The following is a 144,179-nucleotide window of genomic DNA, read 5'->3' as shown; positions in this document are numbered from 1 at the left end:
CATCCAGATTTAGATTGGATAACAGCTTATGGAGAAAGAATGAATTGAGACTGGGGTTTGTAGATGTGGATAGTTTATTAGACTTGCCAGTTCTGTTTTGTTCTGTGCTTGTCTGGTTTCCTCCTTTTTTATTTTTTGTACACACTCCAATCAATGCTGAGATTTGCAAACATTTGGGCTAATATCTCTTTTGAAATCATCAACACTGCTTCATCTCTTTAATAGGTACCTTTTTATTCTCAAGTGATTCATACGTCATTGTTAAAGAGGCTTAAACATTATTCTGCAGATGGTACAAGGATCGCATTGAAAATGAGTGAAAAATGAACTCCATGTCCAAAAAAATCCTTAGAAAGACCTTTATTAGTCTTGGAGGAAGTAATGTGCAAAACCACTTCTAAAAAATATAAGATAGTTCAGCTTCTTGCACAGGTTAAAGAAATGAGGGGTGAATCATGGCTGTCGCAGAGTACTTTATAAGTGGATGATATATATCATAAATTGCTTTAATAAAAAAGGACTCTAAACAACATGTTATTGCATTTCTTTTTTTTTAATGTCTGAAGTTAATATTTTTATTCTTTTGTTTCAATTTAAGATCAAACCCATGGAGCATGAAGTCATTCTGGGAACTGTAAATGAACATCATCACTGGACGTTAGTGGTAAAAAAAAAAATTGCATTTAAAATATTCATCAAATCAGTTTTATAAGACAAATTCATGGCATACAGATAGTCTTAAGTATTGAATTATTACATGTAATTCTCCACATAATTTTACTGTAGGTCATTTACCCACAAGAAAAGAAGTCGCTGTATCTTGATCCACTCGGAGAAACTAAACAAGGTATCCAAAATTGTTTGGAATCAACAAGGTAAGGATAAATGTTGAAATTTATTTTGACCCTTTTTTAAACTCTTTGTTGCTGTTGTTATTTTTGTGTTTATTATGACAATTATAAGTATGATGTCAATCAAAAAAAAATGGTACTCACAATTAAAAAACTAGCAGTAACAGTTTTAAATGTTTGTGTTGGCCTTCTGATATTGTGGTGTTATGGGTTAATTTTGCCTTTAAAGAGAAGTCTCCCCATGTTTCAATGTTTATTTGAGGACCTGATGTCTGTATGAGATGTTTTTACATTAGAAAATAGAGCACGGGGAGAATAATGTTTAGTAGTTGCATAAAGTGTTGTGGAGGTTTAGCAATAAAACATCAGACAAATGTCTAAAATAATTTCACATAGGTTATACATGTGTGAATTTCATCTTTGCTCCTCCTCCACATCTCTTCAAAGTGTACTGTGTAAGTGATTGATTTCTATATCATGGGCCGAAACAGGGGAAAAAAGCACAAGTAATTGTTCACGGAAATGCGTTGTAGACTTTTAAAAAGTAATGATTTTAACAAAACAGTGTGGTCAGTGTTCCTAACTTGATGTTCAACAGACACTTAAGCTCTCCATACTGTTCGCCTTTTTGTGTCACCAAAATTTTACGATATTAGCCTATTTAGTCATCTTAGAATCTCTTTTTCAGTTTGCTGAAAAGATCTTGCGAAAAGAGTCAGTAGACTTTCCGTCTACAAAAAAAGGCCAGAAACACACACAGGCTGCAAATTGCCACCACTCCTCTCCTAGAGACAGGTAACTCATTTTCCACCATTCAGTGTTCAGACATCGTGAATATTTTCATCATGATGGCTGTAGAAACAAACCATATAGTTGTTTGAATGAACTAATAAGTGCAGTAGGTAGTATACTCTATGTGCAATTTTTCACTTTTTAAAACAGATGACTTGACAAACATCTGTCATTTCTGCGGGGAAGAAGAGCATGCAACTGACAACAAATGGGTAATGACATCAAGAAAGACTGCTAAATGTTATGATCAATTCCCATAAATGAAATTTTAACATTGGGATTTTTAATTATTTATTTTTTTACAGATTTAGTGTGAGATGTGTTTGCGGTGGTTCCACCAGCTCTGCGTGAAAAGCCCACCACCAGAAGATGTGTTTATTTGTTTCGCTTGTACATAGTTGACACTAAAGGTCCACAGCTAGTGTTCTTATGGCACACATTGTTGAGAACACATATCTACATATATAGATGTAGATGTTAAATTAAGAAGTCTAAAAAAAGAAAATGGTCTCCAAAGTTATTTGTCACGGTTGGACAGTTCTTTCCGGACGACCCTGCTTGTGTTTATGTTTTCTGTGTGTGTGTGTTTGCTTCTCCCTCCCTGGTCCTCGGGGCTGTTTACGGAAGTGCGCGCCATGGGAGAGGCGTGTCCTGGCGACTGTCATCATTGGGAGTCCCTCTTCGCTGTTGCCGGCCCACCTGCAGCTGATTACCTGACCAGCGGTTGGTAATCATTCCTCCAGGCTAGAAAGGGGTATTTAACCTGGACTCGCGGCGACAGTCGACATGGGATTATTACTCCGAACTGGTATAGTCTGTGCGAGCAGTGTGAGCTTGTTATTCGGCTAGCGTGTGGCTAACGGTGGATTTTCCTTCTTCCTCCAGGAGGGGCAAGCGGAGAAGCGAGTTGGGGAGCACACACACTAAGGGAGTTACAACATGGAACGCACTGGGAGCAAGGGACGAGCATGATTGGAAAATTGCACTTTTGAGTGAATTGTAGGACTTGTCTGTCTGTTTCACTGTAAATAAACGCACTGTGTTTCTGTGAAGAAGAACCGCGCCTGGGTCCCTCTTTTCCGTGACATTATTGTAGTTATTAGCTATATGACTTATTTTGCAAATATACCCTTTGTGATAGCAACGCCAATATGGATTACAGATGGGGGGGCACACATTTTGGCAGCCAATGCCACACAGCCTGATAAAATCTGTATCCCTCCATAACTTTTTCTGTGAAGAAGAAATCCTCTCCAAAGTTACTGTACTTATTGGTTATACTGTGATTGATTTTGCAAATAAACTCCTTCGTGATAGCTTCGCTACAAAGTGTAAACTGAGTGCAAATTCACCGGAGAGCGACGTGTTTCCATAATCGCGTCTGGTTTTACAGTATTATAGTATCAAAGTCTTTTTCTAGACAAAGTATTCCCAGCAGGTTATTTCAGTGTACAGTTTAAGGTAAATTGTCTTCCACACGACACATTACAATGTCACGAAACTATGAAATTAATAGAGTCTGCTGTTTTCCAGCTTTTACTCTTTATTGCGTCGAGTGCAGATCAGTGACAAGTAGCGTACAGAACGGAGCTGGGCAAGTGGCTCCTCCTACTTTGCGCGTTCTCGTAGATGGGGAAACAATTTTTGCCGGGGGTAACTACTTTGGCACAACACCGGCTCGCGTCGTTCACGTCAAAGATCCGGTCTATTTCGTTCGCGACCGACACATCACTAGTGTAGAATGACTCAAACTCTCTGAAATGTTTCTGTCAACGCATTTTGGGCAGTTTGTCCAAGTAGAGTTACCTTCGCACATACGCAAATGGGCAGTTGATGTGGTAGTGACGCAGCTGAGCCAATCAACTATGCAAGATGATAAACGCACATTTGCCATCTAGATAGGAAAAAGTATTATGCACATTGTGCAAGAAGGAATTTTCTTTTCACCAAAGCACTTCCAGCATAAACTATCACATTGACGTGAAGCATACGTTAGTCGGGGATGCTGCTAGGACTTTGGCTAACGCGTCACCCAACTTGCGACAAATTACTCACGAAGCATCAAGGACTCAGTAAGTCAGCCTCGAACATATTGATTGGCACAATGCCAAGTGGATTGCAACAAACTGCTGAGCTGTTAATATCGTTGAGAACACGCGCTTTACAGAGCTTTGATTCCTCATCTCAAAGACTTTAAGTGCCTCCTCGAGAGTGACAGAGAGGAGTGGATAAATGTTTACAGAGTTTTCTGTTAACATGAATGTTCAAGATGTTCAATAAACGCGTTAAGTGTGTATATTTCCCCTTTTTTCTCGAATCCGTTTGCTCATGCAAGATGAAATGCTATTAATATAAATAAAAAAAATTAATGATATTTAATTGTGATTAATCAAAAGTAATCCACATTAACCCTGTGATGAATCAGATTGAACATTTTAATTGTTTGAGAGCACTAATATATATTATATATTAGTGTACTATTAGTATGTAGGTTTAGCTTGATTACACCCAACACTGATGAGGCTGAAGTGCTAATCAGTGAAATCATGAACACAGAAAAGTAGTGTCAGCTTGAGATCCACCATCCAGCAACATTTGGAAAGTGTCAGATTGGCAACAGCTTCAAGAAGGCTGATTTCTTTTTTGTCTTTATTTTGATAAGTTTATTTGCCACATAATGCTTTGGACACGTCAGATCTGTGTTGAGAGGACTCAGAAGTACAACACAAAAGCAAAGCTTTTAAAGCCGAAAAAGGGCCTTTATTTGCAAAAATACATTGCAGGTCTATATAGATATATATCTATCTCTCTCTCTCTCTATATATATATATATACATACATATATATATATATCTATCTCTCTCTCTCTCTATATATATATATATATATACATATATATACATATATATATATATATATATATATATACATATATATATATATATATATATATATATATATATATATATATATATATATATATATATATATATATATATATATATATATCTATATATATATCTATATATATATCTATATCTATCTATATCTCTCTCTCTCTCTATATATATATATATATATATATATATATATATATATATATATATATATATATATATATATATATATATATATCTATATATATATATATATATCTATATATATATCTATATATATCTATATCTCTCTCTCTCTCTATATATATATATATATATATATATATATATATATATATATATATATATATATATATAAACACCCAGCACGCCCCTGCGGGCGGTTTATCCTTCAAGCTCGGGTCCTCTACCAGAGGCCTGGGAGCTTGAGGGTCCTGCGCAGTATCTTAGCTGTTCCCAGGACTGCGCTCTTCTGGACAGAGATCTCCAATGTTGTTCCCGGGATCTGCTGGAGCCACTCGCCTAGTTTGGGAGTCACCGCACCTAGTGCTCCGATTACCACTAGGACCACCGTCACCTTCAACCTCCACATCTTCTCGAGCTCTTCTCTGAGCCCTTGGTATTTCTCGAGCTTCTCGTGTTCCTTCCTCCTGATGTTGCTGTCATTGGGAACCGCTACATCGATCACTGCGGCCGTCTTCTTCTGTTTGTCGACCACCACTATGTCCGGTTGGTTAGCCACCACCATTTTTTCCCGTCTGTATCTGGAAGTCCCACAGGATCTTAGCTCGGTCATTCTCCACCACCCTTGGGGGCATCTCCCATTTTGACCTCGGGACTTCCAGGTTATACTCGGCACAGATGTTCCTGTACACTATGCTGACCACTTGGTTATGGCGTTCCATGTATGCCTTGCCTGCTAGCATCTTGCACCCTGCTGTTATGTGCTGGATTGTCTCTGGGGCATCTTTACACAGCCTGCACCTGGGGTCTTGCCTGGTGTGATAGACCCCAGCCTCAATGGATCTTGTGCTCAGTGCTTGTTCCTGTGCAGGCATGTAAAGTAAGTAAGTAAAACTTTATTTATATAGCACCTTTCAAGATAAAAATCACAAAGTGCTTCACAGAAGCTAAAACCTAAAAATAAAAATCAACTAAAAGCAAGTTTAAAAAGATGGGTTTTTAGCCGTTTGTTAAAAGCAACCACTGAGTCCACAGATCTCAGGCTCAAAGGGAGAGAGTTCCACAATCTGGGGGCCACAGTTCCAAAAGGTTTGTCGCCTTTTGTTTTCAGCCTCGTGTGCTGGACAGCAAGCAAGCCCTGGTCACATGACCTCAGGGACCTGCTGGGAATGTATGGATGTAAAAGTTCACTTATATATGTTGGTGCTTGTCCATGCAGGGCCCTGAAAGTCAAGGTCAAAACCTTAAACTGGATCCTGAATTTAACGGGGAGCCAGTGCAGCTGAATCAGCAGGGGTGTGACATGGGAGGACTTGGAGGACTTGGTCAGAAGCTTTGCAGCAGCGTTCTGAACAACTTGCAGACGCTCCAAAGAGGCTTTACATAAACAAGTAAACAAAGAATTACAGTAGTCCAGACGAGATGAAACAAATGCATTAATGACAATTTCTAATTCGGAGCGCGATACAATAGGACTCAGCTTAGCAATGTTTCTCAAATGATAAAAACAGGAGCGAACCAAAGATTTTACATGGGCATCCAAAGTCAGAGCTGAGTCAATACTAATACCAAGGCTCCTGATAGACTGTTTTGCAAATGTAGCAATGATTAGTGCTTCCGTGCTGTCTTTCAGTCCAGCTTTGTACAGCCACTGGTAGGATTTCTGGATATCAGCCACCTCCTCTATCTGCTGGTGGTACATACCGTGCAGTGGCCTGTCCTTCCATGATGGTTCCTCGCCTTCCTCCACTTTCTTGGGTTTCTGCTCCCTGAGGTATTCACTGAGCACTCGGTCAGTTGGGGCCATCTTCCCAATGTATTCTTGGATGTTCGTTGTCTCATCCTGGACTGTGGTGCTGACACTCACCAGTCCCCGGCCCCCTTCCTTCCGCTTAGCGTACAGCCTCAGGGTGCTGGACTTGGGGTGAAACCCTCCATGCATGGTAAGGAGCTTTCTTGTCTCGATGTCAGTGGCTTCTATCTCCTTCTTTGGCCAGCCTATTACCCCAGCTGGGTACCTGATCACGGGCAGGGCGTACGTGTTGATGGCCCGGATCTTGTTCTTACCATTCAGCTGACTCCTCAGGACTTGCCTGACCCTCTGCAGGTACTTGGTGGTTCAGCTTTCCTAGTGGCCTCTTCGTGGTTCCCATTCGCCTGCGGGATCCCCAGGTACTTGTAACTGTCCTCTATGTCTGCAATGTTGCCTTCTGGTAGTTTGATCCCCTCTGTTCTGGCTACCTTCCCTCTCTTTGTTATCATCCAACTACACTTCTCCAGTCCGAACGACATTCTGATGTCATTGCTGTATATCCTGGTAGTGTGGATCAGTGAATCGATGTCTCGTTCACTCTTGGCATACAGCTTGATGTCATCCATGTACAGGAGGTGGCTGACAACTGCTCCGTTCCGTAGTCGGTATCCGTAGCCAGTCTTGTTAATGATCTCACTGAGGGGGTTCAGGCCTATGCAGAACAGCAGTGGGGACAGAGCATCTCCTTGGTAGATCCCGCACTTGATGGTGACTTGTGCTATGGGCTTGAGTATGTCCGCCACATCCCCATTGAGTTCCTGATGAAGGCTCTCAGGGTCCTGTTGATCTTATATAGTTCTAGGCATTCCAGGATCCAGCTGTGGGGCATTGAGTCATAGGCCTTCTTGTAATCAATCCAGGCAGTGCACAGGTTGGTCAGTCTGGTCTTGCAGTCTCGGCTGACTGCTTGGTCTGCCAGTAGCTGGCGTTTTGCGCCTCTGGTATTCTTGCCCATCCCTTTCTGTGCCCCGCTCATGTATTGACCCATGTGCCTGTTCATCTTAGCCGCCATGATGCCTGATAGGAGCTTCCACGTGGTGCTGAGGCAGATTATTGGTCGGTAGTTTGAGGGGACTGGTCACTTCTGGGGGTCCTTGAGTATCAGGACTGTCCGGCCTTCGGTTAGCCATTCCGGGTGTCTCTCGTTAACTAGCAGCTGGTTCATTATTCATTCAGGTGCTCGTGGAGTGCAGTCAGCTTCTTCAGCCAGTAGGCGTGAACAATGTCAGGGCCAATGTTCCCTCTAAGCTGCTCATGTGCGCAATTGCGCACTGCTGGCACAGTCTCTGTGCACATAAAATCTGCGTTGCGCACAAAAAAAAAAAAATCTAACCTGAATTGAAATTAAAATTAATACTTCAACAATCCTGTTTTGCAGTGTTAGTGAGTGACTGGCTGCTCCCATTTGGGATTAGAACGATGCCAACTTATCCCATAGTTCAGCCAATAATGCGTATATACGCAGCCAATCAACGTCATTGACAGGCTATGACAGCGTCCTTATGTGCCGACACCGGTGTTTTAGCAAAGCGGCTGATGTGGAGTGAAGCCACGTTAATGACAACGTGTACAACCATTGGAGATGTGAGCAGGACAGACGGAACAACAGACGGAAAAAGTGTGGACTTTATACCAGTTTTTAAATTGTGTTGATCGGCCACGTAAAACCAGAGTTGTGATAAAAAAATAAAAATAAAATAAAAATAGGCAATGTTTGTTTTTCTTCCTGAATACTATAATTGTTTATATTTGCTGCGGGAAGAAACGGTAAAAACGGCGTTTTATAAGAAAAAAGGCTCGAAAGCCTGTGAGCAAAAACAAACCCCACCCCCCTCTTCCTTTCCTATTCGTCCAAGAAAGTACCATGTCGACCAATCAAAAAATGATATGGCAACGTGGCATCTAGTTGTTAAGAAACGGGGTGAATTTTTAGGAGTGACGGCGGTGTTTTGAGATGTGAGAGATTTGAGACGTTTAGTGCAAATCTTGTGTAGTTAGTGTGTAGTGTAGTTTCGTTGTGTGTGTCAGAACAATGAGGCGACGGCTGAATGTTACAGGTGTTACAGCAGTGATACATCTGCTGCTGTCAGGCCTGCAGGTATCAGGCTGTTGTTCTCCTTCATCGCATAGTGGACAGAAATTATTTTTTTGGAGTGGCACAAATAATTTTGTGTGGCATCAGATTTGATGCAGAACAGCTGATTGTTCTGTAAATAGTTTGAAATGTTTATTGAAAAAAAAATCGCCTTGGCTGCATTAAAAAAAAAAGCTGCAAAAAACTTTGTTTGCATAACTCAGTTACTTTTTTTGAAGAACTATATAAATAATTGCCCAACATTGGTCGTTATATACTGTATTTTGCAGACAGAGTTACAGGACTCTCTCCCAGACCACAGACTCATAATACAAGTCAGAGATTTAAAAAATAAATAAAAAAAAAACAAAAGAAAGACAGTTGTGTTTTCAAAATTGGAGTTCAAGTTATTTTTACTTCCAATAGTGTTAACATACTGCACAGGTCAATGACTAGAATTTTTTAATTTTTCATTGTAAGTGGGGCCAAAGCAGTTAATTAAAAGTCGTCTAACATAAATGTAAATGCTGTAATTTGATTATTTTAAACAGTAGCACTGCCAGGCTTCTACCTTTCTACCTTTAAAACCCAGAGAGCAGCCAAATGGCTTTTAGCTAAGCTTTAGCTTCAGCAAAGTGGAAGCTAAATTGGCTAGTCATTCATATGTAAATTAGGTTGTTACCTGGGAATTCTGGAGGGGAGGGGGGGTGTGTGATTGAGGGGGTGGGGGAGCTGCTAAAAGCTGTGAACTTCCTTTTGTGTTCGTCTTGATGCATTCTCAATCATCCAGGGAAATCTCCAAAAGTCACCAACTTGGAGTGTTTCAGTTTGCCATCTTAGGGAGAAATCAACACACATGGGTGTATGTCCTTTGTTGCTGAGATTTATTGATAAAAACAGTACAAACCAACCATTTGTACACATATTTACAAATGGCCTGCTGAGTGGTGCACGGAGCATGTTCATTGGTTCATGGACCTCCCTGAACTAATGGCATTTATTGCAATTGTCATCTTGCGGGGGGTTAACAGGGTTCCATCTCTAAATGACTGCTGGTCAGCAAACCTGGGAAACCCACAGATCATTGGAACTATGGCACGAAACAGCTTCCAAGACATCATGCAACACCTACGCTTTGATGACAAGTCCACCCGCAGTGATCGAGCAAAGACTGATAAGTTCGCTGCAATTTCCAGTGTGTGGGGATCATTTGTCACCAACTGCATCACGTGCTACAACCCTGGTCTACATATCACCGTTGATGAACAGCTTTTCCCATCAAAGACTCGGTGCTGTTTCCTGCAGAATATTGCAAGTAAACCTGACAAGTTTGGGATCAAGTTTTGGGTGGCCTGCGACCTAAAATCCAAGTACATTTGCAATGTCTTCCCATATCTTGGCAAGGACCCCAATCGTCCCACTGGGGAGAGACTTTCTGACAATGTAGTAATGAGGCTGATGGAACCATTCCTAGACAAGGGCAGAAATGTTACCACGGACAATTTTTTCACATCGCTTTCACTTGCGCAAAAACTTCTTGGACGGAAAACCACCATCCTCGGCACAGTCAACAAGATTCGCAGGAAAATTCCTCAATCCACTAGACAGATCGCAATGAATTCACCACTCAGGTATGTTGCAGGTCTTTTGTGGTTCTATGTTTATGTGTTTCACTGTGTGTAAAAGGGCTATGGAAATAAAAATTTATCTTATTTCTTAGGTGTTTTCAGGAACACGGCAACTGGCCAGCGCCGTGTTCCTCTGCGGACAGTGTACTCCCGAACCATCTGGTCCATCACATCCACGCCACACTTTGTTTTGTTGTAAAGGGTGACAGTGTTTGGCTTCCTTTTGATAGTGTTATCAGTCTGAACCACGCTGTGCATGCTGCTAAGAATATAGACTGTCTTCTTCCGTTTGGCCGCATATGCCGTCAGCGTGGCAGCAGAGGTTGAAAACACCTAAGAAATAAGATAAATGGATAGTACTGGATGGTACTTGGATTTTAGGTCGCAAGCCACCCAAAACTTGATCCCAAACTTGTCAGGTTTACTTGCAATATTCTGCAGGAAACAGCACCGAGTCTTTGATGGGAAAAGCTGTTCATCAACGGTGATATGTAGACCAGGGTTGTAGCACGTGATGCAGTTGCTGACAAATGATCCCCACACACTGGAAATTGCAGCGAACTTATCAGTCTTTGCTCGATCACTGCGGGTGGACTTGTCATCAAAGCGTAGGTGTTGCATGATGTCTTGGAAGCTGTTTCGTGCCATAGTTCCAATGATCTGTGGGTTTCCCAGGTTTGCTGACCAGCAGTCATTTAGAGATGGAACCCTGTTAACCCCCCGCAAGATGACAATTGCAATAAATGCCATTAGTTCAGGGAGGTCCATGAACCAATGAACATGCTCCGTGCACCACTCAGCAGGCCATTTGTAAATATGTGTACAAATGGTTGGTTTTTTGTACTGTTTTTATCAATAAATCTCAGCAACAAAGAACATACACCCATGTGTGTTGATTTCTCCCTAAGATGGCAAACTGAAACACTCCAAGTTGGTGACTTTTGGAGATTTCCCTGGATGATTGAGAATGCATCAAGATGAAACACAAAAGGAAGTTCACAGCTTTTAGCAGCTCCCCCACCCCCTCATCCACACACCCCCACTCCTCTCCCTCCAGAATTCCCAGGTAACAACCTAATTTACATATGAATGACTAGCCAATTTAGCTTCCACTTCGCTGAAGCTAAAGCCTAGCTAAAAGCCATTTGGCTGCTCTCTGGGTTTTAAAGGTAGAAAAGCCAAATGGCTGCTCTCCGGGAGTTTAATTAATAAACCATGTGACTGGGCTGGATTAGATGCCGGCAGACTCTCTCATCGGCACCAATATTCCTAATGTAACAAGCCCGGTGTAGTTCTTCTGGCAAGAACTTGGTCACTTAAAACCAGTACAGCAGTAAAACATTTTACATGAGGTGGACAGTTTATTGCTTGGACGTGGAGCTGGGGTAATCCACAAAACCTTCTTGATTTGCGACTGCAGAGCAGGTACATGAATAGGCATGCTGCGGCTTGTTCGGTCTCACTCTTCTTCACAAGTTTATCCTCCTTAGGGCTCAGAGTCATTCACAGACCACCTTTTCTTCATCTGGAGTGTTAACAAGCTGTATAGAGCAGATCCTCGTACCCAGATTCTGCGATGGCCAAATTTAGAAAAGATTTTCTCATCAGTCCGGAACTTCTAAAGATGTGTTCTGTGTGGGCAAGGGCTTTCAATTATGGTGGTTTCAGGTGAATTTATGATGATGGAACTTTCAGGTGTCTGTATGATAAAGAGAAAGAGAGAAGTGTTTAGTCTGTGTATTATCAAGTCAAGTGTTTGCTTGACTCGTGAAACAAACAAACTGAGACTGGACACTTGTAGATGCACGAGGGGGGCGACAGCTAAGCTGGGTTAGAACAGATCTAACCCAGGCAGCTGAAAAATCAAGCCACTGTTGCAGTCCCCAATCTGCAGTTGCTCTAATCAGGTCCCTTGAGTATGTTTACAGCCTGTTAGAGAAAATGCCCAGGGTCTCTGTGGCAGAATGAATGGCTGTAGTCAGCTCTTATCAGTCCAAAAGTTATGGCTGCGTAGTCCATATCTTTGGGTAAGCTTTCAAGTGGAGCGGAGTAGAGCTCGCTTTACACCCTGGGCTGTGTATCTGAACTGTGATCTTTTCCAAAACCTAAGTAGTTTTGTTGCTTAGACCTCCATGTATCAGACAATACAATAGAAATAGAGGTAGTCAGTAAGTGAAAGTACATTTAAATCAGTCAAGGCTGCGTTTCTGTTTGTTTTATAATCCATTCTGGTCTAATTCAACCATCAGTCAAGGAAACCACGTGTGTGAAACATTAAGTCTTTTAAAAGGCACCGTTTATGAAAGTAGTAGTATAGTAAAAAATTACCATTAATAAAATGGAACCCTCTCCAATGTCGCTGCGAAATGTGTTACGCTAAAAAGAGAAGAAAATAATACTGTTAAAGCACAAACACCCTGACCAGGGTTTAACACAAAGTGGACTCCACAAATGTTAAGAAACAGACAAATCACTTCTGTTGTTCTTATTACTGAAATTCATTAGCAAGTAAGACTATAATAAAGACTCAGTCACAAATAGCTGAGTTGAAAACATTTCAAAGTATATTAAAAATTATATTAAAGAGACAATGTCCTAAGTAAACACGAGCTGTTACACTGTGGTTGAAAGGTTTGTCACTGAAATCTGAGTTTGTTTGCACCTTTATTTTCCATTATCTGCATTTGTCATTCAAAATCTAGTTTAAACTTCATTCCATCGAGCACAGCGACTAGGCTTTCATGAAAATCCTTTCATAAATATTTGTGATATGATGTGATATTCAGATCCCCCCCTTATAATAGAGACATGCAAGAGCCCACCCCTCTCACTTCATGCTTTCAAATAACTGCAACTTTAATTGGATCCTAATTCTCCGAGCTTCAGTCACAGTGTAGCATCCATCAGTAGCATCCACAGTCTTAAAAAAATATCTGTACCACTGTCATCGCCTCTTCTTCTTTCAAGTTTGGAATCTGAAGCAGAAATGAGACAGAAGCCAAAGTCAAAGTTAATTTCCTCATCAAAGTGACAAATTTGCTATTACGTAAAGTTTAACACATACTCTGTCATGTTCTCACAGAAATTATACAGGAATTGATCTTCTGATTCTGATGAATAACAATATGTCTGGGTAAATGCTGCTATACCCTTGTATAGAGCAGGACGATATGACCTAAAATATTTATCACGATATACTTTTGAAAATTTGAGATAACGATATAACTGACAATATAATTGACACGAGACAAAATTCTTTACAACTCCACAACTTTATTAGTGCAAAAAAAAAAAAAAAAACCCAATGATTTTCACTTAAACAAGCAGCTGTTTTTTATGTCCAAGTTATGTAAAAATTTATAAGTGCAAATGCAAATTCCTCGCTGACAGTTTAACCAAAAGGCATTTCCAGTGGAAACTGGCCGACATATCCTCAGCATAACCATGTATAATATCCACAACACTTAAAAAGAGCTTATACACACACACACCCAATACAGTAATATTATGTTGAAGCACAGTACGCATCGCTCCGCCTACGATAGCCGTAATGCTCCGGCAATCCATCAAGCGGTGCGGCTTCGTAGCTTAGCAAAGTCGTACTGAAACATTTGACAGATTTTCGAGCGCCGTGCACATAAAATCGTTTCGAGGTCAGTAAACACAACCAGAGTTCATACATAAGGCACACGGGATTATAAGGGGCTCTGTCGACTTTCAGAAAAATCAAAGGATTGATTTTAAGTGTGCCGTATTTTCCAAACAACACGGTAATAACGACGGCCCGCTAGCATGCGCTACCAAAAATAGTGCTTTGTTGTGTATCTGACGGACGAAAGCTGAACCAGTTCCACACCACTGAAGCTGCAGCATTTTTACAAACCTGGGGCCCGTTCTTCGTACCTCGCTAAGTAAGTTAGCTGGAGTTGATTGTTGACGATTTCGTGTGATCTTGGATCGTTCGGTTCCCCGAAGCTCATCCGGGACTTGCTGCCATAGCAACAGAGCCGTAAGCGTAAACCTGCTCGGGAGCAGGCTTACTTTATGTAAACAGGATTAGATCGCGGCCACGCAGGTATGTCCGCTTCATTTATACGAAAGCAAAAGCGATATTCCACCACTGTTTCACCATAAATAAATATTATCAATGTAACTAAAGATAATGCAGTACTTGATCCTGCAGCACTTGATCCATTTATTGATTTCATACAGATACATACAGGTCATTTCCTAAAAAAGGGAAATGTACTATTAACATTCTATTACATGTATGTGATTATTACAGATGTAATTCATATTTCAGAGTAGTAATAGTAAATTACTTCGTGTAATCAAGATGAGAGACCACGGCTATAAAAGCGAAGGGGGATTTGGGAAGCCTGTCGCAGCCATGTCCTGTCCGTTTACGCGACCAACCCATTGCGGAAGGTGCAAGATTGATAAGGAGAGTCCTCAGAATTCAGCGTATATTGCGGGATAGACAGGATCCTTTAGCTCAGCGCGACAGTGTGCTCATTGAGAGATATCGATATTCCCGTGAGGGTATTATTTACTTAACCAACTTGTTGACGAGGGGGTGCAGGACCACCACCTGTCTTTTTTTTTTGCTCTGCCCTTTTCTTGGTTGCTGTTATAAACAAACAGATTATTTCAGGGTCTCTTTTCAAGAGACTAAAAGCAATATAAGTGATAAATATTACCATTCTGTAGAATATTCGTATATTTCACTTTTACTTGTTCCCATGTGCTAGTGGGTCCTGTCGTGGCTCTAATGTGAAAGAGGATATAATGTAATATAATATGATATAATGTAATATAATAAATCTACCCTACCGTCTACTGGTTTTGGCCAGAGGGGCCGATGGCGCGATATGGCAGCCTGGCTTCTGTCAGTCTGCCCCAGGGCAGCTGTGGCTACAACCGTAGCTGCCTCCACCAGTGTGTGAATGTGAGAGTGAATGAATAGTGGCATTGTAAAGCGCTTTGGGTGCCTTGGAAAGCGCTATATAAATCCAATCCATTATTATTATTATTATTAAATTACTTACGAGTTTAATTTGTCAGCAACTTCCTGCCAGCCCTCTCTCCTTGCTTTTGCAGCCTTTGCAGTGTTCCCTTGCGTTTTAATTAAACTCTGAAACTCCTGAAATCCCTCACTCAAGAGTTCTTGCTCTGCTGCCGAAAAATACCGAGCGCGCTCCTTCGACATTTTCGCCGACCAATCAAAGGGTTGCCGATCAATGTTTCTACTATCGATGCGTAGCCCCTTTTACGGCACCCAGTGATCTCACATTACTTCATCCAACTGTACTGATCGTCAACAGCAGGTGTGTTCGGGGAACCGGATTGGCGAGCTCACGGTTAGCGCGATGGTTTGGTCTTGGATGTGTCATTTGATCTTGGATGTAGTAAGCAACGTACGAAGAACGGGCCCCAGTTCTGGTTTCATTCATCAATCCGCTTTCGCTCTTCTCATTCTCCGTCGCCGCCATGCTTTTTCCGCCATGTGCGTATGAAAACAAAGGCACTGCACATGCGTGTTTCACCCATATTCTATCGCGATATTTTCTTATCGTTGCCCAACATTATACCGATGTTACCGTGAACGGTATGATATGGCCCAGCCCTACCCTTGTATTCTTTAAGCCACAGGTATCACACACATGGAGAAGTTTCAGATTTCTGACGTTTTACTGTATTGTCATAGCTTTTCACAATTTTCTCTACTGATAAAGACCTTGCTATCATAATACACAAAACAAAGTAATTAGATAAGAGTTCAATAATAACCATTAAAAAAACAAAACATCAAATTTCCTCCTTTTCAGTATTACTGTAAATTTCAATTCCACAAAGGAAGACAGTTTATTTGAAAAACTGGAATTTTATGTGAATTTATGGGAATTATTCTCCTTTTTTCTGTAATTTTACACATTTAGCCATGCTGGAAGATTTCTTTCATGTACTATAGCAGCATTTGTTTATGATTTAGAAAAACTGAGAGAATACTGTTGAAACTGCACTATTTTTATACACTCAACAAAAATATAAACGCAACACCTTTGTTACTGCTCCCATTCCCCATGGGATGGACGTAGAGACCTAAAATTCATTCCAGATACACAATATAACCATCCCTCCCAAACAGTGGTCACAAATCAGTCCAAATGTGTGGTAGTGGACACATCTGCTATATTGAGATAATCCATCCCACCTCACAGGTGTGCCACATCAGGATGCTGATCTGACATCATGAGTAGTGCACAGGTGTACCTCAGACTGCCCACAACAAAAGGCCACCCTGGAATGTGCAGTTGTGTCTCACAGCAAAATGCCACAGATGCCACAAGCAATGAGGGAGCGTGCAATTGGCATGCTGACAGCAGGAATGTCAACCAGATCTGTCGCCCGTGCATTGAATGTTCATTTCTCAACCATAAGCCGTCTCCACAGGCGTTTCAGAGAATATGGCAGCACATCCAACCGGCCTCACCACCGCAGACCTCGTGTAACCACACCAGCCCAGGACCTCCACATCCAGCAGGTTCACCTCCAAGATCGTCTGAGACCAGCCACCCAGACAGCTGCTGGAACAATTGGTTTGCACAACCAAACAATTTCTGCACAAACTGTCAGAAACCGTCTCAGGGACGCTCAACTGCATGCCCGTCGTCCTCATCGGGGTCTTGACCTGACTCCAGCTCGTCGCCGTAACAGACTTGTGTGGGCAAATGCTCACATTCGATGGCGTCTGGCACGTTGGGAGAGGTGTGCGCTTCACGGATGAATCATGGTTCACATTGTTCAGGGCAGATGGCAGCTGAGAATGTCCCAGTTCTTGCATGGCCAGCATACTCACCGGACAAGTCACCCATTGAGCATGTTCGGGATGTGCTTGACCGGCGTATACGACAGCGTGTACCAGTTCCCACGAATATCCAACAACCTCGCACAGCCATTGAAGTGGAGTGGACCAACATTCCACAATTGACAATCTGATAGACTCCATGCGACGATGTGTTGCACTGCATGAGGCAAATGGTGGTCACACCAGATACTGACCGGTTCTGGGTCCCCAGACCCCCAAAAACTGCACATTCCAGGGTGGCCTTTTGTTGTGGGCAGTCTGAGGTACACCTGTGCACTACTCATGATGTCAGATCAGCATCCTGATGTGGCACACCTGTGAGGTGGGATGGATTATCTCAATATAGCAGATGTGCCCACTACCACACATTTGGACTGATTTGTGACCACTGTTTGGGAGGGATGGTTATATTGTGTATCTGGAATGAATTTTAGGTCTCTACGTCCATCCCATGGGGAATGGGAGCAGTAACAAAGGTGTTGTGTTTATATTTTTGTTGAGTGTATTAAATATGGATTAAATGTGTAGTTGGACATCCTTACATCTCTGCTTTAAGCAACAATCACATCTGAGCTCCCACTCACCTCATTACTCCTTTGAAGCCTCTGCGTGTACATGTAAAAAGCCACCGCCCAAAGGAAGTTGGTGAAGGTAAGGACACCTATTATAATGTGTAGGACTGTTTAAGAAGAGATTGAATATCTATTAAGTTCAAAATAACAGTCCCTTGATAACACATATTTATGCATGAATAAAAATTGTTGGGCTACTAAGAAACTTGTGCTCTAACAGAAAAGGCTCCAAAAAAGGGCCTAGAAAACTTTATATTTAACTAGACTACGTCTATATTTAATAGATATAGTACACACTGTATAGTTGCGCTTTTTTAAAGCGCTAAAATATGGTGCAAAATCTCCAAAAGTGGATTCTGATCATCTGAACGTAGCATTTGTGGGAGAAACGGTCTTTCCCTTTTCACGTAAATGGCCTCCTTGACTCCGCCCTCAAACCAGCGTTCCTCCCTGTCCAGGATGTTACATCCTCATCATTGAGTGTCCACTGGCCTGTAGGTGTAAAGACTGCAGAGTCCTGGCCTGACGAGGTAGGTCTTCTGTGTTGTGCCATCCTCTTAGCCAGAGGTTGTTTGGTTTCCCCGATGTATAAATCCTGACAATCCTCCTGCACTTAACAGCGTACACTATGTTACTCTGTGTCGAGGGACCGATCCTTGGGGTGGACCAATTTTTGGCGCAGCGTGTTTTGGGGTTTAAAAGCCACAGAGACCCGGTGTTTAGAAAAAAATGCATCTCAACTTCTCCAATACTCCTGACACGTACGGGATCACTACAGGTTTTTGCTTTGGCAGGACGCTACGTCCAGATGAACAGAATCAACTTTTGGTGATTTACTTACCTGGATGATTGAGCATCGTCAAGTGCAAAATTCTGTAATTAGTTTTATTATTTAAAAAATTATTTTTAGTTTAAGAATGATTTTTTTTTTTTTTTTTTTCAAAGTGGCGGATCGCTTTTTGAATTCACCAGTTTCATTAAAGCATGTTTGGTACTACAACAAAATTGTCCATATACATTTTACTGAAGTAAGAAAAAGTTACGAATAAAACAAGCTTACTGCGCGCTTTTTTTCCAGCACCTATGGAAGAAAGGAAAGACTGTATGAGAGCAATGCAATTGAACACATTACATCAGAGCAAAAACAAAAACAAAGTCAGGAAAAACTATACTAGTAATATAGTATAACTATGAACTACATTCTTTGTTTATTTCAGTAAAAACTTACTTTCGCCCTGCAATGTTTCTGTGAAAGAAAGAAAAGACTGTATAAGTACAACAGCAAAAAACCCTTTTTAATCCGAGTACAGCATCAAGACAGTTAAACTTGTGGGACATTGTTGTGGTCAGGAAAGTAGCAGAGGAGGTTGTTAGTCATTTTCAGCTGCTTTGGTGTTAATGAAATCCACAATGCACTAGAGGGGCAACAACGAGACAAAAAGGAATGGTTGCACAGCTGGAGGACACTGACCTTTTTCCCTCCTTATCTTTTCTGACTGCTTTTCGCTAGTTTTGCATTTGACTGGGGCCAGTGTCATTACTGGTAGCGTGATGGGATGCCTGAACCCTACAGAGGTCACACAGATAGTCCAGAAGGTTTTCCGTCTCTCCCAGCACAGTTTCAAGAGCATAGAGGAGATTCTACGACAGGTAGTTACTCAGAGAGCTCGACAGGATTTTAGAAGGTCCTTAACCCATCAGCGTGACCGGTATCTGCTCCTTTGTGCAAGGAGGAACAAGATGAGCACTGCTAGGCTACATAATGATCTCGAGCAGGCCACTGGTGTGAATGTCTCTAACCAAACAATCAGAAACAGACTTCATGGTCTGAGGGCCCGAATTTATAAAATACCAGAACTGGCAGGTTCACCACTGGCGCCCTGTATTTTTCACCAATGAGTGCAGGTTTTAGGGTCTTGTTCACGAGTGAGTGGAGAGGAAACTGAGAGACTGACAAACGCATTGGGGTGGTGAACAAATTCCTGAGTCACTGCCATCAGTAGACTGTAGTGAAAACCTGATTGATAGGAACTCAATGTTCCTCACATCAGTGGAGGAAAAAGAAATAATTGACATTGTACACATGTGCAAATATAAAACATCTACTGATTGTAATGATATTGACATGAAAATCGTCAAGAAGGTGATTGAAGGAATTGTAGGACCTCTAACATATATTTGCAACTTATCATTTCAGACGGAAAAGTGCCAAACAAAATGAAAATAGCTAAAGTTGTGCCGCTGTATAAAACCGGGGATCGACGCCACTTCACAAATTACAGGCCTGTTTCTTTACTACCACAATTCTCCAAAATCCTAGAAAACCTGTTTAATAAACATTAGACAAATTCTTAGATAAATATAAATTACTCTGACAGTCAATATGGATGCAGATCAAAAAGATCAACATCTCTGGCATTAATCGAATCAATTGAGGACATTACGAATGCTATAGATCAGAAACAGTATGCAGCTGGAGTATTTCTGGATCTCAAGAAAGCATTCGACACAATCAATCATGACATATTAATTAATAAACTGGAACGGTACGGGATCAGGGGGGGTTGTACTGCAATGGGTGAAAAATTATTTATTTGATCAACTGGTCTCTGAATGCTATTGACACCCTTTTCTCAACGAGAAATCTGGGCTCGGGAGAGCCTGAGTGCCCTGGAGGGACTTTCCCTGCCGGATACACGATGGACGGGTGGCAGAACTGGAGGATCATGTGCCTGGCGGGACTGTCGATCAAGGACGCTGAAGATATCTATCTATTCGGAACCATGATAACAGGGTTCATGCTGATCGGAGTTGGCTTAGCCCTGGTTTATCGGAGAAATAAGAGAGCGGAACCGGCTGTTCAAACCCCCCCCAAGGCTGCCCGCTGGAATCGAAATGGAATGAGGCGCAACCTCTCACAACGAACGTAATATGGTCAACACCTTGGAGACGCTTGCAGCTGCTGTGAAGGCTCAAAACAACACCATTGAGCGTATGAGGGGAAACATCAGAGAGAGGCCTGCTCAAAATGAGACCCTTGAGCGACAGTTGGAAAACATCGCGGAACGGATCACTGCAGTTGTGAGGTCTCAGAATCAAAAGAATGATAACACCATGGAACAGAAGTTTGATACCATCATGGGGAGGCTCGCGACTCTCCAACGGAAATTAACAAAACCAACATAAACATTGCGGATCCCCATCACGGCGCCAGCTGCAGGCCCAAGGCTGGAGCCGAACAATCACTCCCTGATAACGACTGTGTTACGGCTATTCTTCCCATCCCATGCAAGGACACCTGGATTGGCTGGAGGACTGTTTACTTAGCCCGATAGGCCGAAGGACACTGTCTCAGCTAAACTATGGACACGCACACACACACACACTTACACTGATAAGCACTCACTCATCCCCCCTCCCTTTCCAACGCCTTCGATGCTTGTGCCCTCCCGGGGAAGATAGCAGTCAACTGGACCAGCACAGATGCTGCAGGACCGGATGCGCTGTCTACACCGGCTCTCTCTTACCCTTTACCCGCCCCTGTTGCTTGTCTTGTGTTTCTATGGTGTATTGATAGTCATGTCCCAGATAGCAAGGAGACATTGAACAGATGTTGATTTTCCATCTGAACCATCAGAATCGTCAGGATTGAAATGTCAACACAAAACCAGTGTTGAAACAACATTGAAATACTGATGAAACCTGACACTGACATTGAAATAACATTGATTCACTGTTGTTCTGTCATCGTTGATTGTTGATCTATGTATAGTTGACAAGGTGACAACAATCACGTTGAAAAACCATCGATTTATGGTTGAGCGGGAAATTAAAGCTGCTACCACTTGGACTATTCCGCAGCACCCCTATCACATTGGTACATCCCTCCAGGTAACCATTGTCTTGTACAGTAGAGCGGGACATTAGATTTACTCTCAGCGGAATTGACCGGAGAAGGTATAAGTTCATGCACTGCACTGGCCTGCACCACGATTAGTATAAGGTAAGAATGAATGACTTTTGTTCTATTCGTTATTTCCACGGTTGCATTTGAATAACAGTAAAAAAAACAAAACAAACTTGTTAATGTAAAGTTTCGGATAAAATGTGGGAGCCCGAAATTGTGTCTACTTTCTTCTTACAATCCGGCAACAAATAAATTGCACTGCAAACAAAGTCTATCAACAAAGAAAACATTTTCGTTTCATACTTTTCCGTTATATTTCCTTACAAAGCTAGCTTTAACGCTTCGAGGGTTCCTTTGTTCTTGCCGTCGCCTCGGCGCTTGACCCAGACTTTCACTCTGTAGTTGCTTTTTAGCATAGTACTACAAAAAATTTTAAATCTGTGATATATGATTGATAAACGTAAAGGTAACTGTATAAATGTGTTCAATGACTTTGTTACTTTTAATGATTGGAGAGCACCCGCTTCGATTCGCACTCAATTCAAACTTTACGCTGCACGCTCACCTAACTTGCGTTTGCACCTTTTGTCCACACGTAAACTGCGTTTAGCATTTACGTGTGGACGAGGAAGACGGAGAAAACGCAGCGTCAAAGGTGTGCGCCTATTTTGACGCCACACTGTGCGCCAAGTTTTTGTCTCGGTGCCATGAATTCCTACAATGGCAGACTTAGACAAAATACTGTTAATGTTATTATCTTCAGTGTTTAAATGCTTACATATACGGGTTTGCTTGTAATTGTTGCCTATATACATTTTAAGCTATTATTTATTATTTAGTTTAATCAATAGATCAAGTTTTGTAGTGACTATGAAATATATTGTAATTATCTGTTTCCTGTTTATCCTAGACAGGGCAAAAAAGGACTCCAAATTAAAAAAAAGATAAAAATGAAAGACTGGTGCATTGTTCAGCACTGGTGGTACAGAAATAGTCCCTAGTTCATGGATAAATGGGGAGAAATTGTCATGGCCTCCATATCCTCTGTGAGACACATTCAGGATCCACGATGCAGTAAAGAGGAGAGTTCATCCTGGTTCAACATGGCTCACCTATGCACCAGTCCGACTTCTAATAAGCCATGGTGGGTATCATCTGGATTGGTGTTGTATAAATGTAACAATAACAAGTTTTTCATGTCCTAATTTATGTCTGGCCATACATTGTGTTTGTACTTCCAGACACATTTCACAAAGCAGAACGCAGTCTTCAGAAATATCTAAGTGAACACTGTGATACGTCTGACCTTCAGTCCGAAGCTGAAACTCAGACCAGTCATAAAAGAAAGCACAAGTAAAACTTTTTTTTATTTCACAAACATATCTTTGATTGCTAAGAATTTATGATCTTGTCTTTTATACATATCTGTGGTGCTTGCATACTGCAATATCACCACATAATATAGTCCAAAAAGTGGAAGCTTGTAAACTTTTTATAAATGCAAAGCCGTGTACACTTGTGCACTTCAAAAATTCCTTGTATACTGTACCTTCTTGCACATCTCCGTTTCCTGTGTGTGTTGTTATAAATTAAACTGTAACTTTAGGAAAAAATATTCCAAAAGCACATTTGTAATTACTTATGACCGTTTTCAACTTTTTTTCTTTAGACCAAATCCCCTGTACACATATAGTGACTCAGAGGATGAGCAGCCCACAAAGAAATGGTTTCCCCAGGCCCCTCGAGTGAAAATACCAGGTAATAAAATACTGTCTAGTGTCTTTGTACATATCTGTGTGTGACACAAGAAAACTTTTGACAAGTTGTCTGTATTCTTAAATACTTAAAAAAAATTATCTTTTTCTGTCAGACCTGACGAGAGCTGTTAACGAACTCCGTGAGGAGGTCAGAGCCATCCGCAATACCGGCTGCAATGAATCGGTAGATGCTGGGGTACTGCCTCTGGATTTGCCCTTGCACAACATTGAGGAGCTAAACAATGCAGAGCCAGCTCTTCAATCACAAGAGGCAAATAAGGCAATGGTAAGTATATAAAGGTTATATACACTTTGTAACTATAAAGTGTAATAGCTGTCAGATGTGATTTAAATACATAACAACGGCTTGTTGATTAAACACACAAGCACTTGCATACACATTTAAGACATGAGACACGCTAATTCCATCTCTTAAAATGTGTCTATAGGTGAGACGCTTTGCCTTGATTGGAAGGACCACACTGGAGGTGCGAGTCCGCCGTGTAATGGCTTATGCCATTACAAACGAGCTGGCCTCGGTACTAAACTGGGCAGGGAAAAAAACCAAGGACCAGACAAAGCAAAAAATGGCATTTAAAGATACAGCGCTCTGCAAATGCATATTTGGTAAGTTTTACCGTTTTTTTGCTATATTACTTTGTCTTTCTTAATAACAAGACTTTCATGTCCGGTTAATCTGGAGATGGAGTCTTTGGTCTTTGGCTTGTTTAGTCCTCGGGTTGTAGTTTGTACAGCCCGAGGACCCCATGTTTATTTTGTTTTAAAGGATACACGGCACACCATGCTAAGACTTATCACTTTTTCTGCTCATAGCTCTTTGGGAATCAAATGCGGCAGTTTGCAGATTTACGCCTGGTGACTTTCATGTTTATCAGCCTAGGAGTTTACATACTTTCTCCCCGCTGAAGACAGTTAACAAGAGCTTATTCACGTGCTCTAATTCACTTTTTTTGTTTGTGTGTGTGTGTGTGTGTGTGTGTGTGTGTGTGTGTGTGTGTGTGTGTGTGTGTGTGTGTGTATTTTTGTCCTAGATGGCCTGACGCAGCAGTTAGGGGCAAACTCTATGTCCGAGTTTGTCTTTGCGCAAGCAGTGCAGAAATGGCTCCGATACGCCCCAGATCGTTTGGGTGGTGCAGGACGCACATCATGCATCCCCATCCCAGAGTAAAAAATTACAAACTTCTGTGAAACATATAAATGTAAATAGGAAACTGTCTTTTAATAAAGTATTTAGCAAACGAAACATGACTATTGACCTTTTTTTTTTTTCTCTGTTACATCACATGCAATGCTTTCTTATTTTAGGATATTAATATTGACATGATACATTGTGAGACATTTGGGGTTTTTTTTATAAAGGGTGTCCAATTTAAGGAATAAGTACAATTATGTGTTTAGGTGGTTTAAGTATTGATGGAAACATGCAGTAGTTTAGTATTGGTTAAAATACCTATAAAGAAAGGTAGATTTCCAGTCATGATTTAACTGTTGTTTTAATAAAAAGCAACTGTGCGAAAGAGGTGGAAAATCAACACCATAGCTCAACAGTGTTTCAATATCAGAATCTGACATTGTTTCAATGTCAACAGTATTAGAAAATACAACGTTGAATCAATGTCAGGTTTCAACATTGATTCAACATCAAAACCTGACGTTGTTTCAACGTTAAAAAAGGGTGCAAGAGTGACGTTAGGTCAACGTCACACTTCAACGTTGATTCAATGACACAGCCTGATATTGACTCAACAGTGTTTCAATGTTTCCTTGCTATCTGGGTACCTTTCTGACATGTCTGCCCAATGTGATGTTTGTGTAAAGTTGGTCAGAAGGTTCCTTTGTAAGTGCGCATGCGCCATTAGCGTGCTGCCTGCTGTAACCCTAATTTCCCTCGGGATGAATAAAGTATTCTGATTCTGATTCCTCATCATGCTTGGACATTGCTTGTGGTGTTCCACAAGGCTCTGTACTGGGTCCAAAATTATTTATTATTTATATAAATAATATTTGTAAGGCATCTGATATATTAAAATTAGTATTATTTGCAGATGACACAAATATTTTTTGTTCTGGGGGAATCTAAAGGAGCTGCTGGATACAATTACTTCAGAAATGTGCAAAATTAAAAAATGGTTTAACAGGAACAAACTATCGCTAAATCCAAGTAAAACTAAAATTATCTTATTTGGGAATTCCCTTAGAAATGCACAAGTGCAGATTCATTTAGATGGTGTGGAAATTGAAGGAGTACTTGAACATAAGTTTCTTGGTGTGATTATAGATGATAAATTAAACTGGAAGTCTCATAAATCATATACATAACAAAATTTCAAGAAGTGTCTCAATCTTGAGTAAAGTAAAACACATTCTGGACCACAAATCACTCCACATTCTCTATTGTTCCCTGATTGCACCGTATTTGAATTACTGTGCAGAGGTTTGGGGCAATACTTACAAATGTTCGCTATCATCAATCTTTATATTACAAAAAAAAGGGCCATAAGGATAATCCATAAAACTGGTTACAGAGATCATACAAATCCACTATTCTTAAAATCAAAAATTCTAAAATTCACAGATCTGGTTCATTTTCTCACAGCACAAATTATATATAAAGCAATAAATAACCTGCTTCCTGACAATATTCTAAAAATGTTTTCTAAAAGGGAACGGGGATACAATTTGAGGGGGGAATTAAATTTAAAACATCCTCGTATCCGTACATTAAAAAGTTTTTGCATCTCTGTGTGTGGAGTGAAGCTGTGGAACAGACTAAGTAAAGATATGAAGCAATGTCCAAGCATGGCGCAGTTTAAAAAGCGGTTTAAGGAGACTGTTTTTACAGGGTATAGGGAAAAGGTAGAGATTTGATAGGATGTTCTTGTCTAATATTTTCATGTGTGTGCGCGCGTCTCACACACACACACACACACGTTTCTATATATATATATATATATATATAAAAAAAATACACATGACATATAATGTAATTGCAAGGAGGTATTTCTGTAGTCTATTGATACTAGATAGTGGAAAAGGGGTGGAATTAAATAAGCTTATGCTTCTTCCTGCTCCTTTTTGAACATGAAAGTTATTTGGAGTTGTGGTTGCTCGTTTTCCTTTTGTTTTGCTTTGTTCATTTGTCTCTTTTAATTCTATTTTGTTGTACTTTTTCAACATGTTCAAAATAAAGATTCAATCAATCAATGGTACTGCAATGAAATTTCAGCAAAACGGACTGCTGTATCATATTTTACTTTGATTTTCAGGCCTACTTTGAATTCAGCCCTCTGTAGGTTGTCCATTCATTCCTGACACATTATCCAGTTCTTGTCAGTATAAATTTCCAACAAAAATCTTCCCCTTTGTGATCTTAAGGAAAAAATCATATTGCTAAATTTTTTTCAGCAGTGTTTGATAGTCAGAATTTTTATTGTTGTTGTTGTTTTTAAACTTTGAGACATTCCAACAATCAAGAATGACAACACAACAGATTGGTGCAGCATAGAGTTTTGCATAGCAAATTTCTGGTGCTGACAGGGGCAGTGTTTAAAAAAAGAAAAAAAAAAAAGTGCGACAAAGTGCCTTTAACTCTCATTCCTTACAATGGCCAAGAGCATAAGGTATGAAACTGCTGGTCTTTCAGATTAAAGAGACTTTCAAATAAAGTAATTTCATTAGCAAAATTCAGGAAAGTATCTTTTAAAAATGAAGAAGAAAACATTATGGGCGATCGTGGCTCAAGAGTTGGGCGTTCGCCTTTTAATCGGAAGGTTGCCGGTTCGAGCCCCGGCTTGGACAGTCTCGGTCGTTGTGTCCTTGGGCAAGACACTTCACCCGTTGCCTACTGGTGGTGGTCAGAGGGCCCGGTGGCGCCAGTGTCCGGCAGCCTCGCCTCTGTCAGTGCGCCCCAGGGTGGCTGCGGCTACAATGTAGCTGCCATCACCAGTGTGTGAATGGGTGTGTGAATGGGTGGATGACTGGATATGTAAAGCGCTTTGGGGTCCTTAGGGACTAGTAAAGCACTATATAAATACAGGCCATTTACCATTTATCCTAACTAGTAGTGCAATATCTTTTCACAAAAGTTTTTATTATTATTACCCTTACCTGGACATTAGCTATGCATGCTATGCAATTCTCTTTACTGGATGGTTGATTCAGCTGCAGCTGAATACGTTGTCAGAATGATCATTAATCACTGACGTAACTTACCATCCTTCTGTTGCAAATTCAACGGGGATGATGGAGTTGTTATTGTTGAAACTGCTGTTGTTGAGACTTGTGGGTTTTTTGTTGTTGCTTCTGTGGTAGTTGTTGCAGAAGGTGTCGCTGTCGTCTTATTTGTTGTTGCTTCTGTGGTTGTTGTTGCTGTTGCAGAAGGTGTCACTGTCGTCTTATTTGTTGTTGCTTCTGTGGTTGTTGTTGCTGTTGCAGAAGGTGTCACTGTCGTCTTATTTGTTGTTGCTTCTGTGGTTGTTGTTGCAGAAGGTGTCACTGTCGTCTTATTTGTTGTTGCTTCTGTGGTTGTTGTTGCAGAAGGTGTCACTGTCGTCTTATTTGTTGTTGCTTCTGTGGTTGTTGTTGCAGAAGGTGTCGCTGTCGTCTTATTTGTTGTTGCTTCTGTGGTTGTTGTTGCTGTTGCAGAAGGTGTCACTGTCGTCTTATTTGTTGTTGCTTCTGTGGTTGTTGTTGCTGTTGCAGAAGGTGTCACTGTCGTCTTATTTGTTGTTGCTTCTGTGGTTGTTGTTGCTGTTGCAGAAGGTGTCGCTGTCGTCTTATTTGTTGTTGCTTCTGTGGTAGTTGTTGCAGAAGGTGTCACTGTCGTCTTATTTGTTGTTGCTTCTGTGGTTGTTGTTGCAGAAGGTGTCACTGTCGTCTTATTTGTTGTTGCTTCTGTGGTTGCTGTTGCAGAAGGTGTCGCTGTCGTCTTATTTGTTGTTGTTTCTGTGGTTGCTGTTGCAGAAGGTGTCGCTGTCGTCTTATTTGTTGTTGCTTCTGTGGTTGTTGTTGCTGTTGCAGAAGGTGTCACTGTCGTCTTATTTGTTGTTGCTTCTGTGGTTGTTGTTGCAGAAGGTGTCGCTGTCGTCTTATTTGTTGTTGCTTCTGTGGTAGTTGTTGCAGAAGGTGTCACTGTCGTCTTATTTGTTGTTGCTTCTGTGGTTGCTGTTGCAGAAGGTGTCGCTGTCGTCTTATTTGTTGTTGCTTCTGTGGTTGTTGTTGCAGAAGGTGTCGCTGTCGTCTTATTTGTTGTTGCTTCTGTGGTTGCTGTTGCAGAAGGTGTCGCTGTCGTCTTATTTGTTGTTGCTTCTGTGGTTGCTGTTGCAGAAGGTGTCGCTGTCGTCTTATTTGTTGTTGCTTCTGTGGTTGCTGTTGCAGAAGGTGTCGCTGTCGTCTTATTTGTTGTTGCTGCTTCTGTGGTTGCTGTTGCAGAAGGTGTCGCTGTCGTCTTATTTGTTGTTGCTGCTTCTGTGGTTGTTGCTGTTGCAGAAGGTGTCACTGTCGTCTTATTTGTTGTTGCTTCTGTGGTTGCTGTTGCAGAAGGTGTCGCTGTCGTCTTATTTGTTGTTGCTTCTGTGGTTGTTGTTGCAGAAGGTGTCGCTGTCGTCTTATTTGTTGTTGCTTCTGTGGTTGCTGTTGCAGAAGGTGTCGCTGTCGTCTTATTTGTTGTTGCTTCTGTGGTTGTTGTTGCAGAAGGTGTCGCTGTCGTCTTATTTGTTGTTGCTTCTGTGGTTGTTGCTGTTGCAGAAGGTGTCGCTGTCGTCTTATTTGTTGTTGCTTCTGTGGTTGCTGTTGCAGAAGGTGTCGCTGTCGTCTTATTTGTTGTTGCTTCTGTGGTTGCAGTTGCAGAAGGTGTCGCTGTCATCTTATTTGTTGTTGCTTGTGTGGTTGTTGTTGTAGCAGTACAGGCTGTTGGTGTTGTCGTTTTTGCTGCTGATGTTGGTGGTGGATTGAGTAAACATAAAGGTGGTTTAATAAATGTAATCACAGGGATTTTAAAGGTACAGAAAACTTAAGTATTTAGAGTTTGTCATACATTAATTATGTTAGTGGTCATAAAAATACATTTTGGGGGAAATTTCAGACCGTTTCCAAATTAATTATTAAGATTCTAAATCACTGGGTGATTTAACAGGTTGGTGTGAGAACTTCAGAAACTGCCTGAGATTTTCCTGTATACCCGTCTGTAGGGACCACACAGAGGACCTTTCTGTGAAGGGCTGCACACTGACCAGTACATTTAAAACATGACACTGTTTTACAAATGACTTTTTGTAAATTTGTGAATTTTCTATTACAAAATGTTTATTTAGCTGCTTTACAACAGTTTGGTGTTCTCTAGCTCAAAACACAGAAAAGCTTACTTGCAAAATACTGAAATGTTTCCAAATGTTAATCTTAACAGATAAAGCTTAGGAAATATGATCAAATATGTATTTCGTCCATGTGTGAAACTCAAAGTTTCTTTAAAGTTAGGATATTTACATAAAACAAAAACAAAATAAAAAACAAAAAAGAAACTTAGAGGTTTCTTTAAACATTTTTCTTGAATATACCTCTGTTAGCGTGAATTGTTATGTTGTCATTTTTATGCTTGCCAACTCTGATGAAAGAATTCCACTGTCCCCACACACACACACACACACACACACACACACACACACACACACACCCTTGTCTTAGAACCACGTGGACATTGCTTTGCTGTGATGTGTTTTGTGTGAACTGTTTCTCAATAAAAAGCAGCGAGAGGAGGCCAGATTTGGGGCACCTAATCAGAAAGTGCAAGTGAAACGATCGATCCCTTTTGCCTTGTTTTTTTTTTCCACGGGAATAAGTCCTGGATACTGGATGGGTCTGAGTTTAGACCCAACAACCTCCATTGGATGGAGTCTGACTGCTTTTAATCTCATTTTTGGGCAAAGAATAGAAAGACAGCAGCAGCTGCCAAGCACTGGAAAAAATTTCTTTTTTTTTTTTTCCATCTGCTAAACAGCAATTTCCAAAATAGAAAAACAAATATTCATCTTTTCCAATAAAATGAAAAATATAAGTCGCACTGTATGTGTGTGCATCCTCTTTTAGAAGTGAAAAGATTTTTCTTGTTCAGTCAAACACGGAGAACACACTTTGTTGTCGTTTTTCTGCTTTTAATGGCTAATCTTGATCAAATATAAAGTTTATGGCTGTATGATGGTCAACTGGGTATTTTTAGGATTTTTTTTTTTTTAAAGTAAATTTCTAGGATCTGACATCAGCTAGAAGCAAAACACACACATGCACTGTTTCAGCATTAATAAATAAAATGTGTTTCCTACCTGGGTTGGGAGAATCTCGCTTACACACTTTTTCTAAACAAAAAAGAAAAGAGAAAAATATGGAGACAAGGTTGTGAATTTTAAAGTCAACACACTGTAAAACATCCCAGTCACACATTGTTTAAAACCGAAACAAAACAACAGAAAATGTGGATGTAGGTTTCAGTACCTGTACACACATCTCCACACCGGCAGACACAATAGCAGCATGGACACACATGCTTACAATGACGTAAATACAAAGCGCCGACCCGACGCATCAGAATTGTGAGATGTCGGCTTTCTCATCTGACGGCACGAACGCAGACACGCTGTCGGGGCTGAAACCCGACATGTCACAGATTCTGATGCTGCAGGTTTCATCACTCTCCAACCAAAGTTCACTGAACCAGCAGGAAAAGAAGATCAAAACTACGCTTCACATTTGATAAACATCGTCTGTGTACTTCGAGGACAGTTTCCCATCTCAAATTTCTGTTTTCTGCATTATTTGCTTGCTTTTTAGTCTACTGTTGTGCACAGCACTGCACTGCCGTTTTGTTTGTTCAAAAATTACCTGTGACAAGAAAGTTTAAAGAAATGTAAACTTTTTAAAATTATACCAAATTGCAAATCTCTTAGCTATGTCTCTGATAACACCTCTGTAACTTTGCTCAGCAGCATCAGGTAATGTTCATATGCTGAGTTCAGTTTCAACTGCAGAATATTTTTAGGGTTATCTGCTATAAAAAAAAAAAATAAATAAAAAACAGGCCAGGAAAATCACCTTCATGTTTTTTCTGTTTCATCCTCAGTTACTACAAAGGCATCTGCTGTGATGGTTACACCTTTGATAAAGTCTCACAAGTGTCAGTACTGATACGTGATCAGAATTATAATATTTCTGACTGTCTGAGGCAAAATTTCCCCGATTGAAATCGAATCGAAACCTTGTGAATGGGAATCGAATCGGTCATAGAAATCAGTGACCATAGACCTGTGTATGTGTACTTACCGTACACTTTACAGATGTCTTCTGCAGTGGGTTTTTGTGATCCTCCATTTGTTTTGTCTTTGGTGAAAAAGAAGAAAAATGTTAGCGGTAAGAACCAGAAGTTCATTTTAGGTTTATTGTAGGAGATCCACATTTTACGGTTTGAGGAAGACCTGCTCCTTTTCTTCCTCTGAATTTCTAAAACGTCTAAGCTCGTTACAACAGTCGGTGTCACAGTGTTGCTTCTCACAAAGCCATTCAAGCAGCAAGTCTTTAAACTAACCACAGCTGAATGTTAGACAAGTATCAAAATGAGGCGATACCTCGTAGACCCTTGGCTATATTTGTCAAGCACATGAAGTGGTAGAAAGGGACACTGATGTTCTCATCCGCCTCGTTACATGGCGGTTTATAGTCCTGCAGGACAAACAACATGTTTATCAGATATAATCCTTGTTTAACCTGAGCAGGAAAAAACAAACAAAACTTGAAGAAGAAGAGATTTTTTTCCTTGCCATGTTATTCTCGTCCTTAAAACAGTCCCGTAGAAAGCAGGTATTTTCTGTTTTGCTGTTATCACAGTCTTCAGCTTCCGTTAAACTACATACAATGATGTCCTGCAATGAAAGGGCACATTTATCATTAACCAAATATAAGTCACTCCAACATAAACTTAAATACATTTGGACATTTTCTAGTTTTTAAACAATGTTTCACAAAGTTACCTCAGACTTGTTCATTATTTTGACGGTAATATTCTCTGGCAGCTCACTTGCTGCCTTCCAAGTACAGAGAGATGGTAAAGAAGCAAAAGACATCATTAGTTATATATTTGTTTATTATTAGTGAGTGATCATCACAACTAAAACTGCAACATGTCCAAAGAGAGTTAAATATACAAACACACAAATCTGCTGGGGTTAGAGGCTCCCAGAGGGCTGCAGGTTGTCAAAAGCCTGATCCCAAAACCCAAATCTGATTTATATCATCCTCATATTACCTTTTATCTTAGCAGCCTTGTCATCCAGCATTAGAGATCAGCCTATTAAGAAATTATAATAATTAGGGAAAAGAACATGTTTTTTTCTTACCAATCCTTTTTTTGTGAAGTGGTCCATACAACCTGCTTCTGATGGCTCGATCGGGATTACCTGGTAGACAAAAGGTTGTTTAATTAGACGGACAGAATTACCACCATATAATGAACATAACTTGTATAACACTATATAAACTAAACTAATGCAGACCTAAATTTAAGAAGGACAGGCTACCAAAAAAAATGACAAATGAGTACTTTAGGTCTCATAGCTTTTTAATAAAACCAGAAGTTACAGTAATCAACAAAACATTAAAACTAAAAACATTCGCGCTCCTCTCGAAACTATTAAGTTCGGATCACCAAGAGCACATTTTACAGCACTTATATAAAAGCAAATAGAGTAAAACTGCAAAGAGAACACTCACACTTAAAAGCAACAGGCAGAGAAAACAGCCGTGTGACGTCATGATGCCCTCTGTGATCTTTGCAAACTACAGTGAAACAAAAAAAGCAGGAGAAAGGTATATTATGGACACAGACACACAGAAGATTTAAAAAATAAAACGAAATCCCAGAAATAAACCCTAGACAAAACATATCTGTCAACTAAGGTGTAGGTCTGTTAGGTTATGTTGTGGTCAATGTTCCCTCTAATTTTTCACGTGTCTGAGCGAACACACAAACTCCCTGAGCGATCTCTTGGACCACTGTGAGCGACATCAGACGTGTGCACTGTGGTCATGCTGGCATCGAATCCATCGAAGTTTCATGGTTTATTAAAATAATCAAATTACAGCATTTACATTTATGTTAGATGACTTTTAATTAACTGCTTTAGCCCACTTACAATGAAAATGGAAAAAAAAAAAAAAAAAAATCTTGTTCATGACCTGTGTAGCATGTTAACACTATTGGAAGCAAAAATAACTTGCACTCCAATTTTGAAAACAATTTTCTTTTCTTTTTTTATAAAGCTCTGAGAGAGTCTGTAACTCTGTCGGCAAAATACAGTATATAATGACCAATGGTGGGCAATTAATTATATAGTTACTTCTTCAAAAAAGTAACTCAGTTTGGCAAACAAAGTTTTTTGCAGCTTTTTTTTTTTTTTTTTTTTTAAAAATGCAGCCAAGGCGTTTTTTAAACAAACATTTCAAACTATTTACAGAACAGCTGTTCTGCATCAAATCTGATGCCACACAAATTATTTGTGCCACTCCAAAAAAATAATTCCTGTCCACTATGAGATGAAGGAGACCAACAGCCTGATACCTGCAGGCCTGACAACAGGAGATGTATCACTGCTGTAACACCTGTAACACTCAGCAGTCGCCTCATTGTTCTGACACACAACAACACTATTGACTACACTACACACTAACTACACAAGATTTGCGCTAAACGTCGCAAATATCTCACATCTCAAAACACCGCCATAACTCCTAAAACTTCCCCCTTCCTAAACAACTAAATGCCACGTTGCCATATCATTTTTTGATTGGTCGACATGGTACTTTTTTGGACGAATAGGAAAGGCAGAGGGGGGTGGGGTTTGTTTTTGCTCACAGGTGGAGAGTGCTTTCAAGCCTTTTCTCTTATAAATCGCAGACCAAGAGGACCGGAAGTGCGAGGCTATGAAATGGGACCGTTCAGCCTTCAGGAGTTTATTAAAGGCAGCCATCTGCTCCTTGCTCCCTAAAATATAACAGGACATTGGAGTCCATCTCACACTTCAGTTCAATCAGTTTTCTGTTTGACGTTTATTCAGCTGTGTGAAAACTGGAACTTTAATTTCAACAAAACCGATTTAATCAAGGACAAATAAAACACTGAAAAAAGCCAAACAATAACATTTTTGTGACTTATATATTGTGCTTAACCCAAGTAGCGAAAGACCACGGAGGTCTGAAAACAATGTTCCGGGAGTCCGATGTTCTCGGTGGCTCTAATGAGCCTTAAACCCCGGGTCCCCTATTGAGCTGGTATGGAGGACCACAAGAGCCACGCGCATCGAAATAAAAATAAAAAAAAAATTCGTGCTTAAATAATGAATTGTAGAATAAAATCTGCATTTGTAAATTCATTTTTGAATTCCAATTTAATAAACTGATTTTTAAAATGCTTTTTAAGTCTTCATTTCAAAAACCTTTTTTTGAATTGCACTTTAATAAACTGCATTTCAAAATCCATTTCCCTTTCCTGTTCGCTCAGGGAATAACATGTGGATTAGCAGTTGGATTAACAACTTCATTTTAAAAATCCTGCTGCTATTCAAAGGAGATTGGTTGGTCAGACACAGGCTGTCTGCCAGCCTGGATTTTTCTAGCTCATAGCTTCACCCTGCTAAGAAGCGTGTGTGCTTGTACAAAGGCCGTTCAGCCTCGGGAGGGACCCTGCAGCGAAACGGAGAGCACAACCTCTGACTGAGTGCCTGTCTGACCACCTGTGAAGGTAACGTGCTAACATGGCTAACGCTAGCATCACCGCACGTAGCCCCGTTATTTTAAGGTCATCTTAGCTCGTGAAAGTTTTACGTCGCAGCTGTACGAGCTCGCTACGTGTTCTCTAAGCTGCTGTGCTCTTCACAAATAAAGCTGGAAGCAGCTCAGACTATTAGAACCCGTAGGGTTGCCAACCGTCCCTTAAAAAACGGAATCGTCCCGTATTTCGAAACAAAAGCACACGTCCCGTATTGAGCTAATAAGGGACGCACTTTGTCCCGTAATACAGTGAGAATCAAAAGTAGTCTATAAATGTTAATGGAATTAACACTTTGTTTGAAAACATAATTCCCAGCCCCTCTCCTGCTTTGTGACCAATGAGCTGACAGCACACTTACGAGTATGACAATTCAGATTACCGCTCATCTCATTGGTCGAGGAAAGGTCGCTTGCGGAGAAAATACCGGAAGACAACAGATGACCACAACAAGAAGCATGGCCAACAGGGAAACAAACGCCGACACTGCGGTGCAAGTCTCGGACGACAGTACACCTAAAGCTGGGCAGACACTGTGCGATTTTTTCAGTCACGTTATTCAGCTCCTGCTCAAACTGCACGATTGACTCGCAGAGGTTAGAAGTTGGTAGGTCACGATGCAGGTCTCACACTATACGGCCCGATGCTCTGATGCGACCTGAGAGCTCACACTGTGCCTCCATAACATGAAGGTTATAACAGAAAATCTGTCGCTCGCTCTCCCTCAGTCTTTCACTCACACAGACACGCACACCACCATCAACTTTGCTAAATTGCTAATGAAAAACATGATCAGGCAGCTGTGATTGAGCAGCGATGTAGATCCAACTATTTTCACGGTTGTTGTGGTCGTGATAATTTTGTGATGCCACATCGAAAAGGCTCGGATGAGCTTTCCAAAGTTCTACAAGTTGTGCCTCCATCGCTTGTGTCCAGATCACACGCTGCACTGCTCCATCTTTTTCACCAACGTTTACGTGTTTGCGCGCGAGCAGTGTGAGCGGCTGTGGTGAGACCCTCACAAGCGATTGATGATCGGGAGCTGGTCGTGAGGTGTTAATCACTTCTCGTTACCCCACGTATACTACACGATGCACGATGAAGGCCAAAATCGGTCCGATCACTCAAAAATCTGCTCAAAATGGGCCAAAAACCGCACAGTGTGAGCCCAGCATTAGAGCAGCAATGTTTGTTCCCCTCAGAGAAAGGGAAGAATGGGAAAAGGAAAACACCTGGCTGGAAAAAGTTAATATGGGCATGTGCAGTGAATATCAGCGCTATGTGGCCAGAAGTGTGATAATATAATTTATTTTGTGTAATAAACGACTGCAAGGATAGATGATTACAACAAATAGATGACTAATACATAAAAGTAATACATAGATGAATAATGATGATGAGTTATGATGCGTAATCATGGGAACAAGTGGGTTTACAAACAGGAGCAGCTGATTAGAAAAGCTGAAATAATACCTCAACTGAAGCCAATTGTACTAAATGCACTAAATGTGCACTGTTACAAGAATATTTTTCTTTCTATTGTTTTCTATTATTTTAAGTTAAGCAGGACAGAGTTCTTTTAAAGAAAGATTTACTTATATTCTCAAAAGTTAAGCATGACAGGCTTCTGTTTAAGAAAGAGACCTGTTTTACTGTGTTAATGTTGTCATTTTGAGCTAAAAATAAATGGCTAAATGATCATTTGTTTCACATGTGTTCATATCACAAAGAATAGAATATGCATCTACTTAAATCAACTTCAAGTCAAATGGTTAAAAAAAACAATTTCACACACAAAAAAAGAGCTAGAAAATTCACCACACTGGGAAGGGTGAAGACAACTGGGTCGCCCGGCCCTGGCCACGAGGTGTCCCTTATTTATTTTTCAGGGAGTTGGCAACCCTAAGAACCAGCACTGAGGCCTGTTACATTTATACAGCGTTAGAGCAACAGCTGCAGCCTACAGCCTTTAAACTAGCGATTAAAATGCTGACAGTAAACTCGTCAGTCCAGATGTTACCACATTACTTTGTGATACTTAAGAGTTAAAACAACTGAGACAGGCTGATTAAAACAACATCTGTCAGTTCTCACATTTAATATATCAAGACTGGAGATCACACTACTGATTTCAGTTCATTTAATATGTGAGTGCACAGATTCATTCTCAACTGGACATAAACGATGATCAAAGGTTGTATATATGATGAATTCATCAAATCCCAGCCTCTAACACGGTGCGCTGAATCTTAGCTTTGAATGTCCAGTATATTCTAATCAGTGCAATGTAAGAATTCACTGAACCTACGGTATCTACACCTGTGTGGCAAAGACACAGATAATGAAATTTAATTGTTAATACAATATATATCATGAGAAACGAAAACTGAAATTGATTCAGCTCAGTACTTTTCTCTGTATGCTCTGATTATAAAGGCCTTAAATTCTGTGATATATACTGTAAATGATTTTCACAGAGGTCTTAAAGTAGTTAAATCTCTGCTGATAGTCTGGTTGTTTATATTTTCACGTTTTTGTCTCTGTAGGGCTGTTTGATGACGATTTGGACTCCTCTGGGAGATGTCACACCCACATCTGTTCCATGCTGCAGCCATGGATGGTGTTATAGCTCTGAGTCAGCTTTGGGCCATCAGACGCACACACTGGAAAACCAGCACCTGGACTTCGTCATGCTGCTGTTGTGAAAATACTGGTTACTTGTAGTTTTCTCAGTATAATAAAGTGATCCATTGCTCCCACTTCAAAAGTGTTAATTAGCTCTGACATCCGTCTCTGTAAGCAGTGATTTATCAGCACAAAGTATTGACAGATCAAAGGCATTCATTACAGTGATCCACAGCACCACATGTTAATGTGTTTGTTTTATTTAGTATCACTGATCAGTCTGTGCTGCAAATTTCCTCACTGTCAGGGTTTTGACTAAAGTCTATCTTTATTGTTTCTGCACACCACACAGTTTGTTTCCTCCATTATTTTATCATTTAAATTATTATTAACTCATTCACTGCCATTGACGTCCATAGACGTCAATGGCAGTCAACGTAAGTTGAACTGAAGCCCACCAGCAGTAAAAGTAGACCTGCAAGGAGGTGCAGGGTTTGAGCACGTATGGGATTGCGCAGTGAGACAAAAATGTGGTGCAAGTCTTGTTGTGTTTCACTGCCAGCCATTTGAAAATGGCTGGCAGTGAATGAGTTAATAACGATTATAGATACAAACCCAAATCCAATTTTGTTAATAAATCTAAAGGCAAAATACAATGATTTTCAAATCTCATTGTGACAAAGTGGGTGAGAACACCATTTGTCCATTTTCTTAGTTGACGTTCTTGTTTTGAATTAACCATATTTCATATGTAGTGTTGCGGCTCCTTCAACCAATGGCCGCGGCAGGCTAAACATGAGGACACAGATGACTCGCAACAACAAACTGATAAAATACACTTCTGTACCATTTGCTCCTTTTATTCCACATGCAACTGTCCAATATATAAATCAGCACATGGGATTAACTATTAAACAAATGCACAAACAAATAACTGCAACTCACCAATAACTAGGGTTGCCAACTCCCTGAAAAATAAATAAGGGACACCTCGTGGCCAGGGCCGGGCGACCCAATTGTCTTCACCCTTCCCAGTGTGGTGAATTTTCTAGCTCTTTTTTTGTGTGTGAAATTATTTTTTTAACCATTTGACTTGAATTTGATTTAAGTAGATGTGTTCATATCACAAAGAATACACATGTGAAACAAATGATCATTTAGCCATTTATTTTTAGCTCAAAATGACAACATTAACACAGTAAAACAGGTCTCTTTCTTAAACAGAAGCCTGTCATGCTTAACTTTTGAGAATATAAGTAAATCTTTCTTTAAAAGAACTCTGTCCTGCTTAACTTAAAATAATAGAAAACAATAGAAAGAAAAACATTCTTGTAACAGTGCACATTTAGTGCATTTAGTACAATTGGCTTCAGTTGAGGTATTATTTCAGCTTTTCTAATGCTAATCAGCTGCTCCTGTTTGTAAACCCGCTTGTTCCCATGATTACGCATCATAACTCATCATCATTATTCATCTATGTATTACTTTTATGTATTAGTCATCTATTTGTTGTAATCATCTATCCTTGCAGTTGTTTATTACACAAAATAAATTATATTATCACACTTCTGGCCACATAGCGCTGATTTTCACTGCACATGCCCATATTAACTTTTTCCAGCCAGGTGTTTTCCTTTTCCCATTTTTCCCTTTCTCTGAGGGGAACAAACATTGCTGCTCTAATGCTGGGCTCACACTGTGCGATTTTTGGCCCATTTTGAGCCGATTTTTGAGTGATCGGACCGATTTTGGCCTTCATCGTGCGTCGTGTAGTATACGTGGGGTAACGAGAAGTGATTAACACCTCACGACCAGCTCCCGATCATCAATCGCTCGTGAGGGTCTCACCACAGCCGCTCACACTGCTCGCGCACAAACACGTAAACGCCGTGAAAAAGACGGAGCAGCACGGCTGTGCAGCGTGTGATCTGGACACAAGCGATGGAGGCACAACTTGTAGAACTTTGGAAAGCTCATCCGAGCCTTTTCGATGTGGCATCACAAAATTATCACGACCACAACAACCGTGAAAATAGTTGGATTTACACTGCTGCTCAATCACAGCTGCCTGATCATGTTTTTCATTAGAAATTTAGCAAAGTTGATGGTGGTGGTGTGTCTGTGTGAGTGAAAGACAGACAGAGAGAGCGAGCGACAGATTTTCTGTTATAACCTTCATGTTATGGAGGCACAGTGTGAGCACTCAGGTCGCATCAGAGCATCGGGCCGTATAGTGTGAGACCCTGCATCGTGACCTACCAACTGCGAGTCAATCGTGCAGTTTGAGCAGGAGCTGAATAACGTGACTGAAAAAAAAAAAAAAAAAAAAAAAAAAATCGCACAGTGTCTGCCCAGCTTTAGGTGTACTGTCGTCCGAGACTTGCACCGCAGTGTCTGCGTTTGTTCCCCTGTTGGCCATGCTTCTTGTTGTGGTCATCTGTTGTCTTCCGGTATTTTCTCCGTAAGCGACCTTTCCTCGACCAATGAGATGAGTGGTAATCTGAATTGTCATACTCGTAAGTGTGCTGTCAGCTCATTGGTCACAAAGCAGGAGAGGGGCTTGGAATTATGTTTTCAAACAAAGCGTTAATTCCATTAAAAGTTATAGACTACTTTTGATTCTCACTGTATTACGGGACAAAGTGCGTCCCTTATTAGCTCAATACGGGACGTGTACTTTTGTTTCGAAATACGGGACGATTCCGTATTTTAAGGGACGGTTGGCAACCCTACCAATAACTGCACTAATTACAATGCCAACTTACAGTTTGGCCTATGGCATCAATTAGTGAACAAATATACATAAACCATCAAGTTCCAGTCAAAATACATCAAAATCATTCAAGCTGCGGTCAACAGAAAGTTTTGCCTCATGCTCATCCTACCTTTCTGCTCATCAACATCAGGTGTCGTGAACAGGCGAGTGCAACCACATTTATCATCTACCACACCCATGAGACACGCCCCACACCCATGCACCAATACAGTGAGTCCATTTAAACCAACCCACTTAGTCAAAAAGGAACAACTCATATGGCTCCTACATACCGGCCCCTAATTATTTTAGAGCAATAATTACATCATACTTACCATGTAGGAGACGAAGGCTACATTCACACTGCAGGTCTTAATGCTCAATTCCGATTGTTTGATCAAATCCGATTTTTTTGTCTGCTTGTTCACACTACAAATAAAATGCGACAGCAAACGCGCTCTAGTGTGAACGTGTTACACCACTCCAGGACAACTTGGTGTAAACAGCAGAACCGAGTTTATTTGGGTACTTCAGAACCGTGGCTTTCACATACAGAGCCCAAGAATACACTCTTCTTCTTTTCCTTTTTCGAACATAGTTTTTCTTTTTTCGTGACTGCCCCCTACTGGTGGAAAAACATGTAGCAGCCAAAAATCCAAACATATAGTTGAATAACACAAATACCAACAGATTTATGCAATTTTTTGGACATATTTTAGCTTTACACTTTACCAAGTGCTACATTCCTCCCCTGCTAAATAAATGTTGTCCCAACATTGAGGAAACATGACAATAAGAAACAAAAATAAACAACTATAGTTCTCTTTTCCTTGTGACAACGTAGAGATGGCGTAAGTCGGAATAGGGTTTAGCAGTGCTTTAAGATCACTTTCACGATGCACTATTGGACCTCAGGTGACAGAATCGCATGTTACTCTCTTACCAGATAAGCATCGGCTTATAACAATGCTGAGTTGTTTCCAACAGTCCACATACAAGCACCGCAGCAATTTCCTAATGTTGTAAACCTGCTCAGCATTTGGCAATAAACCCCATTCTGATTATTACCCTCTAAGACATTACTATCACTTTATCATGTGCTCCGGAGCTTATCAACTTAGATAGTAACCATTTAATCACAATTAACCTCAAACATAACGATCCAATGTCTTACGCTACCATCCCCAAAAGTATCAAATACTTGTGTCACCATACTGGTAAGGCCTTGTAAGTCCCCATACATTTTTGAAAAATAACATCATTTAAATTAAAAAAAACTCTTTCACAGTTCAATAATAACTAACTGGCACATAAGCTGCATAGTAAGGCATTTGTAGAGCAGGCCAAGGTACTCCAAACTGGTCATAGAATGGCGGTGCTGCTGCACTGGCATACAATGGGTTAACACTGTGACCAATTGCTCTTTGAACTGGTTGGCCAAACGCATCATAAGTCAATATTTTCCGTGGACATCTGTCCCTCTGAGATCTTCTCGGCTGCGGTTCCGACAGTTCTGGGTTCATTTCACTGGGCTGACCTGGCGAAGCAACAGTGTCTGATGATGCTGAGGTGTCATGTTCAGCGTTACCTTGTCCATTCACCATTTCTACTTGAAACTCTTCAGTATCCACTCTAAGCTCCGTGCTCTTTCGCTGAAGGTCCTGGTCCAGTTCAGTAGCAGGTGCAGACACCATTAAATCCCCTTGAGGCTGACAGTGGTGGTGCCTCACTCTCTGAGACCAATACTGTTCTTCATCATCTGAGCTCTCTATATGGTTCGATGCGTCTTGTTAGCATGTTTTGGTTCGTGCAACTGGTCCGTCCGGTTATTGTCTCCCCAGAAACATTTCCGTTGTCTTTTTTCCTATTTCCATTGTGTTGTGTGTGCTTTTGCAACGTTTTTCTTCTTGCAAGCGGTTTTTTTCTTGCAAGCGGTTTCTGAAGTTGCAGTCCGTTTGGCCTCTCAGGGCCACCGTACATTTGCATCAACAGCATGAACTAAAATGGCCATTTTAATCTCTGGATCATTTAAAGAGATCTTTCCAAAATCAAGGTTCACTGGCCAATTAATTTCTGGTTCAGCAAGAAACTTTGGCCATGACAACCAGGAATCATCCATTTTTACCTGATTGCACCTAAAAGGTAAACCAATGGTCTAATGACCATCAACCAATTTAAGAGTCCATCACTGACTTCATAAACTGCTGATCTTCTCTAGACAAAGCAAATTGCTCATCCTGAATACATTCTGGAAAATCAGCCTTCATTTGACGTTCCCACAGCTCATCCAATCTTGCCACGGAAATCCTATTGAAACTCACATCAAAAATGTCAGTCTTACGATCCTCTCTGAGAGGACCATTCACCGTCCAACCCAGCATAGTTTTTACTGCATAGGGACCTCCATCCTGACTTCTAACAACCTCCCATGGCTCTAAAGCCTTGGGCACATTGGTCCCGATCAACAGGTCTACCCCGGAATTTATCTCCAGTATCTTAACAGGGCTCTAGAGTGCGACCAAATTTTTCAGTGGTGCGACTAAAAATATATATATATTTGGTTGCACCTGTGCGACCAACTGTTCGGGTAGCAAAAAATAAATTAATTAATTAAAAAAAATCAAAAAAAAATCTGCAACCTTCCCTGTGGTCAACAACAGACACATTATGCCCCTATCGTGGAAGTGCAGGTGGAAGTGGGAGGTGAGTAGCTTGACTAAAGCGACATCAATTCATTATATCCTGAATCGACTTTTAAATATAACCGTGTTTTGCCAGAAACGCCAGATTCTCAGATTAAAGCTCACAAAACCATTTCAACAACAACCAAACAGCAGATGAGAGCAGGTACACGGACTCCACACAAAGACGTAAACACAGACCCGACGCATCAGAATCAGCTTTGTCTTTCTCGGCTTTCTCACCCGACGGCCCGTAGACGGACACGCTGTCGGAGCTCAGCGATCCCGATGCGTCCGGTCCGCTGTGTTTACGTCTTTTTGCGCTGATTCTGAGCTGCAGGTTTTGTCTCTCCAACCAAAATCCACCGAGCCAGCAGCAAAAGAAGCAGCAAACTGCGCTTCACATTTGATCAATGTCGTCATGAATTTTGCTGTTTTGCTTCCACGACTATTAAAATCACACTTCATGCACAGCTAGCTCTCTCTCTCTCTCTGTGCTTCAAGAACAGTTTCCCGTCTCCAATCTCTGTTTTCTGTATTATTCATTGGCTTATTACCCACCAGTCTACCGTTGTTTACAGCGCTGTGGCTGCTGTCTTTTTCTTTTTCACTTAAATGACCTCGGACAAGAAAGCCTGTTTTTTCTGTTGTTCAATACTGAAGAAATTTAAACTTTATATGCAGAACATTGTAGAATATTTTTAAGGTTATCTGCTATAAAAAGCCAGACCAGGAAAATCTCCTTCATGTTTTCCTGTGTTTTATTCTCAGTTACTTTCACACAAAGGCATCTGCTGTGATGTTCACAATTCTGATAAAGTCAGTACTGATAAATGATCAGAATTATAATATTTCTGACTGTCTGAGGCCAAGTTGAATCGAACCGGGACTTTGAAAACCGGAATCGAATGGATTATAGAGATCAGTGATGATACCCAGCCCTAGTGAGCAGCCTAGGCAGGACAGAAGTGGATGTAGCTGTAATAGGAAAAGAACTATTGCTAACTTTTCTGTTAAGGCCTGATCCTTCTGAAATTCATAGCCAGTGCTCTGACACGGTGTCATCAATCTTTGAATGCTGAAAAAGCACAGTGTATCCAGAAAAACTTTAAAAAGTTAGGCGTACCGGTACGCCCATGGCAAAAAGTTAGTCTAGAGCCCTGCTTAATATAGCGCAAATGTGGCCATCTATCGAGATCTTCCTGTCGAGGAATATTACATTGATGAACAGGCATGCTTTTCTGAGTAAATAAGTCAGGCAAGTCACAGTAGTGATCTAAATCCAAACCAGCTACTTCAAAATCTGAAACAACATAACTACTGACCATTTTCTCCTGACCCATTGTCCGCAAAAGAATGCCAGTTTTCCTTCCTGAAAGATTCAGCCTATTCATGAGCCCTTCAGTACAAAATGAAGCTGGGCTCCCAGGATCTAGGAAAGCATAGGTTATCAGTGACTGATTACCTTTCTTGGCCTTCACTCTAACGGGTATTATGGACAGAGCACTATTTTACTCACTGGCCCCAGTAACACCACTGCTTTGCACAGCACATGAAGGACCTTCATCTGGTGGTTCTCCCCCTCCTATAGTTTGCACTGCAACACTTTCCCTCCGCTTGGAGTGAATATGTAAGAGTGTGGGGTGTTTCTGTTTACAGACTTTACACAAGAGACGTTTCCTACAGTCCTTGCTTCTGTGCCCAATGCGCAGACAACCATAACACACGCCATTCTCTTTCAAAAAAGATAATCTTTCAAAGTGCAACTTTCTTTCAAATGAAGGACACAAATCCAACATATGCCCTGCTCCACAAAACAAGCAAACCTTGGTCACAACTGAACCACTCTCTCGCCTCAATCTTCCCTTCCACCTTGGCCACTGTAGTAGCAAAACTACTCCGCTTAGCCTTAGGGTAAAACTGAGACTTACCTCGCCTCTTTTCTGGTGGCTGTCGGGGGATCATGTATATCTCCAAACAATGGGTCACTTGCGATCTTAACTTGCCTTTCAACAAACTCAACATCGCTAAAAACCACTTTACGTTGAAACCTCTCCTGCAGATCGCAGACAACATTCCTCCATTTATCCCTGAGCTTATAGGGTAACTTTTTTTTTTTTTTTTTTTATAACTGCTTGCATATTAGCAGAGACATCCAACTCATGCAAGGACTCAACATCTCCCATTGCATTACAACATTGCCTTAATAAAAACCCATTTTCCTGCAAAGCCTTCACATCATCAGTTTTTAATAGGTGGCCATTTACTGACCCTTTCAATGTAGGCAGCAGCAATTTTCAGCGAAGTTCTCTTGGAGCAAAGATTTAGCTTTAGCATATCCATACTCAGCAGGCATATACTGACAGCTTCGGACCATTTCTCTGGGATGGCCTCTAGTGTATTGCACGAGAAAATATAAACAAATCTTAGCACTGTGAGCTTGACTCTCCACCATGTGCTCAAAAGCTCTCATAAATGTTTGATATTGCAAAGGATCGCCATCAAATAACTGAATGTCACGACTTGGTAGCAAAAACAGAGACTGCTGCTCAGCCAGTAAAGTTGTCATTTCATTTTGTTTCTTCAAAACTGACTAGATGATCATAACCCTCACCACCTTGCACTGTATGTGTAAGAGGTTTCGATTGTGCGTGAGACTGCGACATCATCAGAGTAGTCGAAACTGCACCTGGAAATACCTGATATAACTTCGTCTCCGACTGTTCCAACGAAACAACCTTAGGCTGAGAAGTATTTTTAACCTCTGGGCCTCACATCCAATACATGTGCTTGATGATCACTTGCATCGACACCCTGATATGGTTGCTCTGGTAACACAGGCTTGAACGTCGGAGCATTGGGATTTAAAAACGACTAAACGCCCCTGCTCTCGTTCTAAATACGAATTCATTCCATCAGATTTACCATTAACAGCACTTGAGACTCGGGACATTTCAGAAGTTTTTAAAACATTCACCTTTGCTGCTGAGGCTGCTATTTCAGTTTCTAAGTCAAGCAGCTCCTTTCTTTTCTTAGGCTGTGTTTCTTGTTCTTCCAAAGCGTGCTTTTCTTTCAACAACCTCTGTCGAACAAGAAGGGCAGCCATGTCAGCCTCTGCCGTTATGTGTGCTGACAAGGCAGATGAAACCATTGAGCCACTGAGTGATGATTTACTTTTCCTACAACTTCTGCTTGCAACATTAGAGACGCTATCACTTGGATTAACATCATCTATCGCAGCACCTTTACCAACATTCCCGGCGTGCCTAGAAGCACCAGAACCATTTCCAGCAGGTAATACATCAGAAGACTCAACACCAGGTGGATTTAAATGTGGCAAATCAAGCTCAGACACCTGATTTCTACTCTTCAGGTTTCCCTTTGCATCATGAAGCAATTTCTTTATCTCTTCCATAAACTCAGTATTATGTGCTTGCACACTTATAAACCAAGCAGTTTGTTTTTCTTGCTCCTCTTGAGGAAGCAAAGGAAGCAAGGTTTCATGCAGACGAGTTGCCTCATTAAGCAACACAGACAAATTCTCTAACTGAGCCTGAACAGTGGAAACATTATCTTCAGATTGCTTTAATTCTTTAACCTTTATGACCTTTTTAATTTTATTAATCTTAGTGTGACGTTCTGTTTGAAGCTGTCTTTTCTTTCCATCCGCATCACCACATTGTATTAATTGGCGTGTCTCCATTTTTTTCAAAACATTACAAAATCCAAACACTAAACTGCAACTATGCCACACATATTGATTCCAACACATCAACTTGATGACATTCCCTTCAATAAACCTTGGACACACACAATTAACAGGAGCAATATCCCCCACTATCTGCCTATTAAACCTAACTCAACCTAGTCTTCCGTACATACTAGCGGTGGGTATTTATGTACCTCCATACTGTCAGCTGTGAGGAAGACAAACTGTCTTAAACACAAACTGCGGCGGTACTCCCAAGCCAATGGCTTCAGCCGCCTGATGCACAATACCTAGAAAGCAAATCAGTACAACGCCTAGTGCAGCTGTACTGCTGAAACCTAACGGGAATAAGACTCCTGAAAGAAATCTGTTGTGTGTAGCCAAAGGCTTCGTCTAAAAGCTGCATGGACAAAGGCAACAGCAAACTATAAAACTCATCTATATATAAATAATCCAATAAAACCTACAAACTTTTCTGTTGACAATTTGTTGCGGCTCCTCCAACCAATGGCCGCGGCAGGCTAAACATGAGGACACAGATGACGCACAACAATAAATGCATAAAATACACTTCTGTATCATTTGCTCCTTTTATTCCACATGCAACTGTCCAATATATAAATCAGCACATGGGATTAACTATTAAACAAATGCACAGATTGCACAAACAAATAACTGCAACTCACCAATAACTGCACTAATTACAATGCCAACACACAGTTTGGCCTATGGCATCAATTAGTGCACAAATACACATAAACCATCAAGTTCCAGTCAAAATACATCAAAATCATTCAAGCTGCAGTCAACAGAAAGTTTTGCCTCATGCTCATCCTACCTTTCTGCTCATCAACACCAGGTGCGGTAAACAGGTGAGTGCAACCAGATTTATCATCTACCACACCCATGAGACACGCCCCACACCCGTGCACCAATACAGTGAGTCCATTTAAACCAACCCACTTAGTCAAAAAGGAACAACTCATATGGCTCCTACATGTAGTCTGCAATAGGCAAACATCTACTATCCCAGGTTTCTTTATGTTTTGCACTTTTACAGATTATATAATATAACATCTTGGTTTAAATCAATTCCTACGAGTTTGTTAAGTTAACATGTTCTTTATTTCAACTGTTAATTTTTATTGTTTAAAGTTACCTTACCTACCTGTCTTACAGAAACAAAAGGAGGAAATGTTGTTTTACTTCCTGCTTTATACCTTCTGGGTTAATCTGAGATCACAGGAAGAGACCAAGTAGTTTACATTGAGTAGGCTAACCACGTTATCAAATTAATGCATTTAAGGTGAACTAGCAAACACCGTCGTAGTTACATGCGGCTGTCTTGTTTGATGGCAGATACTCCCTTCTCCCTGGACAAAAAGGCTAAAATGACCAAAGAAAAAGTGGAAAATAGCTAAACGTGAGAGGTTTTTGGATAAAGTTGGTGGTTTTTTTTTTTTTTCAATGATTAAGCACTGCTTCCAGCCAAGAGTGATACCATATATGCCCCATAGCTGCAGAAAAGGCTAACATTGTTATCTTTTTACAAAAAACAGCTAAACATGAGAGGTTTTAGGACAAAGTTTGTGTTCTTGATTCTTTAAGCACCGATTCGAGCACCGTTTAAGCACCAGCACCGTTTCAAAAGTACCGGTATGGGATAAAACCTAAACGATACCCATCCCTAATGATGGTAACAATCTCCAACCTCCTCTGAGCCTTCCTTCAAAACACCGAGCAATGCACAGCTTCTCAGACGTAAAGACTGGCAGAATCTCATCATCTGCAGTACATCTAATCGAAACACTCAGCCAAAAGTCTGAAAATTAGTTGATCCTGTAATGGATATTAGTGCATGGGCTCAGCACCACACTTTGAGAGATCACTATCTGTGAACTCTGTTCACTGTGTGATCCGCATCTGCATTGAGGATGTTTGAAACACTGTCATTTTCTCTGAGCCTCATTTAAAATAAAAAATCTAAATTTTAAATTTCTTTCAACTTCAAAACATGTTGATGATGTAATTTAGCCATTTAAATCAGCTGTGTTCAAGATATATCTAAAACCCTGCAGGACCCCAGCCTTGAGGCCTGGAGCTTCCCAACCCTGTTTTAAAGCAACATCTGCTCCCATCCAGATGACGCCTCTTGAATATAGCACAAAAATAGCAAGACGATGCTAAAACACACGCACTGCATCTATTACAGTAGAAGTAGAAGAAAACAGTAGAAGAAAAGCCTGCCTGCCATGCACACCTTTTAACAAGTCACAAATTTAAGGTGTGATGAAACAAAAAAAAAAAGGAAAAAGCAGACCCGGACTGCTGAGCAGATAGAGTCCTCCAGGATAGCATTCCTCTCAAGCATCTGCCTGCTATGTTCCCAGACTGTAGTTACAGGAAGAGCTGATGTTATAGTGTGGTAAACTTGACACTATCCAGATGGTTTTGAGACATGCTCTAGTTATCAACATTATTATTAAACAACAACATGTCTGTTGTGTAAATCAGATCAGTAACAGGCAAAGATTAGTCCCAATTTTGGTTCCGATCATCACATAAACTTTTGTTCCTAAACAAGCAACAGGTCAGCTGAAGAATCCTTATTGTTACCTAGAAATGTACCTGGGACAGAATTTTTAAATCAAACTTTTGTTTCACAATTGTTGCGCTTTGTTTTGAAATCTTACTTGGTAAAAGGTTAAAATGAAGCATGAATGCTGGTGACCAAGTTCGCCACGTATGTAGCTCACGCCGAAGGCAATAGTCATGCACAGTGGCGGTCCTAGCCTGTTTGGCGCCCTGGGTGAACACTCCATCTGACATCCCCCCCCCACACACACACACATGCACACAAAGACACACACACACGGACACACATACTGTACATAAAACATATTAAGGGTTGTACATTAACATAAAACTGTTGTCGGGACCACACTGAATTTCACCAGAGAAGCACACACACATGTGAAGAGAGAGAGAGAGTATGCATTGTATGCAAACAGCTACCAAACAGCCATCATAATTTGTCATACAATGAGAACAGGACAAATCAACAACTGACAATGACTAATTAATATTAAACTGTGTATCATAATGTATTGTTTGGAGTTTAGTCTGTTACTGTTGCTATTTTTTCCATTTCTTCTTGGAGCAACTGTAACCCACATAATTTCCTTAGGGATTAATAAAGTATTCTGATTCTCATTGTTTCAGGATGACCTGCCATTATCCAATGACACATCTGCTTACCTGTATCTGTTGCTCGTTTCTCCTCCTCTTCTTTTCTCTTTTTTCTAAACTGAGCACCTGATGGCTTTGAACTTTTCTTTCCTACACCTTAGTTCACAGATTCGCTTTGTCTTTATTTCTGGGATTTCGCTCAGCCCAGGATTCAAATCATGCAAGGGCGTAGATTTGGCATGGACCACCAATATCCAGCGATTATTGAATTGTCCCCACCAATAATTTGATCGCTTCGAGTAAAGAAAAACAAACCCAATAGAAAGAAAAAAAAAAAACGATCTGTCGACATCTCATTCACCCAGCGGTGCAGAAAGAGTTCAATTACGTTCTCTACTGGAGTCCTACGTCATGTGACAAATATGGCAATGTGATTGGCTGTGCCTTTCAGGGAGCTCTGCAGCAAACCTGCGCTGCCAGGAGGAGAGGAGGACGGCAGCAAAAAGGAAGAACCTGGATATAAGAAAGTATTTTTCAAAGAAACCTGTAAGTCACTTAAAGCCAAGTTCACTCGTAAAATGTGTCATAATAACGTTACAGGCTATGCTAGGCTTTGGCCCACATCAGTCTAAAACTGTATGTAACCATGAATAACGTGTTTTGGAAACTAACTGCACAACAGGCGGCACTATTAGTTCTCTCAGTCTCAGAGCAGCGTTTCTCATTTTGATTGAAACTGTCAGAGAAAACGGCAGCCTCGAGCAGCCCGGATATTAGTTTACAGAGGCTGTTAAAATGATATGTCTAACGTTAAAATGTTGGTGACACAATAATTTCATCCTAATGGTGCTGACATATTCATAGGGTTAATTTTTGAGACAAAATGTCATGAGGTAGTCATGATTTTGCAAATATTCCAACCAACACAAAGCTCAGAGAGTAATGGTGACACAGGTGAAATGATGACTTGTTGGTTCATGACTGTATTTGAAGCACATGTGTGACTGCATGTATGTGGAGTGTCTCACTGTTATTCATCAGGTGACAGAGGCAGCTCTGCCATGTTGTAGCTCGGACAGAGGTGGAGAGGCGAGCTCACAGGTGACTGACTGATGATTTGGTGCTGTAGATTAACTAGTATTTATTATCATGACAATTGTTAGGCTGCTGATGTAAATTGATTCATTAGTGTATGTTTGACAAAGAATCTGAATTGACATGTCTCACTTTTTATATGGCACGAATCCATGTGTTATTTTGTCAGATGACAATATGTCCTAGTGCAGTCAGAGGGGAGGAGCCAGGGCCAAAGGTGAGGCACATCAAGCACACAATAATACTTTTAATCTGAGGATAAAACGCAGGTACTGAGGCTGTAAGAAGCTTCAGTGCTCTCAGAAGACTAAAAAGATGGGTAAGGTTAACAATGACTCAAATGAGATTAAACAATGCTGCTGTGTGTCCACCAGGAGAGGCTGGACAGTATAGATGGAAAACCAATATGCCAGCAGTTTATCTCAGTTAACGAGAGGAGCAGGCATGTGGTTGGCTGCTTCACATAGTGGACATTGAGTTGTTGTGTGGGACACCAGTAGTCCATGTCTGTTGCTGTAACAGTAGTTCATGTTTGGAATAAAAAATCCCAGCTCACTGAGTTAATCGGGGCAGTAGTGCCTAAAATGTTGCAGAATTTTGCTGAGAGATCTTTTACTTTGTGGTCATCTTAGATGAGTAGTTTTATGGACAAAACCCAGCAGGTCATTCAGTGTTCCCTTAGTGCTAATAAGAGATGTTGGTGTAACTGAAGTAATGTTGTTAAGTCCTTAAAGTCATATTCTTTTATTGTCATGACTGTATTTGAAGCTATTTTTATACCTGATTTATATGGAATATGGCTGAAGTGAACTAAAGCCTAAAATAGTCATTTGTTTAATAGTAATTTAACATTATATAATTCACATATAAAACTATGAATTGTGATTTTAAATGGTTTAAAAGCATGTAGAATAACATATGTACCAAGTATATTTCTCCTCTTTTTATTAAGAAGCAAAAACAAAAAGGAAAAAAGAAACAGGGCAGGGTTCGGTGGTTGAATCATCCGTCCCCACCAATGCCAAAACCAAATCTATGCCCTTGAAATCATGAATACATAATGGGCTTGGATTGACAATATTAGGAATGAAATGCGCTCTATTTGGAAGCAGCCGGCCCCGCCCCTTTCGACGGGTTGTGTGTGTGTGAGACTTTAAATCATCAAACTGTAAATTATAAATTTTAAATTGTTATTGATCCCTTTACCCCGAGTCCTAAAGTGTATATTTGTTTTCTTACTCTTCTTATATTTATTGTTTGTTTACTTGCACTGCTGTAACTGGAGCGTCGTCTCGTCTCTGGACTGTATGGAGCGGAGATGACAATAAAGTTTACTTTGACTTCAGCAGCGAGCATGCGCACCGAGACTGCGGTAAAGTGAGCCGTCATTTGTGAGCCGCGGTCAAGCCAGCCGCCTCCTATCCGCCGCATAAATTTCCTTGCGCTTTTACACCAGTCTTTACGGTAGCGCCTTTTCGCTTTATGTGCCGATTGAAAGCCGGCCCGATACAGTCAATACAATTATGGAAATGTCAGAAATTCATTAAAAATCATCCTGAGTAGTTGATGTACAACTTTCAACACATCCCCCCTCTGGGACACCTACTGTACCTGTGTGCCAAGTTTCATCCAGATTTACTGTAGAATTCCTCAGAAATTAATGGAAACATTTATTCAATCTAATACAGCCAATGCACTACAATTGCATCAATTTTCAGAAATTCATTAAAAATCATGGGGATGGAGCTGGACTCCCTCAAGGTGGTGTCGGAGAGGCGGATGCTGTCCAAGATAAAGACAATGTTGGATAACACCTCCCACCCACTCCATGACATGTTGGTCAGTCACAGGAGCTCGTTCAGTGAGAGACTGAGATTACCGAAAAGCACCACTGAACGACACAGGAAATCATTCCTGCCTGTGGCCATCTCCCTGTACAACGCATCCACTTAACACACTGTTTGCTGCTACAACTACACATGTTTCTTTTCCAAATATTTATTTATAAGTGACTTATGTATGTATGTATGTATATATATGTATATATTGTACTATTCTTAGTTAGCGTATTGTCTGTCTTGTCTTAATGTTGGTTTAAAATGGAGCACTGTAACAAAAAATAATTTCCCCCAGGGATCAATAAAGTATTCTGATTCTGATTCTGATTCTGATCCTGAGTAGTTGATGTCCAACTTTCAACACATCCCTCCTCTGGGACACCTACTGTACCTGTGTGCCAATTTTCATCCAGATTTACTGTAGAATTCCTCAGAAATTAAAGGAAACTTATATTCAATTCAATACAGTCAATACAATAGAATTATGTCAATTTTCCAAAATTCATTAAAAATCATCCTGAGTAGTTGATGTACAACTTTCAACACATCCCCCCTCTGGGACACCTACTGTACCTGTGTGCCAGGTTTCAGCCAGATTTACTGTAGAATTCCTCAGAAATTAATGGGTACTTGTATCCAATGCAGTCGGCCAATACAGTAGAATTATGTCAATTTTCAAAAATTCATTAAAAATCATCCTGAGTAGTTGATGTCCAACTTTCAACACATCCCTCCTCTGGGACACCTACTGTACCTGTGTGCCAATTTTCATCCAGATTTACTGTAGAATTCCTCAGAAATTAATGGAAACATTTATTCAATCTATTACAGCCAATACACTACAATTGTGTCAATTTTCAAAAATTCATGAAAAATCTTCCTGAGTAGTTGATGTACAACTTTCAACACATCCCCCCTCTGGGACACCTACTGTACCTGTGTGCCAAGTTTCATCCATATTTACTGTAGAATTCCTCAGAAATTAAAGGGTACTTGTATCCAATGCAGTTGGCCAATACAGTAGAATTATGTCAATTTTCAAAAATTCATTAAAAATCATCCTGGGTAGTTGATGTCCAACTTTCAACACATCTCCCCTCTGGGACACCTACTGTACCTGTGTGCCAAGTTTCATCCAAATTTACTGTAGAATTCCTCAGAAATTAAAGGAAACTTATATTCAATTCAATACAGTCAATACAATAGAATTATGTCAATTTTCAGAAATTCATTAAAAATCATCCTGAGTAGTTGATGTCCAACTTTCAACACATCCCCCCTCTGGGACACCTACTGTACCTGTGTGCCAAGTTTCATCCAGATTTACTGTAGAATTCCTCAGAAATTAATGGGTACTTTATTCAATTCAATACAGTCAATACAATAGAATTATGTCAATTTTCAAAAATTCATTAAAAATCATCCTGAGTAGTTGATGTACAACTTTCAACACATCTCCCCTCTGGGACACTTACTGTACCTGTGTGCCAAGTTTCATCCAGATTTACTGTAGAATTCCTCAGAAATTAATGGAAACATTTATTCAATCTATTACAGCCAATACACTACAATTGTGTCAATTTTCAAAAATTCATTAAAAATCATCCTGAGTAGTTGATGTACAACTTTCAACACATCCCCCCTCTGGGACACTTACTGTACCTGTGTGCCAAGTTTCATCCAGATTTACTGTAGAATTCCTCAGAAATTAATGGAAACATTTATTCAATCTATTACAGCCAATACACTACAATTGTGTCAATTTTCAAAAATTCATTAAAAATCATCCTGAGTAGTTGATGTACAACTTTCAACACATCTCCCCTCTGGGACACCTACTGTACCTGTGTGCCAAGTTTCATCCAAATTTACTGTAGAATTCCTCAGAAATTAATGGAAACATTTATTCAATCTATTACAGCCAATACACTACAATTGTGTCAATTTTCAAAAATTCATTAAAAATCATCCTGAGTAGTTGATGTACAACTTTCAACACATCTCCCCTCTGGGACACCTACTGTACCTGTGTGCCAGGTTTCATCCAAATTTACTGGAGAATTCCTCAGAAATTAATGGGTACTTGTATCCAATGCAGTCGGCCAATACACTACAATTATGGAAATTTCAGAAATTCATTAAAAATCATCCTGAGTAGTTGAGGTCCAACTTTCAACACATCCCTCCTCCGGGAAACCTGCTGTACGTCTGGGCCAAGTTTCAGCCAGATTTACTGTAATATTCTTCAGAAATTGCAGGGAACTTATGTTCAGTGCAAGAAAGGCTGAAAGACGACCACCACTGAACAAGACACACAAGCTGAAACGTCAAGACTGGGCCAAGAAATATCTCAAGACTGATTTTTCTAAGGTTTTATGGACTGATGAAATGAGAGTGAGTCTTGATGGGCCAGATGGATGGGCCCGTGGCTGGATTGGTAAAGGGCAGATAGCTCCAGTCTTACTCAGACGCCAGCAAGGTGGAGGTGGAGTACTGGTTTGGGCTGGTATCATTAAAGATGAGCTTGTGGGGCCTTTTCGGGTTGAGGATGGAGTCAAGCTCAACTCCCAGTCCTACTGCCAGTTTCTGGAAGACACCTTCTTCAAGCAGTGGTACAGGAAGAAGTCTGCATCCTTCAAGAAAAACATGATTTTCATGCAGGACAATGCTCCATCACACGCGTCCAAGTACTCCACAGCGTGGCTGGCAAGAAAGGGTATAAAAGAAGAAAAACTAATGACATGGCCTCCTTGTTCACCTGATCTGAACCCCATTGAGAACCTGTGGTCCATCATCAAATGTGAGATTTACAAGGAGGGAAAACAGTACACCTCTCTGAACAGTGTCTGGGAGGCTGTGGTTGCTGCTGCACGCAATGTTGATGGTGAACAGATCAAAACACTGACAGAATCCATGGATGGCAGGCTTTTGAGTGTCCTTGCAAAGAAAGGTGGCTATATTGGTCGCTGATTTGTTGTTGTTTTGTTTTTGAATGTCGGCGAGGATTCCGCACGGCACTCCCCTCCATTCACCTCGCGAATCTCCGCTCTCTTCCAAACAAAGTCGACGAATTACTGCTCTTAAACCGGACTAACAAGGACTTTGCACGCTCTGCTGCCCTGTGCTTCACTGAAACCTGGCTCAGTGAGCGAGTCCCAGACACTGTCTTAAATCTGCTGGGCTTCCAACTTCACCGGGCGGACCGCGAAACAGAGCTCTCAGGGAAAACAAAGGGTGGTGGAGTCTGCTTCTACATTAATGAAGGTTGGTGTACTGATGTCACAGTGTTACAGAAACACTGCAGCCCACACTTGGAAAGTTTTCTCATCAACTGTAAACCTTTTTATTCACCGCGGGAGTTTTCTTCCTTCATGCTGGTCGGAGTTTACATCCCTCCACAGGCCAACGCGAACAACGCACTGTGCGAGCTGGCTGACCAGATTACTACCCTGGAGAGGAAATTCCCGGATTCCTTTACAATTATTCTTGGGGATTTTAACAGAGCAAACCTAAACTACGAACTCCCTAAATACAGACAGCATATAGACTGCCCCACCAGGGACAACATCATACTGGATCACTGCTACACCACTCTAAAAGATGCCTATCGCTCTGTGCCCCGGGCAGCTTTGGGACATTCTGATCACTGCATGGTCCATCTTATTCCAGTTTATAGGCAAAAACTCAAACGTGCCAAGCCTGTAGTCAAAACTGTGAAGAAGTGGACTAACGCAGCAAAGCAGGAACTGCAGGACTGTTTTGACTCCACTGATTGGACTGTTTTTGAAGCTGCATCTGAGAACCTAGATGAGCTCACGGACACTGTGACATCATACATCAGTTTCTGTGAAGACGTGTGTGTGCCAACAAAGACCTTTTGCACATACAACAACAATAAACCATGGTTCACTCCTAAACTCCAACATCTTCGCAAGGCCAAGGAGGACGCCTACAGAAGTGGTGACAGGGTCCTGTACAAGCAAGCCAGGAACACACTGACCAAGGAGATCAAAGCAGCTAAAAGGATCTACTCCCAGAAGCTGGAAGAACGGCTCTCAGCCAACGACCCTGCGTCAGTATGGAGGGGCCTGCAGGAAATCACCAGCTACAGACGCCCCCCACCCACTATTGAAGCAAACAAAGACCTGGCCAACGAGTTAAACACTTTCTATTGCAGGTTTGAGACGGACAGACTCCCATGCCCCACCCTCCCCTCCCCAGGGACATTGCTTCAGACATTGACCCCCAACACACCTTCCACCTCTCCCCCCTTCACTCTGCCCCTCCCCAATCAAGACTCAACGACCACCCCCACCCTCCCCAATCCAGACTCAACGACCACCACCACCCTCTCCAACCCAGACTCAACGAACTCCACCACACCTCTCACCCCCCTTTCTTCCTCCCTGAAACTAAGAATACACACTCAGGATGTGAGCCGACTATTCCAGAAACAGAAGCCCAGGAAAGCCCCCGGACCAGATGGCGTCTCACCCTCCTGCCTCAAAACCTGTGCTGAACAGCTGGCTCCCATCTTTACTCGCATCTTCAACAGATCCCTGGAGCTGTGTGAAGTTCCCTCCTTCTTCAAACGCTCCACCATCATCCCTGTTCCCAAGAAACCCACCATCACAGGACTGGATGACTACAGACCTGTCGCCTTGACGTCTGTGGTCATGAAATCCTTCGAACGACTGGTGTTAGCCCATCTGAAAGACATTACAGGCCACCAGCTGGACCCTCTGCAGTTTGCCTACCGGGCAAACAGGTCAGTGGATGATGCAGTGAACACGGGGCTGCATTACATCCTGCAACACCTTGACTGCCCGGGAACTTATGCCAGGGTCCTGTTTGTGGACTTTAGTTCGGCTTGTAACACCATTGTGCCTGAACTTCTTTCCTCCAAACTCTCCCAGCTCAGCGTGTCACCAGCTACCTGTCAGTGGATCACCAGCTTCCTGACAGACAGAAAGCAACAAGTGAGGCTGGGGGAGATCACCTCTGAAACCCGGTCCCTCAGTATTGGTGCCCTCAAGGATGTGTCCTCTCACCACTACTGTTCTCCCTCTACACTAACGACTGCACCTCCAATAACTCTGCTGTCAAACTCCTAAAGTTTGCAGATGACACCACTGTCATTCAAGATGGTGATGAGTCTGCATACCGGCAGGAAGTTGAGCGGCTGGTACTCTGGTGCAGTCAGCACAATCTGGAGCTGAACACTCTTAAGACTGTAGAGATGACAGTGGACTTCAGGAGACATCCCTCAACTCTGCTCCCCCTCACCATATCAGACAGCCCTGTGTCGACTGTGAAGATCTTCAAGTTCCTGGGTACAACCATCTCCCAGGACCTGAAGTGGGAGACAAACATCAACTCCATCCTCAAAAAGACCCAGCAGAGGATGTACTTCCTGAGACAACTGGGGAAGTACAGTCTTCCACAGGAGCTGCTGATCCAGTTCTACACTGCGGTCATTGAGTCTGTCCTGTGCTCCTCCATCACAGTCTGGTATGGAGCAGCCACTAAACAGGACAGGAGCAGACTGCAGCGGACTGTACGGGCAGCAGAAAGGATCATCAGCGCCCCCCCCTGCCCTCCATCCAGGATCTGTACCTCTCAAGAACCAGGAAACGGGCAGGGAAAATCATCGCAGACCCCTCACACCCTGGACACAGACTTTTTGATCTGCTGCCCTCTGGCAGACGGTACAGAAGCCTGCAGACCAGGACCACCCGACACAGGAACAGTTTCTTTCCCCTCGCCATCTCCCTTCTTAACAGTTGACCTGTCACACTGCTCCCACTGCCAGACTGCAACTGCACCTTATGTACATTTTGTAGTATTCATTCCACCTCATTCATTTCTGTATTTTATGTATATAAGGTTAGATTCGTTATTTATAGTTGGTTTACATAGCTTTGTGTATGTATGTGTAATGTGTATATATAGACACTTGTGTGTGTGTGTGTGTGTGTGTGTGTGTGTGTGTGTGTGTGTGTGTGTGTGTGTGTGTGTGTGTGTGTGTGTGTGTGAGATTTACATTGCTGTGCTTGAGAGCCACCATCTACCGGAACCAAATTCCCTGTATGTGTCTGCACATATACAGTGGGGCAAAAAAGTATTTAGTCAGCCACCGATTGTGCAAGTTCCCCCACCTAAAATGATGACAGAGGTCAGTAATTTGCACCAGAGGTACACTTCAACTGTGAGAGACAGAATGTGAAAAAAAAAATCCATGAATCCACATGGTAGGATTTGTAAAGAATTTATTTGTAAATCAGGGTGGAAAATAAGTATTTGGTCACCTCAAACAAGGAAAATCTCTGGCTCTCACAGACCTGTAACGTCTTCTGTAAGAAGCTTTTCTGTCCCCCACTCGTTACCTGTATGAATGGCACCTGTTTGAACTCATCATCTGTATAAAAGACACCTGTCCACAGCCTCAAACAGTCAGACTCCAAACTCCGCCATGGCCAAGACCAAAGAGCTTTCGAAGGACACCAGGAAAAGTATTGTAGACCTGCACCAGACTGGGAAGAGTGAATCTACAATAGGCAAGCAGCTTGGTGTGAAAAAATCAACTGTGGGAGCAATCATCAGAAAATGGAAGACATACAAGACCACTGATAATCTCCCTCGATCTGGGGCTCCACGCAAGATCTCATCCCGTGGGGTCAAAATGATCATGAGAACGGTGAGCAAAGATCCCAGAACCACACGGGGGGACCTGGTGAATGACCTGCAGAGAGCTGGGACCAAAGTAACAAAGGTCACCATCAGTAACACACTACAACGGCAGGGAATCAAATCCCGCAGTGCCAGACGTGTTCCGCTGCTGAAGCCAGTGCATGTCCAGGCCCGTCTGAAGTTTGCCAGAGAGCACATGGATGATACAGCAGAGGATTGGGAGAATGTCATGTGGTCAGATGAAACCAAAGTAGAACTTTTTGGTATAAACTCAACTCGTCGTGTTTGGAGGAAGAAGAATACTGAGTTGCATCCCAAGAACACCATACCTACTGTGAAGCATGGGGGTGGAAACATCATGCTATGGGGCTGTTTTTCTGCCAAGGGGACAGGACGACTGATCCGTGTTAAGGACAGAATGAATGGGGCCATGTATCGTGAGATTTTGAGCCAAAACCTCCTTCCATCAGTGAGAACTTTGAAGATGAAACGAGGCTGGGTCTTCCAACATGACAATGATCCAAAACACACCGCCCGGGCAACAAAGGCGTGGCTCCGTAAGAAGCATTTGAAAGTCCTGGAGTGGCCTAGCCAGTCTCCAGACCTCAACCCCATAGAAAATCTGTGGCGGGAGTTGAAAGTCCGTGTTGCTCGGCGACAGCCCCAAAACATCACTGCTCTCGAGAAGATCTGCATGGAGGAATGGGCCAAAATACCAGCTACTGTGTGTGCAAACCTGGTAAAGACCTATAGTAAACGTTTGACCTCTGTTATTGCCAACAAAGGTTATGTTACAAAGTATTGAGTTGTATTTTTGTTATTGACCAAATACTTATTTTCCACCCTGATTTACGAATAAATTCTTTACAAATCCTACCATGTGGATTCATGGATTTTTTTTTCACATTCTGTCTCTCACAGTTGAAGTGTACCTCTGGTGCAAATTACTGACCTCTGTCATCATTTTAGGTGGGGGAACTTGCACAATCGGTGGCTGACTAAATACTTTTTTGCCCCACTGTACTTGGCCAATAAACACGATTCTGATTCTGATTCTGATTCTGAGATGTATATTTGTGAATGTGGAGATGTTATATTGGTTTCACTGGTAAAAATAAATAATTGAAATGGGTATATATTTGTTTTTTGTGAAGTTGCCTAATAATTATGCACAGTAATAGTCACCTGCACACACAGATATCCCCCTAAAATAGCTAAAACTAAAAACAAACTACAAACTACTTCCAAAAACATTCAGCTTTGATATTAATGAGTCTTTTGGGTTCATTGAGAACATGGTTGTTGTTCAATAATAAAATTATTCCTCAAAAATACAACTTGCCTAATAATTCTGCACTCCCTGTAGGTCTGTTGACAGAGCTCTGTACAGGTCTGCTCGAGCTGACCTGAAAAGGGGTCCCACCTGTCCAGCAACAACACATGGCATGGAATAATAGACATCATAAACCACAGAGGCAGAACTGTGAAAACAGAAAACCTGAGTGTGCAGCTAGCAGAGGACATAAACAGCTTCTTTGCCCGTTTTGAAACACCACAACAGCAGCATTCATCTGCCTCAGCCCTGCTCCCATCCTCATCCTCACCTGGTTCCTGCACCGCTCCATTCACTGTAACGGAGCACGATGTCAGATGTGTCTTCCTAGCAGTGAACCCCAGGAAGGCGTCCAGACGGAATACGTGGTAAAGTGCTAAGACCATGTGCCCACCAGCTCACCCTCATCTCCACCAGAATCTTCAACCTCTCACTGGATGAAGCAGCCATCCCATCCTGTCTAAAATCAGCCACAATCATCCCAGTACCAAAGAAGTCTCCCATCACCAGCCTGAACTATTATTGCCCTGTGGCCCTCACACCGGTAATCATGAAACTAGTCCTTCAGCACACCAAGGATTACCTCCCCCCAGAATTCGACCCCCACCAGTTTGCATACCGTGCAAACAGATCCACAGAAGATGCCATCACCCTCCACTCGGTGCTGAGTCACCTAGAACAGCGGCAGAGCTACGCCAGAATGCTCTTTGTGGACTACAGCTCACCCTTCCACCACTCGCCCATTGAGAGCCTACTAACTTACTGCATCACAGTATGGTACAGCAGCTGCACTAAGGCGGATAGAGCCACCCTCCCAGCATGTTTGCAATGAGTAGGAGATGCTCTGTATCTCACTGTACAACTGTATAGTGACAAAGGTATTGGGTTCTTTTCTAAAAATTGCTATAAACAGAGGAACCCAAACTGATGAAAAGTGGCGAATATTTTTTTTCAAATGACTATTTTTAGTGGATTTTTGATATAGAAGCAGAATGACAGAATGTTAAAAGAAGTTACTTTTAGTCATTCTAAGCTGGGCATTGCGTTCTCTGGCTGTTCAAAGCCATGGAACTTTAGACTTTCCAAGCAAATAATGATGGCCATACTGATGTTCTTTTCAGTACATTTTACTTTATGTTCATTTTCATTTTTATGATGTTTCTATTTTTACATAATTCCTCCCACATAGCAAAATTGGTATGGCCTGGATCTGTCCCACACAATGTGCTTACACATGGCCTGCGTACCGCAAAGAATGACGGCCCTATGGTGGCCCAGATCTGGTTTACCAGAGGTGGCCCACACATGAGCCAGCACAAGGCCAGTTGCAGACACACTGCTGGCCCTGTGCTGGCCCAGAACAGTTTCAGCTCTGGCCCCAGATGTCAGCCTAATGTGTACCTTAGCCATGTAAGCCATGTAATAACAACATGTGCTGGAACATAATAGTGCAAAAGTAACATGACGAAACTCTGTTCAGACAGTGAATGGACTGATTCTTATACAACACTTTTTTACTCACCCATATTACTCAAAGTGCTCTATACAACATGTCACATTCACCCAATCAGGCCAAATGTGGCATGCCATCACATAAACAGTGCCATCTTACCATGCCAGAAGTCAGCCAGCAGTGCCGGCTTGACACCAGATCCAGGCAAGACCCGTCTGCTATGTGGGATGACTTGTTCTTTTGGCATTTTAGTTGTGGATTGTGTTTGGACTGTGTCTCTTGCCCTTTCAGTATTGTTTCCTTGTGCTTCTAAGTGTCCCTTTGTTTCTTTTTAGGTTATGTAGTATGGGTTAGAGATATTTTGTATGTTGTTTTCGTTTAATAAATCCGCCTTTTGGATTATTCCCTGATGTGCCTGAGTTCTGTTATTTAGTGTCACTTTGAAAGGACACACATCCAGCATTGACATATAATTGTTCTTTCAATTTTTGATAAAGATTACAGTGAATTGAGATGTAACTTGGCCCAGAGGTACGGTAGGAGGCCCAGAGTAAGAAAGTGTTGAAAGTTGGACCTCAACTATTATGGGTGATTTTTAATGAATTTTTGAAATTTCCATAATTGTAGTGTATTGACTGTATTGAATTGAATATAAGTTTCCTTTAATTTCTGAGGAATTCTCCAGTAAATCTGGATGAAACTTGGCACACAGGTACAGTAGGTGTCCCAGAGGGGGGATGTGTTGAAAGTTGGACATCAACTACTCAGGATGATTTTTCATGAATTTTTGAAAATTGACACAATTGTAGTGTATTGGCTGTATTAGATTGAATAAATGTTTCCATTAATTTCTGAGGAATTCTACAGTAAATTTGGATTAAACTTGGCACACAGGTACAGTAGGTGTCCCAGAGGAGGGATGTGTTGAAAGTTGTACATCAACTACTCAGGATGATTTTTAATGAATTTTTGAAAATTGACATAATTCTACTATATTGGCCGACTGCATTGGATACAAGTACCCTTTAATTTCTGAGGAATTCTACAGTAAATCTGGATGAAACTTGGCACACAGGTACAGTAGGTGTCCCAGAGGGGGGATGTGTTGAAAGTTGTACATCAACTACTCAGGATGATTTTTCATGAATTTTTGAAAATTGACATAATTGTAGTGTATTGGCCGACTGCATTGAATACAAGTACGCTTTAATTTCTGAGGAATTCTACAGTAAATCTGGCTGAAACCTGGCACACAGGTACAGTAGGTGTCCCAGAGGGGGGATGTGTTGAAAGTTGTACATCAACTACTCAGGATGATTTTTCATGAATTTTTGAAAATTGACATAATTGTAGTGTATTGGCCGACTGCATTGAATACAAGTACCCTTTAATTTCTGAGGAATTCTACAGTAAATCTGGCTGAAACCTGGCACACAGGTACAGTAGGTGTCCCAGAGGGGGGATGTGTTGAAAGTTGTACATCAACTACTCAGGATGATTTTTAATGAATTTTTGAAAATTGACATAATTCTACTGTATTGACTGTATTGAATTGAATATAAGTTTCCTTTAATTTCTGAGGAATTCTACAGTAAATCTGGATGAAAATTGGCACACAGGTACAGTAGGTGTCCCAGAGGAGGGATGTGTTGAAAGTTGTACATCAACTACTCAGGATGATTTTTAATGAATTTCTGAAAATTGATGCAATTGTAGTGCATTGGCTATATTAGATTGAATAAATGTTTCCATTAATTTCTGAGGAATTCTACAGTAAATCTGGATGAAACTTGGCACACAGGTACAGTAGGTGTCCCAGAGGGGGGATGTGTTGAAAGTTGTACATCAACTACTCAGGATGATTTTTAATGAATTTTTGAAAATTGACATAATTCTACTGTATTGGCCGACTGCATTGGATACAAGTACCCATTAATTTCTGAGGAATTCTACAGTAAATCGGGCTGAAACCTGGCACACAGGTACAGTAGGTGTCCCAGAGGGGGGATGTGTTGAAAGTTGTACATCAACTACTCAGGATGATTTTTAATGAATTTTGGAAAATTGACATAATTCTATTGTATTGACTGTATTGAATTGAATATAAGTTTCCTTTAATTTCTGAGGAATTCTACAGTAAATCTGGATGAAACTTGGCACACAGGTACAGTAGGTGTCCCAGAGGAGGGATGTGTTGAAAGTTGGACATCAACTACTCAGGATGATTTTTAATGAATTTCTGAAAATTGACATAATTCTATTGTATGGACTGTATTGCATTGAATACAAGTACCCTTTAATTTCTGAGGAATTCTACAGTAAATCTGGATGAAAATTGGCACACAGGTACAGTAGGTGTCCCAGAGGGGGGATGTGTTGAAAGTTGGACCTCAACTATTCAGGATGACTTTTAATGAATTTTTGAAATAAACATAATTGTAGTGCATTGACTGTATTGCACTGAATATGAGTTTACTGTGATTTCTGAGTAATATTACAGTAAATCTGGGTAAAAACTGGCCCAGAGGTAAAGTAGGTGTCCGAGAAGAGGATTGTGTTGAAAGCTTGGCATCAACTTTTAAGAATGATTTTTAATGAATTTTTGAATATGCAACCAGACTGTCACGATGGCTGTATTGGGCTGTTCCATTGTAATTTGTGTGCGCGCGTGCGTGTGACTGTTCACGCGCGTGCATGTGTGCGCGAGTCTAGGCTTTCAATCAGGATATAAAGCGAAAAGGCGCTACCGTAAAGACTGGTGTAAAAGCGCAAGGAAATTTATGCGGCGGATAGGAGGCGGCTGGCTTGACCGCGGCTCACAAATGACGGCTCACTTTACCGCGGTGCACCGAGGGCTCTCACGCTCACTTTTCGCACACAGAATTTCGAAAAAACATCGGTGCAAATTATAAGTCTGTATCATGATGTCTGGTGTTTTCGTGTTTGTTGGTTATTAGATGCAGCTCCAGCCAGAGACTCCCCCGCCGACCCGCCCTCTCCTCCCTGTGCCGCAAGCAGCAGGCGCACCTCGCAAACGGAGGGCGCCCTTACTCCCGACAAAAGGGCGATAGAAAACCGATCCTAAAATGCGCTGGCCCTCCACCACGATGCACCCCTGGGCCACCGCCCGTATCAAAAACCGCTACTGGTCACGCAGGCATGATACCCACGAATCCGCTCTTTGTACGTGTTTCGATCGTTAACGGTGAACGGCGACGGGATTAAAACACTCTGAAGTCGGATGATTGTTTCTGATTTACCCCCTCGGATGTGTGCGTGTATCGACAGATCGATAACAGCTGACCTAGAACTCAAGCATGTTCTTTATTCTGAAAACGCGCTCTGCTCACGGCGCACACATTATATGCCTGAACCAACTTTGCACAAATTTCACATTATTTTCGCTCGTCACACTGCGCACAAGATACTTTGACAGGCGTCACAGCGCTACTGCTCAGCCACATGTCTATGTCCAGTTAACTGAACACGCGCAACACCGATTTCGCAGAAAAGCTAAAGATGACCCAATTTCAGCGACACACACTGAACACACAGTTAGAATGAAGAATGCTCTTTGCTGCCTACCTTGGAGAGATGCTGATTCGTTCTGGCATCTTTACTTTCACTTTCAGCTTTCGTAGTGTTGCACGTCGTCATCGCCGGAGTTTCCAGACTATTGCCCGGGGCCTATTTAAATTGAATTATTATGAATTATTTTTGTCACAAGAGCAGAGGCGGAGCCAGACATTTGAAAGGGTAGTATGCATGTGGGATTTTCTTTGGGGGGGGGGGGTTATAAATGACTGAAAGATTAATTGGCTCTGTTTTGAGTTTTGTTTAAAAAAATGGCTTCATATAGGGAAAAATATATATCACATGTGCAGGACACCTTAAACTAGTTTTTTAATTAAGCAGCGAGGCAGAACAAAGTCGGGGCTGTATCAAGACACAGGGACTAAACCCCAATTCAACCAGACCCAGAACTGATCCAGAATTAAAACAGGACTACAACAGTTCAAAATCAGGATTACTGAGGACTTAACCAAGACAGAATCAGAACTAGATGATAGTAGCACTAAAAATCATCATAGACCTGCACTACACTTATTTTTTAATTCTACCAAAGTCCACTATTTAGATTGAGAAAAGTTTATATAATTATTTATCCTTGTTGTGCAAACAAGCTGCATAACTTAATATAGAATTTGAAAAATAACAAACCTAAAAAGAAACACTAGGTACGAGATACATGAGGACCTGTGATACGGTGATACTTTTAGTAAGCAACCATTTGACTAACATGTGTGTCTCACCTGCTCTTGTTCATCTCTGTTCTGTCCTCATTTTCTCTCTCCCTCTCTGCTCCTCTCTCTCCCTCTTTGTGCTGACAATCAAGCCAAACACCAACATCATCAAATATACATGTTTGATAATACATAGTACATAAATATCTGGTTTCAACTGCAGTTGAAACCAGATATTTATGTACTCTTCAGATAAAAACACTTTTTTAATTGTAACATCAAATCAGACTAAATGTTTATTTTTTTAGATTGATAAATATAAAAAACATATTTGTTAACTTTAAGAGTAAAGAGAGAAACTGTCTGTATTTCTTAATTGCAAATGGCACCAAATTGTATTCAAAACTGAGCCACACTTATGGAGCTCCACAATTCTTCTCCTGGTGTTTTGGTTGACATCTCTTGATGTTCCCATGTCACAGAAACAGGCTCTGTGTTTTGCCTTATATGCATCCACAGGTGTGCCACCAGTTTACTCACATGGACTCTACTAACCTATCAGAAGCTTCTTCAGCTCAGAATGGAATCGTCTGGAGTTTCTTATTAATTAACAATAAACTTAATTCAATTCAATTCAATTCAATTTTATTTATATAGCGCCAAATCACAACAAAAGTCGCCTCAAGGCGCTTCGTAGATACAGAGAAAAACCCAACAATCATATGACCCCCTATGAGCAAGCACTTTGGCGACAGTGGGAAGGAAAAACTCCCTTTTAACAGGAAGAAACCTCCGGCAGAACCAGGCTCAGGGAGGGGCGGGGCCATCTGCTGCGACCGGTTGGGGTGAGAGAAGGAAGACAGGATAAAGACATGCTGTGGAAGAGAGACAGAGGTTAATAACAGATATGATTCAATGCAGAGAGGTCTGTTAACACATAGTGAGTGAGAAAGGTGACTGGAAAGGAAAAACTCAATGCATCATGGGAATCCCCCGGCAGCCTAAGTCTATTGCAGCATAACTAAGGGAGGATTCAGGATCACCTGGTCCAGCCCTAACTATATGCTTTAGAAAAAAAGGAAAGTTTGAAGCCTAATCTTGAAAGTAGAGATAGTGTCTGTCTCCCGAATCCAAACTGGAAGCTGGTTCCACAGAAGAGGGGCCTGAAAACTGAAGGCTCTGCCTCCCATTCTACTTTTAAATACTCTAGGAACAACAAGTAGGCCTGCAGAGCGAGAGCGAAGTGCTCTAATAGGGTGATATGGTACTACAAGGTCATTAAGATAAGATGGGGCCTGATTATTTAAGACCTTGTATGTGAGGAGCAGGATTTTGAATTCAATTCTGGATTTAACAGGAAGCCAAAACAGGAGAAATCTGCTCTCTCTTTCTAGTCCCTGTCAGGACTCTTGCTGCAGCATTTTGGATTAGCTGAAGGCTTTTCAGCGAGTTTTTTGGACATCCTGATAATAATGAATTACAGTCGTCCAGCCTGGAAGTAATAAATGCATGAACTAGTTTTTCAGCGTCACTCTGAGACAGGATATTTCTAACTTTAGAGATGTTGCACAAATGGAAGAACGCAGTCTTACATATTTGTTTAATATGTGCATTGAAGGACATGTCCTGGTCAAAAATGACTCCAAGGTTCCTCACAGCATTACTGGAGGCCAAGGTAATGCCATCCAGAGTAAGAATCTGGTTAGATACCATATTTCTAGGCTTTTCAGGGCCGAGTACAATAACCTCAGTTTTATCTGAATTAAGAAGCAGAAAGTTAGCAGCCATCCAGGTCTTTATGTCTTAAGACATTCCTGCAGTTTAACTAATTGGTGTGTGTTATCTGGCTTCATGGACAGATAGAGCTGGGTGTCATCTGCATAGCAGTGAAATTGTATGCTATGTCTTCTAATGATGCTGCCTAAGGGAAGCATGTATAATGTAAACAGAATTGGTCCTAGCACTGAACCCTGTGGAACTCCATAATTAACCTCAGTGTGTGAAGAGGACTCTCCATTTACATGCACAAACTGGAGTCTATTAGATAGATATGATACAAACCACTGCAGTGCAGTATCTGTAATACCTACAGCATGTTCTAATCGCTCTAATAGGATATTATGGTCGACAGTATCGAACGCTGCACTGAGGTCTAGCAGGACAAGCACAGAGATGAGTCCACTGTCAGAGGCCATAAGAAGATCATTTGTAACCTTCACTAAAGCTGTTTCTGTGCTGTGCTGAGCTCTGAAACCTGACTGAAACTCTTCAAATAAACCATTCCTCTGCAGATGATCTGTTAGCTGTTTGACAACTACTCTTTCAAGGATTTCTGATATGAAAGGAAGGTTGGAGATTGGCCTATAATTAGCTAAGACTGCTGGGTCTAGAGATGGCTTTTTGAGTAAAGGTTTAACTACAGCCAGCTTGAAGGCCTGTGGTACATAGCCGATTATTAGAGATAGGTTGATCATATTTAAGATCGAAGAATTAATTAATGGCAGGACTTCTTTGAGCAGTTTTGTAGGAATGGGGTCTAAAAGACACGTTGATGGTTTGGAGGAAGTAATTATTGAAGTTAACTCAGAAAGATCAATTGGAGAAAAAGAGTCTAACTTAACATCAATGGTACTAAGAGTAGCTGTAGATAATATTACATCTGTGGGATGAAAGTTTTATTTGTAAAGAAATTAATGAAGTCATTACTAGTTAATGTTGAAGGAATGCTTAGCTCAACAGAGCTCTGACATTTTATGGAGCCTTGCAGACTCGCTACTGCTCTGTGATTGTGAAATAATAGACTGGGTTAATTTAGACACATCAGCAGGATGCAATGAGGCATCTCTGCAGCCAAAAACTGGATCAGTAATGAAGATAGATAGTTTGTTTCCGTGGTTCGCCTTAAGACAACCTACTATCCACCTCTAAGGGTTTGACATGAAACATATGGAAATAAAAGTAACAGAACGAGAAAATAAACTGACTGCAAGCATTGAAAATCCTCCATATTCTCCATCTGTCCATCCCAGGAATAGTCCCAACTACCAAGACTGTATGTGGTAACATCCAGCATGGAAGCTATTCGTAATGAATGAAAAAACTATTGCTGTGCCTGGTTTCCTATGCACGAGGCCATTTGTGATGTTTGCTGGAGTATGAACAAAATCACATGTCAGATCTCTGATTAATCCATGTTGGTACTGCACATATACAGATTTTGTGAAGCAGGCTCACTGTCTCCAATATGGAAAAGTGCACCTCCGGGTGCTGCTACTTCCTCCCACATTCCAAAACCACAAAGTCAATATTTTCATGTTAACTTGTTTTAGGATGTGAACTCTGTGACAGTCTGGACACGTCCCCAGACTGTTTGGCATTATGTTCTTTTCATTAAATGCTAGCTATGCCAGATATAACCTCCCGATCAGCTGCCAAAAAGTGGTTTCTGATGTTTTTACGTCCAATATCTTTACTTATATTAGTAAATTGACTGTAGGGAACAGGATTCATGAAGGGGGCATATATAAAATACATAAACGACCTGTTTTTGAAGTACTGTATCTTTATCACTCTGCCTATTTGTACCCATATTGTCATCATTCCAGTTCTTGTTGATCTGTTAAGTAAGTCAAGTAAGTTTAGAAAACTGTGATGCTGTTGCAATTTTTGCTGCCATCTTGGCTAAACTTCGAGGAAAACACATTTTTAATGTCAATAATGTTTTTTACCTAAATGAAATACAAAAGACGCTTTGCCAAAAACTGATTGCAGTGATAGGAATGTTCTTTGTGAGAGATATGACTGACACATTTTTGAGACTTTAGGGTGAAGTCATTTATAACAGCTTAAATTCCCGCAATTACTTTTTCCACAACACTGGAACCATTTGAAAAGTCACGTATTGCGTTAGAACCCAAATTCTGAACCCTGCTGCCGTAACTCTGAGGCTCTGGCCTCACCATCATCGCCATCACCGTACTTCCCAAAGCGTCAGAAATGGCTTTGTAGCCCTTGGATGACTGATTGTTTCTCATCCTTTTCTTTAGATGTGTTGCTTTTTCTTTTTAGCCTACTTCACTTTGGCAGTGATTTCTTGATGCAACATACCTGGCAAAACTGAACTGAGCTTTCAGTTAAATCAGTTAATTAAATAAATAAGTGCATTTAATCAGTTAATTCGTGATTTAAAAAAACCAAAAAGCATTTCTTTATCTAGAAGGGTAAGCATTTTTCCCCATGTATGGCCAGGTATGTTTGGATAAAATTTGTCTACTTTTACAAACCAATTAATCATTTTAAAATCTGCACTTTGCATTTTCTTGAATCATCCTTGAATATTAAAATTTTGACAATCTGAAGTATTCGTGTGACAAACATGCAATGATGCAATGCAAATAAGATCCACAAAGAAGGCAAATACTTCTTTCACAACAGTGAATTCGCTTCCGTTCTTAACTTCAGATCATCTGTAGCAAATATTTAAATCTTTATTCAGCTGGCATGTGACTTTGAGACACAGACACATAAAGACTCGGCTCTAATTATAGAATCTGACCCAGTCGGAAAACTGGAGCACTTCTGGGCTTCTTGTCCAAAGCAGAGCTGGGACTAAGCAGTTTGATAAATTCAACACATAATTATGATAACAATACGACATCAGCTACAGACACGCTGGTGCGGACAGTAAATATTTTATTTTACACAACGCATCAGATCCATCTGTGGAAGGTGATCAGAGTCCACAAATGCATATAATGCAGATTTATATGCATTTTAGAAAGAAAACGATGTACTAAGGGGAAAAAACCCAAAACCCAGCAACCAAAGAAAATCATGAAACAACTCGAGCAGTTACAAAAGTGTTACCAGGTTACACACACACGTCAAGAAAAAAAAAACAAAAACAAACAAGCATCAAACTTGTTTTTACATCAAACACCTCAAAGCGTTTAAAACCAAGAAAGAAACAGTTAATAATAACAAAAAGACACGTTACAAGGTTTGCTGCAGGAAGTATACTAATTGGAGAAAAATGCACTGAAAGAGTTTCACTTTGTGAACATGTTTCTTAAACCTGAATACAGAGAAGAGGCTCTGTGGGAACGATCCACTTTATGTCCCGTGGAAAATTGTAAAATAACAAGTGGGCTGTTAGTACTTCTGTCACTCTGCCCTTAAATGGCAAGCAGCTGGCAGGAACAAATCATGTCTGGCACAAACAGATAACAAATATAACTTTGTATAGTGACATGAATGCAGCGAGACACAGAAACACAGCTGTATTCCCAGCTGTCAACATCTGTAGATCACATGCTGCCATCTTGCCCTTCCCATAACCCCTGTAACAACTGTTACTAAAATACAGAAGTATAGCCACAAATTTATCAAAAGCGACATTCACCTTTTTAATCGCTACGCTAAGCACACGACACAAAGAACATCATTGTTCTGTTCCCTTCTTAAAATGCTGCACTTTTAATAACATCCCTGGATCCCAGACAGAACACAGCCTGAAAGCTCTAACTTGATGTTGTGAGCCATCAGAGACGCCCATTCGGTCATTTCACAGCGTTTTCTCATCACTCTGTCTTGCTTTGCAGTCTGTTTCTGGTGCTCTCAGCACTTCCCCGATAAAGAAAGAACAACAGACGCGAAATCTTCCAGCTGGGCCAAAGACTTCTCATTTAACGTTTGTTCTAGTTACATAGGATTTGATCCAAAAGTTCAAAGCCTCTGGTAAATAACTTGTCTCACGTTGTTTACTCAATGCCAGTTAGTGTCTTCTTAAGCTGTGTTTTGGACAGTGTCTGGACAGTTAAAAGGAATATTTGTCTAACTTTTCTTTGCCGTTTTACTCGAGCTTCTTGGACTGGATGGCCTGTGAATGTGAGGAGAGCCAAATCTCAAGCTTGAAATGATAAGAGACTTTTGAAGCTTGTTGTCTGGAGGTCTGAGTTGTAGTTGGCTTTTCCCCCCCTTTCTTTACACTTTTACCACCTTTATCCAAAAGCACATTTACTGATAATACTTGAACTTGAGGAGATCTTTGAATGCAGGACTCTTACTTGCACTACTATGAGCAGTGTTTTGTAAGTATCAACAAGCCTTAGCAGAGCGTGGCTAAGCACCAGCAAGATAAGTGAAGAAAAAGCCCACACGCTAGCAAACAAACTAAAAACAGCATTTTAAAAAAATAAAACGTGACAATCATTTTAAAATGCGGCTTTGATTCCCGAAGCTTCCCTAAAACTCGCCCACATATAAAGCGATGTGCTTTGTGGCTGAACAGTCGGTTCTCTCTCCGGTTTTAAAAATTAAACTAAATTGTTAATTATTGATTCAGGCTTATGTACTGCTTTTATCTGGAGAGCGAGTGACCAGGTTTACAGAGACTAGACTTTCACTGGAAACCATCACTCCCAGCTGATAAACCAACCTTTTCTGTGTCCACTGACTTTAACAAAGCCCAACATGCACAGTAACCTCCAACATAATGCTGTAATGAATGGTGTCAGTGCACTCTTCACTTTTAGTGAGATTAAGGGCGCCTTAATGCTTTCCGCCGATTATCAGGGACATTCGTCTCACTTTCTCTGCCTCCAAACATTTCCTCCTCGAGCGATGACATCTGCCCCCATTTTTTCCCAACATAAATACATATTTTGCTGATCACAGATTTTCATATTCTGACAGAAAACTTTAAAAAGTTGAATTATTAAAGTTCAGAATACAAGAATGTTTGTGTGTTTAGTGCTGATGCACAAGAGGCTTCCGAACGGATGAGGTACGGGAGCGTCGTGGCTTATCTTTTGTCACTGAGTAGGAGGTTTTAAAAAAAGAACAACAACAGTAGTTATGTTAATCTGTTGGCCTGTGAAAGACTGCTGTAAATGTTTGTTTTGTCTAAAGACCGCAGAAGACAAAATATCTGTATCTCTGAAACAAGCTCTCTGTTGTTTGGCTCCGACTTTCCTTCGCTTTTGTTTTTACTGGAGCTTCTTGGACTGTGGCTGGCCTGTGCCTTTGGATGACAAGGAGGTTTTGGGATCAGCTGAGAGAAGAGCCATGATGTCCTGCATAGCCTTACTTATCTGAACTCCAAACCTGTGAGAGTCCTGGGAAGGAAAAAAAGAAAAAAAGTATTGAGAAGTGAAAGGGAAGTGTAGAAAGCAGACAAACGTGTTATTGGGCACATAAATAAAACCACAGAGAAGGAAGAAAGAACATGGACAGAAGTGAGAAGTCAACCCCTCTTTAGAATGAAGAAGGGATATTTAGCAAGTTTCAAAATAAAAAGAACAAAATGTTTATAGACACTGATCTCATACATTAATTTCAATTTCATTTCAAGGGTCCTTGGGTCCCAGCATTCATGTGGCCCCTTCTTAAAAATCACTATACCCATTTATACAGTCTTGCCACCAAAACACACATTAAAAGCTCGGGGAAAAGGACACAACGTGTGAGGCATCCGAATGTCCCGAATTCCAGTCTGACTGCACAATGAGTGCGTTCTGCAAAACCAGAGGCTCATCTGAGGAACATTTCGGCCAGGGACCAGACTGACTAACAAAAAGTATGTCATGTGAAGGCCACATGATGAAAAACTGAATAGGCCTTAAAAGGTGCACATTAGTCTCAACTCCATGAACTGGAGGGCATAACAGACTGCTTTAAAACAGGACCGAGTTCTCGTTCCAAAACCCAAGTACTGTCAGAAAATGCTTAAATTTTTCTTGCATAAAGTGAATCAGACGAATCTCAACATTCTCAGAAAAAACAGGAACAAATGTTGTCATTGCTTTTTCCTGTCAGAGGTTGTGTTTTCAGGTTGTCTTGTCTTTCTGTCTGAGAAGACTCAGTCCAGACATTATGTCCTTTAATCAAAAAGACTGATTTCCCGATAAGCCCAGGGAAATCAAGGTTTCTCACTGTATCCTCAACCGGCCCTACCGTCACGTTTGCATCATGTAAACTGAGTATTTTAGGGATCCAAACATTTAATACTATTTAATTCTGTTTTATCAAGATTGTGCGCTTATTGTGAAAACTCCCGCAATAAGTTACCACTGTGAGGCTCGGTTCATCGTCGTGTTTTTGCCCCATTCGAAAAATGTTGATGCTTTTTTTTTTTTTTTATTACCAGCAAAACAGAAATATTGTTGATATTTTTTTGACTTTTCAAAGGAAACTTCCCAGGGTTTTATTCTTTTGTGAGTTGGGATTCATTTAAGCTTAGATAAGAGCCTAAGATACATTTTTTTTGTTCCCAAAACCCCCAAAATTTGAAGGTTTCTTAATTTCAGGTAACCCATTTTGAGCCAGAACTAACATTTAGGTCTGATACGAGTTGTGCCTGTGCTGTGCAAAGGAACCAAGTTTTCTACACTGATGATAAATTACAAAAAAAATAAATAAAATACAGCAACTTAGTGTATATGGAGCTAAATTGATGTCCTTAGTTTGCAGACTGTTCCCCTTTTCTCATCATCAGACACATACTTCACTGGAAATCCGATGCGGTTTTCCTCTGAAAAGGCCTTTCATCTTCTAGACTTTTTTTTGTTGCTGACGACGTCATCAAAGCTTGCTGCACACTTGGAATCAACCCACAGTCACATTAAGTGCGGAAAGATTTGGTATTGAGGCTCAGAATTGCGAGGATCACCAGGTAAAAATCAAATGGCTGTTTTTGGCATTTATTCTGAAATTTAAAAAAAAAAAAAAAAAAAAAAGATTTTAGATGAATGTGTGTTGACTATGAAGAGCTGATGATTAAAAAGGAAGTGAAAATGAGCGAAAGCGTACATTCTTCCCTTTCGTGGAACAATGGCCATACCCTGTATATATGACATCATAGCCTGTCTTATGAAATGATTCTGTGAAAATTCAGTGACAACTGTCATTTAAAACCACAAACCCATCCCAAACATGAAAAATCCTCCACCGTTTGTGGTCATGCTGATGTGTGATGTTAACCTTAGTCAAAGTGTTTGTTTACTGTGTAAATACAAGGATGAGAGGTGCACAAGTGTCAAGCTGGCTTCAAGCATGACATTTCAACTACACTGAACATTCAATGCACGGGCGACAGATCTGGTTGACATTCCTGCTGTCAGCATGCCAATTGCACGCTCCCTCATTGCTTGTGGCATCTGTGGCATTTTGCTGTGAGACAAAACTGCACATTCCAGGGTGGCCTTTTGTTGTGGGCAGTCTGAGGTACACCTGTGCACTACTCATGATGTCAGATCAGCATCCTGATGTGGCACACCTGTGAGGTGGGATGGATTATCTCAATATGGCAGATGTGCCCACTACCACACATTTGGACTGATTTGTGACCACTGTTTGGGAGGGATGGTTATATTGTGCATCTGGAATGAATTTTAGGTCTCTACGTCCATCCCATGGGGAATGGGAGCAGTAACAAAGGTGTTGCGTTTATATTTTTGTTGAGTGTATTTAAAGGATTGGAAGTCTGAAGGAGGCCATGTTTGTAAAAGTTGGATTTGGTTTTGGCACCATTTAGAGCAGCGGTCCCCAACCCCCGGGCCACGGACCGGCCCGTGAGTTGTTTGGCACCGGGCCGCTAGAGTTGAGGCTCGGGTGTGAAATTTATGGTTTTCATCATTAACTCAGTTTCCCTGGGTCTTTTCCTGTGTTGTAGTTTTTATTTTGAAAGAAATATTTATGCGTTACCATGGTGACCAGAAGAGCATCAAAGGGCAGACAGGAGGACATTACTCTCACTGTTGTTGGCGCATTTCATTTTATTAGCAGCTTGACAGTGCTAATAAAGTTACTCAATCACACAGTTTTGGTCTTGGTCATATAATTTTATTTTGTTGTATCTGCGACACCTTAAAGGCCAGGCCATGAAAATATTGTCTGACATTAAACCGGTCCGTGGTGCAAAAAAGGTTGGGCACCGCTGACTTTGTGAGAACCAACTTCTAACTTGTACTGTAGGGACTTATCCAAAGGTCCATCTGAGCCAAGGAAAACTAAAAACTAGTCAGCATAAAACCAACACTTTAGGATTGACAGAGCCAAGATAAACATCCTGGCTTTTTGGGTCTGTATGCTGGGTTCACACAGTAAAACATCTTGTTTACAAATGTGTTACATGGGGTGGGACTACAGCTCAGGAGGTAGAGCAGGTCATCTACTGACTGGAAGGTTGGATCCAAGGGAGGAAATACTTCCAATTTAGTGAAGCACCTAACAGGCCAACACCCAGATCTGTTCAAAAAATTCAAGTTAAGCATGTTTCAGTTCAGAGTATGTTGTCCTGAAATGCACATCTCCATTGGGTTTGAGAAAGCTGACACTGCCATTGAGAAGTCAACAAAAATTTCTGCAATGGCTAACACCAAATGCTAATGCTATGCTACCATAAAAGCACTATAACACCAACAGGATACCATGGCAACCATCTTAACATTTCAGCTTGTGTCTTGTCATCAAAGCATGTTGTCAACATTTTAAATAAATGAGCAGCCACCGTGTCAATGTTTTAAAACGACTTAAACTTAAAGTTTAAATATGTTGTTATCAAGAATTCTACTGGTATTGGACACTGGAATACCAGTACTACCATTCTGGGATTTGCGATCTTCTCTTTCCAAGACTGTGCCAAGTTTAAAAGGCTTGAGAATATTGTCTGGTGTAAATGTGATTTCCTACAACAGTGTGTGATGTCTCTGAACTCCAAGACACGGAGACGTTACTTACAGTCTGACTGCAGGAGTATTTGGAAGACACGTGGAAGTTGACCATATCTTCACCCACGATGATGTATGAAACTCCATAACCATCGTCAGCGACCTGACATGACAGTGAAGACACGAGGTTTCGCGTTAACGCCTCACATACCACCCACCACAAATACATTATCTAGTCTCCTTGTCTTAAAAGATGTAAATGTGCCCACTCACAGGTCCAAAGCCCCCACCAAGCGAGATGAAATCTGGGTGGTTCTTCAGGTCGAACAGATTCATCTGCTGAACTGGAGTCTGACTGGTGGAGAGACGCCAAGGCTCAGACAGAACCTTTAATGAGGGATTGAGTGAGAAAAACATGGGGTGAAGCAGAAGCAGACGTGACCAGCTAGAAGACACCAAATTACACAAAACCTAATTATGATCTTTTGAGTGTCGCTGTGGTTAGCACTGTCGCTGCGGAGCACGAAGGTCCTGAGTTCAATTCCACCATCAGGCCGGGGCCTTTCTGTGTGAGTGCTGAAGATATGCGTAGCCTATTTGAGAGTTTAGAAATGTGTTGGAAGGTAGAATTATTGTAGAGACGCTGCCCTCGATGTAATAAAGGCCTGAGTGTGTCACGAATTTAGGAGTAGATTTCTAGGAGCCCCCCCAGTTTGAACTGAAAGTGAGACAAAGAGAAGTGAATGTTGAGTGGAAATTCCCAGGGGATACCTGGGTGGGAGTCTCAGTGTTTGCAGTTTGTTAACTCTGTTTTGTATGTGCTTTAAAGGAATTTGGTGGGTGAGGACATTACTTTTATGACCCCCAGGAAGTCACAGACATAGACACACACACATCCACACTCACGTGTGCACACACAGGTACGCGCATACATTCACTCACATAGACATACGGGTACGCGCGCACACAGGCACTCACGTGCTCGTGCACATAGACAGTGTTACACTGTCGGCTCAAAAGCCGCAACATAAAAAAAGAGATGAATACCAGAGTGTTAGTGAGAAGAGGCTTTATCTTAAAATGGCATAGCAGGTTGGCTCAAATGGCTGGTACCACCGAGGCAAAGACTAGTGAGCTCTCTGGGAAGCTTGCCTCAGGTGTGCTTTTATCCACACCTGACTAGGTGTGGCCAATTAGCACCAGCTGAACACACTGAGCAGATTAGAGGCGGCAGAGGGACGTAACAACAGACACAGTTTGCAGCACACCGTGGGGGTTTTATGATGGGGTCGCTCCTACAAAACTGTGTTTCACAGACAAAGGAGTGAAGATTTTGCAGAGGGACGGCCTGGCAAGTCTTCCCTTCTAGAAGATTGCATGCTTAAATGAAGATGAATAAAGATGAATAAAGTTTTTGTGAAAATGACTACTGAGTCCGGTGCAGTCTCTGGATGCCCGAGGAATAAAAGAACCGAGGTGAATGGTTGTCTGTCGCTATGTGTTAGCCCTGCAAAATGTCCAGGGTGTACCCTGCCCCTCACCCTGTGGTAGCTGGAATAGGCTGCAGCCTGGATGGAAGGACAGCTTTGCATTCTTGACTGATTATATACATCGACTCTTTATTGGATCAATATGGATTCCACAAAGGGAGCCAATAGTCATGTATTCATAATATGTTAGATATGCATCTTTAAAGCAGCTGATCAATGACACACTCCATTTTGTTGTTGCGCTCTTAATTGTTTTATGGTTTGTATTAATAAAACTGAGACAGTGTTAAATTTCTACATTTATGATATGAGCTCTCCAATCCATCAATAAGACTGTAGGGTCACCGGAAATCCTTTTTCTCTTTACTCAAAGCATGCTGTGTGCAGTATAACTGGAAACTAGAGCCTGAGGACATAACGTCATCAGGACAGTGTTCTGATCTGAAAGCTACACCCACACTTGGGCATATATGGGAGCGTTCACTGGCTTTCACTTTCTTCTGTCCACCTGACATCAGAGTCTTTGGTGTTTGTGTCTTGGTGCAAGTTTGTTTTGTCCAACAAGAATGCTGCTAAAGAAGTGCACGTCCATTTAAATCAATGCAATCTGTTTACATATGAAGACAGTCACGACTTTTCAAAGAGCTGAAACTCATTCGCGTTGGTCCCGTTTAACCTGTTTGGACTTTTAAACCAAACAGTGTATGAATATCAGTACATCTAAATGTAGCCATCCTCTGGAAAAGAGCCAAGGCTTACTTCTTTGAGGAAAGGCGACTCCACTCCCAAGTATTTGGAGACTACGTAAAGGCAGAAGAGATGTCTGTCGATTCCTGCTCCAGTCATAGCCATCCGATAAAGGTTCTGGTGCCTCTCAGAAGCCAGTTGGAAAAGGCGTCTGCATTCCTCCTCTGTCTGTCAAAGCAAACAAACTTCTGTCACGACCAGTCCTGTCCGTACTTAGTAGCACTTATGAACTTACTGCTGTGCTATGTGGGTGGATGTGTACACATGTTGCTCCTGCTGGACGATTTAACACATAATGACCAACAGTTTGATCCACACAGCTTACCAGCTGGATTTCTGTAGACCCACTCCAAGTGTTAAAAGGTGTGTGTGTGTGTAATTGCTGGTGAATACAGTGTAGTGCCCTGCAGTGTGTGTTCTACATACACTGCAGGGCACATTAACTTTCATGTTCACTGCTGCATGCAGAGAGGCGCTATGAACGGTATCCTTTCTGCCATTACCCAACTTGTTGACCTTAGGCCTACGGCTGAGGAACTTGAGCAATATTCCAATGTAGTTCTCACTGGTTCACTCAGCTAAGTTTGGACAGGCACCTTGAACACTGGCACTCTGCATTCGTTTTTATTTTTTCAACTTTAAGCTTAAAAAAATGAATAACAAGTATTTTAGTACTTCGGTACCTCTTCACTCTCCAGAGCTGTGATGAAAGCACAGCTCTCGTTGGAGCAGGAGCGCACAGTCTCTGTCCGGCCCTCCCTGAACAGACGGGTCATCGATGCCTCGTAAGTCAGACAAAAGCCACCGCGATCCTGGAAGCAGAAAAGTGAAAGCAGGTGGGGAGAAGTGGTTTGAAGCACTAAAAGCCAAACTGGACATGCTAGCTGATATGTGTGTGCGCTACAGATCTGTTCTGAATGGAGGATTTTTCCACTTTGATAATACAAAAAGAATATTGTGTTTCAATTGAAGAGGGGAAAAAAGGGGGCAAAGCTTCCTTTGAAGGCTGGGAGATAACTACTCCAGGGATCAGGAAAGTCAATTTTGATGAAAGTCTACTATTATAAAGAAAATGGTTATTAAGGAGTTACACAGGACTTAAGGAATGAAAAAATCTCCACCTGATAAGCAGATTCACTAACACCATCAACACAAATATCCATCCTTAATGACAGGTCGTCTCATGGGAACACAGGAAGATTGAAAAGTTGCACAAACTGAATACAGGCCTGCAGTTGTGTTTTCTTGGCTTGTAAAGCCAGAGATTAACAAAACAATTCATATACAGGGTGTGTCGAAAAAAGTCTTTCACTATGTGGTACCCTGTAGTATGCCAGTTGTAAGCTGATCTGGATGAAGGCGTCTGGGCTGACTCGGCATTTCTTGATTCGTCCTTTGCCAAACTCTCTGAATGGAAACACGTGACAGTCGACATCATCTGCCAGCGCCTGTGCAACAGCTAGAGAGCTGCTGACCTGAGCCTGAACCTGAAACACAGAGAATCACACTGCAAAATTAGCATTGCGTGTAGAGCAGGGCGATATGGCCAAAAATATTTATCACGATATATATTTGAAAATTTGCGATAACGATATAACCGACGATATAATTGATGCGAGACAAAATACAACTCCACAACATTACTAGCGCAAAAAGACAACCTTCCATTTATTTTCACTTAAACAAGAAGCTGGTTTTTATGTACATTAAAGCTTTATAAAAATGTAACAGTGCAAATGCAAATTCCTTGCTGAACGTTTAACCCAAAGGCATTTCCAGTAGAAATGGGCTGACATATCCTGAGCATAACCATGTATAATATCCACTGAAGTTAAAAAGAGGTGCTTTGCAACATTAAACTGCAGTGTGCAGTACGTATTTTTTGGACCATAAGGTGCACGGGATTATAAGGCACATTAAGCGAAACAAAGCAGTCAGATAAATCAAACTTTATTAAACTCATTCTTCTTGCTTCCTCCACTTCTGTACCTTTGATTCATTAATGTTGAATTCTCTGGCAGCTGATCTATTCCCATGTTGTTGCAGTATATTAATGACTAACCTCGTATTGTGGATGGATTATCTCAGTTGTTCTCCTGACTGAAGTTTGGTCCGTTTACAGCATCCTGCCATGCGATTGCATTTGTCTCTAACCATGAAGAACCTTCACGTTAACTTTTATAAGTGGAAAAGTGTTAGTGTTCGTCCTCCAGCTTCACTGCTTATGTTATGCTAACATAGCTGTGTCGCTAGTGATCACGTAGCACATCATTATATACCAGCTAGCCCAACTTCAGTAACCCTACAAACGTCACCACTGTTTAGTTTCCTGTCTTCATTTATGTTGGAAGTGATAGCAGAGCTGTACGTTTGAATTTTTTCAGAAATCTCTCAGTCAGAACATGCTATATCATGCTTAGGTAACTAGCGAAACTAGCGAGCTAACTTCCGCTAGCTTCCTGCTAACTTCTAACTCCGTTAAATGTAATAACTTTTGTTTTCATGGATGCCTGGAAGTTAAACTTCATAGTTACACCTGGTAAAGCAGCAATGCTGATCGTTTTATTAAAGATGAAATAATTTAGACAGTTTTCAACTCTCAGTGATGCTGCAGTGTTGTTTGACCTGAAGTCAAATATACGGAGTTTGGGACCCAGATTACTCCCAGATTTAAGAGCATCTTAGTCCGACAAATACGACAATAACAACGGCCGCTTGCATGTTCTGCAAAAAAATGTGCTTTGTTGTGTATCTGACGGACAAACACCAAACCAGTTCCACATCATGGAAGTTGCACCATTTTTACAAACCAATTCTGGTTCCTCAACAGTCGGCCATGTGCGTATGAAAACAAAGGCACTGCGCATGCGCGTTTTACTCCCATTCTATCGCGATATTTCATTTTCCTATCGTTGCCTAACATTATACCGGTATTACCGTGAACGGTATAATATGGCCCAGCCCTAATTGCGTGACAAGATTTTGAGTGAAAGTCAAAAAGCCCCAGATGTTGTCGTGCAAATCAGTTTACAGCTGCCATACAAGGCAACACCCTTTAAAAGAACGCACACATTTGAGCAAAAACCCAGTACAGTCTGGTTTCTTACCAATTCTGTATAGAAAAATTTTTCTCTAGATTACAGTGGTGAAAAGACCACAGCAGATAAAGGTGGAAGCAGTTTTGTGTTTTGTCCATTTCTAGTGAAAGCTAAAGACTGAAGGAGTGAGCAGAGGTCAAACAGAGCCTGTATCCATAACTGTACAAAATGAACAATTCCAAAATTGTTAAGATATTATGAGATATGTCTGAAAGTTCTCAGTCATCCCGGTCATCGTAGACTTCTGTTTGAAAGAGGCACTTACTCTCTTTCCTCCACTTCTGCCAATGTGCACAAACCTGGACTTCCTTTTATGAGGCCACATATAACATCTGTTATTCCAAAATGTGGGCCTGTTGAAATCGGTGCTGATTTTTTTTCAGTGGTTTACCAAAAATTAATACAATACAGTCACAGAAAGAAAAATAACAGTACTTTGTCAGTTTCAGCCTTGTTTATGGTAAATGGCCTGCATTTGTAGAGCGCTTTTCTAGTCCCTAAGGACCCCAAAGCGCTTCACACTACATTCAGTCATTCACCCATTCACACACACATTCACACACTGGCGATGGCAAGCTACATTGTAGCCACAGCTGCCCTGGGGCGCACTGACAGAGGCGAGGCTGCCGGACACAGGCGCCACCGGGCCCTCTGACCACCACCAGTAGGCAAACACGGGGTTAGTATCTTGCCCAAGGATATTGGGCATGCAGCCAGGAGGCAGCCTGGGATCGAACCACCGACCTTCTGATTAGTAGCTGACCTGCTCTGCCACCTGAGCTACAGCCACCCCGTTGTTTAAGATTAGTGTGACAGATTGAGATGTACAGTGATATCTGCAGAGTCTTTGACATCAGTTGGTCCAATGTTAACTTCCATCTTTGTCAAAGGAGCTTGCAAAGAAAAGCGTCTGGACTTCTTTAAGTTGCTTGAAGACGTTTCACCTCTCATCCGAGAAGCTTCTTCAGTTCTAAGGTCAAATGGTGGAGAGTCCCAGATATAAACCTAGTGGGAGTTTCCCCCCACAGAGGGACAAAAGGACCCCCTGATGATCCTCTAATCGCCTGAGCCAAGGTGGGAAACTGGGCGTGGGTCCCAATCAGCCAGAGTTTCGGGTGTGTTCATTGTGAAACCTGGCCCCACCTTATCATGCGAATTCCTGAGATCAGATGGCCCAGGATGTGAGTGGGCGTTAAGGCGTCTGGGAAGGGATCTCAAAACTGGATTATAGATGGCAGAGAGTTGGTGTCGTAAACACCCGCCTCTGTTCAAAGATGGTCGCTCACAGTGGACATAGACATCTTTGTACATTTTCTTCTGTAGATGAATTACAAGACAAAGCAACGCCTACTTGACTCCACAGTGTGCCGAGGTCACTCCACTGTAGCTACAGTCCTATTCCTGTCCTCACCGGATGAATTTATATTCCTATTCAGGTGGAACGTGGGTACTAGCTCACAGTGTGAGATGCTCGAGAATATACTCCGGTGTCCCGTTATATTATAGATAGCAAGGAGTTTATTAAACTTCACCGAAACAATCTTCAAACTTCATTATTTTTAGTTAGCACATACCTTAAACACTTAAAGCTGTAAGCTAATGATAGTTATATAAGAGCAGATGCTGCTGGTGCAATAAGCTGTACGTTTTACGTCCAATGGATGATGATCTGATTAGTCGACTAATCGCAAATATAATCGGTGACTAGTCGACTATCAAAATAATGGTTTGTGGCAGCCCTACAGCCCACACCTACAAACAGTCAGACTCCAACCTCCACCATGGCCAAGACCAGAGAGCTGTCTAAGGACACCAGGGATAAGATTGTACACCTGCACAAGCCTATCTCAAACAGGCAGGAGTTTGGTGAGAAGAGATCGACTGTTGGAGCAATTATTAGAAAATGGAATAAAAACAAGACCACTGACTATTTAAAACAATATCAATACCCATTATCTATGACATACTCCTACATGTTTGTGTAATCCATGTAAACATCTGTCATGCCCTTATCTGCTTTACTTCCTGAAAGAAAAAAAGAAAACAAAATGACTCAACAGAATACAGCACTGTCTCCTTAAAAGTAAATACTGCCAGGAGAGAGAGTCACTCTGGCAGAAGTTTATGTTCCAAGTGCTTCTTGTTGATTTTAATGATGTTGAGGCCAGAAGTTGGAGGACCAAGTGAATGTTGGAAAGAATAAGCAGCAGCCTTTACGCTTCTTTCAGAAACCAAGTCTTTCCTCTTTTTACTGACTGTATGTGTTAAGACAAGGTCACTTTTATATAGAAGCAATTTAAAAAAAAAAAAAACAAGAAAAACCATGGCTAAGTACACAGGCCACTTAGAGCTTTTCAGAGTGCTTCACATTAAAAGGTTCATTAACAAACACACGACACACACTCATCTGTGGACGCACAGACATAAACGTTTCCGATATTTTGGTTTACAAGGTTACAAGACTCAGCTCACAGCTAGGGCTGGGCCATATCATACCGTTCACGGTAATACGGTGTAATGTTGGGCAACGATAAGTAAATGAAATATCGCGATAGAATATGGGTAAAACACGCATGTGCAGTGCCTTTGTTTTCATACGCACATGGCGGAAAAAGCATTTCGGCGACGGAGAATGTGAAGGGCGAAAGCAGATCGTTGAATGAAACCAGAAGTGGTTTGTAAAAATGCTGCAACTTCACTGGTGTGGAACTGGTTCAGCTTTCGTCAGATACACAACAAAGCACTATTTTTGGTAGCGCATGCTAGCGGGCCGTCGTTATTACCGTGTTGTTTGGAAAATACGGCACACTTAAAATCAATCCTTTGATTTTTCTGAAAGTCGACAGAGCCCCTTATAATCCCGTGTGCCTTATGTATGAACTCTGGTTGTGTTTACTGACCTCGAAACGATTTTATGTGCACGGCGCTCGAAAATCTGTCAAATGTTTCAGTACGACTTTGCTAAGCTACGAAGCCGCACCGCTTGATGGATTGTCGGAGCATTACAGTGATACGTACTGTGCTTCAACATAATATTACCGTATTGTGTGTGTATAACCTCTTTAAGTTTTGTGGATATTATACATGGTTATGCTGAGGATGTGTCGGACAGTTTCTACTGGAAATGCCTTTTGGTTAAACTGTCAGCGAGGAATTTGCACTGTTACATTTTTATATAACTTTAATGCAGATAAAAAACAGCTGCTTGTTTAAGTGAAAATACACTGATGGGGTTTTTTTGCACTAATAAAGTTGTGGAGTTGTAAAGTATTTTGTCTAGTATCAATTATGTCATCAGTTATATGGTTATCGCAAATTTTCAAATGTATATCGTGATAAATATTTTTGGTCATATCGCCCTGCTCTACTCACTACGCAGATATGTCTGTACATGGAAAGAGTACGCTTGAGCGGGTAATCAACCTCATCCACACAGGCAAGATCACGGAAAATCAATTTCCAATGTGCAATTCAAACATGGCAAACAAACAGCTGGTGTATACTCTAATTGACAGTTAAGACTGAATACTCATTTGTATTACTTGTAATACTTACTTCTCTAGGAATCAATAACCAGGATATAACCAGGACAAGCAGGATGCACACGCACACACACGTGCGCGCACACACACACGTGCGCGCGCACACACACGCGCGCGCGCGCACACACACACACACACACACACACGTGCGCACACACACACACACACACGTGCGCGCACACACACACACACAGGATTTCATTTTATCACTGAATACATTTCAGGATTGATGAGACAGGCTACCAGTTTGGATGACAGCCTCACCACAGTGCTGCTGTTTGAGCTCCAGTTCTGCTCATTTCTAGTGGAAACCATCCAACAAACCCATATGGAAAAGATATATATAAATCTTATAAAGTTTGTATCTGTCTTGTGTGAAACTTGTATGAAAAGCATACAAGAGTGAAAACAGATATAAGATCCCTTGAAAAATTATATAATGAAACTTGTATGTTTTGGATACTTACTAAAACAATGTATGAAAGTAATGCGAAAGTGGCCACTTTCATGAGTAATCTCATGAAAGTGGCCACTTTCATGAGTAATCTCATATAAGTTTTTACTATTTCTTTTCTGTATGGGAACCAACATTAGCTGACACTAAAAACAAAAATTAAACAAATAAAATAAAAATGTGAGCATAAGTACAGAGTCCTGTTGCCTGCGCCAACAACAATTTAATGACACAGTCTGAACTGTCTGAATGAAATGCATTCAAAGCACAGTGGCTTGGACCTTCCAAGCCACAGCGAGATGCAGAGTTAGCCAAGACCCAAAGCACAAACATATGTACACACTCATGCAAAAAGAGAGATTTGACACGACTGAGGTTGAATGATTTGGAGAAGAGAGAGAGAAGGAAAAAAAGGAGACTAAAGGAGATTAAAAACACTCCTCCACTCCTTACAGATGCCCGCCCACTGAGTCAGTGATAACACAAACCGAATCCAAAACTGGGGAGATCGAAACTGTAAGAGCGGGGGATATTCCAGTGACTTAATACAAGAAAATAACAACATGAAAACACCGAATTCTGTCATCATTTGTTGGATCTTTCATGGAAAGACTGCGTTATCAAGAAAGCATGCTCCCTGTCCTCTGTACTTTCACCCAGCACATGAAATGTCCCACCAGAGACAAAACTTTGGACTTATGGTATACCCTGTAATTAAGTAATCTGCCGTGTTCAGTTGAGTTCTCACCCTACTGACTTGGATATTGTGGGAATGTTTAGCTTATTTTAGAGTTTAGGAAAGTGTTAGAAGGATATAGAATTAGTGTAAAGACACTGACGCTGCCCTGGATGTAAAAAAAGGCCTGAGTGTGTCATACGCTTAGGAGTAGATTTCTCGGAGACCCTGCCCCAGTTGAACTGTGAAAGTGAGACAAAGAGAGGTTAATGTTGAGTGGAAATTCCTCAGGGCATGCCTGGGTGGGAGTCTCAAAGTTTGTAACTAAATAACTTTGGTTTGGAAGGGAGATGGACTTTTATGACCCTCAGGAAGGCGCGTACATAGAGATATACGCACATAGTGCTTTAACTGTTACGCCCACACATCCACACGCACACTCACCTGCACTCACATACACACAGGTACGCGCATACACTCACTCACGTGCTCATGCACATAGACACAGACACAGAGTTTGCAGCACACCGTGGGGGTTTTATGATGGGGTCGCTCCTACAAAACTGTTTCACAGACAAAGGAGTGATTTTGATTTTGCAGAGGGACGGCCTGGCAAGTCTTCCCTTCTAGAAGATGCATTGTTAGAGTGAATTGTTAAATGTTTGTCATTTTTATGTTTACCATTTGTACATTGTTTTAAGGAATTCTTTCTGTCCTCCCCTCCCCAGATTCTTAAGATTCTGGGAGGGGGGCAGTAGTGTTTTTTATCACAGGAGCATCCTTGTGAAGGTCTGTTTGATGTTGGTAAACTTCCTCCCCTTTGTATGGCTTCACTGTGTTATCTAGGGTGAACCATCTAGGGTGTGGGGGAGACTACCCCCTTTATGACCAAGGATGTTCCTCCTGCTTTTACACACACACACACACACACACACAGCTTTGTCTTAGAACCAAGGGGGCGTGGCTTTGCTCTGACGTGTTTTGTGTGAACTGTCTCTCAATAAAAGGCAGCAGGAGGAGGTCAGATCTGGAGGTCATTTTCGTGGTGGACACAGACGAGGCCTCATTGCGCAAATAATCGATCGATCGACTGTCTTGTTTTCTTCATGATGAATAAGTCTCTAGAATTAGCGGGGCTTGTAGAAACACAGACCCAACATGCATGCTTAAATGAAGATGAATAAAGATGAATAAAGTTTTTGTGAAAATGACTACTGAGTCCGGTGCATCTCTGGAGGCCCGAGGAATAAAAAAGAACCGGGGTAAAACTGATTTCCCAACAGTTTATGAGCAGATGTTTTATAGCGAATGAGAACGCAGGAAGCCCGATAAGGGGCAGGTCTTGGGAAATGTTAAATTTCTACCTACTCCCAAAGCTTTCACTAAAACTGACACTGCAGACTGCACCAAGTTATGAATTATCCATCATCAAAAACCAACTCATGACCACTATACTTTTCATATCCAAAACGAAACCAAAATTCCAGGCAAAGGCTCAAATATTATGTACAAGCTGCCGCTACCACAGAAAAACACACTTTAAGTTGTCTAGGCTGGTGGTATTGTGTTGTGAAAGGGAGATGAAGAAAATCCCCGCCCGTTTCCTCATGCTTATTTGGCTTCAGTGGGATTTTTCCATTATAGGAAAACACCTCAGTCCCCAGAATGAGAGCATGTGTTCTTGACAAACATTTCCACTAACCAATACAAATACAGAAAACCAATTAGACATGTACTGTACCATACAAACGTGACACATTCCTCACCACTGTATTTTTAATCTTTTCCTCCCTTTGTCTAGTTGACTGTGCACTTTGTGGATGAATGAATAAGATTCAACCTGCAATCAGAGCATTTCTCAAAAGACAAAACAAAAAAAAACAACCAAAAAAGTTAAAAACTTTAAAAATAAAATGAACGAATAACATCTGTCTACACCCTTAATCACCAAGAAGAACAACTTTTAGCCAATCTAGTCAGCTGTCCTTATCCCTTGCCTCTGAGCTTTGTGCACGTGAGCACATGTAGGTGTGGCACTAAATGATTAACACGTCTTCCATAAAACACTGAACCCTCTTGTGCTGCAGTCTATTCTAGTGCACAATCAACAGATTTTATGCACTAAACGGGAAGACGCCACTGCAGAACTAATAACACTAATGTATCACTAATATCACACTAATGTTATGAGTAGACAAAAGACCCACAGACTCGCATTAATGTTTCAAAAACAACTGCGCATTGTGTGACATCGGTTGGAGCTACTGTATTTTTTGGACCATAAGGCACACCGGCTTATAAGGCACATTAAGCGTCTCTCTCTCTCTCTCTCTCTCTCGCAAGCCCTGGTCACATGACCTCAGGGACCTGCTGGGAATGTATGGATGCAAAAGTTCACTTATATATGTTGGTGCTTGTCTATGCAGAGCCCTGAAAGTCAAGGTCAAAACCTTAAACTGGATCCTGAATTTAACGGGGAGCCAGTGTAGCTGAATCAGCAGGGGTGTGACATGGGAGTACTTGGAGGACTTGGTCAGAAGCTTTGCAGCAGCGTTCTGAACAACTTGCAGAGGCTCCAAATAGGCTTTACATAAACAAGTAAACAAAGAATTACAATAATCCAGACGAGATGAAACAAATGCATGAATGACAATTTCTAATTCGGAGCAATGGGACTCAGCTTAGCAATGTTTCTCAAGTGATAAAAACAGGAGCGAACCAAAGATTTTACATGAGGATCCAAAGTCAGAGCTGAGTCAATACTAACACCAAGGCTCCTGATAGACGGTTTGGCAAATGTAGCAAGTGGACCCAAGTTTTCCATAACACAAGGTAAATGGTAGGGGTGCAACGATATTCGTATCGATATTGAACCGTTCGATACAGTGCTTTCGGTTCGGTACGCATATGTATCGAACAATACAAAATTTGTAATTTATTTTATCAACTTTCCTTCTGACGATGCTGTCTGTGTTGAGCGCTCAGTGAATCTGCGTTCGACTACTCCGCCTAGGCTGCACTGTCGAGCGCAGATTCACTGAGCGTTCAACACAGACAGCATCGTCAGAAGGAAGAGCGCAGGGCACCTCCCCCACCCTCATTCAGATCTGGCGTTTGGAATTATTTTGGTTTTCATGTGACGTATGACCCTGAAGGTAAGCGAGTCATGGACTAAAGTAAAACAGTATGTTGGATGTGCCACGCAATGCTCAATTACATGGGTGGGAACTAGTGTGTTAGCGCAGTTAGCTCGTTAACGTGTTGGCCGTCTAGCCCCATGCACGGGGCGATCGGCGGTAGCTCGTTAACGGAGATTTGCCGTGTTGTGGCGTTAAGGTCATTTCAACGAGATTAACCTGAAAGCACTAGTGGGAACACAACGAATATGACTGCACATTTACGCTGACATCATCCTAGTGCAAAGACAAAAACAACAAGCATGCTACTAACTTTAGCCGAGTCATTTAGACAGCTGTTAGCACATGATTCTCCTTATCCTGCTGAGAATATAGCCCAGAAGAAGCGGATAGTATAGCTTTTATTTTGGAAAGAGACATTTCTCTGTAATAAACTCTCTTTTCCAAAGATGAGTGATTCCTCAATCAGATACAGGGCTTGCAATATCACTAGCCCGACGTCCTGGGGCTAGCGATTTTTTTCAGTCGGGCTACCAAAATCTATCTCTGCCCTGCCCGTCGGGCTATTGTAGGAAAAATATATGTCAATGCTTTTGCATTCTTTCAGAAATGTAGCTGGGTAATTATGTCATTGGCATCGGTGAGCCACTGTCAATATGTGACATATTGAAATCGCGTTTGAATTTGCGCTTGTTTTTTTGCTTTCACTTTGCAATCGCGCGAACTGTGTATAGAGAGCGACAGCACTGATCTGTGAGTGATGATAATTTGTGCACCAATTCCTCTGACATCGTCTTATCAATCGTTAGCTTACTATGCAAACATGACAAGTGAAATCTCCCGCAGCTTAAACATGTGAGAGGTTGATTGCGCAGAGAATCGCTGAGCTTATGTGAGTGCGCGTGTAAAAGCAGCAGGATATATATTTGACTACGATGACCTGGATGACTGAGAACCTTCACAGACAGATATATATTTTAGTTCTGCTGAGCCAAATAAGACCGGTCAGGGTGAAGAAGTGACAGCCAAAGAAAAGCTTACCACAAAACGGAGAAATTATGACAAATCAGACTATAAGGCAAAAAGAAAGTGCAGCTTTATGGTTTCATGGACAAAAGAATTTCTGTGGCTGCAATATGATGAGCTAAATAACCAGGGCTGCACATAAGTGGTCCGCAGGTGCGCATTCGCTGTCAAAATAAAAAACACGCACAAGGGTTAGGGTTAAATTTAAAAACTGCACTTTTGAGTTAAAATATATATTTATAATTTTAATAAATGACAAATTAAAAAGGCATGAACATCTTTTTGTATCGAAAAAATATCGAACCGAACCGTGAATTTTGTGTATCGTTGCACCCCTAGTAAATGGCCTGCATTTGTATAGCGCTTTTCTAGTCCCTAAGGACCCCAAAGCGCTTTACACTACATTCAGTCATTCACCCATTCACACACTGGTGATGGCAGCTACATTGTAGCCACAGCTGCCCTGGGGCGCACTGACAGAGGCGAGGCTGCCGGACACAGGCGCCACCGGGCCCTCTGACCACCACCAGTAGGCAAACACGGGGTTAGTATCTTGCCCAAGGATATTTGGCATGCAGCCAGGACGCAGCCTGGGATCGAACCACCGACCTTCTGATTAGTGGCTGACCTGCTCTGCCACCTGAGCTACAGCCACCCCGTACAACATTTTTTTAGGAGCACAAACAAAAACTTCAGTCTTTTCCTCATTTAGTTGAAGAAAGTTTCCAGTAGGGCTGCACAATTAATCGTTAGAAAATCGCAACCTCGATTCATACTTATGTGCGATCTCATTTCCAAATGACAACGATTTAAAAAAAAAAAAAAAAAAAAAAAAAAAAAAGATGACGATTGTACCGCATCTTGATCCGGGACATAAGCTGCATGAAAACAAGCGCTCACTCTTCCTGCTCAACAAATGACAAGGGCGGAGCCTTATACCTCGTGATACAGAAGTCAGCTGGCAGGGAAAAACAACGGCGAGCACGTGAGAGATGACGAAGCTGTAAAGGCCAAGAAAGTGACAGGAGAAAATCCGTCCCGGTCAACCACCCAAACATCAATAACGGGAACCTTATACAGCGCTTCCCTATACCCGTTGAACTCCCGCAGGCACAAAGAAATTACGGAGGCTATCACTTATCACCTGACCAAAGATATGGCTCCATCAACACTGTGCAAAACGAGGGATTTAGGAAAATGATCAACACCCTAGACAAACGCTACACAGTGCCGTCCCGCAACTATTTTTCTATTGTTGCACTACCTGCTCTGTACACGCAGCGTCGAGCAACGGTGGAGACGGAATTTCAAGCAGTACAACATTTTGCAGAAACCACAAAACGTGAGACATTTGTTGTTTTTATGTTTATTTATTGTTTTTATGTTCAGTCTCAACTGTTACGAAGTTGATGTGCAGTTAATAAGTGCAATAAATATTTATACTGGAAAAGAAAATCGTGAGAGAATCGTGATCTCAATTCTAATCCAAAAAAATCGTGATTCTCATTTTATGCAAAATCGTGCAGCCCTAGTTTCCAGCCATCCAACCTCTAATGGAGTCTATGCACTTATGCAAAATCTGTAGCTTGGAAACATCATGGGGCTTAAAGGAGATATATAACTGAATATCACCTGCATAGCAGTGATACAAAATGTCCTTAAAAGTGCTCAATAAGTGTTGAAGAGGAAGTAAATACAGTAAGAGCAATAAAGGCCCCAAAACTGAATCTTGTGGCACACCATAGGCAAGAAAAGTGTACTTAGAGGTAGCCACAGAAAAGGATCGTTCATGCAAATAGGATTCAAACCAGTCCAAAGCAGCCCGATATACCCACCCAGTGTCTCAGCCGATCTAGCAGAATATGATGGTCCACAGTATCAAAGGCGGAGGTCAGGTCCAACATCAACAGAACGGAGCATTCTCCTGCATCTCATCTCATCAAAATGTCGTTGGAGACTCTAAGAAGTGTAGTTTCAGTAGAGTGAGCTCTACAAAAGCCAGATTGGAATTTATCCAGAATGCTGTATTCATCTAGAACAGCTATAAGCTGCTTAGCCACAACCTTTTCTAAAATCTTAGCAATGAACGGTAATTTTGAAATCGGTCTTTAGCTACTAAGAAGAGAAGCATCAAGCTTAGGGTTTTTAACAGTGGGTGAATGACAGCATTCTTACAATAAACAGGGACCTGACCAGAAACCAGTGAGGTATTGATAATTGTGAGCACACAGGGACCAACAGACTGAAAGACATTTTTAAACAAAGATCCAGGTAAAATATCAAGAGAGCAGGAGGATGCTTTCATTGAATTAACTAACTTGACCAGCTCAGGTAAGGACGCAGGTAAAAATCTTTCTAACATTACAGGCCTAGCTTGAGTTGGAGCAGACAAGAGAGACACAGAAGGAGAGATACTGTTCCTCACGTTACTGACTTTTTCAACGAAGAAAGAAAGAAATTTTTCACAATCTTCATTTGATGAAATTGGGACAGCACGTGGAGCAGGAGCAACAATATCACTAATGGTGTCGAATAGTACCTTAGGGTTACCTCTGCTCTTAGACACTAAGTCTGAGAAATAGGCCGCCCTCGCATCTCGAACTGAAGTGTTAAAAGAGACTAAAAGGTCCTTTAAATGAAGGAGATGGACATGCAAACGCGTTTTCCTCCATAAACGCTCAACCTTACGGCAGCAACGCTTTAAGAAGTGAATGCTGTCATTTGACCAGGGAGACGACTTTGAAACCGGAGCTAGTCTAACTTTGACAGGACAAACATTGTCTAAAATACAAAGACAATGATTATTAAAAAGATTTGTTAAAAAATGAACATCGTTATAAGGAGATAAAACTAAATTAAAGGCATCGGAAAATTTAACAGCAGTAGAGGAATTTAAGATGAATTTAAGACGCTGTCAAAATAAAAAACGCGCACAAGGGTTAGGGTTAAATTTAAAAACTGTACTTTTGAGTTAAAATATATATTTATAATTTTAATAAATGACAAATTAAAAAGGCATGAACATTTTTTTTGTATCGAAAAAATATCGAACCGTGACACCAAAGTATCGAACCGAACCGAACCGTGAATTTTGTGTATCGTTGCACCCCTAATCAACGCGTATATTAAAATCCCCGACTATAACCAGTCTGGACAGCTTCGAAGTCGAGGATAAAAAGTCACTGAACTCCTTTAAAAACATACCGTTTAGGCCAGGTGGACGATGCACTACAGCGCAGTAGAACAGTCGCTCCTTATACTGTAGATTTTTCTATAAGAAGACAATCTGACTTAGTTGAAAGTCAGGTTAAGCAAGACCTACTTAGAGTTTACAGAAGTCTTCAGGAAGAGGTTCTTATCCATGTCTGTGTGTGATTTTTAAGACATGCAGATAACACAGTAACTATTATCTCAATGAGTATAAAATGGAATTACTACTGTTTAAACATCAAATTGGTTGCTGGGAAAGGATAAGACCTGTTACATCATGCTTTCATTTTACTGCGATGTTTTCAGTTCCTTTTAACCTGCAGTAGTTTTGAGGACTAATTATTTTGTGCGTCCTAATTTCCATCCGTGGCAGCACTTTGTACACTAAAAATAAATAATAGGATGCAGTTTCATGCACCTCCTGCTATTGAATAATGCGCTGGGCTTGCTCTGTCAGGATGTCAGTGGGTGGGGGAGACATTGTGGAATAAAATATAGGTCAGCTTTTCTCCAACAGAAGATTTATGTGTTGCTCATGAACGTAGTCACTGCTGCAGTCCCAAAGTGGAGCCACAGGTCTTACAGAAGAAGGCTTAATGGCGTCTGAAATCCTTCAATTGTTTCCACTTCCGCTGACAACAATTGACATTGTCATAGCTGTGAGTGTTGCCACGGCCCACAATATCTTTTACTTTATTCAAACACTTGCAAAGGCAGAGGGAGCAGTACAGAAACACTGTTTTAATGCTAGCATGGAGAAACTTGAACAAAGTTCATAAAAACAAAAAAGAAAACCAGAGTGAAAACAGCTCAAGGAAAGAGGGCAGCAGAGTTGTTCGATACTTCGCGACCCTTGAGCCCTCACTGCTGAATTGCACCTGCCTTCCTCCCACCCTGTTGACAGCATTTAGCACCATGACAAGTATCATTTTGAGCTAAAAAGCTTCTGCTGTGGACGTAACCTCACAGCTTAGACGGTTTGGGAGTGAGACCGGAACTCTTTCTCAAAATGCAAAGTGACAGTTGAACTGGAAACGAACCCATGCTAACACAATTATTAGCATATCAGTAGAATAGAGTAGTTAGGTTTGTGGTTGAAACCTCAAACTGTTCCTGTGTGAAGTTTGCCTGCTCTCCCTGATGACCTGACTGGAAAGCAGTAGGGAATCTCCCAGTTCAATTATAACTCGCTTCAGTGACAGTGAAAGTTATAGTTTAGAATAGTTTCACTCAAATCCTGATGAGGAAGATGGGGTCATTAATTGCACCATCGGTTAATGTTGTGGGATAGAATTAAAATTCACCCCTCAAACTGCTGAGCTGGTCTTATACTCTGACAGTGCTCTTGCTGTCAGCCAAGGGCTCAGTCACGCAGGCCTAGAGACTGGTTAACCACCACCTGGTAATCTGACTGCAAGTGAAAAAAAATGCAAAAAAATCCCTTACAGATTTCAGGATAATATTCTTCAACACAAAAACGCTGCAGAGAAGAACGGAACATGATCAAGAAATGCCAAAGCCAACCCAGGACTGTTCCAAATGGAAAGACATTCAATTTCATAGAAACCATCTATGTCCACTGTGAACGACCATCTTTGAACAGAGGCGCTGGCTTACGACACCAACTGTGTCTCTATAATCCAGTTTCGAGATCATTTCCCAGACGCCTTTATGCCCACTCACACCCTGGGCCTTTTGACTTCAGGAAATCATATGATGGGGTGCAGCTAGGTTTCACAGTGAGCTCACCCGAAACCCTGGCTGACTGTGACCTACACCTCGACTTGTGCGATAAGGTAGAGGATCAACGGGGGGTTTATGACCCTCTTGGGGAGACACTCCACCATTTGACCCTAAAACTGAAAGCTTCTCAGATAAGAGGTGAAACGTCTTCAAGTAACTTCAAGAAGTTCAGATGCCTTTTTTTCCAAGCTCCTTAGACTATGATCACCTGCATGACGGAGAACCTTCACAGACTAAACAGTGAGACTTAAATCACATCTGATGTACATCAGACTAGAGTCTGTAAGGGCAAGATGGTCTAACATGGTGTCAAGACTACATGCATACATCGTATATACACACGAGATTCCAGCGAGTTACGTTGCCCTATCTTGAGACAAGTGAGGGCAGTTTCACACTAATCAGACACACACATCTTGCCCAGCATTCCTACCTCTGCCGGGATGTTCCAGACAAGTCTCTGAGGTTGGGGTAGAGAAGGCTCCACATCACCTTTACAGTGGCCGTCCTCGGTGTAGCCTAGCTGGAAGGCATCTGTGGCCAGCGTGTACTGGAGGAAAAAATAATAGTGAAGGAAAAGATTATTGAGACTTAGTATGAGAGTTAGCACAGCCATACTTGCAAAAATGTACCCCTTTATAAAAGGGGAAAAAAGTTTTTTTTTAATGGACGACACAAAAATAGAAGAGAGATGATGAGTGCTTGAAAACTCAGCATAAGCATTTTTTAAGTTGCTGCTAATGCACTTGATTAACTGATTATCTACAATTGTTAACATTAAATGTTACATTTCATGACAGCCCAATTACAAAAAGACGGAACTAATTTTTGGAAAAGTTGCCAGGACGAAGTCTGTTCTCTCTAAAGAGCAGAGTTAGGTTTGCAACACTGCATCAAACAAACCACAAAATCTGTGACAAGCTGGACTTATTAAGCCAGAATCAACAGCGCAACATTTGGAAACCTTTTATAGACAGGAAACTACAGAAAGTCTAGAGTTTTTGGATTTTCAGACTAAACCAGATAACAATGGTAAGACCCTTGTGCATAATTCAGGCTAGCTGGCAACATCAAAGCTTAACAAATGAACTCAAGGATCGAATATTTCTTTATCACTGGCCAAAAGAAGAAGCTACTTAAAGTAGAATATTTAAAATGAGCTCAGACAAACATGATGCATTCATGTGTATGTGATATACACATGAATGCACTCTATTCTTTTCAGCTGCCCGGATCATTGGCTGCAGCTAACCCTCTCTATTCCAGCACACCAACCGCCTGCACGTCCTCCTTTCACTACATCCATGAAGCTCCTCTGAGGTCCTCCTCTTCTCCTCCTGACTGGCAGCTCCATATTTAACATCCTATATTCAATGTTCCCTCTAATTTTTCATGTGTGTGAGCGAACACACAAACTCCCTGAGCGTCCCTTGGACCACTGTGAGCGACAGCAGACGTGTGCACTGTGGTCACGCCAGCATCCAAGTTACATGTTTATTAAAATAATCAAATTACAGCATTTACATTTATGTTAGCCGACTTTTAATTAACTGCTTTAGCCCACTTACAATGAAAATGAAAATAAATCTTCTTCATGACCTGTGTAGCATGTTAACACTATTGGAAGTAAAAATTACTTGAACTCCAATTTTGAAAACATTACCTAAAAATGCAGCCAAGGCGTTTTTTTAAACAAACATTTCAAACTATTTACAGAACAATCAGCTGTTCTGCATCAAATCTGATGCCAGATTTGATCCAGATTTGATTCCTGTCCACTATGAGATGAAGGAGAACATCAGCCTGATACCTGCAGGCCTGACAGCAGCAGATGTATCACTGCTGCAACACCTGTAACACTCAGCAGTCGCCTCATTGTTCTGACACACAACAACACTATTGACTACACTACACACTCACTACACACTAACTACACAAGATTTGTACTAAAAGTCACAAATCTCTCACATCTCAAAACACTGCCGTCACTCCTAAAACTTCCCCCTCCCTAAACAACATGTTGCTATATCATTTTTTGATTGGTCGACATGGTACATTTTTCCACCAATAGGAAAGGCTGGGTTTTTTTTCGAGCGTTTTCCTTATAAAACGCCGTTTTTACCGTTTCTTCCCGCAGTAAATATAAACAACGACAGTATTCAGGAAGAAAACCAAACATTGCAGATATTTTTATCATAACTCTGGTTTTACGTGGCCGATCAACACAATTTAAAAATATAAAGTCCACACTTTCTCCGTCAGTTGTTCCGTCTGTCCTGCTCACATCTCCAATGGTTGTACACGTTGTCATTAACGTGGCTTCACTCCACATCAGCCGCTTTGCTAAAACACCGGTGTGGGCACATAAGGACGCTGTCATATCCTGTCAACCACGTTGATTGGCTGCGTATATACGAATGTGAATCGCATTATTGGCTGGACTATGGGATAAGGTGGCATCGTTCTGATCCCATACAGGAGCAGCCAGTCACTGACTAACACTGCAAAACAGGATTGTTAAAGTTTTAACTTTAATTTCAGTTCAGGTTAGATTTTTTTTTGTGCGCAACGCAGATTTTCTGTGCGCAGAGACGTGCCAGCAGTGCGCAATCAGAGAGTAGCTTAGAGGGAACATTGCTTATATCTGATATATCCACCATCTCTCCCCTGCACATGTCCAAAGCATCTCAGCCTTTCCTCCAAAATGCTCGACCCAAGCGGTTCCTCTGACGTACTCATTTCTAAATCTGTCCAATGAAAATTCCTCTTTTGGTACCCCATCATACGCTTTCTCAGTGCAGCTCCTTCTGACATTCTCCACCATCCACCATCAAACGTGCAGTTTAAGGTGCTCTTTCTCAGCGTGAAACCATACTGCTGCCTAAAGATAATCTCTGCTCTCCTCTCTTCTTAACCCAGGGTTAGAAATGTTCATTCTTAAACATCATCATGTAACTGAAACACAGATTTCTGCAGTCTTAGTAGTTTTGCTTCTTATATCAAGTCAAATTAATAAATGCTGCTAATATTATCAGATAGCATGTTTTAGTCTTGCTTTTATCTCACTGTGGTAAAAATGGTGGGTGTTGAAGGCCATTAGTTCAAGTCTGATTGTGTCCCCGTAAGTGTCACTTCCTCTTTGCTGTGCTTTCTAAGATAATACTGTAACACAATCAGATTCTTTTAACACAGCCAGTTCCTGGAACTGGCTCCATCTGGAACTTTCAACTTGCAGCTGTGCTATCCCTGTGTGATAAATGCATGTCAGCACAAATTCAGAAATAAGACCAAGGATCACCTCCCAAAGGTGCGCTACAGTTGGTGCATCAGCCCAGGAGTGCTCTGCATTCAGCCCACTCTTCCCATTCTTGTAGATCACAACGGAGAAGGATTTATCAAACCACCTGGGAGAGGAGAGAAGATAAAGCATAAAAGGAGATGCGTGTTGCCACAGCTTGTGTAAAGGACACCCGAGTCGAGTCGCAGATGCAGAAATAAGAATCCTGGCTTTAGACCAGACAAAACAGATTGGAACAGGGCAGGTCTATAACCAGTGTCACAACAATGATACCGATGCCATGCAGATATGCATCTTATTTTTCCTTGTATTCTTAAAACGCATTTAGTTTAGACAACTACCCTGTGAGACAAACTGCTCCACGCACCATCCCCCACACAGAAAGCTTTAAATCTGTCAATCCTTTCTGTCAAGGTTTCCTGTGTGGAGTCCAAATCAGCCTCAGGTGTCTGTTTGGTGTCTGTAGCTGAATTTCAATGAAGAAAGTAAAGGATTAAATAAAGGATTCATCACAATCCTTTATTTTTACATGTCTGATAGTGGTTTTTGTCACCATCACAAACCAAAGGAGAATCCTTGGCAGCCTGAGGCCTGTGAGAAGTGGAGTAATCACAGACATGTTGCTGCGGAGGAATGATTCTGTGACCTCAGTCCTGAACTCCTAGTAATGCACATTTATTCTCCAGAGATGTAAGTATTACTGTTAGCATCACAAGTTTTTTGCCAGGTGTGACTCACTGAGCAGCTGAAATCCCGTTACACTGTTTTGCAAGAAAGATGACTAGATACACATAGCAGCTGACAGCATCTGTCATAAGACAACAAAAGCTAAACATTAGAAACTGATTACTAGGGCTGGGTTATATCATACCGTTCACGGTAATACCGGTGTAATGTCAGGCAACGATAGGAAAATGAAATATGGCGATAGACTATGGGTAAAACACGCAGTGCCTTTGTTTACATACGTACATGGCGGCGACGCAGAACGAGAAGAGCGACAGTGGATCATTAAATGAAACGGATGAACCAGAGTTGGTTTGTAAAAATGCTGCAACTTCAGTGGTGTGGAACTGGTTTAGCTTTCGTCCGTCAGATACACAACAAAGCACTATTTTTGGTAGCGCATGCTAGCGGGCCGTCGTTATTACCGTGTTGTTTGGAAAATACAGCGCACTTAAAATCAATCCTTTGATTTTTCTGAAAATCGACAGAGCCCCTTATAATCCTGTGTGCCTTATGTATGAACTCTGGTTGTGTTTACTGACCTCGAAACGATTTCATGTACACGGCGCTCCAAAATCTGTCAAATGTTTGCTAAGCTACGAAGCCGCACCGCTTGATGGATTGTGGGAGCATTACGGCTATCGTAGGCGGAGCCTCGCGGAGTGATACGTACTGTGCTTCAACATAATATTACCGTATTGTGTGTGTATAACCTCTTTTTAAGTTTTGTGGATATTATACATGGTTATGCTGAGGATGTGTCGGCCAGTTTCCACTGGAAATGCCTTTTGGTTAAACTGTCAGCGAGGAATTTGCATTTGCACTGTTAAATTTTTATATAACTTTAATGCACATAAAAAACAGCTGCTTGTTTAAGTGAAAATACATTGATGGGGTTTTTGCACTAATAAAGTTGTGGAGTTGTAAAGTATTTTGTCTAGTGTCAATTATGTCGTCAGTTATATCGTTATCGCAAATTTTCAAATGTATATCGTGATAAATATTTTTGGTCATATCGCCCTGCTCTAGTGATTACTATATTTTTGTTTCACTTCACTAATCTCCTGCCATCCTGTGTACTACTCTGTTGGTATTTCAGGTGAAACCAGCCATTATTATGTACAAATCTTGCCACGCTAACCAGTATGTTTTTGACACGATTGAATGAACTGACAAAAGACACCAAAACAAAGCATAAAAAAGTGTCTAGCACAGGTGGAGATGTTTGGTGTGTGTGCAGGCATGCGTGTGGAGTACTCTTCCACTCTTACAATCTGAGCTCAATAGTTTAGTAAATTCAGTCCATTTTTTGCAGTAGTTATCAAATTTGTCCCTATTAAGTGTCCAAATCAAAACAACAGTCACCTCATGGCACTTTATACTGCGAGGGAAAGCCCCTACAAGAAAGTCCAATGATATGAGCTAGCACTTGGCAACAGTGGGAACACTCTCCCCCTGCAACTAAGGCATGGGGTGTTAAGGGTCATGTGACTCAGCCCTAACTATATGCTTTATAAAAATGGAAAGTTTAAACCTAATCTTAAATGCAGAGAAAGTGTCCGTCTCACTAATCCAAACTTGGAGCTGAAGAGGGGCCTAAAGGCTGAAGGTGCTACCTCATCCTACTTTTAAATATCCTCGGAGGCACTGAGTGAAGTACTTGTTTGGAGTAACATGGTACTTTCAGGTCTTTACAATAAGATGGACCACGATTAGCCAAGATCTTATATGCATGGAGATAAAGATCATTTTTCCTATGTGGAAAACATCAGCATCACATTACATCATTCTTACATGGACGGACTATGAAGCGATCAGTTGCCACAGTATTCCAGAGCATTCCCTTGGGTATGTATTCTACTCGAAGTGGTGATGTGATGAAGTATCTTTTGTCTCCATGATGAACCAAATAATGCTACAAATCTACCTTCACTTTCCAATTTTTATACAATGCTTACTGCAGTTAGGCTCTTGAAGGCACCAAACACCGTTTTAAATATACCAGATCCATAAAACCCCTCCCCACACAGGTTCCTTAGTGACCTCCTCACCTGTCATAACATTTCCCATGAAGCAGAGACTTGGCGTAGCGGTCCAAGTTCCCCTCTGGGTCATCTCCCCTCATGCCTTGCTCCTCGTCGTCCAAGGTTACAAAGAAGGCCGCCCTCTCAATGATATCCAGCGATCTCTTGTTGACCCCAGAGCTGAAGTACTGCTTCCTCATCTGAGCCCAAGGGATTCTGGGAGGAGATGACATATATATATTATAAATCATTGCTTTGCTCACGGGTCTGTACTCACAGTCAGCAAGTCTTTTTGCACAATTGTCCTAAAACAAAGTACTAAAAGAGCCTCGGAAGTGGAGAAAGTTCACAGAAGGCTCAACTCAGCGGAAACTGCAGACGCTCCATAACAATCATGAGAAAACGTACTTCACTAAACACTGCATCCTTCTCAAGTACTTAGTCCACTCTAAGATAACTTAAGACAATCTGAAAACTCACAAAACATCAAACTATTGTTCCCATCAAGCAGACTGAAGCTTCCAACAAAGTTTTCACACAGTCAAAGACATCAGCATGTGCTGCAAATGTCAAAATCAGATGACAGTTCTTGGACAAAAGCCCAGTGATGTTTTCTAAGATCTCGTACTGTGTCCGATTTGCTGGTCGGCTCACTACTTTAGTAATACGCACAGCTTGACGGACGGGCCATTAATGCAAAGGCTCATTGGACTGTTCCTGCTAAGCACGTCGGTGGCACTTTTCACACTTTGTTTGCTTTAAGCCATGCATAATGTGCAGGCAGCACAATATCCAGACTGTAGTTCTGATGTCATTTCCATCTTTTTGTAAATTCTGCACAATACTGATCATACCAGAAAACAAACCAGCACGAGACTAGTAACAGGATGGGAGCGCCTGCTAAAGACACCCAGTCTAAAACAGATTTAACATACACAACAATATTTAGCTTTAATCACAACAGGGAATCCTGAAGAGAGGGAGACGTGCATATATGCCAAGTCTTAATGGCCTTTGGAGAAAAGCGCAATTGAAAGTTAAATCATGTGAGCTTATCAAAGAAAATCAGTATGCATAGATTTCTATCAGTGAGGGCATTAAGAAACAACACACTGACATGTGGGTGTTTCGTGTGGGTTTTTTTCCACATGTCAAAGGCAAACAGTTCACCAGCACACTTATTTCTCATGATTGTCAGCACAAACACACGTAGGCTATGACTGAACAAAGGCACATGTCCTCATTTCCTTCACAATCATGAGTTGGGTTTGCCAAAATTCAGCATCCTATCACAACACCATGTCTCGTAGGATCCTAACAATCCATTTGCTGATACACGTTAGCTTTTGCACTCTCTCCTTCTTGGTTTTGTTTTTGTTATGCTTCTACATCTTAGGAAAACAATCTAGACATGTGTGTACAACAGACATTACAAATACAAACATGCATAAACTTGAAGAGCTGATCCCTACATTTCTTTTCTTCATCGGTTCTTCTAGCCAAAATTTATTTACACTTACTGTTCACATGATTAATTTCCACTGTTTTGCTTTCAATCATTTCAGTGAAGCCAACCCAAACTTTTCCCCTAGGTTTTGAGGAATTAAGAGAGCAGAGTTAGAAACCTTCACACTCAACTAAAGATGCCCACAGCCAGGAAAACGAGCAGGTGGCTGAATATCCCACTTCTTTGCTTTAATAAACTCCTGGCTTGCTTTGGCTGTATGCTTTGGCTCACTGTCCATCTGTATGATGAAACACCATCTAATCAATTTGACTGCTTTTAACTGGATTTGAGCAGAGAGTCTCCGAACACCTCAAAATTCATGAATGCCAGTGGCAGCCGTGCAAGCCCAAACATCACACAGTTTTATAGATGATGCTGTGTGCTTTGGAGTTTTCCAATCTATTCTTGAGGCTTTACTTTCATGCAGTCTTCTCTTTATGGTAGACTCGGATATCGATATGCGTACCTCCGGGAAAGTGTTGTTCACTTGGTTGGCTTTTGTGAAGCGGTTTCTCATAACCATGGAAATGACTCTTGGATCAACCATTGTTGTCTTCCGTGGGCGTCCGGGTCTTTTTGCGTTGCTGAATTTACCAGTGCTTTTTTTTCCCTCTCAGGAAGTACCAAACCGTAGATTTTGCCACTTCTAACATTATAGCAAATTCTTGCATAGTTTATTCTGTTTTAGCAGCTTAAGGATGGCATGTTTCCCGTGCATGGAGAGCTCTTTTGACCGCACGTTGTTAGTTCACAGAATGTTGCTTGGATTTGGAAGATCTAACTTTAAATGAAATCCAAGCCTTTTATCTGCTTAATCGATAATGACATAATGAACTTTCATATGAAACAGCCTTTGAGTCAATTGTCCTGTTACTTTTGTCCCTTTAAAAAAAAAAAAAAAAAAAAAAGAGGGTGGCACATGTTAAGGAGCTGAAACTTAAAACTGGGTACTCTCAAATGAAAGCTGAGTCTACACATTAAGTCCATTGTATAACTCAGACCTTCCCAAAGTGTGGGGCCCGCCCCATTGCAGGGGGGGGGGGGGGGGGCGCGTGGAATGAAAATGGGAAAAAAAACTAAACGCTTGGACACAGCTAGCACAGGGCGCCCACAGAAACGCAAAGCAGGAGATGAAGCATCGCTGAATATGTTTCCAAACCAACTTCATTCTAAGCCAAAGACTAGAAAACATGGTGAAGCAAATCTGCCCTTTGGTTTCACCTGCACAGGTGCTGAGGTAGGTCTCCCTGCAGGATTAGTTTTTCCTGTGTCGGGAGCAGCGTCGGGCGGTTCAAATCACGGACAAACAGGATCCTACAGTTGTTTATGTTTTTCAACCCATTTTGCACAGAGAGACATTTTTTGAAAAATGTATTGATGCAATGTTGAATATTATTACACAGGAAAAAACAACTACACGTAAAATAATCACACTGTGACACCTCTGCCTTTGTAAATGGAGGGACAGTAACTGTGTGTGTATGTAAGCGTGTAAAACCTGCAGACAGTCAGATTAACAGTATTTTGTCTCTATCTGCCATTCTGCAATTCATCTCATGTAAACAATAACGTGGCCACAGCATGACGTGAAAAAGGCACATACCTTTGACGTTGCATGACCAACTCTGTATTCCTCGTCCACACGGAAACGCAAAAAAGGAGTTTTAAAAAATCTCCGTTTTCAGTGATTCAAAACGCCGTTTACGTGGACGAAACAGCTGCGTTTTCAAAAATCCCCGTGTAGGTGCGGACGCAGCGTAAAAGAGTTTCTTTTATTACTACCTGTAATTTATTGCATATTACTTGTATTTGCTTAATTGTTTACTAAATGCTTGAGGTGTTAAATAAACCGAAATGGAACAAAATATGGGCGTGTGTGGTTGGAGGATGTGTTAGTGCGTGTGCGTGCGCACGTGCGAGAAGGGGGGGGGGGGGGGCGCGAACATTTTTCTTGTAAAACAAGGGGGGCCCAGCAAAAAAGTTTGGGAACCTCTGGTATAACTAATCATATGTATCAGTAAAGAGCTCTGATTAGTATATTATGGTGCCATCCAGTGGTCGCGCTGTAGCTGCCTCTGAGCAACCTGCTAAATATAAAGACAGCAGGTTCAAACAGCTTTATACAAACTGGCTGTGTTTCAGTAAAGAAATAAAAAAAATGTAATTATTTTATTTTAATGAAAGAAAATAGTTTATTTTAACCTTAAAAGGTTTATTCAGTTTTAAAGAACCTCTTATCAATAACCCTTAAATACAGACTAGAACCTGTTCATATTTCTCCCAAATATTTCAGTTAGTCAAGTTAGAAAATGTATCAAAATTGCCTACTATAGCCTGTATATAAAAAGGGATAAAAAGGCATGTGACGTCACCCGCTTTTCCCCGACATTTAGAAAATTCCAACAGCAGCACAGTGTGCCATGTCAAATTTTTGGAGCCAGTAGTAAGCATATCAGGATGATAGGGGGCTGCCACTTTGTACGCACCTGTCTCCAGCAGTGAGAGCTCCCAGCTTCTCCTCTCCAGGAAGCGGGGGTGAAGCGTCATCCAGGATTCTCTGGATCTGGTCTTCAATCTCCCTGGGGGACAGCAGGCGGCCTGCCCGGTACACCCACAGGCGAAAATAGCGCCCCCTGTGGTACACTGCTACAAACTCGCTGTCTAGCCAGTGCTGGAGCACATCTGTGAAAAAGAGTAGGGCCGTGGCATATTATACAGTCTGCAACAACAATAAGATATAACCATGTGATGTGTTTACATTGCCTAAAGTGTGTAAAAAGACAAGCCCGGGCATGTCTGAGTGTAAGAGCGCATCAGCCTCCGATGATAATTTAGTACCTGATAATGAACTTCAATACCATACTTCAATAATGCTACTTCAATATCCTCATATCCTGAATATCCGGCTTCAGGTAATAGAAATAAAATGAGCATATAATAGAAGAACAGCAATCAATAGAATTTAGCAGAGAAACAGCTTCCCTTATTAAAGACACTTGAGCGAGAGAAATACAACTGCAACAATCAAAGTGCATGTTTATGTGCTGCATCTACTCTGAGTATGTGTGTGTTTGTTACCAGTCTCGACTCCTGGTGTGCGCGTTGTGTTGAACATCCTCTCACACTGAGCAGCACACAGGGGGATGACGGTACCCGGAACGCGGCTCTACAGCACAAAGACACAAACACACTGGCTATTTTCCATTTGTTTTAGATGGACATTAGACCCTTAGATAACACAACCCATTGTTATTTGAATCAATGGAAATCAGCAGCCACACAACAGCCACTGACCACTAAATACAGCCTACACAGATGGCTGCACCCTTCCGTTGCTCTCGCTTTAAAGGGGAGCTGTAAAAAAGCAAGGTGGGTAGTAGACAGACGATTTTGGAGCACATCAAAGGTTCTGCAGTACCTCAGGAAACAAGAGTCACTGCCAGAATAAACTGACTATCAAAGGCATGTGCACCCATATTACAAAATGGGCTGTGGACTACCTTCCAAAATTAATGATAAGTTTAGGACTTTTTACTCTCAACATTACACCTTCCCGCAGGAAAGCACCTTAATGGATAACTTTAACCCTTTAAGACCCACCACAGAACCAAGTCAGAGCATATCGTTATATTTTTACATGTAAACTGATCTCCTGCTATTTTAAAGTGGAGGTTAGTATAGTCATACACTGGTGCCCTTCCATCCACAGGAAACAACTCACTTTTATATAGGTTGAGCTTGTATCTTGAAAACTGACCAAATTGGTGAAATTCAATTCAATTTTATTAACAATTCAATCAGAGAACAGTTGGAGGGGTGCTTTACTGAGCTGTAGGTCCTAAAAGAATAAATGCCTTTTTACATGCCAGCCCAGCAATTTCCTTCATCACCACGAAGGAAAACAGTCTGTGTGTGTCCGAGTTCGGTTATTTTTTGTGTCACAGGTTAACCTGCTTATACAGAGACCCCCAGTATGGGCTACTCCAGAGCCTTTTCAACAGAGATAGAAACGACAGGGAGCAGGCGCATCTAGTACACGTAGAGGTGCCGCAAAACCCCACAGAGCTCAGCAGCCAGCGCAACAAATTCTGCATCCTTGGCTTTTAGTTAGCAGTTAGCAGCTGTTTCTGCTGTGAAGGGGCCTTTATGTTTCTTGTGTGTTTGTTTTATTTTGTTCTGCTTTGTCCTGTTGTACTTGCAATGGCGTTTTTTGTTTCTGTTTCTTGTTTTTGTACTTGTCCTGAGGGATAGGGCTACTATGTGGTATGGGTAGGGGGGTAAACTGCTTAACGCAATTACAAGATATGTGAGTGTGTCATTATTCTGTATTCTGTTATTTCTGTTCCTTCCTATCCCACGCAAAGCCACCTGGGTCGGCTGGAAGACTGTTTACTTAGCCTGGCTGGGCCAAGGACACTCTCTCAGCTAAACTCAGGATACACACAAGCATGTGCTGTCTACACCGGCTCTCCCTCACCCTTTACTCACCCCTGTTGCTTATCTTGTGTGTCTGTGGTGTACTGACAGTCATGTGCTTTTTGTGCTGGGGTGTTTTTTTCTGTTCTCAAACTGTTCTCCCATTAGGAGCTCAGTCTGAGTGGAGGTTTTTCCCCCTCCTCTCACCTCATGTTGTGTATTTTCGTTGTTTTTTTCCCACCAGTCTCTCTCTCTGACATGTCTCCCTAATGTAATGTTTGTGTAAAGTATGTTTGGTCATAGGGTTTCTTTGCATGTGCCATTTAGCATGCTGCCTGCTGTAACCCATAATTTCCTTCGGGATTAAAGTATTTCTGATTCTGATTCAGTTCAAACAGTCATTGTGAAACCTACTTGTTTGTTGTTTAACAATTCTGTGTGCATCTGTTTTTCTTTGTTACTTCAATTTAATAAAAATATCTTTGAGAAAAAAAACTTGTCTTTTATTCTGATCAGTCCAATTACATCTGAGACCATGTGTTTAAAAGCAATGCCACAATATTAATGCAATATTTCCATTGAATCCCTCTGTATTAAAACTGAATCTGAACTTTGAATACATTCTGGTCAACATAATAAAACAGGAGCTCATCATTTCAGCCTGAGAAACACTGACCTTTTTAAGATTACTGATGCAAACTTCTGACAGTGACAGGTATCATCAGAAATTTTATTTTTATTAATTTTAAAAACAAACAGCGCAACAGACGCAAACCCACTCCATCGCATTATTTTTCCAATCTGCAGAAATGTGTGCAGCCTCACCGGCTTCAGTTCCTCCCGGTTCACCTTGCGGCGGTAGAGCAGCAGGGCAGTGATCGTGTTCCCTGCCCTGGCCGCCTGCACTGAGGTTGGTGTCACGTACAGAAAATCCTGGAAGGACCACACAAGGGATAGATTTAAATAAAAGACAACTATCAGAAGATTTTTGATTTAGAACCAGAGGAAGGAGAATGAAATGTTGGATGATTCCCTCGTCTCTCTAAAAACACAGCCAACAAGATAAGGCTAAAAGGTTGAGCTGGACTGACAGGAAGCTCAGGTTTAAAAATGACAACAGGATATGAGGTGTAGATTTAATCAGGATCACGGGTAAAGAAAATAAAACATTCTGACTTTAATATAACTCCTAACCTTAGCTCAGAATGTAAACATGTAATTGTATAAAGAAGCAGTGGTTACCATTCCATAGTAGTTACTGTTGACCATTATGGGACCTCGGCTCCTTAAATAGACGTATTCCTCCCACCAGTCACTCACCTAGAGCCAAAACAGGAATCTAAAGTCTTTGTTCTTTTCAAACCAGGAGCACAAAGCATGAGGATTAAAAATTGCAAAATGTATTGCTTTACAGTTGCAAGCTTTATAAGAAAACTTGCAAATAAAAAGGGATAAATTACATTATGCATCAGCTGTGTCAGTAAGGGCACACTGACCGTGCACCACAGAGCAGTGACTCAAACCTGTAACAGTCAAACTCAGCACCCGAACAAGACGCAGCTCCTCAAGTTTAAAAAGTTCAAACACCAGGACGTGAGGACGTATTGTAGTGATAACAGAGGTCGTGACGATTTACAAGGAGGACAACAACAACAATTTGCTTTTTAAATAAGTACTGCGTCACTTCTGTCAGTTGTCACTCACAGATTACAGAGCTGGCAAAAGAACGTTTACTCAAGTAAAAGTTTACTGTGCCCAAGCGTTTGAAGTACTTTCATTAATAAAAATGCAAATACTGAACTTATGCGTTACAGTTCTCCCTCGCTATATCGCGGTTCACCTTTCGCAGATTTTTATTTTATTTTATAAATACAGCACATTGTGTTCTGCGTCCTGATTGTTTGACAATGATCTACAGCCAATCTCGTGCCATGTTTCCTGTACAGTAAAGAATGCATTCAGCTTGTCAAATTTACATAAATCTTAGATCACCAGCAGTGTGACTAAGTGCAGTACTGTATGTTTATAAGCCTTCTTCCCAACAAACACAACAATGTTGATGAAATGTTGCCACCTGCGTATTCCTTTGGTTTCCGTCTATAATACTGGACTTATTTTTCTACAAAGGTTTGAACTTTGAGAGTTTAAACAAGAGAGAAAAGTGTGAAAATGTTCGTGCCTGTCTGAGAAAAGTGTATAAAGTGTGTAGGGAGGGGTTTACAGCCTTAAAACATTATAATAATTGTAAAAAATAAAGTTGGCTACTTCGCAGATTTCACCTATCGTGGGTTATTCTTAAAACATAACCCCGGTGATGAATGAGGGACCGCTGTATATGCTTTAAATAATCATTAAGATGCTGCTATACTTTTCTGCACTACCAGGCGAGCACAGGAAACATTTGTGGCACCTTCACATTAATATGAAGGCTGTGAAGCGACTCACTGTGAGTGACACAAAGTGTTTGTCAAAACTGCAGCAGAACCACCACAAACACATTTAACTCATTCAAAGCTCAGAGCCGGAAGCTTCAGGATCAAAGCAGCTAAATGATGGGCATGTCCTGTGACCTGGTGAAGTTGTTAACAAGCTGGAGAAATGATGAAAATAACCGACATTTGTGTTGTTATATAAACCTGCTGCACCTGCTCTGGCAAGGTTAAAAAAAAAAAAAAAGCAGCCATGCACAAATTCATATTCATGAAATTATTGGGGAAATTGTAAAGTTTAGTAATTTGTTTAATTATAAAAATGATATTATGCAGTGAAGAAGATTGTTTTTTGTTTATATACAGTCAATTCATTTAGTTTGGACAAAGGTCAGCGTGTGTTGCCCTTGAGCATGAGTAACTCTGGGTTAGTCAATACACCCTCCTGTACCCCTCGCTGTCAGCTGCACTGGGTGTACTTCCTGCTGAATACCTACATAATTGGTGGCCCACAGAGCTTTAAGTTTCAGGTAGCGTTGGAGGCGGTTCCCCAGATTCGACTCAAACTCATTGGCCAGGTCTGACATGCGTTTAAACTCCGGGTCCGTCAGCAGAGGGCGCACCGACTCCAAGTACTGATAACAGCAAACATTCAGGCAGCGTTAATCTGATTCTTGAACACAAGATGATAAGGATAAGGATGGGGAGAGAAAACAAACTTCAGGTGTATGTTCACGCTCACCCTGCTCACGGTGTCTTGGATGGCTGGAACGGGGAGGTGAGGTAGAGACGACTGATAGCTGTACAGCAAAGGCTTCCTGCTTGACAGCAACCTCACCAGAGGCTGAAAGAAACAGAGGTCAAAGAGGGGAGACAGTTTTAGACTGTCATTACAGACAGCGTGCTTTCAATAAGAAAATGTAATCTTATCCCTAAAAGAGATTTTCTACCTTTTACAACAAAAACCCTCAGTCTTTGAATATTAGAGAGGGCTGGGTGCGATCTTTATCACAGGAGGAGGTTTAATGACAATGAAAATAAAGTTTCTTTAAAGTAAAGCTCCCTTTCAAAGTTCTCTTCCAGCTAGGAGGCAGATACTGCTCCGATCCAAGACTGAAAAACTGGAGCTGTTTATTTAATCATCATGATTTTCAAAACCAGACTCCATGGACCAATCCTCCAAGATCAGATGAACATTCCTACTTCCAAGCAAAACTCACGCTTAAGCGAGTATTAAGTGTTGCTGTAAATCATCACCAGCAGTAGTTGAATTTTTTCTCCCAGTCAGGGCTCTGCAGGCTTGACAGTGTGTGCTGCCATCTACTGTAGATAACAGACGAGCTCAGAAGCTCGAACAAGCCCCACTTAAAAGGAATTAAACTACAAGAATGAGGCAAAGCAAACAATCCAGTGAGACTGTTACTCTTTCAAATCAGAGAAACATGTTTAAAACAGCTTTACATCATTTCATGTTTGCAGCATTTTTGGACGTGTTATGTGCTTGAAAAGAAAAAACCCACACAACACTATAACATGGAACCATTCAGCCTAAAAATAATCAATGTGCTTTTGGTTCATGTTATCCAACATAAATATTACACAGTCCAGGAAAATATTAATGCAATAACTCCTCGAGTCCAACACACGCACACAGCAGCCTCTGGAGGAAGCTGTGGGACCGAGCAGGAACGTGGCTTACCACCCAGACTTTGGTGGTGTTAGACATCCGGCCGTGCTTTTCAAACATCCACTGGTGGTAGGACAGCAGCAGTTTGAGGCAGAACCTGAGGGCGAGGATGAGGGAGAGCCACAGCAGAGTGCTGAAGACCAGCGCTGACACCATAGTCTGGCCCTGGGCACTGAGGGACATGTGGAGACTGCACAGAGGGAGTGAGATCGCTTTAATGATGCGAGCAGCTACAAGGAAACTTTTTCAATAGACAATAAATAATACAATCTGCAGGAAACTGGGAGGAACAGTCTTGATAAATGACCTTTTTAAGAGATGTCCCGTTGCTCTGTTTGTTACTTTAACAGAGCAGTGGGACATCTCCCATATCTGATAAAATAACTAAAAAAGACAATTTTTGTAATTTTGCCTCTACACACCACCATGGTAATTTACAGCCATATTTATCGGCAACACTCAGAGTCCAGCCCAGAGAGGCTCAGATATAACCAGACAACTGCCTGGTAATCAGTTTCAAATGTGAGGTAATAAGCAGTATTATCTGATTACAGCTACACTAAACACCGATCGGAAGTATTTTTATCTACAGCTAAGAACTGATGCAAAAATAGACTTCAGTGTTAGTGACCAAGACAGCAGCTTTTAGATTCCAGTGGCTCCAAAAACTGCTGCCTTTGACAGGTTAACACAAAATTATAGAATAAATAAATAAATCCGTTCTTGATAAATGCAGTTCTCCCCGAATAATCTGTTACTTTAGCAAAACTGAGAAAGTGTGCATTTCACTCACATAGCTCATGTTTAATCTTACCGTGAGGCTTCTGACAGTATAAAAATACAACAGCAACACCTAGCGGGCCACTGAGGAAGTGAACTGTGCATAGTATTAAAAACAATAAGATGTTAGGATATTAGATGTTATGATATTAGATTGCATTTAAAAAGTAATAAACTCATAATGAAGGCAACAAGCACGGGCAGTTCAGTTTTTTTCTGTAGTCTAGTACTGCACTAGTACAGCTTGGTAATCAGGAAAGTGAGTTTTGACTCTCCTGAGAAACCTCGGTTCCTAGCGTTCAGGTGGATGTAACTGAGACACGCCACCTACCTATCAGCTGTTGGCGAAGACACTTGCTGACGGCAGCGGTCGTCCCCAGCAGGACAGTGCACCCCACCACACCACAAAACTAGTCAGGAACATGACAAACGGTCCGAGATGTTGGCCCGGTCTCCAAACTCCCCAGATCCCAATCCGAGCCAGGATGTTTGAAAAACAAGCCCAATCACGGAGGCCCAACCCTACAACCCCAGGAACCCAATGTCTCCATCCCCCTGGAGTCCCACGTCCATGCCCCGACGGGCCAGAGCAGTGTTGGCACCATGAGAGGGGACCTACATACAGTGGGGCAAAAAAGTATTTAGTCAGCCACCGATTGTGCAAGTTCCCCCACTTAAAATAATGACAGAGGTCAGTAATTTGCACCAGAGGTACACTTCAACTGTGAGAGACAGAATGTGGAAAAAAAATCCATGAATCCACATGGTAGGATTTGTAAAGAATTTATTCGTAAATCAGGGTGGAAAATAAGTATTTGGTCACCTCAAACAAGGAAAATCTCTGGCTCTCACAGACCTGTAACGTCTTCTGTAAGAAGCTTTTCTGTCCCCCACTCGTTACCTGTATGAATGGCACCTGTTTGAACTCATCATCTGTATAAAAGACACCTTTCCACAGCCTCAAACAGTCAGACTGCAAACTCCGCCATGGCCAAGACCAAAGAGCTTTCGAAGGACACCAGGAAAAGTATTGTAGACCTGCACCAGACTGGGAAGAGTGAATCTACAATAGGCAAGCAGCTTGGTGTGAAAAAATCAACTGTGGGAGCAATCATCAGAAAATGGAAGACATACAAGACCACTGATAATCTCCCTCGATCTGGGGCTCCACGCAAGATCTCATCCCGTGGGGTCAAAATGATCATGAGAACGGTGAGCAAAGATCCCAGAACCACACGGGGGGACCTGGTGAATGACCTGCAGAGAGCTGGGACCAAAGTAACAAAGGTCACCATCAGTAACACACTACAACGGCAGGGAATCAAATCCCGCAGTGCCAGACGTGTTCCGCTGCTGAAGCCAGTGCATGTCCAGGCCCGTCTGAAGTTTGCCAGAGAGCACATGGATGATACAGCAGAGGATTGGGAGAATGTCATGTGGTCAGATGAAACCAAAGTAGAACTTTTTGGTATAAACTCAACTCGTCGTGTTTGGAGGAAGAAGAATACTGAGTTGCATCCCAAGAACACCATACCTACTGTGAAGCATGGGGGTGGAAACATCATGCTATGGGGCTGTTTTTCTGCCAAGGGGACAGGACGACTGATCCGTGTTAAGGACAGAATGAATGGGGCCATGTATCGTGAGATTTTGAGCCAAAACCTCCTTCCATCAGTGAGAACTTTGAAGATGAAACGAGGCTGGGTCTTTCAACATGACAATGATCCAAAACACACCGCCCGGGCAACAAAGGAGTGGCTCCGTAAGAAGCATTTGAAAGTCCTGGAGTGGCCTAGCCAGTCTCCAGACCTCAACCCCATAGAAAATCTGTGGCGGGAGTTGAAAGTCCGTGTTGCTCGGCGACAGCCCCAAAACATCACTGCTCTCGAGAAGATCTGCATGGAGGAATGGGCCAAAATACCAGCTACTGTGTGTGCAAACCTGGTAAAGACCTATAGTAAACGTTTGACCTCTGTTATTGCCAACAAAGGTTATGTTACAAAGTATTGAGTTGTATTTTTGTTATTGACCAAATACTTATTTTCCACCCTGATTTACGAATAAATTCTTTACAAATCCTACCATGTGGATTCATGGATTTTTTTTTCACATTCTGTCTCTCACAGTTGAAGTGTACCTCTGGTGCAAATTACTGACCTCTGTCATCATTTTAGGTGGGGGAACTTGCACAATCGGTGGCTGACTAAATACTTTTTTGCCCCACTGTAATATTAGACAGGTGGATTTAATGTGGTGGATGATGAATGTGTGCACTGGTGATTGAGACATGTGATCACCCTTACACTCATGTTGGTTTCAGTTCATTCATGTCACATGTTCAGCTACAGTCATTATAATGAATGTCACTGTTCGCTTTCACCATGCCCTCTATCCTGCCAGTTATATTCATCTGTTTATTAACCTTGCTGTCTGAAATGACTCAGAACATCATGAAGGCAACAGGTGCAGTCAGTGAATCAGTGATGCTTTATGCAAGAATATAAAGCTACAGTTAGTAGTCAGGCTGGTAGGAAGTAGAGGAAAGTTCAGGTTTAAGCACCACACCCACAATCCTCTGTACTGACTCATCTTGTTAACATGCTGAAAAACCTGCTATATATGTATACACAACTCCAGCCCTCCTCACTGTAAGGCCTTAGAGTGCTGCTGCACCTTTAAGAAGGAAAAACTCACACACTTGGAAACACTTCAACTGGACACATAATTCCAGTCCTAGTTATCACAGCAGTTATTGTCATATGGTCCCCATGAGATGTTTTTAATAAAATGTTTCAGGTTTCTGAGTCGCGGCAGCATCACCATTAGCAGCAACACAGCACAGGGACATGAGTGAAACTGTGGGCAAATACAGTGTGCAGAAATAAAAGCTACTAAGCAACATAAAAACATGAGCAAGAGCAAAACTTCCAGAACAACATGGCATCAAAGACATAACAACTGAACTGAGGAGGTAAGGAAGATGCTGGGCTTAAAATAAGCATCACATTATAGTTTCTTGACACTTGATTTGTCTGCAGAACTCTGAGAGAAGTTTGATCAATCATGGGCCTTTCTCGCTTGCTCGCCAAAAGCTCCTTGGGGAAGATACAGAGCTGCTCTCGAGGCGTTCTTCACAATGAATGATTGACAGAACAGCTCTTAGATGTAGAAAAAGAACAAAAAAGTGCTGTGTGAATGGGTGAATGAGCTGTATGAAGTGTTTTACTCGAGTATAGAGTAAAAGTCTATTTGCAACTGTTAAGTCAGATAAAGTACCCATGAACCATTTTACATTTTCACCACTTCATGTATCCACCAATCATGGTAGCTTCATCATTCTCTGCTGCACGCACACACATACATACACTTCGTCCCTGTCGTCACCCACAGCAGACGAGATAAGAGCAGAGTTTACCCTGATAAAGCTAAATTATGATTCCATGTGCTCACCTATTTTTGCACCTTCAGATTTGTTACTTTGATTAAAACAAAACCCAACAACGACACAATTATGGTCTAATTTGTCTACTTTGCATTATCAAATCATTTTGCCCATTTAAAGAACTTTGCCACTGACATTGCCGTTGTGTACCTTAGCGGCAGGTGCTGCTGTATCTTGGTGATGAGCCCCATGCTGGGATCCGACTGCATGTACATGGTGGCCAGGATTCCTATGGCAACGAAGAGCCAGGATGACGGGCTGGCGGGGTACACTCCTTTAATCAGACTGTTCTGTTAGCAGAGAAAAAGAAACAGGCATTGGGATTATTCAGCGGTGGCTCTGAAACAAAGTGCAGGTCAGACCTTCAGAGGTGAAAAACCATCTTCCATTAGCAGCTTTAATAAGGAACGCATTACAGATGTGAATATGATCCAGCACACCTGGTTTCACAGCTGTGTCGTTTCAGATCATTTTTATAAACTTTGCTCTAAAGCCAAACATGACACTGATGTGTTTCTTAATGTTCTAATCATGAGTGGGGAAACATTTATGGGTTTCAACTGTGTTTGGCCTCATTTGATTTCATACACTCACCAACAAACACTGAAGGTTACAAAGAGATTGTTACTGAACATAATGACTTCCCACAAGTGGTGATGCAAATATTAACAGCTGTCACCCAGAAGGGAAAACATCATACCAGGGTTACCCAGGTAGACCACGTAATACTGCCATGTGCAGTCAGCCCCATCCTGGACACGAATGACCCGCCTACTTCTCACAAAGGTAACAACAAGTAGAGAGTGCTGATTTGGCGGAAACACTAAAATTTAGTCAACGTTCAACTGCATACAGACTTCTGATGTGTGGCAGTATAAAACCACGTGACCACACGTGTATGGAACTCCAAAGTGTTCAAAATTAAATAAATAAATAGGTCAAGATGAAATAAATAACTATGTGAATAAATAAGACACAGATATGTAATGTGAGAATGATATTGTGAAATAATGGAACACATTTAGAAAAAAATGCTCATTATTGTGAAACATATTACATTCTGCTATATAAATTTTCTTATTATTGTGAAATATTATTTCATGGTCATTATTTTTCACAATAACAGAGATTATTCCTGAGGCATTTTATTTATTTCCAGCCGTTTATATTCCAAAATGACCTTTTTTCAAAGTCAGTCTTTATTTCAAAATCCCGTTTTTCCCGATGGTCTATTTATTTCATAATGCGACTTTTCAGCAGAATGACTTTGTCTGTCAATCAAGAAAGACAGGGCGGAGCCAGTTGTGTGATTGGTTGCTCCTTTACTCAGACGTAAGTAATAGCACATGAATTGTCGATTTAGGTTTAATGGTGCAATGCGTCTCCTATTCAGCTGGCGGCAGTATGCAGCTCAAAATAAACTTAAGGCACCGACAAATGCAAAACACTGGGCGCGAATAACGTTACAGGTGTATCAATTCTTGTGAAGGGCATGGCTGCAGGAAACAAGTCCGTTTCTGAGTTACTCAGAGAACTTGCTAACCGCTTAGATTGAACGTCTTCACCTCAGTCTGCGTATTGCAGCAGTGTACTGGAGATGAAGTGGTCCCTGGTCCAAGTTCTCATCACAACCGCACAGGGTTAACGTTAGCAAATGCTAACGCTATCACAGCTAGCTCCACTCCACGAAACGCTGTTCAGGGTAAGTAACGATATGTTATTATTGCTTGGTTAGTCTGTCTGTCTGGCAAAAATGAGCTTTTTAATCAGTTTAGTCACAGATTTTTTTTAATACTGTTTTTTATCATAGCAAAGAATTCTATAAATTAGGTAAGAGAAAATAATTGTCTTCTGGGTTAATGTCTGTATTACTATTTACATTGTTGTAGGTAATAGTTATTCATGACTGTTTTAAAGTGGCTTATCTTCTGTGCTAATATGGAAGACAAGTAATCTATGTGAAAGAAAAGAAAGCAATTTTAGTTCAACGTAGTGATTTTGTAAGTGGGTATAATTTGAAAATGCTTTTACTAGTACAGAGGATGTTCTTTAAATATTTAACATTTAAAGTGTGTGTCACTTTACAGACTCCAACTTCAGTTTTGGTTTGGTCTCACCGTTGTAGGTCATAACACAAACAAGTCGTCAAGTCAAGCAGCTGAGGAAAGGGCTTAAGGAAACCATGGTATGGCCGCTTCTGACAGAAAGATCAGACATCATTCCTCCTTTCTTACCAAGGGAATCAGAGACTGCTCCCTGTTGTGAGGTAAGGTCAGGTCACATCTTTTAACATCTGAATAGTAAAGCTATTTGGTTAATTTATGAAGGATGAACATTAATTGTTGACACAAAACACCAATATACTGTTTTGTATGCGTGGGTTAGTTGAACAGCTGGGTTACATTTAATAAAAATACACCTAATGTTGCTGATGCTCTTAAGACTACAAGATAAGTAAAGCTATAAAATGACTGTGGCCTGCCACAGAAGATGAAGATGAGGAAGAAGAGGAATGCTCTCGAGGATAAATGCAGAGTGGCAGGTTACCTTCGGTCCTTCATTGAAAATGGTAAGTCTGCTGCGATAGGTATTTTGCCATTGGTTTTCTCTGATTATACTTTGGTAAATTACATACAGTCCAGTGATCTTGGGTCATTAACAAAGTACACTATAGTAGAGCTGGGCGATATGAGATTTTTTCATATCACGATATTTATTTTTATTTATTTTTTTATAAAAAGGACAAGAGCGGTGAGGTCTATCGCAATAGTTTAATTTTTCTATTGAGAAAAAGTTATTTCGCAATACATATCGTTATCGTTCTATCGCCCAGCTCTACGCTATAGTATAATTTTGTTTTGTTATTTGCTCCATGCAATACATAAGAGTGGTGGCATTATCAGTTGCACTAGAATTGTATGTAGACTACTTTTAGCTTTGTTAACATAAAAATATCTATAAAAGCTACAACAGCAATTTGAGTGGGGCAAAAATGTCTGGTGCCCTGTATGTAAGTGGTCATCTTTATGGTATTTCTCCATAAAAGATTCAAAATAATGAATATAGGATGTCATTATAGTTTAAAACAATCTTCTGTTGCAGCATCTTGTGCACAACAAAAAGCCCTCATCAAGTTTTGGACAGGATGGGAAGTCTTGCCGAGAAATGACTGTGGAAGTGGTCAACAGCAATCTTCCAAAGTCTTCCACCGGTTTTGAAGTACTACGTCTTCCTGCACACTACTGTACCTATGAGTCATTTCTAATGGACATTCAGGTGTGTCTCAACTCTACTGACTCAGGTTTTGGTCTGGTTTACGATTGATTCCATAACCACATGGTAAAATTAGACCATTTCTTCTTTCTTGCATCACATTACTGTACTCGGTGTTCAAAGAAACGGACAATCTAGTGAGTTCTAGTTCTTTTTAATACACTTGACAGTGAAAAATACAGAGTACAGGTGTGCATTTATGGCTTTTTTAATATAAACTGATGAAGAGTTCAGATATCAAAATCAGTTGTTCACTGTACATTATAAATTACACAATATGTTTTGTTTATACTCGCTACTGATACAAAAAAAATTTCTAGAAAAAATTATTTGAATTAAGATGTTACACTACTCTACTGTGTTCATTGTATTAAATCTGCTCAGAGTTGACATGTACTGTATATCCAACCAAGAAATGAATATCATTAAAGTGACAGCTGTATAAAACAAATCCTGTTTTATAGCCACTCACTGTTTTGTTGAAAATGAAATTGGTTATGCTGTTTTGAGTCAGTATTAGCTACAAAGCTGTAGAAATTAAAAAAAAAAAAAAAAATCCTCCTGACATAGAAACTGATTAAATGTAATAATGTCTTTCTACAAGTGATTTTGAAGTATTGGTAGCACAGCAGGGTCTTGTTCATTCAGTGCATCTGGGAGCTGAATCTCAGGAATGGTGATCTCATTTGATGGGCAGCGATTATGTTGTCCTGTCCAGTCCACACCATAATCCTCATCAACCTGAAAGAGCATGCACATGTTTTAAATCTAAACTGAAGAGGTGTTTCCTGCAGCTGTTCCTAGATGGACTTATTGAGTCTGCCAGGGCCTATGTGAGTTGCTTAGGCATTGGCTACCAACTAATTATTCATTCACCCATTCTAGGTCAGGATTGGTTCTCTTCAGGTATAACAAATTTAACTTTGTTTAAAGTATTGCCATCTATACCTGACAGGTGGGATAAAAGAGAATGGCTTGGGAGGCGCACAGCAAATCTCAAAGTTTTCCAATTAATGCTGAAAGAACCAAGGATGTAAATGTATTCTTGTTTTAGCTTTACCGAAGACACCAGAGAAAGTATATCTATAATGCTGCTGAAATAGACAAAACCATTTCAATAAACTCGCTATTTAACATCAACCTTGTTATGCGTTATCAGAGAACAATCAACTGCAAACAGCAATGAAACATTCAACTATGTACTATTTAAAGCACTAATGACCCTGTTGTCTAACAAGATGTGATAAGTAGACTGTGGAAAGCTGGTGGGTCTACTCTCTGTGTAAAAGGTTCCTACAGGCTCCACTGACCCCAGTCTCCGAGTTAACACACTAACAGCTAACACTGCTAAACGTGTCTCAACGCCGAGATGGCGCCGATAGCTTTAGCCGTAGCTGCCCCACTTAGTTTAGACAGTAACAAAAAAAAGTAAGCGATAATAATTCATTGTCAAACGTCATAATTAAGGTCAACACCTAAACAATGCTGTGTACAGAATCACACAGGTGCTCAATTACAGCATAAACTTACCTTAGACCATCCTCCGTCATTTTCCTCCTAATTGTGCTCGGAGACACAGAAAATGTATCGGCAATTACCCCGACGGTTATCCCGGACAGCACTAAAGTCCTGAGTGCTGCACTGGGATTTCTAGACGTGGACGGCCAACATTTGAAGACTGTTCTTCCTCGGCGTATTCCAAACGAACACGGTGCTGAATTGATCTTAAACCTTTGACAATGCTGTCATCGATGCGAACATCTTGAAGAGCAATTATCATCCCAAGCATTTCAGAAACATCTAAACGACTCAAAACAGTATCTACAGGTAAATGATCCCTCTCTATCTGATTTGCTTAAATGAGCAGAACTGGCTGAAGTTCACACCAGTCCGCCATCCTCCGTGACTTTTGACCTAGCACGCTGTTGCTAGCTGCAGTAGCCGTCCGCGGAGCCGGTATCCAGGAAAACTAGTCGATGGTAAACGATAAGCCAATAGGTGCAAAGGTCCAGCCCACTTACATTGATTGACAGACAAAGTCATTCTGCTGAAAAGTCGCATTATGAAATAAATAGACCATCGGGAAAAACGGGATTTTGAAATAAAGACTGACTTTGAAAAAAGGTCATTTTGGACTAAAAACGGCTGGAAATAAATAAAATGCCTCAGGAATAATCTCTGTTATTGTGAAAAATAATGACCATGAAATAATATTTCACAATAATAAGTAAATTTATATAGCAGAATGCAATATATTTCACAATAATGAGCATTTTTTTCTAAATGTGTTCCATTATTTCACAATATCATTCTCACATTACATATCTGTGTCTTATTTATTCACATAGTTATTTATTTCATCTTGACCTATTTATTTATTTAATTTTGAACACTTTGGAGTTCCATACACGTGAAGCACGTCAGTGATTGTGAAATAATAGTAATCCTCTTGCAGCTGAAATGTTAACAAATCTTATATTGACAAAAAAAAAAAGTAACAATGAAGGCATTCCCTTCCTGATTAATGGTATTCCAAGTATACCACGATAACTGTCAGTGAAAAGTAATAATTTTGAAAAACAGACATTATGACAGGACAATTAACAACATTTAACCTGTTTGTTTGCATTACTGATGAAGCTCAACACACACAGGCCTTCTCTGGATTTTGGTTGCTGAACAAAAGCTTAAAACTGAATCAGTCGATATCATTACAGCGGTGGTGCTGCCAGCAGGGAAGCTGCAAACTCTGCAACATCAAACCCAACATGGTTGAAGGGCGTTTCTCCCGTTTCTGCTTTCCTTTTCGTTTTCATTTATTGGCTGATATAAACGCCAATACCAATATATCTGCAAATAGCTAACATTGATAGATGTTTTGGCCCAGCTGATAAATCCATCAGGCACAAATCAGTAGAGATATTACAACAAAAAGTCCAAAGTCTAGGTTTTATTTTCATTTCAGTTAACTAAAATATTTTTCTCTTATTAATGCTTACAGATACAGACAGGTTTCACAGCAGCATCAAAGCACATCCTGCAGGTGTTTCAGGAGCATGAGTCCATAGTGAGACTGCAGGTGCACTGTAGTGTTTAAAGCTGAAACCCTTTATCAAGCAGGAAGAAACATTTCGCCTGATATGAGACTTTCTTTAAAGCACTTTGTTACCTCAGCTCCTGCACAGCTGATTTTAGAGATGGACAGATCCGATATTACGTATCGGTATTGGTCTGATACTGACGTAAATCACTGGATCGGATATCGGAGAGAAATAAAAAATTAATCCGATCCATTAAATATCAAAAAAGCACCTCACAAAACTTTCGACACGGCGTAACTCAGCTCGTAGCACATCGGAGCAGTGTGCTCACGTGATAGAGCGGCTGTGGCATGCAAGACCTGTTGTCTGGTTGAGTATTTGTAGCCTCGCTACCAACCCGGCATTTCATCTCCGAGGAAGTGATCCCAGAGAGAAGTAAAGCAAGTGTGTAAGTTCATCTCTGAATGTTTGTAAAGCATTCCCGCGCTAAGCTTAACAAACGATATATGGAGCGACTGCCTCTTCTTGCTGCTACTTCAATCATGAAACTGATCAATGATCAGCTGATCAGCTTTTTTGTCACGAGTCCGTCTCTCTTGTTTGTTTTTGGCCCACTTTGCACCAGAAAGAGGAAACCAGCGGCTGAACAACAGCAGCAGGTTTAAGCTTGATAAGCTGTTGTTAGAATGTATTTAATATTAATTTCTACACCAGGATCTTTTTCTACGTAGCTGACGCTGGTAACTGTGCAGGGGCGGATCTAGCAAAGTTTAGCCAGGGGGGCTGATAGGGCATTAACAGGGAAAAGGGGGCACAAAGACATACTTTTCTTTCTTATTCTCATTTAAAATGTCGAGCTTTTAATAAATAATTATCTGAATCTTACAACCAAAGTTTTAATCTGATGTGAAATGTATAGAAGTCCATTACTGTATATAGTAACTGTTAAGTCTAAGGCTACGTTCACAGTGCAGGCGAAAGCGCATCAAATCTGATTTTTTTGACCCTATGTGACCGTGGCTCAGGGGTTTGGGAATCGCATCTGTAACCGGAAGGTCGCGGTTCGATCCCCGGGCTCTCTGTCCTGGTCGTTGTGTCCTTGGGCAAGATACTTTACCCTAGAGTCTGCCCCAGGGCAGCTGTGGCTACAACTGTAGCTGCCTCCACCAGTGTGTGAATGTTAGAGTGAATGAATAGTGGCATTGTAAAGCGCTTTGGGTGCCTTGAAAAGCGTTATATAAATGCAATCCATTATTATTATTATTCATATCCGATCATGCTATGACAGTGTGAACGGCGCAAATCCGATATTTTCAAATCCGATCTGGGTCACTTTCGTATGTGGTACTGAATCCGATACATATCCGATGTTTTAGAAAGCGACGATTTGAACGGTCAAGTCGCATTAAATCCATTTTTTACGTCACTGACACAAGACTGAAGCCAATTATCAGCGCTGGAGAAGACATCGTGAACGCTTCCTGGCCATCCCGTGTAGATGTCAGTGAAACTGTTGGGAAGACAACGTAAACATTTTATTTGTACTGTATAATCTGCAGATTCTGACAGAAATCTGCAGCTATCCTTTGAAGCAGCGCTCCTCTAAAACAGCAATAAGGGTCATTATTAGGTTATTTACATTATTATGTAAATAACAAAATAACTTAAAGCAAAAATTGGGAAACGTAAAGTCCGAAGTCTTTATATTAAGGCCATCAGTCAAACAATATAGTTTGTTCTGGGTCTAAACAGAGCGCGTTGTGTGTGACATCTTCTTTTGCGCATGCGGCCGCTTTGAGCATTCACACTAGAGCGCGTTTGCTGTCGCATTTTATTTGTAGTGTGAACGAGCAGACAAAAAAAAATCGGATTTGATCAAAAAATCGGAATTGAACATCAAGACCTGCAGTGTGAACGTAGCCTCATATACCCTAGTAAGCTATAGTACTTTTTCCTTTGGGAACCATCTGTGCAGTCTGCAATTCTGTTGAAGAAAGATGTTGACTCCACCGTAATTGTCGGGCTATAAGCCGCTACTTTTTGCACAAGCTTTGAACCCTGCGGCTTTTAGTCAGGTGCGGCTTTTCTATGGATTGTCCATGATTTTTGTCATATCGTAAGATTTGTTCCGCTGTTGTACAGCACTACGTTGCCTGGCGGAAGGGCATGTGATCAGACACACAGTATCGGGGTTCAAGAGTGGTGTGTTGGTCACATGTCCATCCGCCAGGAAACATAGTGCCATACGAAGTAGCGCGAAAAACAAACTTCAAAGTAGCGCTACGCGTTCAGCGGGAGACGTGGATGACGAGCGGCGATAAACTTGCGAAAAGCAAGTTATGCTCAACTCCACCGGTGGATTCTGACAGCGTGGAAAAGTGTGAAAACATCCACGATCACCAACGGATTTCGAAGGGCTGGACTGCTGCATGATGGAGAGGAGGACACCGCCACGGCCCTTCAGAGGGTGTTTGACTCTGACAACGAGGATTTCTTTGGTTTTGAAAGTGACAACGAAGGAGAGAAGCGGAGAGTGGATGACGAAGCCATCCTGAGCCTGTTCGTTTCCGACACTGGAGGAGAGGACTTTGGTGGTTTTAGTGCGCAGGAAGAAGAGAAAGATGGTGGTGAAGGACTGACTTTTCTTCTTGTTGAAGCCGTGTCACTGCACCTGAGCCTAAAAGGTAGTCTGAATCTATTTTTCTGGTGTGCTGTAGGTTACTGTTATGTACTACATTTGTTACTCATTTATGAAGCACAGTACATGTTTCGTACTTGTAATTACCGCTACTTGTACATATACCTAAAAAGTTATGCAAATATGTACCCATAACTTGTTTTTCAAAATATTAATAAAAGTGATTTCTCCAAACAGCCGTCTCTTTCTTGACAATTCGCTTTGTGCATATTCTCTTACATATGATAAGTCAACATTGAAACACCTGCGGCTTTTAGTCAGGTGCGGCTAATGTATGTACAAAACAGGATTTTCCCCTGATTTTAGCTTGTGCGGCTAATATTCAGGTGCGCTTCGTAGTCCGGGAAATACGGTACTTAATTATTCTTGAAAAATAATTTATTTTTTTGCATTTTTTTTTAACTGCATCAAATTAAAGTTGATTACGTTGATTAAGCATCATGAGGTGGGGGTGGGGGTGGTTCCCTGTTTTTTTTTGTTTTGCTGGGAGTTTGCAACCCTATTAGTTAGGTTGCTTACTCTTTAAAATACCAGAATAGGGAGGATGGAGCAGGTTTAAGTTTATTAGATTGATCAGTGATGAACTATGAAATATTTTGGGTGCAGTGTATTTTTTGCATACAGGTATAACAGAATAGCTTAAGTGTTTTTTTTAAACTTCAGTTTGAACTTATACAAAATGCAGCAAGATGTTTTAAAAAAAACTGTTTTATTGATTAAAAAACACTATATCGGATTCAGATCGGGATCGGCCGGTATCCAAATTTATGATATCGGTATCGAACATAAAAAAGTGGTATCGTGCCATCTCTAGGTGATTTAACCACGATCACAGTGACAGCATGTGCCTATGGAGCGCCAGGACTGCCATAATGAATTAATTAAATACACCATTAAATAATTAATTAAATGTGGCAATAATTAATTAAAATTGGAATTAATTCATTAAATAAATAGTTATGACACATGTAATTAATTAATTAATTATTGACACATTTAATTAATTATTTAATGATATATTTATTTATTTCATTTTGGCAGTCCTGGCGCCTGGCTCTCATCATGAAATAATTTTATCTGTCAGCCTCACCCATCAAACTCAGGGGGCGGGGTTAACGCTGATCGAGTCAAAACCATTGCTTTGGCCTGGTGGCCATTGTTTCTAGCACACAACAACCGGCATGTGGAAGCTAACAGAACTGAGCTTTGAAAAACCCTGTTTGTGTGTTACCAAATACCGTTTTAATATTTTTTTAGCCGAGAATGTAGTGGTTTAATCTTCATGTGTCTGGTCGGTTTGTCAAGATACAGCCTCTTTGCAAAAGTGCTTCGATGATTTCGGAGATGTCGTCCCAGTCTCACGGCAAAGCGTGGGATAGACCCGCTCGCCTCGCAAGCAATCCCACCGACAAAGCGCAGGCCCCGGTACACAGCTGTAGTAACCCCCGCTGACTTCTTTTACTGAGGTTATATTTATCGCTGTTTTATTTCCTGATGTTCTTATGTGTCCTACGTGTTTCAGTCGCCAATTCTGAATTATAACTAACATTAAAAACATGTTTAAGGAGGAGAGAGAGCAAATAAATCTGTTTAACATCTGATCTTTGGGTTTTTGTTCAGTAATCAGCGTGACCTGTGTATAAACACATAAAAGAGATAACGTTGGTGTTTCCGTCATGTAGTAACTGCTGGCTTTAACTGTACAAAGGTTGTTCGACACTATGAAACACATACAGACTTCATGATGTTCGGCTAATATTTTTATTGTGAATATTAATCATGCTGACCTCGCTCTGTACACCACGCAGCGAGGTCAGCATATCCACGATATCCTCAGCTCCATGAGTTAACACAAAGTTTCCCAGCTGACTATCTAACTGCCAACTATTCCAGAGACGTGAAAATATACAGCATAAAGAAAAGTGTAAGAGACTCAGCAGCAGATTAGAATAACAGTTATACATTTAATAAATCACCAAATGAATCCAAGAAACGAGCAAACCTGTTCCGACAGTTTGAGTTTGTATTCCCTCAGCTGCAGACTCGCTGCTGTTTAAATGTTTGAAAAGGAAGATTAGATATAAAAAACGTCAAACATAGACTCAGTCTGCCTTCACATTTGATATGAGGCCAGCACGTATAGTGGCTGTGTCCTGTTTTAAGATCATACATGTAAAATTGTTGTCTGACCTCCGTCGATCCAGCCGCTCAGAGTCCGTGGTTACCATGGTTACTGCATAAGCAGCTATAATGTTAACAGCTGGCACTGAGGAAACCTCCCGGCAGCATGGGTGTTTATGTTTTTCATTGCAAAAGAACCGTCTGAATGGTCAACTGAAGTTAACTTGGATAAATTATAGTTAAGGAGTATCACAGATAACGCCTACGTGAGCTGTGCGACTGTTCACCACTACACTGAAATCAGCAGGCTATTACTGAAATACACGTGCTATATCATAAACTATGATATAAATAGGGAGGTCCTATTAACATGTTTAGTTTTACAGGACACCTTCCTGCCTTTAGTCTCCTTCATGAGCGGTATTAGTTTTCTTCTAACATCCAGAAGTCTGCACCATGTGTTTCATAGTTTGTAACAAGCCTTTGACAGGTAAACATAACATGACCGAAAAAGCAAAAAAAAAAAAAAAAAAAAAAAAAAAGCAAAAAAAAAAAAAAGAGAGAGAGAGAGTATTGACGTAAGAAGAGAAAATGCTCTCAATTATGGAGACAGGCAAATGGTTCATTTATGTTTGATGTGTGGTTCACATTTGTGTGGCTGTTAATAAAGTCAGTGCGCTCTAGGGGGCGTATGCGTTCATCAAAATGGCCGAAGGCTGATGTGTGTTTATTCCTCCCTAAATATCGTCGGTGAAGTTCGCCATGCACGTCAGATTTTCCTGCGCATTTTTATACCTCTGCCAACAGAGAGAGAGAAAAAAAATCACATTCTAACAGACAGCTGGTGCTTAGAATACAGTTGAATAACTATTAAAAAACAGATGATATTTAGATGATAGTTCAGTCTAACACATGTGCCAGTGAACCATTAAACGTCTGTGAAACTATGCAGTTATGAAACGTAACTTTAACCTCAGCCAAACCGATTTGCTCAGTTGTAAATAAAACAGCGAAGTAAACGTGACCCGACAGACAGAACCTGAGTGAATGAAGTCCAGCGTTTAACCACTGAGAGCTAAAACTCAGCTGAGGTTTCAAAGCTGTGTGCCGGTGATTGGACATCAGCCGCTGATAAAGCTGTTCGCCTATAAAGTGCTCTGTAAGGAAACGAGCTCCAGCAGCTCTGCGCTCGGGGAAAACACTATATTTACTTATCTTGTGCAGAAAAATGCGCTGACATTGCGTTATATCGAGCACCGGCTGCCCAGTTAAACTGTGACTATCACCAGGTAACTAGGCGTGTTTCTTGAATTAGCAGCAGGTGTTAAACAGCTGACAGATGAGGAGGAGGATGCATGCAGGTAAACTGAGGGTCTGTTGAGCTGATCGCTGGTTTCGTGAGAAAAATGTCAGCTCGTTCTTTATGTTACAGAAGCACAGAGACACAAGACCAGGCGGAAAGAGACGATCGTTCGGTGAAAATGAGAATCTGCGAATGCAACATGTGGAACACGGAGAGTGGAATATGTAAACAAACCGGTTAACGTAACCCCCTGGGTGCACTCTGCATGCTAACTGTTAGCAGAGCTAGTGAAATCTCTGAAAACATCTGAGCACTTTTGCAAACATGTTCTATGTTGACAACCTGACCAGACATACGGCGCGACATTCGCGGCTAAAACACTGTTAAAAGTGTAGCTGGTGACAGAAAAACGGGGTATTTTAAAACTACACCACCACCATTGCTGCCTGTGATTTGATCTGCATTCTGGGATACCTGGCTGCCCCAAGTCTACACAAGCAATCGATTATCTAGGATCGACCTGTTTTGACTTACTTTGCACGGCAACCAATCAAATGTTAGAGAAGCTGCATGGGCAGCGTTAACCCCGCCTCCTGAGTTTGATGGGTGAGGCTGACAGATAAAATTATTTCATGATGAGAGCCAGGCGCCAGGACTGCCAAAATGAAATAAATAAATATATCATTAAATAATTAATTAAATGTGTCAATAATTAATTAAATGTGTCAATAATTAATTAATTACATGTGTCATAACTATTTATTTAATTAATTAATTCCAATTTTAATTAACTATTGCCACATTTAATTAATTATTTAATGGTGTATTTAATTAATTCATTATGGCAGTCCTGGCGTTCTATATGTGCCACCCATTCCACCTGGAGTCTCCTCCAAGCATTAAACATTTATGGGATTCTCATACCTTTGTCCCCCCCCCCACTAGTACAATTTTGCATTTTGAACATTCTAATGAAATAAATGCTTTAAATGAACAGTAAACAACTTTTTTTTAAAAAATAAATCGTACACAGCCTGATTAGTCTGGGGTTGTGATGCTCACCCTCACGCGGCTGACTCGCTTCTTCCAGGATCGTACTCCAGACAGGTAGATCTGGTTCAGCGCCTGGTAGGACAGCTGCAGATCGATGCCCTCTGGTGTTATGGTGAACTGGAATGCCACTGCCTGGTGGGCCTCTGCCATTTCTATGGAAACACAAGCACAAATGTGAACACCAAGAGGAAGCGGTGTTTTGTTTACTTCTTATCTGATCCAAAACTAAACTCGATCTCTGCAGCCAGGAAACCATCATGACTTTGACTGTGATTGTGGAGAAGAATTTCATAACCTGTAAATTTTTGGCTTGCTTTATGAATGAACAGCCAATTTGATAAGCCTCAACGTAGCTCTCTGCACGATATTGTTACACTAATTTAATGAATCATTGGAATGTCGTTGTCTCACGGCAGCCCCATGCACACAGAGTACATGCTGCTTGCTGTTTGACTAAACCTGCAGTTGCACAGTCTGTTTCAACACTGAACTGTGTAAACAGCAGCCACCACGCCGACACGTCTCATCCTCAGTGAGCTCCACGCAACACATTTAATAACTTCAGTGGCATTTCTGGAACAAGCTAGATTTTGGCTTGTATAATTGCATATAACTCATCCTTTTTCCTATCAGACTTAAATTTCTGACCAGGATTTGGCAAGTCTGAGCAAATACCATCGTGCCTTCAGCAGCAGACAGACAGACCAGGTTTAACAGGAGGAACACGAGTCTGACAGGCAGTTTCACTGGAGGACTGACTAAATACTCTGAGTCACCGCTGCTCCTTGTTAGCGGAACATTGAATGACATCACTGGTTTCTCTGATGTTTTTTTGGAGTAAGGGTTCCGTTGAGGGGCAGGAGAAGAGCCTAGAGGGGCCACATGCAGACTAACAAAGTTTCAAGTAAAAGATGGTGATCCAACACCCATGAAGTTACAGAAAGCAGGCAACACACAATCTTTGAAGTCACGTTGCAGGGAGCGTGTTTGTGTTATTGCTTCCTCTTCTCGCTGCGCAGCCAAGCAACTGATTGCCACACATTTCTCACTTCCAACAACTATTTCTCTGCTGGTGTGTGTGAACGTGGGAGGGGTGGATGTGGACAAGCAGACACTGTCTCACAATGAACGCAGTTGCTGAAACTTTGCCCGAGGACACAGAACTGTTGTGTTCTCGGGAGGACGGATGAATGATCTGGATTCCTCCATAACCATAACTTGTGAACCCAAACAAGGTTTAACTGCCTTGTTTAAAAGCCCCACAGTGCTGGATTTCATTAGTACAGAGGTTCAGTCTTGCTTAAATAATAACTTGTGAGAAAAAAATAAATATTGGTAGGTGCTTTAATCTTCAACTGACAATATTTTGTATGTGTATTTGCTGACTAACTTAATAACTTGTCCGATATCGGTTTGTAGCAGCTAGTGTTGGGCGATATGGAAAAAATATTTATCACGATATGAATTATTTTATATCACGATAACGATATATATCACAATATACCACCTGACCTGTGGTCATATGGAAAGTATGCAGTCTGTAAACAGCGAGCGCAGAGGGTGGAGTCATTGTTAATGAAATGGATGGTTATGCTCATGTAGGACTGCGCATCTCTGCTCGTCCATAGGTCAGTCGTCAAAGCATAATGCACAACACTGCAAACATCCTTCTCTTCTTTGGCCCGGCATGCGTCATATAAGCGAGGCAACTCGACTTTACTGAAGTGCTTATGACCGGGCATAACGTACCTCAGATCAAGGACTTTGACGAGGTCATGAAAGCTGTCCTTCTCAACTACATAAACAGGGGCCATGAATTTACAAATGTAATGCGAGACGGCTCCTGTGGTTTGTTTATGGCGCTTGGACGTTTTCTCATAAGAGCCTTGTGTGAAAGACTGCTATATCTTCGGCTGGCTATAGTTTTTCTTTTCCCAACTTGCTGCAAAAAAACAGCATGTGCATCAAAATAAACGATTTTCAACAGTGTAATTTGAGTTCTAAGCATCCCAGAAATGATACAGAAACGCATAAAGTCAAATATAACTTTTAAAAACACCAGTATAGGCTTATAAGGCCCTGAAGGTAAAAAAACCAAACAAACAAAAAACTACATTTTCCGCGAAAATGACGTCACTTCCGGTTCCGGGCAGGTAATGGCGGACATGCGATAGTTCGCGCTGACCAACAACAACACTTCCAACATAGGAAGTGTTATGAAAAGTTGTTCGGCAAAGCGTGTTTCTGGAATATTATGTTTTTGTTGCTGCAAGTGCTTTTTATGCAATTTTTGCAAAGCTATATGTGGAAGGAAACCGTGACCGAGGACAAGCTGGTAGCATAAGATTTAAATGGTCTGTATTTGTATAGCGCTTTTCTAGTCCCTAAGGACCCCAAAGCACTTTACACATTCAGTCATCCACACATTCACACACTGGTGATGGCAGCTACATTGTAGCCACAGCCACCCTGGGGCGCACTGACAGAGGCGAGGCTGCCGGACACTGGCGCCACCGGGCCCTCTGACCACCACCAGTAGGCAACGGGTGAAGAGTATTGCCCAAGGACACAACGACCGAGACTGTCCAAGCCGGGGCTCGAACCGGCAACCTTCCAATTACAAGGCGAACTCCACAATCGCCCCAAGATGTAAGTACAACTCCTCCGGTTTCATATGCAAAAAAAATTATTGCCCTAGCTTACATGGTTCCAGTTATACAGGGATTTAAAAATAATTAGGCAAAACGGAGCGTGCCCACTCCGACCGGTTAATGACATATTTTATGTAATAATTTATAAAATTAGGTTAGAAACGATAGAAGACAAATGGCACGATAGACACTTTTCTATCGTCCACACGATATATATCGTCATATCGCCCAGCTCTAAATGGTAAATGGTAATGGTAAATGGCCTGTATTTATATAGCGCTTTACTAGTCCCTAAGGACCCCAAAGCGCTTTACATATCCAGTCATCCACCCATTCACACACACATTCGCACACTGGTGATGGCAAGCTACATTGTAACCACAGCCACCCTGGGGCGCACTGACAGAGGCGAGGCTGCCGGACACTGGCGCCACCGGGCCCTCTGACCACCACCAGTAGGCAACGGGTGAAGTGTCTTGCCCAAGGACACAACGACCGAGACTGTCCAAGCCAGGGCTCGAACCGGCAACCTTCCGATTACAAGGCGAACTCCTAACTCTTGAGCCAGCTCTAGTAGCAGCTCAGCAGTTCTGGGTCTTCTTTAGTCACCATTTGTCTTTCATGATACTTCAAATGTGAAAAGTCTGGACCGCAAGCCATTCAGCAGCCGGACTAATTTACTAAAATGCCATGCTGTTGTAATAAGTGCAGTGCGTGGTTTAGAAATGTTTTGCTGAAATATGCCAGGCTTTCCCTGTAAATTATGTCATTTGGATGGAAGCAGATGTGCAAGCTGCAAATCACAAATTTTTTTTTTGTGAGCATTCATTTTGTCAGTTCAAACATTTGATGCATTTTCTCTGTTCAACTCCAAATAAAATATGGGTGCATGAAATTTGCAAATCTTTGCAGTCTGTTTTCATTTACATTTTACCCAGGGCACCAACTGTTTTATAACCTTGCACTGTTTTTGTAGTTACACTGTTAAACTGCTTTACTGTCAAGCAGTTACACACTTCACTTGGAATTTCCAGGAAAAACATCACTTGGGATGCTTTTGTGCTTATATTTGACTTATGCTGTGTCACTATAATGCTGCTGCCGGCAACTTGTGGCAATATATTTATACTCTAAACTAGAGATGGACCGATCCGATATTACGTATCGGTCCGAAACTAGCGTAAATCACTGGATCGGATATTGGAGAGAAACAAAAAAATGTAATCCGATCCATTAAATATCAAAAAAGCACCTCACAAAACTTGCGACACAGCATAACTCGGCTCATAACCGTAGCACGTCGGACCAGTGAAAAGGGAAAAGGGGGCACAAAGACATACTTTTCTTTCTTATTCTCATTTAAAATGTCGAGCTTTTAATAAATAATTATCTGAATCTTACACCCAAAGTTTTAATCTGATGTAAAATGTATAGAAGTCCATTACTGTATATAGTAACTATTAGGTCTAATATACCCTAGTAAGCTATAGTACTTTTTCCTTTGGGAGGGAACCATCTGTGCAGTCTGCAGTTCTGTTGAAGAAAGATGTTGAATCTATTTAATATTTATTGAAAAATAATTTATTTCTGTGCTTTTTTTTTTTTTTTTTTTTTTTTTTTTTTTTACACACACTGCATCAAATTACAGTTGATTACGTCAATTAAGCATCATGAGGTGGAGGGTGGGTGGTTCCCTATTTTATTTTTATTTTTTTTGCTGGGAGTTTTAAAGCCCTATTAGTTAGGTTGCTTACTCTTTAAAATACCAGAATAGGGAGGATGGAGCAGGTTTAAGTTTATTAGGTTGATCAGTTTTGCTGAACTATGAAATATTTTGGCTGCAGTGTATTTTTTTTTTAAACATACAGGTATAAAAGAATAGCTTTAGTGGGGGGGTTTTAAACTTGAGTATGAACTTATACAAAAAGCAGCAAGATATTAAAAAAAACTGTTTTATTGATTAAAAAACACTATATTGGATTCATATCGGTATCGGCAGATATCCGAATTTATGATATCGGTATCGGCAGATATCCGAATTTATGATATCGGTATCGGACATAAAAAAGTGGTATCGTGCCATCTATACTCTAAACGAGGTAGTCTGTCATCAGTGAAAGCCACGACAGATGTTTTCCACCACTTATGTTTAAACTAAACAACTACACTTCTCCCCCCACCTATGTAACCAGAAACAGGTGAAACGGACACTTGACCTTTCACTGGCTTTGCACACTTCGACTAGCTACAAGCCATTGCACCTTTTCTAAATGACCTCTGTAAATTCCTATAGGATTCCAGTCCTGTGTGAATGAGACGTCGACAGATGTTTTTTTCTTTCTATCGGGTTTGTTTTTCTTTACTCGAAGAGTTTAAATTATTGGTGGAGACAATTCAATAATCGCTGGATATTAGTGGGGACATGTCCCTTCCGTCCATGCCAAATCTACGCCCTTGTGTTCTAGTAGCGTTAGTAAAACTACGAAATGGACTGTCTTGCTGAAGCATCTGAACAACGTAGACAAGCTGGTTTTTCCTGCCGTTGGCGCGCGTGCACACGAGGAGGCGCGCGTGCACACGAAAGCATTAACATACACTACCTTAATGTAACGTATAGCCAGTAGGAAAGCTGTTTCTAGCTTTTTAACACGGAAGTTAAACTAGCACACACCAAACACGGGTGCTTTAAACAGTGGTTTTAAACTCTTACCAGTCTACTTAACTACTATCTTAATTATCTTGCCCACCGATCTTTCAGACTGAGAGTTAGATGCCATAATTAGCTTCGTCAAACTTTGTTTTGGAATGTCTTGCATATTCTTGTTTGTATGTTTCTATATTTACACCCGCCCATGGCACAAGGTCAAGTCCAATGAGTCAGTTCTGTTTGGTGTAAGGGCTTGTCCCAACTCACCAAATCAATACAAGGGAATAATGATAGCAGATTTGAGTATCGGGGAACTTTCCCACCACCAACCCGTCCTGGATACGGCTAAGCTCCTTCCATTCTTGGTAAAGAAAATGCCAACAGTGCAGCCATCCTGCTCACTCGCAATCACTTTGTTTTGTAGTCGCTTCTAAGTGTGGAGCGTGAGCTACCAAACAAAAACAGCTGCCACTAAAACCCCACACCGAGATCACTTGTGTGAACTACACCGTGTTAGTTAGCATATATATATACTGCAAGTGCACATTACTCCCATTTCACTTCAACTTCACAGTGGTCCATTCATGCTCGACACCAGCTTCCACCCCGCGAGATTCACAAAAGCCAAGAGCGCGGAAAATGTCCAGAATAGTTTAAACTGAGAAGTTAGATTTTTCTTTTAAGGTCGCAGTTCAAACAGTGGTCTTCAAAGTTAATCTAAACGTACCTCTGCAGTTTCTCCGTGTGAAGTTTAATACGCAGACGCTGGTACGAACCGCACCTCTTCCAGCAACAGAGTGCACGCCACAGATTGAAAACCCCCAACCGCTCCGCCGTCTGACAGAGATCGTCTCTATGTACAAAGATGCTGCACTCTCACACGCTCATGGGCCTTAATGTGTACGCATAATGGACATATGGCAAATAACATGAAATTGACACAAAGTTATAAAAATACATAGAAATGAAGTGTGTGTGTGTGTGTGTGGGGGGGGGGGGGGGTATTTATGTCACTTTGACATAAATACATCAAAGGCAAATGTATTTATGTCAGAGTGAGACGTCTTTGCTGTAAATTTCTCCTCAAAAAACTACTGTCAGTGTAGGAAAACCCGCCCACTTGTGATTATAATACGCTCCTTTTTCTCATTAATTATAGCTTCTGAATTACATGAACGGGACCCTGGTAAGCAACATCTAGAAAACAAAAAGAAAAGAGTGCGAGACAGTCTTAGTTTGCCTTTATTTTATTTTTATTTTATTTTATTTTATCCCTCTACTGCATGACTTTTTGATTTTGGGGAAAAAAATTATTTCTCCCTATTTTGGGGGAGCTTTAGGGTCCCTAATAATATATCAATCATAAATTTGACACCCAGCCCCCCCAAACAGATATTGGTGTGTTGCTTCAAGGCAACACTGTGCGACAAGGGTACTAAAATGCCAAGTTATTCTATAATAAGTTGTATTAGTACAAGGATAAACAAATAAATACACAACAAATAAACAATGTAAACATTTCACAGAACAATAAAACACCAAAATGTCCAACATTTGACCCTAACCCCATGCACGCGCACGCACACACACACAAACAGACACACACACACACGTTGTGTTTCCATCACTTTTGGGAAATTACATTAACTTACCGTAATTGTCGGGCTATAAGCCGCTACTTTTTGCACAAGCTTTGAACCCTGCGGCTTTTAGTCAGGTGCGGCTTTTCTATGGATTGTCCATGAGCGGATTTGTTTTGTTTGTTCCGCTGTTGTACGGCACTACGTTGCCTGGCGGAAGGATCGGGGTTCAAGAGTGGTATGTTGGTCACATGTCCATCCGCCAGGCAACGTAGTGCCATACGAAGTAGCGCGAAAAACAAACTTCAAAGTAGCGCTACGCGTTCAGCGGGAGACGTGGATGACGAGCGGCGATAAACTTGCGAAAAGCAAGTTATGCTCAACTCCACTGGTGGATTCTGACAGCGTGGAAAAGTGTGAAAACATCCACGATCACCAACGGATTTCGAAGGGCTGGACTGTTGCATGATGGAGAGGAGGACACCGCCACGGCCCTTCAGAGGGTGTTTGACTCTGACTCTGACAACGAGGATTTCTTTGGTTGGTTTTGAAAGTGACAACGAAGGAGAGAAGCGGAGAGTGGATGACGAAGCCATCCTGAGCCTGTTCGTTTCCGACACTGGAGGAGAGGACTTTGGTGGTTTTAGTGCGCAGGAAGAAGAGGAAGATGGTGGTGAAGGACTGACTTTTCTTCTTGTTGAAGCCGTGTCACTGCACCTGAGCCTAAAAGGTAGGCCGAATCTATTTTTCTGGTGTGCTGTAGGTTACTGTTATGTACTACATTTGTTACTCATTTATGAAGCACAGTACATGTTTCGTACTTGTAATTACCGCTACTTGTACATATACCTAAAAAGTTATGCAAATATGTACCCATAACTTGTTTTTCAAAATATTAATAAAAGTGATTTCTCCAAACAGCCGTCTCTTTCTTGACAATTCGCTTTGTGCATATTCTCTTACATATGATGAGTCAACATTGAAACACCTGCGGCTTTTAGTCAGGTGCGGCTAATGTATGTACAAAACAGGATTTTCCCCTGATTTTAGCTTGTGCGGCTAATATTCAGGTGCGCTCTGTAGTCCGGGAAATACAGTACATTCATTTCCTGGAGACTTATCCTGACTCTACCCATCACAAGTCCCTGCCTGAACCTTACCCTAACCCTGACTCAAGCCTTCACCGTAAAATTGAATGATTTACCTTGCAATTTGTCCCCATAAAGTAGGCGAGACCTCACAATGTGAGTGTGTAAACAAATTTGTGTCCCTACACCAATAAGTAATACACGACCACACACACACACACACACACACACACACACACACACACACACACACACACACACACACACACACACACACACACAGCACACACACACAGCAAAATTGGTATGGCCCGGATCAGGCCCACACAATGTGCTTACACATGGCCCACATACCGCAAAGAATGACGGCCCTTTGGTCGCCCAGACCTGGTTTGCCAGAGGTGGCCCACACATGGGCCAGCACAAGGCCAGTTTCAGACACACTGGTGTTCCTGTGCTAGCCCATGTGCGGATTAGCTCTGGCAAACCTGATCTGGGCCACCAAAGGGCCGTCATTCATTGCGGTGGGCCATCTGTAGGTGGTGTGCTGCCACGGACCAGTTGTAGACACACTGCTGGCCTTGTGCTGGCCCAGAAAAGTTTCAGCTCTGGCCCCAGATGTCAGCCTAATGTGTACCTTAATCAAGCCATGTAATAACAACATGTGTCAGAACATGCAAAACAGTGCAAAAGTAACATGCCGAAACTCTGTTCATCCCAGAAGTCAGCCGGCTGCTGTCAGCTGGCTTGATACCAGATCCAGACCAGACCTGCTTGCTATGTGGGCACTAACACACACAGACACAGGAACTTTACCAACTGACCCCTGACCCCGAGCTCCTAAGTGTCCCGCAAACCTCATTCAGGGATCCACTCCTCTACTTCAATGTCACTCCCTGAAAGCTCACTGTCCTCACTTTCTGAGGACAGAAAGTGCACATTCCCATTTACATCCATGTCCTGTAATTATGAGTAGATTTTAAAGTAAAAAATATTGACTATGATCATATAAATGCACACAAACACATCTCTACACACATATGCAAATGCATTATATTGCCTGAAAAAAATTGGGCTGACTGCACAGTGTTGCCATGACATGTGTCTGGTAGCACTATTTGAAAAAAAAAACAAGTGGTTTTTTTTTTTTTGAAGGGCTAGTGTAAGGCATGAAAATGTGGCTTGTTGCCTCAGAGCAACGCTATGCTGTAGATGGTTATGTTTTGTTTTTTCGAAACATTTGGTTGCTTCCATTTACATCCAATTTTTTGTTCCCAAAAACAGAAAATAGATTAAAAAAATATGTGTGTGTGCGTGTGTTATTGATTAAATAACATTTTAAGTAACACGGTCCAAAGCTCGTTAGGTTAATTGGTGACAGAAAAATTCTGTCTTGGCTGACCTGTGGGGCATGGCAAAGTAGCAGAAGAGAAAGCGACAGGGCCAAGAAGCAGGCTGCATTTATTGTATGAGCATCAGTATGGCTAAACATTTAAACAGCTGCAGAGAGACCAGCAGAAGGGAAAGAAAATGCAGTGAGGGTTGGAGAAATACCACTGAGGCAGAGAGGGCTGGTGGACAGGATACTAGTTGGCAGAGCGACTGATGCCTACTTCTCAAAGATACAGGTTGATAAGGCCCGTGGCAATGGTTAACCTATCTTATCCAAAGATAAGATGTAGTCTGAGCAGGTGAAAGAAGAGTAGGTGTGCAGGAAAGTGGGGCTCAGACACCGGAGCAGAAGGTGGGAGAGTTTATTGCTGGAGAATTAGCTGGTCTAACATCATTCAGGAAGGCTCCAGTTGGGTTGGGTTCCTTGTGGAAGCCGTCTATGATCTCCTTTCAAGTCCAGCAAACCTACACGTCCTCCTGTCCTCTGTGCTAAATAGCTGAGTTCAGTATTGAGGCACAAGTGAAACTTGCAGACCCTACAGACCAAGTTTGACCTCAACATGTTCCCCTACCTGTTGCAGTAGCTGCAGGTCTGGCTGATGATATAGACAGGTGGTTGGGTCGTGGTACAATTGTAAGGAGCAGAAGAGTTGGAGTTACCTGAAAATGCTGAGCTCCTTCAGGAGCAAGACAAGTGGATTCTGGTTGTTAGAATCCAAGAACACCTGATTCCTGAAGATTTTTAGTGACATGGCATCCACAACAACAGCTTTACAGTGTCACATGTAGATGAGCGCATCATCTGTGAGGCTGACATCAACTCTGCATGCAAACATTTGTATAATCCACCTGTTGGACTTCTTGGAGTTACAGTAGAGCATCAGTATGCTGCTTTTTTTTTACTGTTTGACATGGTAACTTACCTATTTCTTCATCTTGGTGTCACTGCAGAGCTGGTGGCCTGCAGACAGTGGGGGTTGAGGATATAGTGCTGGCCAGGATGGAGACAAGATGGCAGCTGGTACCCGTGGCTTTTTGTTCAGGTATCAGGGGGAAAATGTGGGGCTCTAGTGCCCTTGTTTAGAACCACATCGTGAATGAGGCAGTCCTCAAAGGCACTGGCAAACAATTTGAATCCTCATTTGTCTTTGTTGCATTTCTATACCACCTTGACCTCATCCACTGACTGCTTGGAGATCTGTGGCTCACTCCTGAAGGCAGTAATCATTAAGCTGAAAAGTCTTGAAGAATAGATCAGTGTCTGGTGTTCTGAGTATTGTCGTTGTCTTCCTTTATCAGCCTGAAACGTCGCAGACAAAGACTTGGCATGACGTTCCTGAGATGAGGGCTCCTGCTCCCCATTGCCCAGTAGTGATGAATGGAGGACAGCTCAGCAATCCCCATGTGTATCAGGATCATCACAAAGTTCATCATCTCATCTTCAACAGTGGCAGAGGTAGTTTGGATGTCCTTTAAAGCAGCGGTGCCTAACCCCCGGTCCATGAAAATATTGTCCATGGCGCAAAAAATGTTTGGGACCGCTGCTTTAAAGGTTTCAGTAAGTTGGCCTGGTACCTGCTATCATGTTTAAATGGTGAGCACTGGTACTCAGCCAGGGCTGGGTTTTCCTGATCAGGTTTAGTTGGCTGTCCGTTGGCTTCTTCTTCTTCTTCTTCTTGGTGGGCCTCTTGGCTTGTGATGCTGGCTAGTTATCATCCTTGTCACTGCATTGTTATCCACAAGCACCTCAAGTGCATACTCCACACACTTTCTCTTGGCAGAGTGGTCCATGTCACATAGGCCTGGAGTGTTGACATCGTGGGTTGGTGGGATAAAGTTGGGCTCTTCACATTTTCATCTTCTTCCTCCGTACCCTCACATTAAATGGGCAGAATGGGACAACGACATTCTCCATCATTCCGTAAAAGAGTTGATTAGGCTGCTATGTAACTAAAGAGATAATGTAGTTGAGTCAACATCAAGGCCACTTTTAACTATTTGTGAAGGTAAAGAGAATAAGGTCCAAGGTCCAACAGACCAAACCCACACAGATTTCATTATTAGTTTTCATAATTTCTATAAATGTGTTATCTTCTGACGGGAGTCCCTTGGGTTGAAGAACAACCCTTCAACCATATGATATTTGACTTTTAATAATTTGCCACTGTTATACATATGAAGTCCTAACCTTCAGTGTTATTACTGTAGGGCTGTAGTTTGAAATGGTCCAGGCCACTGGTGATTAGTCAGCTATCATGACTTCATTGTGAGAAGCTTGAAGTTTGCAGATTGGCTGGGAGAACTCTACGTGGTTCGACGTCCTCATGGAAAGGCATGGGGAAGCCATTTTTGGATTTCCCGTTTCACCAAGTTACCAAATACAGTAACCTCTACTGGGAGAAAAAGAGCTTACATCATGTTTGATATTTTGTCACCAAAATGATGGACTGAGGAACACCATCAAGTGCAGAGTGTATTAAAGGGCGTCTTGCGATATACGTGATTTGTGCTGTTGAGTTGCATTAACTGAGGAAAGGAAGGAAATGACAGGAACTAATAACTATGATACTGATTTCGATACAATTTCAAGTAAAGATAATTACTCGGCATTTTAATGAGTTGAATGCTTTGAAACACATCACAGACACACACATACATATATCCATTGTTGTTTATTGGTCAGTATTTTTCACAGGCAATAATAATCATTGTCATAATAGTGCACTTTTCCTCTTTTGTAATTATACTACAGACATTTCTCTTTGTCATTAATTGGGTGAGCTGTTTTCTCGACCCCACCCTCTCCTACGCTCCACCTCCGCCCTCCATTTATTTCTCACATCATGAATTTCTCCAGAGTGAAACATTCTTTTTCTTCTGTGTGGAGTGTGGGTCACAAGATGGGAGTTGGGAGTGGGGCTTGAGTGGCGGAGCAAGGGCGGACATGGAGGAGGGACATGATAGGAGATTATAGTCGTACAACTTTAACTGCAGAAGAAGAATGAGCAATAATGATGAGAGGAAGAATTGTATGGTGACTACAGTGTCAATAAAACATAGTGAACGCTACATAGATATGGATGGCATACAATGGAGACAGGCACACAGCGTATACAAATGTATACAGCATCTTTGTCGAAGTATACTGGGTATAAAATGTATACAAGAGGGGTGGTTATATACGGAGGTGAGATATGTGCATGTGGTGAGGGATAGGATGGGTGGAGCAGGAGTCCAGGAATACAAAGGGGAGGAATGGGAGGAGGAAAATGTAGAAAATCTTAAGTGAATAGGTGGAGGATAAAGGAGGAAATGAGTGAGGGGGGAGATTTCTTTCAATAAGGGAGTTTTGCGCAATCAAGCCAAGCGCCCTGTTGTGTCTTTGAATGGATTAAAATGCAGTGTTTGCTCAGTGGAGCAAAATTTAGAAGGTTCCTTTCCTCTTCTTATTTCAATCCTTTAGCTCTTTTTCTCTTCTAAGTGGATGAAAGATGAACCTTTGTTTTAATAAAAAGATCTAACACTACCTTTTGTGTATTTGAGTGTGCAACTTTAACACTCGCCAAACTCTGACCTGTCAGGTGTGTGGATCTCACTGCTGGGTTTTCCCACAGGTGTACATTATGAGAATGGGAATGGAAAAAAATAAAATTTTTGAAGACAGCACAAGTGATTGTATCCACTAAAAGGGAAAGATGTCAAAACGTCATGAGGGGCTCTGCTGTGAAAACTTTCATTTTGCAGCTTCTTCTTTTAAACTATTTATAGGCAGCTGAAGCAGAATTTGTAAAAGCAACCAGGAATATAGCAAAAAAAAGAAGGAGAAAAAAAAGATGTAATGACAAACACGCCTGAAGGTCAGTGAGGAATGAAGCTGGTTTGCATGAAACTACACAAAATGTTTTACAAGGAGTGCACATGACTGCTCTGTAAACTGTTAGCATTGTAATACTTGGCAGTGTTTGAGCTAAATGTCAATGTTAGCATGCCAAGCAAGTAACGTCCTCTGGGGCTCAAATATGAAGCCAAAGTAGAAGCCCAAAAACTACAGTACCTCAAATGTCCACATCAGTCCCATCGATTTCCATATTAAAATGCAGAATAAACTCATTTACACGGTGGTACAAAAATAAATAAATATTTGTTTTCTTGTTAGCTAATATCCCAGGGGGTGACACTTTATATAACTTGCCCTTACATAATTTCTTAATAATAACATTAAGAATGAATAGGGCTGTTTTGCGACTGGGTTAGGCCTGTAGCCTTTTGCTAGCTATCACCTCAGCTAACTGGAGACACTGTACTGGTATTCTAGAGCAGTTTAACGCAATTATTTGATAAATAACATGGCTTGGCTTTTGTTCAGAGTGAAATTATATTTTATTAGACTGTTAGTAATAATTAAGAAGTAACTGTGTGCAGTGTACCCACAACAGTTACACACAGTCTGTA

At 41.3% G+C, this 144,179-nt stretch overlaps 3 protein-coding genes and 3 long non-coding RNA genes across 8 annotated transcripts; 3 read left to right on the top strand and 3 right to left on the bottom strand.

The window, feature by feature from the left end:
• Nucleotides 1-9,005: 9,005 nt before the first annotated feature.
• On the bottom strand, nt 9,006-32,428 carry LOC113021426 (uncharacterized). 3 transcript variants are annotated; one of them, XM_026166082.2, is made up of 12 exons: nt 32,378-32,428; nt 32,168-32,269; nt 31,976-32,069; nt 31,674-31,730; nt 30,680-30,712; nt 27,576-29,294; nt 18,907-18,924; nt 18,739-18,759; nt 17,691-17,785; nt 13,178-13,213; nt 12,567-12,614; nt 9,006-11,937 (listed from the first exon to the last, which is right to left on the bottom strand). In XM_026166082.2, the coding sequence occupies exons 1-12, from the start codon at nt 32,390-32,392 to the stop codon at nt 11,857-11,859; spliced, it is 2,319 nt and encodes a 772-aa protein (XP_026021867.2). In that variant the 5' UTR covers nt 32,393-32,428; the 3' UTR covers nt 9,006-11,856. The 3 variants fall into 3 exon arrangements, 2 of the variants coding, with proteins under 2 accessions (XP_026021867.2, XP_026021868.2); XR_013908925.1 differs by having other exon boundaries at nt 11,846-11,937; nt 13,070-13,213; XM_026166083.2 differs by lacking the exon at nt 27,576-29,294.
• Nucleotides 19,230-24,606, top strand: LOC113018462 (uncharacterized). Its single transcript, XM_080300654.1, has 7 exons — nt 19,230-19,387; nt 22,647-22,729; nt 22,827-22,938; nt 23,255-23,343; nt 23,456-23,628; nt 23,792-23,969; nt 24,395-24,606. Exons 1-7 carry the CDS (start codon nt 19,230-19,232, stop codon nt 24,529-24,531), a joined length of 930 nt encoding a protein of 309 aa, XP_080156780.1. The 3' UTR covers nt 24,532-24,606.
• Nucleotides 32,429-32,681: 253 nt separating the features above from the next.
• LOC145428622 (uncharacterized) lies at nt 32,682-41,122 on the bottom strand. Its single transcript, XR_013908924.1, has 3 exons — nt 40,885-41,122; nt 33,117-33,182; nt 32,682-32,803 (listed from the first exon to the last, which is right to left on the bottom strand). It is a non-coding gene; the product is annotated as an uncharacterized LOC145428622 (long non-coding RNA).
• Nucleotides 35,540-37,936, top strand: LOC145428621 (uncharacterized). The gene is made up of 2 exons (XR_013908923.1): nt 35,540-35,776; nt 37,716-37,936. It is a non-coding gene; the product is annotated as an uncharacterized LOC145428621 (long non-coding RNA).
• Nucleotides 41,123-71,456: 30,334 nt separating the features above from the next.
• Nucleotides 71,457-136,473, bottom strand: cpt1a2b (carnitine palmitoyltransferase 1A2b). The gene is made up of 19 exons (XM_026166078.2): nt 136,395-136,473; nt 130,379-130,521; nt 117,031-117,170; nt 112,671-112,848; nt 111,714-111,815; nt 111,469-111,606; nt 109,785-109,862; nt 109,368-109,475; nt 107,205-107,292; nt 106,613-106,808; nt 102,647-102,835; nt 99,870-99,975; nt 97,005-97,121; nt 81,008-81,172; nt 80,369-80,497; nt 79,698-79,853; nt 77,722-77,835; nt 77,519-77,611; nt 71,457-73,896 (listed from the first exon to the last, which is right to left on the bottom strand). Exons 2-19 carry the CDS (start codon nt 130,517-130,519, stop codon nt 73,768-73,770), a joined length of 2,367 nt encoding a protein of 788 aa, XP_026021863.2. The 5' UTR covers nt 130,520-130,521; nt 136,395-136,473; the 3' UTR covers nt 71,457-73,767.
• On the top strand, nt 118,380-120,604 carry LOC145428620 (uncharacterized). The gene is made up of 4 exons (XR_013908922.1): nt 118,380-118,582; nt 118,968-119,146; nt 119,368-119,449; nt 119,983-120,604. It is a non-coding gene; the product is annotated as an uncharacterized LOC145428620 (long non-coding RNA).
• Nucleotides 136,474-144,179: the final 7,706 nt, after the last annotated feature.

This window comes from Astatotilapia calliptera, chromosome 4, assembly GCF_964374335.1.
Source record: "Astatotilapia calliptera chromosome 4, fAstCal68.1, whole genome shotgun sequence".
Taxonomy (NCBI): Eukaryota; Metazoa; Chordata; class Actinopteri; order Cichliformes; family Cichlidae; genus Astatotilapia; species Astatotilapia calliptera.
This window is presented reverse-complemented; position numbering and strand designations above follow the sequence as displayed.

What these genes read in the sequence shown, in the direction of transcription:
- cpt1a2b (XM_026166078.2), bottom strand. Translation starts at nt 130,519, where the DNA reads ATGGCAGAGGCCCACCAGGCAGTGGCATTCCAGTTCACCATAACACCA. An exon ending in ACACCACCAAAGTCTGGGTG is followed by an intron (nt 111,816 to 112,670) that starts GTAAGCCACGTT and finishes TGTTTCTTTCAG; the next exon opens with CCTCTGGTGAGGTTGCTGTC. An exon ending in ACCGGGAGGAACTGAAGCCG is followed by an intron (nt 107,293 to 109,367) that starts GTGAGGCTGCAC and finishes TTTGTGCTGTAG; the next exon opens with AGCCGCGTTCCGGGTACCGT.
- LOC113018462 (XM_080300654.1), top strand. Translation starts at nt 19,230, where the DNA reads ATGGGATGCCTGAACCCTACAGAGGTCACACAGATAGTCCAGAAGGTT. An exon ending in TTAACCCATCAGCGTGACCG is followed by an intron (nt 19,388 to 22,646) that starts GTATCTGCTCCT and finishes AGACACATTCAG; the next exon opens with GATCCACGATGCAGTAAAGA. An exon ending in CCCTCGAGTGAAAATACCAG is followed by an intron (nt 23,344 to 23,455) that starts GTAATAAAATAC and finishes TTTTTCTGTCAG; the next exon opens with ACCTGACGAGAGCTGTTAAC.
- LOC113021426 (XM_026166082.2), bottom strand. An exon ending in TATAGCCAAGGGTCTACGAG is followed by an intron (nt 31,731 to 31,975) that starts GTATCGCCTCAT and finishes TTTTCACCAAAG; the next exon opens with ACAAAACAAATGGAGGATCA. An exon ending in GCGAGATTCTCCCAACCCAG is followed by an intron (nt 29,295 to 30,679) that starts GTAGGAAACACA and finishes CACCAACATCAG; the next exon opens with CAGCAAAAACGACAACACCA.